This window comes from Carcharodon carcharias, chromosome 9 (assembly GCF_017639515.1).
Source record: "Carcharodon carcharias isolate sCarCar2 chromosome 9, sCarCar2.pri, whole genome shotgun sequence".
Lineage (NCBI taxonomy): Eukaryota > Metazoa > Chordata > Chondrichthyes > Lamniformes > Lamnidae > Carcharodon > Carcharodon carcharias.
In genome coordinates, this window is record NC_054475.1 from 33,047,129 (window position 1) to 33,191,307 (window position 144,179).

The 144,179-nt window shown below is 42.6% G+C and overlaps 3 protein-coding genes across 3 annotated transcripts; all 3 read right to left on the reverse strand.

The window, feature by feature from the left end:
• Nucleotides 1–28,053: 28,053 nt before the first annotated feature.
• Nucleotides 28,054–62,277, reverse strand: LOC121282398 (peptidase inhibitor 16-like). Its single transcript, XM_041196116.1, has 6 exons — nt 62,116–62,277; nt 55,654–55,872; nt 49,273–49,382; nt 48,836–48,924; nt 29,564–29,596; nt 28,054–28,079 (listed from the first exon to the last, which is right to left on the reverse strand). The coding sequence occupies exons 1-6, from the start codon at nt 62,275–62,277 to the stop codon at nt 28,075–28,077; spliced, it is 618 nt and encodes a 205-aa protein (XP_041052050.1). The 3' UTR covers nt 28,054–28,074.
• Nucleotides 62,278–63,707: 1,430 nt separating this feature from the next.
• On the reverse strand, nt 63,708–89,197 carry LOC121282244 (peptidase inhibitor 16-like). Its single transcript, XM_041195860.1, has 6 exons — nt 89,031–89,197; nt 76,205–76,426; nt 75,317–75,426; nt 74,870–74,958; nt 67,472–67,810; nt 63,708–65,180 (listed from the first exon to the last, which is right to left on the reverse strand). The coding sequence occupies exons 1-6, from the start codon at nt 89,181–89,183 to the stop codon at nt 65,083–65,085; spliced, it is 1,011 nt and encodes a 336-aa protein (XP_041051794.1). The 5' UTR covers nt 89,184–89,197; the 3' UTR covers nt 63,708–65,082.
• Nucleotides 89,198–100,834: 11,637 nt separating this feature from the next.
• On the reverse strand, nt 100,835–140,100 carry c9h6orf89 (chromosome 9 C6orf89 homolog). The gene is made up of 7 exons (XM_041194718.1): nt 139,878–140,100; nt 134,491–134,659; nt 114,848–114,993; nt 113,092–113,255; nt 110,587–110,722; nt 105,799–105,931; nt 100,835–103,848 (listed from the first exon to the last, which is right to left on the reverse strand). Exons 1-7 carry the CDS (start codon nt 140,067–140,069, stop codon nt 103,766–103,768), a joined length of 1,023 nt encoding a protein of 340 aa, XP_041050652.1. The 5' UTR covers nt 140,070–140,100; the 3' UTR covers nt 100,835–103,765.
• Nucleotides 140,101–144,179: the final 4,079 nt, after the last annotated feature.

Genomic DNA, 144,179 nt, shown 5'->3' on the forward strand with positions numbered 1-144,179 from the left:
CACTGTGCCCCTCGTTTCTCAGACGATTACCTTGCTGCCCTCCCCGAGGAGGTGGCAGCACAGCAGGAGGTCCCCGTTCCGAGGGAGGGGAGGAGGAGGCGCCCCCCCCCAACCCCGCATGACCAAACTTGCCTGGGAGGAGGTGGCGGAGGTAGTGAGTTCCTACAACGTGGTGCGGCACACCTGGATCCAGTGCCGCAAGCGCCTTAATGACCTTTTGCGCCCGGGAAGGGTGAGTACCATGTTGCCATTTGTCCCCCCTGGGTGCCACCCCTACACCCCCCCCACCCACCCCACCCACGACAACCCCCAACTCTGAGTGCAGTTACTGCCTTGAATCATTGACGGCATGTGTCCTTCACTGGGTGAGCCAGCAAATATTGGCCATGCCGAGATCACCCTGAGAGGATGGTGATGAGATGGGTTCTGCAACACCCATGGTTCAATAACACCCACATTACTGTTTTGGGGGCAACCTGGAGGATCTACACCTAGGTGCAGTGCTGGAACTGGAAAACATGTCAAAGTCAGGGTGCTGACATGCTGGGAGGGGAGCTTCCAGGTGGCAGGGCACCGATCCATCTGCTGGTCTTTGCGCTCCACGTGCTTGTGCCTCCTTGCTTTGCAAGGTTGGACCCTGCGGTGCCAAATGTGATGTAGGCCACATTTGGCCAAGTGCTGGGGGGACAAGCCTGGCATCTTTGTGTGAGTGTGTGGCAGCTGAGGGGTGAAAAGGCACTGGAGCCCTGCAATGTTCCAGTCTGGTTGGGGTGGGACGGCAGCAAAGAGATTCCAGGTACAAGTTGCTTTAATCAATGCACTTTTCTCCTGTTCGGGAGAAGAATGGTCATAATGCTGCTGAGCAGCTGAGGACTGGTGGAGGGCTGGCCCAGTTGGCCATCATTACCAGGTTTGAGCAGGAGGCCCTTGATCTGGAGAAGCGCCATGCGCCCAGGTTCACCAGTATTGGTGAGGCTGGGGTACCGCAGGCAGGTATGTTAGCCCAGCACTGAGGTCACCATTAGTGTCCCAGCAGCCACGACACTGCTGAATGTTCAGTGATTGAAGTTTGCTACATGGCTTGACCATTGCTTATGGAAGGATGAGCGCATAATGATCCAGGGACAGGGATGACATTGTCTCCACATTAACTAATCAAATGTCCTTGTTCTTCCTTTCAGCATTAGCGGATCAGGGCTGGGAGGAGGAGACACAGGGGTACCATCTCACACCTGAGGGTCCTGATGTCTCTGATCCACCAGCATCACACCATCTCTGCCAGGCAGGCACCAGCGCAGATACTAGCACCTCCGTGGGAATTAGATCATTGGCTAGTATCCCGGAGCACAGCGGTGAGGGCACTTCAAAGTTGCTGGAGGAGCTGGCAGAGACAGAGAGTGCCCATGGCCTCAGCAGTCGGAGGACTACAGGGGACCAGGCACATGTCAGTTAGTACCTGATGATGTATCTCTAGAGTCATCCATGAGGCAACAAATGTTGGAAGTCCAGCATGGTGTGTGGGAGGATCTGGTGGAGATACATTAGATTATGCTTGGCTTGGTCTTCATGGTGGAGGAGTCCACACGGACCATCGCTAATGCAATGAGCCACATGTCCAAATGCCATGCTTCGTCCATGGAAAGAATGGTGAATCTTGTGGAGAGGCACCTCCAGGAGATCAACCAGGGCTTCCTGGGGATGCACTCTGACCTAAAGCCCTCACATCGGCATTGACCTCAGCTGGTCAGTGCCAATGTGGGAAATAGTTTGGGCACCAAGTCTCTCAGCTCGGTGCCCATCCATCTACAGTGAGCAGGGAGGTCCAGAGCAACCACACTTGGCACAGCCTGTCATCTCTGCAGGCTCCTCTTAGGTCTCTCTGGACGAGTGCAGCAGCTCCTCTGCCCCTCTGCCAATGACCATTGCATCTGATGAAGCTGCAACGACTGGGGAGATGCCAACTGTGGAACTGGAAGCTCCCTCCCAGGCGGGGCCAGCACAGGCTCCACGGGCTAGAGGATGTCTGCCAAGATCATCGAGGCCAACAGGACAGCACAGTGAGCAGGCTGTCTCAGATGCCAGTGCCAGCAAGGGGACAACACCTAGACATAGCACCCAAAAACGTAAATTTAAGGCATCTTAGGCACACCACGGGTTTTTCACTGGTGCTTTTGTGTTGCCTCGCAATGAGGTCATGATTAGTTGGTAAGCTGTTTAACACCTTTCTCATTTTGTTTCCTTAAGATCATTTTGTTATGTAATTAAATTTATACATGTGACCATGGCTGAGGTGGATGGTTACCCATAATGTTTTGAGTGGGTTGTATCACATTGAGATTTATTGAAAAGGCCCTTAGTTAATGTTCCTATCCAGGCAGATGTAGCACTCAACTATCAAGTATGGAGCCTGAAGCACAGGTTTTTGTTGGTGGTCCATCTGTGGTATTCTAGCTGAAGGTTCGTTGAATTAAAGCCTCCCAGGTGTCCCTGCCTCCCTGGAGTATGTCCGGGTCAGCGTCTACCCCCTCAGCATTCCCCTGTGTGTGCTCATCCTCGTACTCAGTGTTGGACTGTGCAGCCGCAGCAACTGTGTGAACATTGTCTTCGTCCACTGCATCCCTCCTTTCCAATGCGAGATTGTGGAGAGCACAGCATGCAACCACTATCAGTGACGCACAATCTGGAGGTACTGGAGTGCGCCCCCTGAGCGGTCTAGGCCTCGGAAGTGCATCTTGAGAAGACCAATTACTCTCTCTACCACAGCCCTTGTGGAGGCGTGGCTCTTATTGTACCGCTGCTCAGCTTCTGTTCTTGGATGGTGGAGAGGCGTCATGAGCCACCTTCTGAGGGGATAACCCTTGTCACCCAGCAGCCATCCATTCAGCTGGGCTGGAGCACTGAAGAGCCCCGGCACCTGGGAGTGTCTGAGGATGTAGGCGTCTTGGGAGCTGCCTAGGTACCTTGCACACACTTGTAGAATCAGCATCCTGTGATCACACACTATCTGCACGTTCATGGAGTGGAAGCCCTTCCTGTTGATGAAGGCACCGGGCTTATCTGCTGGCACCATGATAGCCACATGTGTACAGTCTATTGCACCCTGGACGCGGGGGAAGCCAGCAATGGCTGCGAAGCCTTTGGCTCACTCTGTCGGGCTGGTCTCGTCCCAGCGGTAGTGAATGAAAGTCAATGCATGCCTGAGTAGAGTGTCTGTCACCTGCTTGACACAAGTGTGGACAGTTGATTGGGAGACATCACAAAGATCACCCACTGAGCTCTGGAAAGAGCCAGAGGCATAGAAGTTGAGGGCAGCTGTGACCTTTAGAGTCACTGGCATGGGGTGTCCATCCACACAGTTAGCGGAGATCTCAGGGCCTATCATCTGACAGATAGAGTTGACTGTCTCTCTTGAGAAATGGAGCCTCCTTTGGCACTGGGCCTCAAACATATTGAGGTAGCTGCTTCACCGCCTGTGTATCCTGGCAGCAGGATAGTGGCGTCTTCTGTGGCCCCTTCTGCCTTGGACTTCCTGTTGGCCCTTCGCCCCTTGTGCCTGTGCCTCTCCCCCCAAAGGTGACTCCCCTGGAGGCTGAATGTGGACTCTTGGCCTCCTCCCCCTTCTGGCCCTCCCTTCCTCCTCAGAGGAGGTGCCTCCAGTGGAGAGCACAACTCCCATTCCCAGACTAAGGGAAGGCTTCCTGAAACCTGCAGGCCCAAAAAAGGATCTTCACTGTAGAGTCCTGACCTGAAAGTTGTGTGTCCAGACCAAGCAGCTGGTATGATTTTTGAAGTATTTCTGTTCACACAGGTAAGTATCAGTTACTTTCAAAAATAAATATCTGACTGAGCACATTCACAACCCCACTGACCCCTCTAATCCCACCTGTGGATGAGGTTTATACAAATGTGTGCTACTCACCTGCCCGTTGCGCCCATGCAACAACCTGAAGATCTCACGGGCCCCGAAAAATCGCTGTCAATTGCTGCCTCAAGGGCCTTAAGTGGTCCCTTAATTAACGGCGGGTGTGCATCCGAGACCATCACACGCCCACCCACCGAAATATCACGATGGTGCACCGTGCGTCATTTTACATGTCAGCGTGCGGGTCCCACCTCTGCACACCGACAGGAACATTCTGCCCAAAAAATAAAACAATGGTCAATATTTGCTGTAGCAAATTCAACAGCATCTGCAGTTGGAGTTGCCTCTGCACATTTATGTTTTTACATTTTTTGCATGACAAGTGCTAAAAGTGTGAGCTGATAATATTGCAGCAAGGGAAACTGGTCATCTTGGACCTGAGTGAACAGGGAAAGCAACTGTAAATCTCATGAATCAATAAGAGTGAAAGATTGTGAAATTAACAGTGCAAGGACTGAGGAGGAAGTGTAAGTTAGAGAGGGTGAATTCAATGTCAATGCAAGGACAGAAAGAGCAATAAAGAGAGGGAAAAAAGACTGGTTTAACAGAGAAAAAGACAGGAAACAACAATTAAAGCCTGAAGGAACATGGCTTCCCACTTGAAATAATAAATTTTCAGTGCCAGAGAGGTTGACTGACAGTAATTAATGCTTATTACATTGTTAAAAGGGTATTTAGACTTGACGTGAATTGACTTAAATTTCTGTGGTGAGAGTTCATATTTACTATGTAAATATATCACACTGTTCAATACATGTCAATGGTGAGGCAATCAGTGACAGGCTACTTTCATGAAGCTAATGGCAATCGAAACAGTAACTTTTGAATTTCCACATTTAATCTCACATTTTCCCTAACATGAAGTTATTGTAGCATTTGCACATAAATAGTAACACTAGCTTACCATTATTCTAACAGAAAATTATGACGACACATTTCTTTTTGTAAAAAATATGTAAATTTTGCAGTGCCTCTTCATTCAAAAGGGTCACTAGAGAACGTTTCAATTTCTTCTTAGTCTCTCCTCTTCATTTGAACTTTTACCTGAGTCTCTGGCTGGCTCAGATACAGCAACATTTTGGCATATTCTTGTTTATGGAAAATGGACACCACACAGGCAGCTGTAAGTAAGCCACAGAGGTCAATTTACTGCCACATGTCTGTCAGCATGCTATAAAAACAAAAGCAGCAACTGCACTTTGTGCCTGATTGAGGGGTCCAGTATCGGGAAGGGGCTGATAATACTCGAAATAAAAGTGGAAACATTAATCACATGCAGCTTCCTTGAGGCTCAGGTGATGCCAGGAGCTTGTGTCTGTTAAGGAGGGTGGGCTGGATTGAACTGTCACTGACTTTGAGCGCCTCTGCACCCACTGCACATTCCCCACATGCTGCTGCCTGCTTCTCACTGCGCAGTCCACCACCAGGACCCACGTTTCCTCTGATCAAGATACCTGGGATCGGGAAGGTTGACTTTGAAACCACACCCCGCCCCCCCCCAAACCCCGTGCCCTGGGCTCAGACCCCCCCTTCTACCCTTCTCCCAAAACCATCACCCAGCGAGCTGCATCCTGCCTTCACTCACCTCTGGTCTGGAGTCCCTCGGTGATCCTGGGCCTTAGGTGGGTTCATTGCCAGCAGCAGGCACCTCTTCAGCTGGTGGCATGAGGAGCTGCCAGCCACTGATTGGCCAGTAGCTCTTGGTGGGCAGGATGTCCACCGGCTGGGACCTCAATCATGGGGAAGGCCTGATGGTGGCCACGTAAAATACTGTTGAATCTCCCCCACAGAACTGACAGTGGTTCCCTGCTGGTTCTTTGACCTGGGCGAGAGAATCCTGGCCGCAGACACCAAGGTTAAAGCATGTATCATAATGCGCACAAGAAAAGAACAGGCTGAGGAATTTTATAAATCTTTATACTTCTACTATTTCATTTTGACCTTGGCTTTGCCCACATTGTGGAAATACCAAAAGCCACAACATCCTTTTCTCCAAACTGTCCAATTGGAATGGTTTTAAATGACCGAAACACCAAAGTCACTCGGCCCTGTATGAATACAATCTTCCATTTACAATGGCATTGAGAGTTTAGAGTTGAGGAACTGAGTGAACTGATTTCACCTCACTGTCCTCCTAATTATTTATCCTGACCAGAAAGTATCTATATATCCATCTATCAGATAGAATCATTAACAGAGAAACCACTAACAAAGAAACTGAAATGTTACCTATCAGAGCCCAAGTATCTTGCAGTGACTTATTTAAGTGACATTCAAATAGCCAATGGAAACATAACCTATCCATTCTTCACTACAACATGATCGCGTGTTCTTTTGATTATCTCCAACAAGTGGAACGGTTCAGTTCGAACATTTAAAAAGCCTGCTTGGCTTGTGGTAGTTATACACTTTACCTGCAGTAGTTTGAGTTGTATTGATTTTTGGTACATGAACAGTAAACAAGTGAGGTTTTGAACAATGCGGTTTGTTCGTTTCGAAAATTTATTTCCCAGGACAAGTAACATTTACTGTGATAAAGGAAACTGTACCAATCTTTTTGTAGAATTACAAGGAGATGGCATATCGTTTTATGTATTCATTAATTGCTTAAAACTATTTATCATTTAATCCTTTCATCTTTTCCTTATTCATTTATGGGATGCGGGCATCGCTGGTTAGGCCAGCATTTATTGCCCATCCTTGATTGCCCTTGAGACGGTGATTGTGAGATGCCTTCTTGAACCGCTGCAGTCCCTGTGGTGTAGGTACACCCACAGCATTGTTAGGGAGGGAGCTTTGACCCAGTGACAGTGAAGGAACGACGATATATTTCCAAGTCAGGATGGTGAGTGACTTGCAGGGGAACTTCCATGTGGTGGTGTTCCCATGTGTCTGCTGCCCTTGTCCTTCTAGATGGTAGTGGTGGTGGGTTTGGAAGGTGCTGCCTAAGGAGCTTTGGTGAGTTTCTGCAGTGCACCTTGTAGATGGTACACAACTGCTGCCACTATTCATCAGTGGTGGAGGGAGTGAATGTTTGTGGATGTGGTGCCAATCAAACAACTGCTTTGTGCTGGATGGCGTCAAGCTTTTTGAGTGTTGTTGGAGCTGCACTCATTCAGGCAAGTGTGGAGTATTCCATTACTCTCCTGTCTTGTGTGACGGTGAGTTGTAGATGGTGCACAAGCTTTGGGAAGTCTGGAGATGAGTTACTCACCACAGGATTCCTAGCCTCTGGCCTGCTCTTGTAGCCACATTTAGTTATTAATTCTCACCATGGTGCCTGAACAGTGAGCCAAAACTTGAAGTAATAATACCAACAACTTGTATTTATCTTTGGGGAGACATTTTTTCTTGTAGTGCCGCCTCTCATGAATTCAATTTCCCAGGGATAAGCAGCCTAGCAGCATTCTTCATTGGAGCGATTAAAATTGATGTTAAAGAGACTAGGGGAGAATGTCTTAGCCCCACCATGGTGGGGGCAGGGCCATAAAATGCAGTGGACCGTTCAAAGGTCCACTGACTTTGGCAGGACCAGAGAATCTCGCCGGCAGGAGGGGCCATAAAATTCCCCCCTACAGTTTGCAGAAAACCAATATCTCGAAATGTTATGTGACTGGAGGAGATCACTTTGATGAGGAACAGCGATGCCATGGAGAGATCTGAAACCAAGGATGAGAATTTTAACATGCATGTGCTGCTTAACTAGGGGTCAATGCAGGTCAGCGATCTTAAAGATGATGAGCTAACAGAAATTGCTATGAGTTAAGGCTTACTGTCTGACCAGCATGCAGGTGCAGCAGGCAATTAGGAAAGTAAATGGCATGTTGGCCTTTACTGCAGAGGGATTGGCGGACAAGAACAAAGAAGAAAAGAGTTGACGTTTCGAGTCCTCATGACCCTTCGACAGAACTCTAGTTCTGTCGAAGGGTCATGAGGACTCGAAACGTCAACTCTTTTCTTCTCCGCCGATGCTGCCAGACCTGCTGAGTTTTTCCAGGTAATTCTGTTTTTGTTTTGGATTTCCAGCATCCGCAGTTTTTTTGTTTTTAAGAACAAAGAAGTCTTGCTACAGTTGTACAGGGATGTGGTGAGGCTGCATCTGCAGTATTGTGTGCAGTCTTGGTCTCCACATTTAAGAAAAGATATACCTGCATTGGAGGTGGTACAACAAAGGTTCACTAAATTGGTCCTTGGGATGAGGGGGTTGTCATATGATGAGTAAATTGGGTTAATATTCTTTAGAGTTTAGAAGAATGAGAGGCGATCTCATTGAAACCTACAAAATTCTGGAGGGGCTTGACAGGGGAGATGCTGAGAGGTTGTTTCCGCTGGTTGATGAAACTAAAACACGGGCACAGTTTCAGGATAAGGGACTGATCATCTCGGACTGAGATGAAGAGAACTCCAAGAGTTGTGAATCTTTGGAAATTTCTACCCCAGAAGGTTGTGGCTGCTCCATCGTTGAATATATTTAAGGCTGGATTAGACAGATTTTTGGTCTTTCAGGGAATTAAGGGATATGGGAAATGGACAAGAAAATGGCTTTGAACCCCAAGATCAGCCATGATTGTATTGATTGGCAGAGCAGGCTCAAAAGGCTGTGTGGCCTACTACTACTGCTATTTCTTATGTTCTTATTTATGTGCTAGGCAAAAGAAGTAAGCTGTCATTCAGTATTACCACAGTCAAATGATGTCATTGGAGGAGCTGTAATATTTCATGCGGCCCAAGGGCAGCCTCTAATGGTGACAACCTAATATTACACACCATGCAATACACACATTTAAAAAGCTGAGTCCAATGAATATTTATTTCAGCTGTATATTTTGTTATGGTAACTATATTGTGTGTACCAGTTATGTGGATCACTCATGACCTACATCGTGTAATCTTATCTGGTTGTTAAAATTTAATGAAATCATTTGATATGAATACAAGTTATATGTTGTGTACCATTGTAAATTGCGTAAGTTGTACATGAGTTGTATGAGTATAAGAATACATGTTAAGCAATTTGACCCAAATTTATTTTTTTGATTGATCCAGAATTTAGAAATGAATAGGTGCTTTACAATGAACAGGTGGCAGCAGCACTTTTTAAAACTGAATATTTTCCCCCGATTCCCATTGACTCCAGTTTTGCTAGGGCACCCTGATGCCACATTCAGTCAAATGCTGCCTTGATGTCAAGGGCAGTTACTGTCACCTCACCCCTGGAGTTCAGCTCTTTTGTCCATGTTTGAGCCAAGGCTGTAATGAGGTCAGGAGCTGAGCGACCCTGGTGGAATCCAAACTGAGCGTCAGTGAGCAGGTCATTGCGAAGCAAGTGCTGCTTCATCGCACTGTTGATGGCCTCTTCCAACACTTTACTGATGATCGAGAGTAGACTGATGGGGTGGTAATTAGTCTGGTTGGATTTGTCCTGCTTTTTGCGTACAGGACATGCCTGGGCAATTTTCCACATAGCCGGGTAGGTGCCAATGTTGTAGCTGTATGGGAACAGCTTGGCTAGGGGCGCGGCAAGTTCTGGAGCACAAGCCTTCAGTACTATTGCTGGAATATTGTCAGGACCTATGGCCTTTGCAGTATCCAGTGCCCTCAGCTGTTTCTTGATATCACATGGAGTGAATCAAATTGGCTGAAGACTGGCATCTGTGATATTGGTGACCTCTGGTGGAGGTTAAGGTGGATCCTCCACTCAGCACTTCAGGTTGAAGATGCTGCAAAACTAAGATGCATTATTACTGTATACTGGGCTAGCTCAGTCACTGGACTGTGAGACCCTTAACTCGGGGCCAGGGGTTTAAACCCCACATTGGATACCATTGTTCATTTCTTTATTTCCCATTGGTTCTCAAAAGAGTATAAAAAGGAAATGAAACTGTGGTTGTCGTGTAAGGAGATGATGTTTATAATGTATATCTCTATAAATAAAAGCTTATAAAAGTGGATACAGATGGCTCTATTTCTATTCTTTACCTCCTGGCTTTCGGGAACATAACAGTAAAGTGATAGAATAAGCCCATGTTCTGTCAAGCAATAGTGCACATATCACAATAAGGCATTAGTATAAATTAATGTACAGTTAATTTTGTTCTATGGATCACAAAGGATCTATATTCTTTATTTAGACACTCCAGTTTCTTTACCTGATTCCCTAAACATATTCATATAAAAAAATTATGCTATTAGTTAATTACAATTTTTTAAAAACTACTTGGATGGAGTAACAATTCTTCATCCAGCCTCAGTCACATGCATCGAAAGCATAGCAGTACTCTATTTTACAGTACAAGGCCAAAAGTAGAATAATTACCTGGTAATTATCCTACATCTTACTAATTAAACAGTAGAGTATTATTAAAATGGAATACCTTCCTTCTTTCTTTACATTGTCTACCATGTTGAGCACTATTCTATGCTTTGATTCCTGAGACGTTTGTGTTCCTCTGTGTTACTGGACTAGTTCTTGTCAGTACAGTAGCATTTAATCAGGTGATCATAATGCCTTTAAAATTATAGAGCAATGACACTGACTATACATCATGAGGCTACTAGTAGTTCTCACCCCATCCCCCAAAAAATACTTATAGGCATTGATAAATTTCTTGCTCAATATGCTTTTGGACCTCCATTCACTGCTTCTCTGACTGCCGATCTCTGACAGAACTGATTGGGAGAATATTGAGAGAACCCGTACAGAATTTCAGGTCACCTTTAGGAAAAGACATGGGATTAATGGTCTAATAAGTGCTCTGTAAAACCTTAGCATAATTTCTGGAATTTTCTTTCTACTGTTTCGGACTACAAGTACTCATATTATACTAATAGTTCACTTTTTATGTTATTTTTAATATCCAAATAAAGTGGAGAAGCAATTTTTAAAATTAATATAATGCTCGTATATGTAGTCAGAATACTAGAATGCAAGGGTCCAGGCTTCATGATACACTGGTCCTTAGAATGTTGGGTTCAGGTTACATCACTTCACAATAACTAATGAATAAATGTATTAGAGTATGGATAGAGCAACAGGAGTAATAAGAAGTGGACAAAATTTTAACTACAAATAAATCTCAGAGATGATTACATTTTACAGTTTAGAAAGATAGTAGTTAAGGGGTCCTTATTAAATTATATGAAGTAGTAAATATATTATCCAGACTTAGAGATATATGAATTCTCAACTTAATACAGACATAGCTTTGTTATTAACTATGTGAGTTCTATGTTTAGCCTCACTAGGGTGTTGTAGAGTTTGTCACAAACTATTCATAGAGTGGTGATGGCCCCCTCCAATTCTGATTTGTTTAGTCAAGACAGAGGCACTCACTGACATTCTATTGGACTTTCATTTTTATTCCTGGCTTTGGAGCTGTTGCTGCAATATGTGGGATCTGTTAGAAGGTCTAAGAGCCACGGGTTGATAGGGGTACACCAGGTGTTCCCCCATGCACACATTAGTTTCCTTTTGTAGTTTGTTTGGTGTGTTTTGTGACTTCAAGAGATTTTCTGAATGTAAAACTAAATAAGATAAATTTGAAAAGAAAGTAATCGCTATCATTGCTCCCCAAAGGAACTAGTTTCTGTCCAAATGGTGGATAAAACAAGACATGAGAGATCTTGAGATCACTTTACATTTCTTTAGGTGATTAAATATGAACCCTCTTGTTAAAGCACAAGTAAAGAAAAATAAATAATCCTCAAATTCCTATTGTCCCTTGCTTTAAAGGTATTGAGTCTCTAATCCCCTATCCAGATTAAATATATACATATAGTATGTTGAGACTAAATTTTTTAAAGTGCGAATACACCTTAATAATCACACCATCCTCCCCGTTCTTTAATCTTTACTTACTTTAGGAAAATGATTAATTTATCTTGTTGCTTCGTTCCTTTATGTCCTTTAGGCTTGTATTCAATATTCCTTTGAGATCTATTATCTTTAGAATAGCTTGTATAATAAACATAATTCACTGAGCAAATTGCACAAGAGAAATGACAAAATATTGTGTGTATATTCTTTGATTTGGTCACAAGTTTGCTTCCCACATTTTTTTTTACAGTTTTATACATGTCTCCTGCGTCTCTAGATCCCAGGAACAGGGACATTGATGGTGCCTCACTGACTATCCCAGCAAAGCTTAGTGGTCTGGATTTTGCAGTAAAAATAATGTTGAGGCTAACAATGCTCAACGTTATTAAAGAATAAGCCAGACAGCAACTTCTGGCAATCGTACGAACAGTTAAACATGGAAATCAGGAGATTCCCAAAAGAGAATGCTGTGCTGAAGTGGATTTCCAATCACAACAAGTTGCAATGCAAAAATCTGCAGGCAAATAAAAATGTAATGAATGGTTAGTGCCATTCCTTCAACACAGACCATAAAATCTGGGCCAATGTTGTTCATGAGAGGAGAAGGAAAAATATTGGAAGAATACAGACTCTCCAACCAATAACGCAACTAGTTTGAAAGGCAACATTCTTTTAATTTTTTTTCTAATATACTGTTTAGGACTTGAAGTTCATTTTGATCAGTGTATCTATTCTCATTGATTAGAGTATCCATCTAAATGTTTCCAAGAAAACTCTCTCACCAGGAAAAGTGAATAAAATCATATTGAGCGTATATTAATTATAACATATACTGCTCTCTAACTTTTTACAGAATATGAAACTGCCAACATCACAAGTGTCAGAACAAAATTATAACACAATGCTGAGTTCTCATTATGATTGGTGTTTTCTTTTCCGGAAGTACCTGTTGAATAATAAAATGGACATGGTAAGTTCCTCACTTTTCACCCGTTCTGAATTCTAAAATAGTGCATTACAATGAAAATGCAGAATTTGTTGGTAATGCTTGTTTTTTTTCCACAACTGTTTAATATTTTGTGGAAACAATAAGGAAATACTTGTGCAAGGACCTATGGAATGTTCCCTATTCATAATCAACAAGAGGACATTTTCTGTACTTGATGTCTAGGGAACTAAGACTGGCTTTTCTTAAATCTGGCCCAATCATGCCTTTATTGTTGGCTAGTTTAATAATTTTAACACTTTTGAAAAGTTCTAATTTTCTCTTCTACTTCCCTGAAGTGACTGATGCATGCTGAATTACTCCATGGGAATTGGCAGCTCTCCACTGCCTCATCCACATCATGATTTTTCTGTGCGGGTCAGAGTGGGTAGTCACAGGCTATTCAACATGATTGGCATCATAACCTTGTTCAACCTTTCAGCATGAGGTAGTTGATCACCCTATCAGTAGACCCAAGAAAGCAAAGTTAATTATAGTTCTCTAATTGTTACCTGCCCAACATTCTAGCATGAATGCCTTAAGTGTTGGACCAGGCAGTGACTCTTGTTCACTAATTCACTAAGTTAGTCCACAGTTCACAATCACAGGATCACAGAATTGTTCCAGCAGAGAAGGTGGTCCATCATGTCTGTACTGGCACTCCGAATGAGCAATTCATATAGTTCCATTCTCCCTCCTTTTCCCCATAACCTACACATTCTTTCTTTTTAAATAACAGTCTATTTCCCTTTTGAATGCTTCATTTGCACCTGCCTTCACCACACTCTCAGGCAGAGCATTCAAGACCCTAAACACTTGCTGTGTGAAAAAGTTTTTCCTCATATCACTATTGCTTTTTTTTTACTAATTACTTTAAATCTGCGCCCTCTCATTCTCGGTCCTTATCATGAATGGGAACAGTTTCTCTCTATCTACTCTGTCCAAACCCCTCATGATTTTGAATACCTCCATTGTATCTCCTCTCAGCCTTCTTTTCTCTAAGGAAACAGTCCTAACTTCTATAATCTTTCTTCATAAATGAAGTTCTCATCCCAAGAACCATTTTCATGAATCTTTTCTGCACTGTCTCCAAAGCCTTCACATCCTCCCCGAAATATGGTGCCCAGAACTGGACGCAATACTCCAGCTGAAGGCAAACTGGTGACTTATACAAGTTCAACATAACCTCCTTGCTCTTGTACTCTATGCCCCTATTAATAAAGCTCAGGATACTGTATGTTTTATTAACTGCTCTGTCAACCTGGCCTGCCACCTTCAATGACTTATGCACATATACAATCAGATTCCTCTGCTCCTCCACCCCCGTTAGAATTGTACCCCCTATTTTACACTGTCTCTTCATGTTCTTTCTATCAAAATGAATCAATTCACCTTTCTCTGCATTGAATTTCATCTGCTACCTGTCCGCCTGTTCCACCAACTTGCCTATGTCCTTTTGCAGCTCTACACTATCCTCCTCACAGTTTACAATGCTTCCAAGTTTTGTATCATCTGCAAACTTTGAAATTGTGCTCTACACTTCAAGATCTAGGTCATTAATATATATCAGGAAAAGCAAGTGTCCCAACACTGACCCATGGGAAACTTCACTACAAACCTTCCCCCAGCCCAAAAAACCATTGGCTGGAAATTTCCAGCCCCCCCTGCGGCGGGTTTCCCTGCAGCAGGTGCTGATGAGCCATTGAAATCTCTGTTCACATCAGCGGAAGCGGAAGATCCCGCTGGCATGAAGGGCTGGAAAATTCCGGCCAATTCCATACCCATGTTGCTACTATCCCTTTTATTCCATGAGCTTTGGCTTTGCTCACAAGTCTGTTGAATACAGGGCAACATTCTTCCAATCTCAGAAGATCTTCTGTAGCCTGCATGACATTGCTATTTCACAAACCAGCTATGGGAAAGTACATTGCTTTTCAGTTGAACAAGCCTTTTAGATTCAAAGCTGTTGTCATTAACAGTTTGTGTAACTGTTATTGTACACCGATGTTAGAAGACATTTCATCTACTATGATTTTCTTACATTATGGCTTCATAGTACGGAACCATAGTTGACGGTTTCTGGCTATTTTGAAATATGCAAAGGTGGTTCGAAGGCTGTTTGACTTGGAGAAATATTGAAGTCTATTGACATACAGGAACAATAGTGGGCTGAGGTTTCTATAATGTAATAAGTGATTTAATGTTGATGAGGCAGATATAAAGCATAGGATTTTGGAATATTCTTGGTGTAAGGCTGGACATGCTCACATGTTACCACAATGTCATTCGAAATCGATCAACTCGAAACTTTGTAGATGCTAACAGGCTGTATCCCTCTTATTTCACAATGTTATAAGTATAACCTTTGTATTTTAAACCTTTACTTCTTGTCTTGAAGCTAATTCTATAACTGTAAAAAAACACATTTGTAAAATGCTTCCACCAGTCCCAAAGATTGAATCTAATACAAATTACCCAACTCAGCTATTGCCACGTAGTGTTTATTGCTAATTTAGGAATAGACCTCCATAGAAACAAACTCAGGAAATGGAAATAGAAATGATTCATTTGGTGGGGTTGGCTGGGAGATTTTTGTAATAATAGAGACATTTTAATATCTTTTTTTCCTCATTAAACCTGTTGAATAGCAGGGAATTAGTCTTCAAACAAATACATCCTGTCAATGGCTCATGAAGTCAAATATGTACCAAATATGTGTATTAAGAACTAGGTTGGGTCCTTGAAGTTCACAGAATCCAAACTCATTTTAAGGTAGAGAGCAAATTTAGTGTATTAACTCACGGCAGCACCCATATGCCTTAAGAATAAATATGTTAAGCTTGAATGCAGCTGGCCTATAGCCACCACTCTTTAAAAATAGCAGAAAACATTAAGTACAAATTTGGCAAATTTCTGAACTACTAACAATTATTGACAAAGGGATATAATCAATTTTGAAGGTGAACAATCTTGTAGTTTTATTTTCTTATTTAAGTTTCAAGATTGTAGATTTTTTTATCACTACTATATTTCTCACTGATGTACAGTTTCTTCAAGAATAATTAATCAGAGCCACTGAACAAAATCATAGTGAGTATTCACTCATTCCAGATACAACTAGTGTTTCTTACTTTATACAGGACAATAAAACTTTATCATTATGAATCTCAGAATAAAATCATAGCACAGTGTAAAGTTCATTTCTTTGGCTGTGGTTATTTTGATGCTAGTTGCAAATTAGAAAGTGCCTAGGTAAGCTACACACACAACACATTCATTAAGTGAATATTGGAGAATTGCAAGTGGGCTTCATACACTGTCACATTTTCAAATGTACATGTGATTGTACTTTGGGTTGGCATAAAACGCCAGGTGGAAGATCAACTGCTGTGAGATTTGAGTAGCAGTCTGGAGAAGCATCTCTGCCTGTTTTCCCAGCCTTTGCTCACCTGTTCCATACCAGCACGAATGATCCCACCAGACAGAAGCAGCAAAGTGCATAAAACATCCCCCATTCATAGTCGGTGGGAGCAAATTCTTAGTTTGATCCTACACACTTAGGTTGGAATTTTACAGGCCTGTCACGGTGGGGACGAGGCCACAAAATTTGGCGAGCCATTCTAAACTCCATTGACTTCAGTGGGACTGTAAAATCCCTCTGCCGCATAATTCCGCCCTGTTCCCTCTGGCTTTTTATTTATTTAAACTGATTGGATTTCCTCTCTTTCTTAATTCCAATTTTGATTATTCTATCTTTCTCAAAACAATTCTTAGGGTTCCTTTAAGCACAGCATATGTAACACCACATGACATACAATACTGCCACCCTACAGGGTTTGAAAGCCACCTGACAGTCAAGGCCGAATCTGTCTTGAAGACCTTTTTTTTCTGTCTGTATAAACACTCTTTCCCTTTTGACTCCTTTTTCACAACAGCATAATACTGGTCAGGTGCAGGTTGGTCACCAAGTGGCCAGTAAAAATTAATGAATCTTGTAAAAAAAAGTCTGTCTACCATTGCAGGTTTACAGTCAGTCTGAGATTGACAGCTGTAAAGTGTAAAACACAAAAGATATTACACACATCCACAGTGAAAGGCTTTTTTTAATGTTGGGAAAGAACAGGCTGGGGTCCAACATTGAGCATCATTAGCATTGAATAAGATAGGCACTAAGAAACTTGGTCAGATCACTAAGAGCAGGTTACTTTTCTCACTAATCTAGCAAGTCACCAGAGCACTTTTTAAGCCTAATTCCATTTTGTTTTAGAGATATACTTCACTTCGATAAATTGGATAAAGTATAAGTCTATTCAGTGGATGCATGGTTGTCATGCATTGGGCTACTCAAGATTTAATTTATATTGCCAGTCTCACATCTGAAACCATTTCTTAGCGATGAAAAGTGACAATGTAACATAATCCAGTAATTCTCATTTCAGCTAAGTATGTACTCTCCACTTTTAGAAAGTGGACATGGGATTCTTTATGATGAGATTTCTCCATGTGGACACGAGATGTGGTCTTCGCTGGCTGGGCCAGCATTTATTGCCCATCCCTAGTTGCCCTTGAGAATGTGGCGGTGAGCTGCCTTCTGGAACTGCTGCAGTCCATGTGGTGTAGGTACACCCACAGTGCTGTTAGGAAGAGAGTTCCAGGATTTTGACCCAGTGATAGTGAAGGAACGGCGATATATTTCCAAGTCAGGATGGTGAGTGACTTGGAGGGGAACTTCCAGGTCGTGGTGTTCCCATCTATTTGCTACCCTTGTCCTTCTGGATGGGAGTCATTGTGGGTTTGGAAGGTGCTGTCGAAGAAGCCTTGGTGAATTCCTGCTGAGCAACTTGCAGATAGTACACACTGCTGCTACTGTGGTCGGCGGTGGAGGGATAAAATGTTTGTGGATGTGGTGCCAATCAAATGGGCCACTTTGTCCTAGATGGTATCAAGCTTCTTGAGTGCTGTGGGAGCTGCACTCATCCAGGCAAGTGGGGAGTATTCCATCACACTCTTGACTTGTGCCTTGTACATGGTGTTTGGGAGTCAGGAGGTGAGTTACTCATCACACTATTCCTAGCCCCTGACCTGCTTTCCTAGCCACAGTATTTATCTAGCTAGTCCCGTTCAGTTTCTGGGTCAATGGTAACCCCCAAGATGTTGATAGTGGGGGATTCAGTGATGATAATGCCATTGAACAATAAGGGACGATGGTTGGATTCTCTCTTGTTGGAGATGGTCATTGCCTGACACTTGTATGGCACGAATGTTACTTGCCGCTTGTCAGCCCAAGCCTGGATATTGTCCAGGTCTTGCTGCGTTTGGATATGGGCTGCTTCAGTATCAGTATGTGATGGAAGGAAGGTAATTGATGAAGCAGCGGAAGATGGCTGGGCCAAGGACACTACCCTGAGGAACTCCTACACTGATGTCCTGGAGCTGAGGTGACTGACTTCCAAAAACCACAACCATCTTCCTTTGCACTGGGTATGACTCCAAACAGCGGAGAGTTCCTCCCACCCCCCCGATTCCCATTGACTCCAGTGGTACAGCACACATGAATTGCGAAATCAGGCAGATAGGACTGAGCACCTACAGTAGAACCACACCCTCATTCCATAATGTAAAATTTAATAGTGTTTGTGAGCTGCACCAATGGCAAATTTGGGCCTGAACATATCTGTCAAACTATATTGTTTTCTCTAGAGTTCAGATAAAAATAAATCCTTAAATTCAATCTCAGGCCACAAACATGAAAGCACATCGTACTGGTATAATATACTACCCAGTCCCCTTGCGAACAGCTATTTTAAGCACACTTCTATTTTCTACCAGGCCACAAATGTTTAAAACTATTTCAAAGCGGCTAAGATTATAAAGTGCTAAACAATAAATGGCTTTACATACACGTAACCAGATATCCTTCAAGTTTTAGTGGAAAAAGATTCCTAACTATTAAAATACAATAGCTATGAAATTCCAATTAATAACATACAGGTAAACTGTGCACAAGAGGTTTGGAAGATGGATGTTCCATTATTTTTTCCTATACAATTTAATGATTTGAGGGTTTTTTATGATCATACAATTCTCACTGAAAAGTTTATACATGCCCTGAATTTTTCCCATGTCGGGCGGGCTTAGCGGGAGCAGGCAGGGATGGTCGGGAACCCGACCGCTGCCTACGATCAGCTTCGCACCGCCATTTTACCCGGGCAGGCCAATTAAGGCTCGCCCAGCGTTATACGCGAGTGGTAACACTGAGCACTATCTATGCAGGCAAGGGGAGGAGGGAGAGTTGGGTCCAGCCCTCTTTTGCCCGCATGCGCACGGAGCTGCCTCAGGGAGATTGAAGCGCCTTTTAAAAAAATAAATAAAAACAATAACAAATTAATGAAACATGTCCCCCTCATTTGACTGTGTCACATGAGATAGGACATATTTTTATTTTTCAGAAAAAGTTTTTATATAATCATTATTAGCTTCAGGAAACCTCATCCTGCTCATGTGTCTCTGCGCTGGTGGAGGGTGTGGTGAGTGCTGTGAAGGGACTTCAATGAGGGTGCCTCCAGATTCCTCTTCAGAAGTTTCTTTGGGGCTTGATTGGAGGCCCTGGATCATGTACTCTGTTGGCTGTTTCCCACATGTCCCTGCGGAAGCAATGGGAGATAATTGGTGCATGGCAGTGGCCTGTGAAAGAGGACACCACGCACAGCATGGTTGTTGATGGACGTTGCACTGCTGGACCCTCACTTGGTCAAGCAGCACCGACCTCACCGACCTCAGCACAGGACCGGTCTAGATCATTGCCGAACAGCTGGATGGCTCTGTTTTCAAAGTCCACGAAGGCTTTGATTTCAGGCATTCCTCCACTGGTCTGCGATCTCTCACTCTTGTTGTGTGCCAGCTTGTCTTGCATGAATAGAGATGGAGAAAGTGTAAGCTGGATGCCTGCCAGGCCAACTGATAAGTATGCCTGGCATGTGGAGGTGGTGAGTGGTCCCATGGACAGGGTGAAGACAATGACGGTGTGTGTGAGAGAATGAATGGTGATGTCCCTTGAACCAGCAGTGAGTGAGGGCCCCGTGGATGTGTGATGGGTTTATGAGTGAGTCATTTGAGTGTGATGAGAAGAGTGACTTACCCTGACGGAACAAAGGAGATCATTCATCCTCTTGTGGCACCAGGTGACTGTCCTCTTTTGAAGGACACTTGCGCTGACCACTGCTGCCATTGCCTCCCAAGCCTGGTTGGTCTCGCCGCTGCCCATCCTGCAGCCAGAGCGGTTATAGAGGACATCCTGGCCCGACTCCATGGCATCCAAAAGACCTTCCAGTGACACGTCATTGAACCTGGGGCCTGCAGTCTTTTTGCCTTTCATGGACATTTTTCCTGCAGCAGTCATGGGCTGGAAGCACTGAGATTGCACGCAGCTGGACTTTAAATATGGCGCCTTGCGTGATGAAGTGGTGAGGTGGAGGCGGGCGGGTGAATGAAAGCCCGCAGGCATGGCTGTGATGTGGCGGGTTTGGGACGATACAGTGTGAAAATCCGCCATTGTGCCCGACAGGTAAAATTTTATTTTACCCACCTGCTACTGCATTTAGTGCAAATCTGGGAATATTCCACCCATGGTCCTGAAATGCAAAAAGGCTGCAGCCCCCAGGTTCAATGATCGCCCCTCAAGCGCCTTTTGGACACAGTGGAGGCTCACTGAGATGTCCTCTACCCCCGCTTTGGCCGCAGGATGGGCAGGAACCTCACTAATCCAGCTTGGGAGGCAGTGGCAGTGGTGTTCTGTGCCAATGTCCTGCAAAAGAGGACAGCCACTCAGTGCTGCTACAGGATGAATGGTCTCATTTGTTCCGCCAGGGTAATTCACTCTTCTCATCACTCTCAACTCACATATTCACATACCCATCACACATCTACAGGGATCTCACACCTCAAGGGACAACACCACTAACTCTCACACACACCGTCACATCTCCATCAGGCTCATATCCTCTTAAACTTGATTCCTCATTATGTCCATAGCTCCACTCACCACACAAACATTCCATGAGGTGCCATGTGTCCTGCTCACACTCTCTCCATCTGTTTTCATGTAGGAGAAGCATGCTCACACCTGTAGGGAGAGGTCCAAGGCTGGAGGTGGAGTGGCTGACATTGGGCTCCTCAGTCACTTTGAGGAGTATGCCATCGCACTGACTGATGAGGACATGGACCGTGCCTGCGGTGATGGTGAAGTCAGTGCCAAACACCCTCGTAAGGATCCTACACCATCTCTCTCTCAATGCAAACATGAGTGCTCTCTCTCTCCTGCTTTTGACTCTGCAGCCATGCACTAATTATTTCTACGTTGGTTCACAGGGAGCTCTGCCAAGTGACCGACTCCCTCAGCCAGCCAGGCCCTCAGCTCCATCCACGCCCTCACCTCCAGCCAAGAGGGCACCTCCTCCATTGAAGTACTGGAAATAAGCAGCCTGGAAGACTCATCACAGTGCTTACCCACACCCTGCACCAGCACAGAGACACGCACCTCAGTGGGACCTAGATCTAGAGCAGGTTTCGGTTCACAATCTGGCAGTCACCGCACGGACACGTGTCTGCAGCAGAAGAAGGCAGGTTTGCTCGAGCTCCCCAGAGCTCGGAGGAATGTTGGGGATCAGGCATCTGTGAGGTCTGAGTCAGATGACAAGCCTCTATATTTGGCCTTCCAACTCATCATAGAGAGTCAGAAGAAGGCTTGGGTACATCACGCACAGCACCTCGACATCCCTCAAGATGCTCCTTCCCCTCAAGGAGTCAGGGTTGGGCCCCCGGGCACCTGAAGACAGGAGGAGCAGCAGCTGGACACCCCTGTGTCATCCACTGAGGAATCTCAGAGGCTGTCCTGTCCCTCCAAGTCCCCTTTGCCTGTGAGCCCCTCAACCTCACCGCGGAGGGAGCAGCTGGCCCACAAGTGATTCTGGAGGGAGACATGTCTTTGTGTAGCAGGGCCTTTTGGAGACTCGTGCAAGCACTCGCCCACACACACGGATCCTTCAGGTATTATACTCACCTCAATGTCTCGAACATTTTGAATGCTGCCTGCTGGGGTTCACTTTCTGTTGTCCATCTGAGCTGACCTGCATCTCCACCCACCCAATGATCATGCTCCCATGCAGCACCTATTCTCGCTCACCACGGCACTCATTTCACTTTGATTTGGACAGCATGGTCTGGATTCGGTTATTTGTGCACTCCCTGTCTTTTCCCTTTCCCAAGTCACCCATTTCCTTTTCCCCATTACAGTTGGCCCCCCTGGCATCACCTTCCACCTCCCTTCCGTGACCTACCAGCCACAACTCTTTTCCTTTGGGGATGTCCAGGTGAACATGTACATTCCTTTCCTTCCCGGAATCCCGCCCCCATCCATATTCACCTCGCCAACCTCCTCCTTCTCACCCCCAGGGTCCGTGTCAACCTCCGAGCCCCCATCAACCACCCTCACCGTCCCTTCTACCCCTACTGTTGAACCCTCACAGTCCCACCTTACTGCCCTTAATCATTCTCAGCATTCCCTCATACATCTCCCAACCTCAGTTCACTCCCCAGGATGCAGTCATGGATTCATCAGACCACTCCCTTGCACATTCACCTTGGCAACCCACCACCAACACCCCCCAACCCCTTCTCCCTCGGAACCCTCCTCCCTCTGGACCCCTAACCCCTGGAACCCATTCCCCACTCTTGACACCTTCCCCCAAGAACCCCATCCCCCCTAGAACCCCAACCCCCCGATGCCCTTCCCTCTTTAGCCCTCCCAACCTCCGGTCTCCTCCCCAACCCCCCACTTAGTCTCTCCCTCTTTCTGACTCCCTCAGATGCCCTTACTTATTTCGCCATGCTTTGTCCTACCCCCCTCCCAACTCCTTTACTGCTTCCTCCAGTCTCACATCTTCCTCCAGCCTTGCTCATTCTCCCTTCCTGACTCCCTCAGGAAGTCTCACTTCTTCCTCCAGCTTTACTCTTTCCCCCTTCCTGACTCCTTCCCTTATTTCTTCCTCCACCCTTACTCCCTCACCTCTCCTCACTCCTTCCTCCCCGCAGACTTTTTCCCCTCTCTGCACTCTTCTCCTCTGAACTCCTTCCCTTACACCTTCCACCCCCACCATATACCTACTTCTCCAGTTGCCATCTTCTGCCCCCCATTACTCCCTCCTCCCCCGTACTCCTTCCCCCCTTCCAACCTCAGCCCCCGACACCTTCATTCGCCCAGAGAGGTGTGGGCGGGATGAGTCCGGCAGGCTGGCCTTAAAAAGATGTGCTGATGTATTACTATGAGGTTCCCAATGTCCAATGACGGGGAATGCAGCCCATTGGCGGGCAGAGCGGACAATCCCAAAGATTTTTGGCCTTCTCACCATATTATCTGCTCATGCCACCGAACACGCCCAATGCCAGCGGGCACGGAAAATCCTGGCCACAGACATGAGAGCAGGCCAAGGGGGGAAACATTTATAGAAAATTGAAATTGGTGCCAATTTCTTCTCATGGTTCTTGTTAAATTAATAGCCAATATACGGAAAAGGTGAGCATTTTGCCACATTTGGAAAAAAAATCAACAGAATGTAGTGAGAAGATGGTTAACCCAATACTTGCTCCTCATGAGATTGAGTGACAACTCTACGCAGCACAATACCTCCCAACTGTCCAACTACACAGGCCCAGAATTTGCAATGACTTTTTAAAAATGCTGTACATCCAACACAAACACTTTCCCTACCCTCTTCAAACCACATGAGCTGGGGCTTGCGCTTACTGAAAATAAACGTTACCTTTTTTAACTCAGTGCACAGCTCACTCGTAGCTGAGAAGAAATGCACTGTTCAGAGAAGCAGTGAAATACGTTTGTTAAGAAACCCCAAGCAATGATGCACAAATAAAACTGATACAACTAACAAGTCTGGGAGTGGAACAGTCTTTCCATTTTTCATCCTGTTGAATTGTAAGAATTTGAGTTTCTTTTTGTGATGATGTACAACTCATTGGCCTGAATTTTCAGCTCGGTGGGCAGGCGGGATTGGCATGCCCACGATCGGCTCCTGACTGCAATTTACGCTGGCTGGACAATTAATGGCCAGCCAATATGAAGCACACACTGCAAAGCTCAGCGCTGCTGGTGTATGGACAGGAAGAGGGTGGGAGATGATGTCAACACGGGCGTGGGCCAATGCTGACAGAAAGCTCCCTGAAGGCAGGGAGCTGCCTCATGAAGCTGAAGACCTGAAACAGCAAAAATAAAGGGTTCAAAAGCTGAAAATATGTGTCCACGCATCATAATCAGTCACCTGAAAATGTAACTAGTGAAAATGCTGTCCACATAAATTTATTTATATTTCATTTCAACACGGAGATCTCATCCTGCCCATGGATGAGGTTTGATAAAAAATGTAAAGGATGCCTGGCCAATTTGCCCATCCACCAATTGTAATGTTGGACGAGCTTCATAAAATGACAGACAATTGAGTCATTAATGGGCTCAATTGCCCTCTTAATTGTCGGTGGGCGCGCTTCTGACTGTTGCATGCGCCCACCAACCAAAACTTCGCCGGCTCGCCCAATGTCATCTCACACGGTTTCACACCCGATCGGGTCAGGTACGCACTCATCCGATCAGCATAAAATTCAGCCCATTGATAAGTTTGCCTCAATCATAAATGTCAAAGAATAATTGCTCATTGGGGAAGTCAAATGAAATCATATCAATCATACATTAATTCCTGATTCAAGCAACGTGCCCCTTACTTTATGCACAATATGTTGACCATATGGGTGTCAGAATAAAATATAACACAGTACTGAGTTCTCAACTGTGACTTGAGGTGTTTCGACACCTGTTGAAAAATAGGATGAAGTTCATTTTCATATAGAAGTTAAAGGGATATTTGTTAAGAAGGAATATTCATTCCTTCCCCCAGCCCCAGCCCCAGCCCCACAAAATCTTTGACCTGCCTCCATAACACTTGTTGCTATCCCCATAACTTTTGTCAGTAAAATATTTGTCTTTAGCATTCATTAAATTCTATAGTGTTTTTCTCCTTAAAAGGAAGTGATAAAGCATGAAAAATTCTTCCGTGTGAATCAGTAGCAGGGAAGGTTACAGGGAAGGATGGGAGAGAAGCCTGCATTATATTCAAGTCATTTTAATGGTTAGCTATCTAGAATATAAAACCACAGAGTCACATAGCACAAGAAGCCATTTGGACAATATTGCCTGTGCCAGCCCTTTGAAAGAGTCATCCAACATTTGCTTAACTTGTTAGTGAAGCACCTTGAGGAACTTTTCTCCATTAAATGCGCTTTATAACTAGATTATTCAGCTATTCATTGTCAATCTGAACAGAGACTGAAAATCTAAGAGAATCTGACTGTCAAATTCTTTCTGTTATGCACATAGTCTATCTATTGAGCCCACAGTTTTAATGCAGATTCATGTTGGTAAGTGATTCTACAAAAAAACAAAGAATGACATGCCTTCTTCTATTTAAAAATAAAGTGGAAATTTCTCAAGATCTCTGGACAATCCATGTGTGCATAAACAGGGAAATGATAATGTTTATAGTTCCTTTAAACCGGTGCCACATTGTCTTTGCGGCACGCTTTCAAATTAAGAATGGACATTGAAGAAAACATAAGTTTTTTGATACACCAGTAGAAGAAAGAGACATAAATAGGAATTGAGAGAGAAGCTCAGCTGAGCATAGCAGCTCACAGCAGTGGAGCTGCACAGACCATAGAACCATAGAAAAGTTACAGCACAGAAGGAGGCCATTCGGCACATCTTGTCCATGCCAGCCCGAGGACACCCAGGTACCCTTACTAATCACACCTTCCTGCACTCAGCCCATAGCCCTGAAGCTTACAGCACTTAAGGTGCAGATCCAGGTACTTTTTAAAAGAGTGCACTGACCCACCCATCCAACAATTAGAATCTTGGACACAATTATAGTTTGTAGAATGCTGAGAACCTAACTGAATTCCCATTCTCCAAGTTACTCTGCTATCTGCAAGTGTTAGCTTAATTCCTGGGCAGCTTGAACCCATTCATTCTTGGCACCCCCTTCAACCCAGGGTTGAGTCTTCCATTTTCCTATAACTAGGGCCATCTCCAGGGAAGGCAGAGTTTTTGCCAGCCCAACAGATGCAACCCTGCTCCCAGCCTGTTTATCAGTCTGAGGGATTCTTAAAAAAAGACTTGCTCCCATTACTCAATTCGTTCATGGGGTGTGGGTGTTGCTGGCTAAGCCAAAATTTATTGCCCATTCCTAAGTGCCCTTATTCAGAGGGCATTTAAGAGTCAACCAAATTGTGTGGGTCTGGAGTCACATGTAGGCCAGACTAGGTGAGAACAGCAGATTTCCTTCCCTAAAGGACATTAGTGAACCAGATGGGTTTTTACAACAATCGACAATGGTTTCATGGTTACATTAGACTTTTCAAACTCATGGCAGAATTTGAACCCGGAGCATTGCCTTGGGTTTCTGGATTACTTGTCCAGCAACAATACTACGACACCATCGCCTCCCTAAGGCTACGTCCTCAGGCATTAGGGGTTTAGGTAGCATCTGAGTTGCTTGCCAAACAGGCATTATTTTTAAAAATCTGCTTATCTGTTAAGTTGCACAGTATATTGATCTGAGTGGGATTGCACATTGCCAATAAGCCATCAATAGCCTCAAACTCCCCCCTTCCCCAGTGGTACATTGGCTTCCTAAGACTAACAGACATTGTTCACTTCAGCATCATTATTTGACAAAAATAGAGGGGCATTTGTCAATAGACTCTGCATTAAATTTTAGAACATTCACACATGGGTGAGCATGTGGTCTGCCACTAAGCCTGTACAATGTGCAATAATGGGCCGCACAGCAGAAGGCAGGCACTGAAGCGCATATCCTTGAACAAATGTTCGACACCCACTCGCACCAGATCAGCTGATAAATTTCCAGGGGGCTGGAGGGGAATCTAGCTATAACCTGTACTTTGTCTGCTAACTAAATTAGTTCTATGAAAATTATGATATGGAGTTTGATATGTATCTGTAAGTTTATACATAGGGTTGGGTAGCTTTGCGGTATGCACTGTGTAGCAAGACAATATGGACAGGCTGAGCCATGCAGTGAGTGAATGAACTTAGTCTTCAATGAACGGAATGATGGAGGGTAAACTACTAACAGGTAGTTTTATCCTTAAGAATGTGAAGACCCTTTAGCAAGAATGGAATTTTTTCCACCTTTTATAAACAGTTTCATGATAAGGTATTACCAGGTCAGCTGTCACATGGCCAAATACAGTAAAATTACCCCTTGAGTGCTCTCCAATATCCCAGTGGGGCATAAGGAAACCACAAAAAGTTCAAAAATCTAGTCCTTCACTTCAAAAGTTAAAAGTAAATGTTCACTGGCGTATGACTCCAGAAGAGGTATGAATATTAAACAAACCTCTCTCTCCAAAGCTCTCAGCCCTCAATGTAACTTTTCCTGTTGCCAATCTATAAAAAGGAAATTTTCATTTACTTTTAACTGTTGCAGTCCTAATTATTCTCAATTTAGCACAAAGCTTTTTTAACTGTTTGTGGTTTCCTTATGACCCATGAGACATTTTCTTCTACATCACAGGTACTAACTACATTAGCGCAAGTTATTGCAGTCAACGGAAAGAAGGCCATTTTACTTCAATGGCACTGGAATTCACCAGTGAAGAAAAGTGATGCTTCAGTTATACAAACTCTCATATCCCATTATATCTCATCTGGAGTACATTTGGTTTGTGGCACTGAAACCAAGGAAGTGTCTACAGATCTTGGAAGGGCTACAGTGCAGATTCACCAGTATTATACCAGTGCTTAAGTTATGAAGACAGGATATATAAATCTGGCTTCCATTCCCTTGAGTTCAGGACATTGAGGTGTGATGTGATAACAGAACAAGAATGCATAATTGAAAAATTAGAGCTAAGCCATTTAACATAAAAGATATTTAAAATCAGAACACTCTCCCCAAAAGACTGAATATGCTCCATCAATTGAAGTATTCAAGATTGACATTGATATACTTTGTAGCTAAGGATAAGAAGGGATATGGAACAAAAGTGAGTAAAAAAGAGTTGAGCCCCAGATCAGCTAAGATTTAAATGAATAATGGAAAAGGCTTGAGGGATGTGTTGGGTATTCCATCTTCCTTTGTTTCTATGTTTCCAAGAGATTGTCAAATTTAGAAGCGGTTTCCTCCATTTACTGCAAAATCTCAATGTGGAGTCATGCTGATAAGGGGTATTTCAATTAAGACATGAAGAGTTCCACGCCCTCTATTATTCTAAGAAAAGGAAAAGCACAAATCTTTCTTAAAATCTCCACACAATGTATAGGGATCGTCCCAGATTTGCGTTAAATGCTGTAGCTGCCGGAGGCAGCTTTTCACGCCGTATCATCCCAAACCCATTGAATTAATTATGCATTCCCAGGAAACACAACATTCCCATGGTGAAAAGGCTCACATTCATCCATTATGCCAGCACCTCGCTGCTTCATCATGCAGGGCGCCATATTTAAAACAAAAACAAAAATACCCGGAAAAACTCAGCAGGTTGGCAGTGTCTGGGGAAAGGAACACAGTTAACGGTTCCAGTCCGTATGGTTCTTCAACTGAACATATTTAAAGTCCAGCCGCACACACACATCTCAGTACTTCCAACCAACAACTGCTGCAAAGAAGACATGGCCCGGAAGGGCAAAAAGAGACAGGGGCCCCAGATTCGATGACGCATCCCTTAAGCAGTTTTTGGATGCAGTGGAGGCCCGCTGTGATGTCCTCCACGCCCTCTCTAGCGCAGGAGGTGCAGCAACATCACAAATCCGGCTTGGGAGGTGGTGGCAGTGGTGGTCAGCGCCAACGCATTTCAAAAGAGGGCAGCCACCCAGTGCAGCAAGAGGATGAATGATCTCCTCCATTCTGCCAGGGTAATGCACTCTTCTCATCACTCTCAACTCACACACTCACAAACCCATCACACATCCACAGGGCCCGTGACTGCAATTTACGCTGGCTGGACAATTAACGGCCAGCCAGTATGAAGCACGCACTGCAAAGCTCAGAGCTCCTGGTGTAGGGACAGGATGAAGGTGGGAGATGATGTCAACACGGGCGTGGGCCAATGCTGAGAGAAAGCTCCCTGAAGGCAGGGAGCTGCCTCATGAAGCTGAAGACCTGAAACAGCAAAAGTAAAGGGTTCAAAAGCTGAAAATATGTGTCCACGCATCATAATCAGTCACCTGAAAATGTAACTAGTGAAAATGCTGTCCACATAAATTTATTTATATTTCATTTCAACACAGAAATCTCATCCTGCCCATGGATGAGGTTTGATAAAAAATGTAAAGGCCGCATGGCCAATTTGCCCATCCGCCAACCGTAAGGTTGGACGGGCTATGTAAAATGACAGAGAATTGAGTCATTAATGGGCTTAATTGCCCTCTTAATTTTTGGCGGGCGCGCTTCCGACTGTTGCACGCGCCACCAACCAAAATTTCGCGGGCTCACCCAACGTCATCTCACACGGTTTTTACACTCAGTCGGGTCAGGTACACACTCACCCGATCAGCATAAAATTCAGCCCATTGATAAGTTTGCCTTAATCATAAATGGCAAAGAATAATTGCTCACTGGGGAAGCCAAGTGAAATCATATCAATCATACATTAATTCCTGATTCAAGCAATGTGCTTCTTACTTTATGCACAACACAAAACTGTTCACCATATGGGTGTCAGAATAAAACATAACACAGTGCTGGGTTCTCACCTGTGACGGCGGTGGCTTGAGGTGTTTCGACACCTGTTGAAAAATAGGATGAAGTTCATTTTGATATAGAAGTTAATGGGATATTTGTTAAGAAGGAATATTCATTCCTTCCCCCCGCCCCAGCCCCAGCCCCACAAAATCTTTGACCTGCCTCCATAACACTTGTTGCTATCCCCATAACTTTTGTACAGTAAAATACTTGTCTTTAGCATTCATTAAATTCTATGGTGTTTTCCTCCTTAAAAGGAAATGATAAAGCATGAAAAATTCTTCCATGTGAATCAGTAGCAGAAAAGACTACAGGGAAGGACGAGAGAGAAGCCTGCATTATATTCAAGTCATTTTAATGGTTAGCTATCTAGAATATAAAACCACAGAATCACACAGCACAAGAAGCCATTTGGACAATATTGCCTGTGCCAGCCCTTTGAAAGAGTCATCCAACATTTGCTTAACTTGTTAGTGAAGCACCTTGAGGAACTTTTCTCCATTAAATGCGCTTTATAAAGGTAACCTGTTGTTATCAGTTGGTCACTAAAAACTAGATTATTCAGCTATTCATAGTCAATCTGAACAAAGACTGAAAATCTAAGAGAATCTGACTGTCAAATTCTTTCTGTTATGCACATAGTCTATCTATTGAGCCCACAGTTTTAATGCAGATTCATGTTGGTAAGTGATTCTACAAAAAAACAAAGAATGACATGCCTTCTTCTATTTAAAAATAAAGTGGAAATTTCTCAAGATCTCTGGACAATCCATGTGTGCATAAACAGGGAAATGATAATGTTTATAGTTCCTTTAAACCGGTGCCACATTGTCTTTGCGGCACGCTTTCAAATTAAGAATGGACATTGAAGAAAACATAAGTTTTTTGATACACCAGTAGAAGAAAGAGACATAAGTAGGAATTGAGAGAGAAGCTCAACTGAGCAAAGCAGCTCACAGCAGTGGAGCTGCACAGACCATAGAACCATAGAAAAGTTACAGCACAGAAGGAGGCTATTCAGCCCATCTTGTCCATGCCAGCCCGAGGACACCCAGTTACCCTTACTAATCACATCTTCCTGCACTCAGCCCATAGCCCTGAAGCTTACAGCACTTAAGGTGCAGATCCAGGTACTTTTTAAAAGAGTGCACTGACCCACCCATCCAACAATAAGAATCTTGGACACAATTATCGTTTGTAGAATGCAGAGAACCTAAATGAATTCCCATTCTCCAAGTTACTCTGCTATCTGCAAGTGTTAGCTTAATTCCTGGGCAGCTTGAACCCATTCATTCTTGGCACCCCCTTCAACCCAGAGTTGAGTCTTCCATTTTCCTATAACTAGGGCCATCTCCAGGGAAGGCAGAGTTTTTGCCAGCCCAACAGATGCAACCCTGCTCCCAGCCTGTTTATCAGTCTGAGGGACTCTTGAATAATGGGAGCAAGTCTTTTTTTAATTCGTTCATGGGGTGTGGGTGTTGCTGGCTAGGCCAAAATTTATTGCCCATCCCTAGTTGCCCTTGTTCAGAGGGCATGTAAGAGTCAACCAAATTGTGTGGGTCTGGAGTCACATGTAGGCCAGACCAGGTAAGAACAGCAGATTTCCTTCCCTAAAGGACATTAGTGAACCAGATGGGTTTTTATAACAATCAACAATGGTTTCATGGTTACATTAGACTTTTCAAATGCGTGGTAGGATTTGAACCCGGAGCATTACCCTGGGTCTCTGGATTACTTGTCCAGCAACAATACCACTACGCCATCACCTCCCTAAGGCTATGTCCTCAGGCCTTAGGGGTTTAGGTAGCGTCTGAGTTGTTTGCCAAACAGGCATTATTTTTAAAAATATAATATAAAAACAAAAAACTGCGGATGCTGGAAATCCAAAACAAAAACAGAATCACCTGGAAAAACTCAGCAGGTCTGGCAGCATCGGCGGAGAAGAAAAGACTTGACATTTCGAGTCTTCATGACCCTTCAACAGAACTCAACTCTGTTTTGTTGAAGGGTCATGAGGACTCGAAACGTCAACTCTTTTCTTCTCTGCCGATGCTGCCGGACCTGCTGAGTTTTTCCAGGTAATTCTGTTTTTGTTTTTTATTATTTTTAAAAATATGCTTATCTGTTAAGTTGCACAATATATTGATCTGAGTGAGATTACACATCGCCAATAAGTCACCAATATTCTCAAATTCCCCCTTCCCCAGTGGAACATTGACTTCCTAAGACTAGCAGACATTGTTCACTCCAGCATCATTATGACAAAAATAGAGGGGCTTTTGTCAATAGACTCTTTGCATTAAATTTTAGAACATTCACAAATGGATGAGCATATGGTCTGTTACTAGGCCTGTACAACATACAATAATGGGCCGCACAGCAGAAGGCAGGCACTGAAGCGCATATCCTTGAACAAATGTTCAACACCAGCTCACCCCAGGTCAGCTGATAAATTCCCAGGAGGCTGGAGGGGATTCTGGCTATAACTTTTACTTTGTCTGCTAGCTAAATTAGTTCTATGAAAATTATGATATGGAGTTTGATATGTATCTGTAAGTTTATACATAGGGTTGGGTAGCATTGCGGTATGCACTGTGTAGCAAGACAATATGGACAGGCTGAGTCATGCAGTGAGTGAATGAACTTAGTCTTCAATGAACGGAATGATGGAGGGTAAACTACTAACAGGTAGTTTCATCCTTAAAAATGCGAAGACCCTTTAGCAAGAATGGAATTTTTTCCACCTTTTATAAACAGTTTCATGATAAGGTATTACCAGGTCAGCTGTCACACGGCCAAATACAGTAAAATTACCCCTTCAGTGCTCTCCAATATCCCAGTGGGGCATAAGGAAACCACAAATAGTTCAAAAATCTAGTCCTTCACTTCAAAAGTTAAAAGTAAATGTTCACTGGCGTATGACTCCAGAAGAGGTATGAATATTAAACAAACCTCTCTCTCCAAAGCTCTCAGCCCTCAATGTAATTTTTCCTGTTACCAATCTATAAAAAGGAAATTTTCATTTACTTTTAACTGTTGCAGTCCTAATTATTCTCAATTTAGCACAAAGGGCTACATTTTTAACTGTTTGTGGTTTCCTTATGACCCATGAGACATTTTCTTCTACATCACAGGTACTAACTACATTAGCGCAAGATATTGCAGTCAACGGATAGAAGGCCATTTTACTTCAATGGCACTGGAATTCACCAGTGAAGAAAAGTGATGCCTCAGTTATACAGACCCTCATATCCCATCATATTCCATCTGGAGTACATTTGGTTTGTGGCACTGAAACCAAGGAAGGGTCTACTGATCTTGGAAGGGGTACAGTGCAGATTCACCAGTATTATACCAGTGCTTAAGTTATGAAGACAGGATATATAAATCTGGCTTCCATTCCCTTGAGTTCAGGACATTGAGGTGTGATGTAATAACAGAACAAGAATGCATAATTGCAAAATTAGAGCTAATCCATTTAACATAAAAGATATTTAAAATCAGAACACTCTCCCCAAACAACTGAATATGCTCCATCAATTGAAGTATTCAAGACTGACATTGATATACTTTGTAGCTAAGGATAAAAAGGGATATGGAACAAAGGTGAGTAAATAAGAGTTGAGCCCCAGATCAGCTAAGATTTAAATGAATAATGGAAAAGGCTTGAGGGATCTGTTGGGTACTCCATCTTCCTTTGTTTCCATGTTTCCAAGAGATTGCCAAATTTAGAAGCGGTTTCCTTCGTTTACTGCAAAATCTCAACGCGGAGTCATGCTGATAAGTGGTATTTCAATTAAGACATGAAGAGTTCCACGCCCTCTATTATTCTAAGAAAACAAAAAGCATAAATCTTTCTTAAAATCTCCACACAAGATATAGGGCGGAATCGTCCCAGATTTGCGCTAAATGCTGTAGCTGCCGGAGGCAGCTTTTCACGCCGTATTATCCCAAACCCGCTGCATTAATTATGCATTCCCAGGAAATACACCGTTTCCATGGTGAAAAGGCTCTCATTCACCCACTATGCCAGCACCTCGCTGCTTCATCATGCAGGGCGCCATATTTAAAACAATACAAAAATACCTGGAAAAACTCAACAAGTCTGGCAGCATCTGCAGAAAGGAACACAGTTAAAGTTTCGAGTCCGTATGACTCTTCAACTGAACATATTTAAAGTCCAGCCGCACACACACATCTCAGTACTTCCTACCAACAACAGCTGCAAAGAAGACATGGCCCGGAAGGGCAAAAAGACAGGAGCCCCAGATGCAATGACGCATCCCTTAAGCAGTTTTTGGATGCAGTGGAGGCCTGTTGTGATGTCCTCCACACCCGCTCTAGCGCACGAGGTGCAGCAACATCACTAATCCGGCTTGGGAGGTGGTGGCAGTGGTGGTCAGCGCCAATGCACTTCAAAAGAGGGCAGCCACCCAGTGCAGCAAGAGGATGAATGATCTCCTCCATTCTGCCAGGGTAATGCACTCTTATCACTCTCAACTCACACACTCACAAACCCATCACACATCCACAGGGCCCGTGACTGCAATTTACACTGGCTGGACAATTAATGGCCAGCCAGTATGAAGCACGCACTGCAAAGCTCAGAGCTGCTGGTGTGGGGACCAGAAGAGGGTGGGAGATGATGTCAACGCGGGCATGGGCCAATGCTGAGAGAAAGCTCCCTGAAGGCAGGGAGCTGCCTCATGAAGCTGAAGACCTGAAACAGCAAAAGTAAAGGGTTCAAAAGCTGAAAATATGTGTCCACGCATCATAATCAGTCACCTGAAAATGTAACTAGTGAAAATGCTGTCCACATAAATTTATTTATATTTCATTTCAACATGGAAATCTCATCCCGCCCATAGATGAGGTTTGATGAAAAATCTAAAGGTACCTGGCTAATTTGCTCATCCGCCAACCATAAGGTTGGCCAGGCTACGTAAAATGACAGACAATTGAGTCATTAGTGGGCTTAACTGCCCTCTTAATTTTGGCGTGCGCGCTTCCGACTGTTGCACGTGTCCACCAACCGAAATATCGTGGGCTCGCCCAACGTCATCTCACACAGTTTCACACTCAATCGGTTCAGGTACATACTCGCCCAATCAGCATAAAATTCAGCCCATTGATAAGTTTGCCTCAATCATAAATGTCAAAGAATAATTGCTCCTTGGGGAAGTCAAATGAAATCATATCAATCATACATTAATTCCTGATTCAAGCAATGTGCCTCTTACTTTATGCACAACACAAAACTGTTGACCATATGGGTGTCAGAATAAAATATAACACAGTGCTGGGTTCTCACCTGTGACATTGGTGGCTTGAGGTGTTTCAACACCTGTTGAAAAATAGGATGAAGTTCATTTTGATATAGAAGTTAAAGGGATATTTGTTAAGAAGGAATATTCATTCCTTCCCCCCGCCTCAGCCCGCAAAATCTTTGACCTGCCTCCATAACACTTGTTGCTATCCCCATAACTTGTGTACAGTAAAATATTTGTCTTTAGCATTCATTAAATTCTATGATGTTTTTCTCCTTAAAAGGAAATGATAAAGCATGAAAAATTCTTCCATGTGAATCAGTAGCAGAAAAGACTACAGGGAAGGACGAGAGAGAAGCCTGCATTATATTCAAGTCATTTTAATGGTTAGCTATCTAGAATATAAAACCACAGAATCACACAGCACAAGAAGACATTTGGCCCATATTGCCTGTGCCAGCCCTTTGAAAGAGTCATCCAACATTTGCTTAACTTGTTAGTGAAGCACCTTGAGGAACTTTTCTCCATTAAATGCACTTTATAAAGGCAATCTGTTGTTATCAGTTGGTCACTAAAAACTAGATTATTCAGCTATTCATAGTCAATCTAAACAGAGACTGAAAATCGAAGAGAATCTGACTGTCAAATTCTTTCTGTTATGCACATAGCCTATCTATTGAGCCCACAGTTTTAATGCAGATTCATGTTGGTGTGATTTTACAAAAAAACAAAGAATGACATGCCTTCTTCTATTTAACATAAAGTGGAAATTCTCAAGATCTCTGGACAATCCATGTGTGCATAAACAGGGAAATGATAATGCTTATAGTTCCTTCAAACCGGTGCCACATTGTCCTTGCGGCACGCTTTCAAATTAAGAATGGACATTGAAGAAAACATAAGTTTTTTGACACACCAGTAGAAGAGACATAAGTAGGAATTGAGAGGGAACTCAAGTGAGCACAGCAGCTCACAGCAGTGGAGCTGCACAGACCATAGAACCATAGAAAAGTTACAGCACAGAAGGAGGCCATTCGGCCCATCATGTCCATGCCAGCCCAAGGACACCCAGGTACCCTTACTAATCACACCTTCCTGTACCCAGCCCATAGCCCTGCAGCTTACAGCACTTATGGTGCAGATCCAGGTACTTGTTAAAAGAGTGCAGTGACCCACCCATCCAACAATAAGAATCTTGGACACAATTATAGTTTGTAGAATGCTGAGAACCTAACTGAATTCCCATTCTCCAAGTTACTCTGCTATCTGCAAGTGTTAGCTTAATTCCTGGGCAGCTTGAACCCATTCATTCTTGGCACCCCCTTCAACCCAGAGTTGGGTCTTCCATCTTGCTATAACTAGGGCCATCTCCAGGGAAGGCAGAGTTTTTGCCAGCCCAACAGATGCAACCCTGCTCCCAGCCTGTTTATCAGTCTGAGGGACTCTTGAATAATGGGAGCAAGTCTTTTTTTAATTCGTTCATGGGGTGTGAGTGTTGCTGGCTAGGCCAAAATTTATTGCCCATCCCAAATTGCCCTTGTTCAGAGGGCATTTAAGAGTCAACCAAATTGTGTGGGTCTGGAGTCACGTGTAGGCCAGACCAGGTAAGAACAGCAGATTTCCTTCCCTAAAGGACATTAGTGAACCAGATGGGTTTTTACAACAATCGACAATGGTTTCATGGTTACATTAGACTTTTCAAATTCGTGGGAGGATTTGAATACGGAGCATTACCCTGGGTTTCTGGATTACTTGTCCAGCAACAATACCACTATGCCATCGCCTCCCTAAGTCTATGTCCTCAGGCCTTAGGGGTTTAGGTAGCATCTGAGTTGCTTGCCAAACAGGCATCATTTTTAAACATTTGCTTATCTGTTAAGTTGCACAGTATATTGAGCTGAGCGGGATTGCACATCGCCAATAAACCACCAATATTCTCAAACTCCCCCCTTCCCCAGTGGAACATTGACTTCCTAAGACTAACAGACATTGTTCGCTTCAGCATCATTATGACAAAAATAGAGGGGCATTTGTCAATAGACTTTTTGCATTAAATTTTAGAACATTCACACATTGTGAGCATGTGGTCTGCCACTAGGCCTGTACAATGTGCAATAATGGGCCGCACAGCAGAAGGCAGGCACTGAAGCGCATATCCTTGAACAAATGTTCAATACCCCCTCACCCCAGACCAGATGATAAATTCCCAGGAGGCTGGAGGGGATTCTGGCTATAACTTGTATTTTGTCTGCTAGCTAAATTAGTTCTATGAAAATTATGATATGGAGTTTGATATGTATCTGTAAGTTTATACATAGGGTTGGGTAGCATTGCAGTGTGCACTGTGTAGCAAGACAATATGGACAGGCTGAGCCATGCAGTGAGTGAATGAAATTAGTCTTCAATGAATGGAATGATGGAGGGTAAACTACTAACAGGTAGTTTTATCCTTAAAAATGTGAAGACCCTTTAGCAAGAATGGAATTTTTTCCACCTTTTATAAACAGTTTCATGATAAGGTATTACCAGGTCAGCTGTCACACGGCCAAATACAGTAAAATTACCCCCTCAGTGTTCTCCAATATCCCAGTGGGGCATAAGGAAACCACAAAAAGTTCAAAAATCTCGCCCTTCACTTCAAAAGTTAAAAGTAAATGTTCACTGGTGTATGACTCCAGAAAAGGTATGAATATTAAACAAACCGCTCTCTCCAAAGCTCTCAGCCCTCAATGTAATTTTTCCTGTTACCAATCTATAAAAAGGAAATTTTCATTTACTTTTAACTGTTGCAGTCCTAATTATTCTCAATTTAGCACAAAGGGCTACATTTTTAACTGTTTGTGGTTTCCTTATGACCCATGAGACATTTTCTTCTACATCACAGGTACTAACTACATTAGCGCAAGTTATTGCAGTCAATGAATAGAAGGCCATTTTACTTCAATGGCACTGGAATTCACCAGTGAAGAAAAGTGATGCTTCAGTTATACAGACCTTCATATCCCATCATATCTCATCTGGAGTACATTTGGTTTGTGGCACTGAAACCAAGGAAGGGTCTACAGATCTTGGAAGGGGTACAGTGCAGATTCACCAGTATTATACCAGTGCTTAAGTTATGAAGACAGGATATATAAATCTGGCTTCCATTCCCTTGAGTTCAGGACATTAAGGTATGATGTGATAACAGAATAAGAATGCATAATTGAAAAATTAGAGCTAATCCATTTAACATAAAAGATATTTAAAATCAAAACACTCTCCCCAAAATACTGAATATGCTCCATCAATTGAAGTATTCAAGACTGACATTGATATACTTTGTAGCTAAGGATAAGATGGGATATGGAACAAAAGTAAGTAAATAAGAGTTGAGCCCCAGATCAGCTAAGATTTAAATGAATAATGGAAAAGGCTTGAGGGATGTGTTGGGTATTCCATTTTCCTTTGTTTCCATGTTTCCAAGAGATTGCCAAATTTAGAAGCGGTTTCCTCCGTTTACTGCAAAATCTCAATGTGGAGTCATGCTGATAAGTGGTATTTCAATTAAGACATGAAGAGTTCCACGCCCTCTATTATCCCAAGAAAAGAAAAAGCACAAATCTTTCTTAAAATCTCCACACAGTTATAGGGCGGAATCGTCCCAGATTTGCGTTAAATGCTGTAACTGCCGGAGGCAGCTTTTCACACCATATCATCCCAAAACCGTTGCATTAATTATACATTCCCAGGAAATACACCGTTTCCATGGTGAACAGGCTCTCATTCACCCACTATGCCAGCACCTCGCCGCTTCATCATGCAGGGCGCCATATTTAAAACAAAAACAAAAATGCCGAGAAAAACTCAACAGGTTGGCAGCATCTGCAGAAAGGAACACAGCTAATGTTTCAAGTCCGTATGACTCTTCAACTGAACATATTTTAAGTACAGCCGCACACACACATCTCAGTACTTCCAACCAACAACTGCTGTAAAGAAGTCATGGCCCTGAAGGGCAAAAAGACAGCAGCCCTCAGATTCAATGACGCATCCCTCGAGTGCCTTTTGGATGCAGTGGAGGCCCGCTGTGATGTCCTCCACCCCCGCTCTGGCACAGGAGGTGCAGCAACATCACTAATCCGGCATAGGAGGCGATGGCAGTGGTGGTCAGTGACAACGCCCTTCAAAAGAGGGCAGCCACCCAGTGCCGCAAGAGGATGAATGATCTCCTCCGTTCCGCAAGGGTAATGCACTCTTCTCATCACTCTCAACTCACACACTCACAAACCCATCACACATCCACAGGGGCCTTAACTCACTGCAGTTCAATGAACATCAACACTCATTCTCACACACACCTTCATTGTCCTCATCCGGATATGGAACCACTCACCACCCACACAGGCCAGGTATACTTAGCATCTGACCTGGCAGGCATCCTACTTACACTCTTTCCATCTCTATTCATGCAGGACAAGCTGGCACAGAACAAAAGGAAGAGGTCACAGACCAGTGGAGGAATGCCTGAAATCAATGTCCTCACGGACTTTGAAAACAGAGCCCTCCAGTTGGCCAGCGACAATCTGGACCGTTCCTGTGCTGATGGTGAAGTGGGCACAATCCCCTCCCACTGCACCTACCCATGCAACCGCAGAAGATGCAACACCTGCCCCTTCACTTCCTCTCTCCTCACCGTCAAAGGGCCCAAACACTCCTTTCAAGTAAAGCAGCATTTCACTTGCACTTCCCTCAACTTAGTCTACTGCATTCGTTGCTCCCAATGCGGTTTCCTCTACATTGGAGAGACCAAACGCAGACTGGGTGACCGCGCTTTGCAGAACACCTTTGGTCTGTCCGCAAGCATTACCCAGACCTCCCTTTCGCTTGCCATTTCAACACTCCACCCTGCTCTCTCGCCCACAAGTCTGTTCTTGGCCTGCTGCATTGTTCCAGTGAAGCTCAATGCAAACTGGAGGAACAGCACCTCATCTTCCGACTAGGCACTTTACAGCCTTCCGGAATGAATATTGAGTTCAACAATTTTAGATCTTGAACTCTCAGCTCCATTGCCACCCCCCTCCTGTTTCTTCCCCCTCCTTTTTGTTTTTTCCAATAATTTATATAGATTTTTCTTTTCCCACCTATTTCCATTATTTTTAAATGTATTTCCACCCATTGTTTATTTCTAGCTTTTAGTATTCCCCACCCCCACTGGAGCTATCTGTAGCTTATCTGTCCAGTCTTCTACTCTTAATTAGCACATTCCTTTAGATAATATTACCATCTTCAACACCTCTTTGTTCTTTTGTTTGTGACAGCTTTTGGTCATCTCCACCTATTACTGGCTACTTGTCCCAACAAACCCCAAACCCCCCCCACCCCACCCCCACCCCCCACCCCCCCCCCACCCCTTAAACCAGCTTATATTTCACGTCTTTCCTATTTTTACTCAGTTCTGTTGAAGGGTCATGAGGACTCGAAATGTCAACTGTGCTCTCTTCCGCCGATGCTGCCAGAACTGCTGAGATTTTCCAAGTATTCCTGTTTCTGTTTTTGTGTGAGGTGGGCACTGCTCTACTCAGTGAAAATCCAGCTGTGTAACATCAATCAGGCAACCATGCTGTGAGTGATGTGTCCTGTTCACAGGCCACTGACATGCACTAATTATCTCGCCTTGCTTCTGGGAAACAGCGGACAGAGTGAATGACTCAGTGCCTCCAATCAAACCTCTGAACAGGAATCCAGAGGCATCTTCCTTGAAGTCCCATCACAGCGTTCACCCGCACCCTCCATCAGTGCAGAGACACACACCTCGGTGGGACATAGCTTTACAGTAGCCTCGGGATTACAATCAAGTGAGCAAATCGCACTATCTGATCCACAGCAGGTGGTAGCAGGGACTTCCCAGGTCCCTGGTACTCGGAGGACTGCTGGAGGCCAGAAATTCGCTGAGTCCGAGTCAGATGCGAGCCTCTGGACTCGGTCATGTCACAGTTGCTGGAGCTGCAAAGGCAAGCTCGGGAATATCAGGGAGGGATATCTGCTGCACTCCTCAGATTACAAGGCATGATGGAGGAGTCTGTCTGCCTTTAGGCTGAGGTGATAGCGCCAGCATGCCAATGCGCCAGGGTCAACACTGGTAAGATGGCAGCCACCATAGAGACCTTGGTCCAGGATGTCACTCCTGCACTGCTGCATGAAATCAACTCCACCGCTGACGCCATCGTTGGTCTCCAACAGTGCATATGCAAGAGGGTGCAAGGCAGCCTGATTTCACTCCAGCTACCCCTTCTCCTCAAGGGGTCAGCCAGGGGTCCTTTGGGCACCCATAGGGAGGAGGATCAGCAGATGTACTCCACGGACCGTTCCACCCAAGTGACTCCAGGAGTTTCCAGCCTATCTGAATCCCCTCTTCCTGTGACCCCAGCAGCTCCAGCTTCACAGGCTGAGGAGGATGCCACTGCCACACAGCAGGAGCCCAAATGCAAACCGGGGTCCTCCAGGTCTTGACCCTCCAGAGGCCACCTGCCAAGGTCATCACAGACAAGATGTAGCAATCAGCAGGCTGCCTCCACCTCCGCTGTGGATGACCGGGGAGCACCAAGATGTAGCGGCAGGGTTAGGAAAGTTACGAATTTGTTCTTTTGTTTGTGACAGCTTTTGGTTATCTCCACCTATTACTGGCTACAAATTAAACAATTAAACTAAATTAACAAAATTGGGATAAATCAGGCACAGCCCCTAATTCAGGTCAGCTGTAAAACCAAGAACAAAGTTTAAAGGAAACTTACAAACTTTAAATTAAAATGTGATTAAAGGGGTCAATAAAACACCCCAGTCCCCGCGGTGCCCACCGGGCACGGAAGGCCTCGAGAGTGCCAGCAGACACCATGTGCTCCCTCTCCAAAGACATCCGGCAGCGAATGTAGCCGCGGAAGAGGGACAAACAATCGGGCTGGACTCCCCCGTCAATCACCCGCTGCCTGGACCTGTTAATAGCCAACTTGGCCAGGCCCAGGAGCAGGTTCACGAGGAGGTTCTCCTCCTTCCCGACCCCCTTCCGCACCGGGTGCCCATAGATCAGGAGCGTGGGGCTGAAGTGCAAACAAAACATTAATAAAAGGTTTTTCAAATAACTAAAAAGGGAGTGCAGCCTACCACACCCTATATATGCATGGTCCATGGACTCCAGGTATCCTGGGAGGGTTATGAAGATGTAATTGCACAGCCTGGGCTCGGGCGTTAATCACTTGAACCATAACTGTTCACTATAATCAATAAACTCACAAGTATACCTCCCTGCCTATGGCTCCTTGTTCTGATAAGCAGTGTTCGTGTCACTCAGATGTGAAACCTTTCTGCACAAGATAAAAGCAGGTGTCTCAGTCCAGAGCCTCTTTCCTGTGTTCTGTGCAGCCTTCAGACCAAAGTGATGGACCGGCCTCATACTCCCTGGACATACCACTGATACCTGAACCTCGATGGTGCTTGTCATTACTGCCAGAATATAGTGGGCAGTTGTCACCGAGTTCTGTCATTCTCTCTGTGTGCTCTCAGCACCTTTAAGGTGGGGATGGCCCCATCTCTTCACCATCTGTGACCACTGATGATATGCTCCTGAAGGGGTCAGGTGCTGAAAGCAGACAAAGGATCAGGTGCATTTAAAGTTTCGTGGCTACATCTCCATGATATGACCCTGATCACGAAGCGTAGGCGAGCTGCCCTCAGCCAGACTGTAGTGAGACATTCTCAGAGCTATGTGAAGATTTATGGAGTGTTCTCACTGCATGTCATCATCATCTTCCTGCAATCGAGCTACTATTAGGGCCTCCACCGCGTCTCCACAACAAGAGACTTATCACAGAGGGTACATGTGCTGCCATAAGCCAGACTGGAGTCAAACATTCACAAATGCTATGTGAGGATCTATGGTGTCTCCTCATTGCATGTCGTCATCATCCTCCACAAACCTAACAGCTACAAGGGCCTCCCGAGTGTGCCTGCCTTGACTGGCCAGTGCGAGGACCTCATCCCCATCATCATCACCTTCGAGGAGTCCTCACCCTCCTCCCCTTTGGTGTGCTCCTCATCGGAGGAAACCATCAGCTTCTCCATCTCCTCCTCAACTAGCTCTCCTTCCCGTTGCAGCACTAGGTTGTAAAGGGTGAGTGACCCCCTCTGTGAACTATATTGCAGGGCTCCATCAGACTGGTCCAGGCACCAGAACCTCATTCTCAGCATCCTGATGTTCTGTCCACCAAGCTGCAATTGCAAGTTCCAGCATGAGCCTTATTATACTGTCGCTCTGCTGCAGTCTGAGGCTGCCGCATGAGTGTCATCAGCCACATCCTTTGCGGGTAGCCTTTGTCCCTGAGGAGCATCCCTGTAGCTTCTGTGGACCCTGGAGGACTTCAGGGATTTGTGACAACTGAGAATGCAGGAGCCACGCATACTCCCTGGAAACCATGCACAAACCTGCAGCATGTATTTGCGATGGTCGCACACCAGCTGCACATTCAGCAAATGGAACACCTTGCAGTTGGAGTTGACCATGTGTTGTGATGGCGATCTGAGCACCACGTGAGTGCAGACTATGGCACCCAGCAACTGAGATCTGGGCAAATCCAATCGCTCTTGTTTCCTGGCTCTCCTGGTCCGGGCAAAATGCATAAAGTTGTGAGCCCTCGAGAAGATGACATCCGTGACCTCATGGATGCATTTGTGGGTGGTGGCTTGTGATATTCCACCGAGGTCACCTGAAAGGAGCCACTGGCGTAGAAATTGAGCGTCACAGTCACTTTCACAGCCACTGGCGGTGTCCCCGTGTCCTCCATGTCCCTGTGGCGCTAAATCCTACAGTAGCTGGCAGATGTGACCCATCAGTTCCCTAGATATGCGCAATCTTTGGCAACACTGGTCCTTGGTCATCTGCAGGAATGAAAGGCAGCGTCTATAGTCTCTGGGTCTAGCTAGGAACCGACCAGCTCCAGCTCGCTGTGGTCTTCAGCGGCATGTGTGTGAGCCCCAGCCATCACTTCTTCCAGAGGATGCTGCTCCTCCCTCTGCGCAGGCAGGCACTTCCATCGCTCTCTTCTCAGTTGTTTTCACTCTCTGTATGCCATGAGGCATATAGCTAGTTCACCAGGCTCCATGATCCTAATGTACTCCTCCTGCAGGATGAAAGAGAGAGACACGTGGGTTAGCATGGGTGTACTAAGAACCTGTCTTGGTTCAGTCTGAAGGCTCCTTAACGCATCCCGGAGAGTGCTGGCCACCACTTGGATGACAAAGATTAATGCGCTGAATGGCTGCCCCAAATGTGTCCAATCGTCCAGCTGTTCTGCAGTCCACTAAAATGCTCATGACTTAGCTGTCTGTGCCCCAGGGGTGAAAAGCTCTGGAACACTTGGTGGCACTTTGATGCCTCTGCGTTATTTGAGTGGGCAGATAAGCTAGAGGCCTGACTCTAGTCATATCAATGTGGCTGCATCTGAACTGTCTCAGCTGCAGAGGAATGGTCACTTTATGCAAGGTTTCCCAAATGCATGGCCGCTTCCCTCGCCCACCCTAACCCCCATCCCGCACGTGCTTGAGCCCTACCTTCAACCACAGGGCAGCCCTTGTTCCCCCTCCACAACATTACTATGTACTCTTCTCCGAGTTCCACTCAAAGTGCAACCCAGCAAGTGCACACCTTTCATATGTTGTTGTGAAATACGTTGGTGTGCAATCATGCCAACATGGGCAGACGATCCAGCAGGGGTGGGGGGATGTTTCCAGCGGGCTGGGCTTATAATGACATGCAGATATATTACAATGAGGTTCCTGGTGTCCAATGGCAGGAAACACGACCCGCCATCAGGGGGTGAAGCAGACGATTGTGAACTGGTTTCACCATAAGACCATAAGACATTGGAGCAGAAATGAGGCTATTCGGCCCATTGAATCTGCTCCGCCATTCAATCATGGCTGATAAGTTTCTCAACCCCATTCTCCCGCCTTCTCCTCGTAATCTTTGATCCCCTTACCAATCAAGAACCTATTTATCTCGGTCTTAAATACACTCAATGACCTGGCCTCCACAGCCTTCTGTGGCAATGAATTCCATAGATTCACCACTCTCTGGCTAAAGAAGTTTCTCCTCATCTCTGTTCTAAAAGGTCTCCCCTTTACTCTGAGGCTGTGCCCTCAGGTCCTAGTCTCTCCTACTAATGGAAACATCTTCCCCACTTTCAGTATTCTGTAAGTTTCAATCAGATCCCCCCTCATCCTTCTAAACTCCATCAAGTATAGACCCAGAGTCCTCAAACGTTCCTCATATGTTAAGCCGTTCATTCCTGGGATCGTTTTCCTGAACCTCCTCTGGACCATCTCCAGGGCCAGAAGATCCTTCCTGAGGTACGGGGCCCAAAATTGCTCACAATATTCTAAACGTGGTCTGACCAGAACCTTATAAAGCCTCAGCAGCACATCCTTGCTTTTATAATCTAGTCCTCTCAGAATAAATGCCAACATTGCATTTGCCTTCCTAACTACTGACTCAACCTACAAGTTAGCCTTTAGAGAATCCTGGACTAGGACTACCAAGTCACTTTGCACTCCAGATTTCTGAATTCTCTTCCCAGAAAATAGTCTATGCCTCTCTTCTTCCTACCAAAGTGCATTACCTCACATTTCCCCATGTTGTATTCCATCTGCCACTTCTTTGCCCATTCTCCTAACCTGTCCAAATTCTTCTGCAGCCTCCCCACCTCCTCAATACTACCTGTCCCTCCACCTATCTTTGTAACATCTGCAAACTTAGCCAGGATACCCTCAGTTCATTCATCTAGATCATTAGTGTATAAAGTGAAAAGTTGTGGTACCAACACTGACCCCTGTGGAACTCCACTAGTCACCAGCCACCAGCCTGAGAAGGACCCCCTTATCTCCACTCTCTGACTCCTGCCAGACAGCCAATCTTCTATGCATGCTAGTACCTTGCCTCTAACACCATGGGCTCTTATCTTACTGAGCAGCCTCCTGTGCGGCACCTTGTCAAAGGCCTTCTGGAAGTCTAAGTAGGTAACATCCATTGGCTCTCCTTTGTCTAACCTACTCGTTACCTCCTCAAAGAATTCTAACAGATTTGTCAGGCATGACCTCCCCTTGATGAAACCATGCTGACTTTGCCCTATTTTACCATGCACTTTCAAGTATTCTGAAATCTCATCCTTAATAATGGACTCTAAAATCTTAACAACGACCGAGGTCAGGCTAATCGGCCTGTAATTTCCCATCTTTTGCCTCACTCCCTTCTTAAACTGGGGTGTTACATTAGTGATTTTCCAGTCCTTTGGGACCCTCCCTGATTCCAGTGATTCCTGAAAGATCACCACTAATGCCTTCACTATCTCTTCAGCTATCTCCTTCAGAACTCTGGGGTGTAATCCATCTGGTCCAGGTGATTTATCCACCTTCAGATCTTTCAATTTTCCTAGCACCTTTTCCTTGGTAATGGCCACCATACTCACCTCTGCCCCCCGACTCTCTTGAACTTTGGGGATGTCACTCGTGTCTTCCACCATGAAGACTGAAGCAAAGTACCTATTTAATTCCTTCACAACATTGTGAAACCGATGTTTGGCCTTCTCGCCATATTGTCCACTCATGCCACAAAGATGCCTAACACCAGCGGGCATGGACGATTCCCCCCATAGATTTACATGCAGGTCAGAGAAAGGAAACATTTATAGATCATTGAGATTGGTGCTGCAGCACAGCTTGTAAATGGTACACACTGCTGCCATGGTGCAACAATGCTGGGGTGGGGGGATGGGGGGTGGGGGTGGTGGTGATGAATATTTAAGGGGGTGGATGGGCTGCCGATCAAGCAGGCTCTTTTGTCCTGGATGGTTTCGAGCTTCTTGAGTGTTCTTGGAGCAACACCCATCATTACATGATACTCCAGACCCATAGCAATGTGGTTGACTCTTAAATGCCCTCTGAAATGGCTGAGCAAGCCACTCAGTTGTATCAAACCGCTAAAAACAAGTCAATAAGAAATGAAATGACAATAGCCGACTCAGCCTGGTTGACCCAGAAAAGTCCTCTTTAATAATATCTGGGGGCTTGTGCAAAAATTGGGAGAGCTGCATCAAAGACTAGTCAGACAACAGCCTGACATAGTCATACTTGCGGAATCATACCTTACAGGCAATGTCCCAGACACCATCATCACTATCTCTGGGTATGTCCTGGCCCACCAGCAGGACAGACCCAGAAGAGGTGGCGCCACAGTGGTATACAGTCAGGAGGGAATTGCCCTGGAAGTCCTCAACATCAACTCCGGGCCCCATGAAGTGTCATGGCACCAGGCCACATATGAACAAGGAAATCTCCTGCTGATTACCTCATACCACACCCTCTCAGCTGATGAATAAGTGCTCCTCCACTTGAACACCACTTGGAGGAAGAACTGAGGGTGACAAAGGTGCAGAATATACTCTGGGTGGGGGACTTCAATGTCCATCATCAAAGTGGCTCAGCAGCATCACCACTGACTAAGCTTGCCTCGTCCTAAAGGACATAGCTGCTAGACTGGGTCTGCGGCAGGTGGTGAGGGAACCAACCAGAGGGAAAAACTCCTTGGGTTAGTGGATGGCATGGCACTGAGCTTCCCTTCTCCACAGCCCCCGCTGTGGTGCTGCAGATCCAGAGGCACTGCCACTGCTGCTCCCATACCTGTTGCAGCCTTTGTGTGGATAGCTCACTAAATCCTCTGCCTTCCGTGTCAGGATGCAACGACACTCACTGGCAAATCCATGAACTGAAAACAGCACCTCCAAAAACATTCCTGAGCACTTCCAGGCATTTTGCAATAGAGAAAGTTCTTGAAACCTTACCTGCAATATGGGGCCTGCTCCTTTAAGGAACACTGGAACAGACCCATCTTGCATCCTCATGCCTGATGTCTGATGGTGGGAAATGCAGCCTGCCATCAGCCGGTTGAGCAGACGATCGCAAACTAGTTTCACGCTGTCATGAAACCAATTGCACTATATTGTCTTCTCACACCACTGAACACGCCCGATGCCGATGGGCACAGAAAATCCTGGCAAGTATATTCAAGAGTTTCCTGCAATTAAGGTTTGCTCCCCCACATTCTGCTGCTAGTTTACTTTGTGCTCCGAAACATTGTGCCTGCACACCTCAGAAACCTGTGCCCTTGCTGTGGCCCCATCACCATATTACTTCTGGCATGCATGTGGCACCAGCCACAAGGGAATTCCCTGCCTGCTTTGAATTCTGAGAATTAATTTCAATTCTGTTCCCTACAACTAACTGGACTACAAGGTATGTGATCTTGATCAGGACTGCCATTTGTATCAATAAGAGCAGAGTGAGGGAAAGCAAATGATAAACAACATATGTGCTAGTCTCCAGTGACTGAAGGAAGGTGGGGAACAACAGACCACATTCCAGGAGACTCATCAGCAGAATTTCAACAATTGGCAGCTGACTCAGAGATTTTTAAACAAGAAAAAACTAACAGGTAACAACAAGATCAAATCAGGGAAAATTAAGATATTCTGTGTGAGGTGCTTACAAGTCACAGGATAGAACCAGTGATTCAGTATACACTGCATGTTAGTTAGTATTCAAGCCTTACTTCGGCTCAGAACAAGCAGTAAAAGGAATTTTGCCCAATAATTATATGCATTCTGAACAGATAAACTTGATAAGAAAAAACTGATTGGGACGAAAATTCTTCAGACTCCCTCCACCATCATACGTGAGATCAGGTGCAAATCCCAAAGCACCTATGACATCTGCTTATGACCATGCTGGTCTACTCAGGGCCAGCACTCTGTCACATGATCAAATGTCATGTGATTGAAACTCCAATTATACATCCAATCAAGGTTGACAACCCTATTCATGACTCATTTTCTGCGAAGGCCACAGAGAGGTAGACATCAGATACCCTAAATAACAGAGGAAGCAGCAGCATTCAAACAATAGTCTCAAGTAATTATATAAAGGAATACTTACCACAAAGTTTATTAATGCACTGAAATCCAGCTGGACATGCATCGCAGGGAATACCTTTTCTATATGGCACCCGTCCAACTATGTTACCCCTGGAAATGGAAGTATCAGGCAAAAGTTTGTGTGGGTTTGCAATGCTTCTGTCAATCATTTTACAGAAAGAAATCCTGCTTTTGTCACTTCACTGCTTTCTTTTGAATTTGTTGCCATAAAGCACCAGAATTTGTTAGATTTACAGCAATAATCCAAAAGAGAATGGTATTTGCAGGTGCAATGTTTGTGCAACATACTGCGGTAGCACATTACCTTATCTTATGGAATTTAACAAAACTAATTGCGTAAATCAGAAATATCATGCAAAAATACCACATATAACATATTTCCATCTAGAAAGGCTAGAGATGGCTGTCTGCAGAGATTTTAGTAATATTTATACTTACGGAGGTGCATAGTTGCATACCAGAATAGACAGGTTTTTATTATCCAGACCTTGTAGTTTATCACAAAAGTGAGAGGCGCAGCCCACCTTGTCAGTATTTGCCCATACAACCTGCAAAATGAATAATCCTAAATTGGTAAAAAATGCAATTGCTAATTAAGAAAATAAGCTGTAAATATGCTTTTAAAATTGTTCAGAGATAAGGTTTATGGTCAAGATTCTTTCATTTTTTTCTAGACCAATTTTGATACATATGTCTTCATTGCGGATAAGGTACAACCATAAGTTGCTGGTCACCTTTAGCATAACTCCTTCATTGCTGTCAAAAGCTTTAGCTTAATCTGGATACAAATGAAAAGTATTGACTTGGACATTTGATTATGGCGATAGTTTGGCCACCTGATTTTTCCCCTTCCTTTCTTGAAATCTCTTACATCTGAGTATGGCTGTACATCTGTCAGCTGCCCTATCATACCTCTCCCTCTGGCTATTCTTTTGTGTTAGAAGAAAAAAAGGTAATTATGGATGAGGAATGCTATTTGGCTCATTTTAGTTCATCTACTTGGAAAAATCCTGAAGTCCTCCCATTCCAGCATTTAAAATGATCCTGAAATTTATTCCAGGGTTTTCACCTTCACTACCAGGAATTCTTGGGTTTGATTACTGTTCGTGTGAAGAACTTTCTGATATAATTTCTACATTTTCCTCTTACTAGTTTGAATCTGCATGCCCTATCCTACAAGATCCTTTTCCAGTTAATTTTTCGTATCTTTAATGATCTCATATACTTCTATAAGATCCCTTTATATACCTCCATTCAAGGCTGAAAAACCAAATATTCTTCTCGTAACTCAGACCTTTGATGCTAGTGATGAGTATATGGCTCTTCTCTGCATTGTATACAATCCCTGAATGTCTTCCTTTATCTTGGTGATCAGTACAGGACGTAGTACTCAAGGTGTTGCATACCAAGAGTATGAATCAATTTGATCACAGTTTCATCCAACATATATTCCACTGCATTGGCTATACAGTTCAACAATCTACTGATGTTATTGAATGTTAATTTGCAATGACTCAACTCAACCATGACTCCAAGGTCTGTTTCAATTTCACCGCTAGTTATTTAATCATTATTCATGCAGAATGTATGTCGCAATGTTTCCTTCCTCTCTGCAGAACTTCATTGCTGTCCATGCTAAATTTAAGCTGTCATTTTTCTGCCCACTTACACATTTAGTCCAATTCAGTTTGTAATTTCTAAGCTCCTGCCTCTGATTCCATTGCCCTTTCCAGTGTGGTAGAAACTGCAAATGGGAACAGTTTGCCCTGAATTACTGAATGGAAGAGAGCAATGCAAATCAAAAAGTGCAAGACTTACTTTGCAGATTGAGGAAGTGATGTTCAATAATTTGGGCTTGTTAACCCAGTATAACTGTTGTTAGAATGCCTCAAGAGTAATTTGATTAATTAAACATAAGTGTATGCATGAATGCGTCAGACAAGTCTCAAGGCGAGACAATTGATTGATTGTAGGTTCTGATTGGGTGTTTTCTTGGGTTTTTTCAGGCCCTGCACCCACCCCGCCCCCACCGTCTTTTATGTGCCTGGGACTAGAAATAAGGATGTTGATTAGGATGTGAAGGGTCATTTTAAGGGGACAGTGACGGGATTGATACCCTTTGGAAAATTAATATAAGAGAAGCAACATCTGACTACAGTGCATATATATCAGGTGAAACAGACAAAGGTAAGTTTTTCAGGATTGTTAGATCATTAGATCCTCTGAAAGAAATAGTTGAATGAATGGGTTTAATGATTGACTGCAGAAATGGGTAAAAAAAAAGCATTTTTATAGGTAATGAGGAGAGGAAATTGGTATGACAAAGAAAATTAATTATGATGGATGGCCTAGATTTAATAGATTAAGGGCTAAGAAATTGGTTCAGTAAATTGAGTGTTTGGTTGGAAAATATTTAATCTAGTCAGGATATATAATAAGATGGTTCACTGTAGCAATTCATTTAGGGGAAAATGAGGAAGTTGATAGTAAAAATTCAACTCATTGGAATAATATTTGCAGACATAATTTAGGAAACAGAGCAAGCTTTGCAAAGCGCCTGAAGAAACCATTAATGTGTTTTTGGCTTTTGCACTGGAAGTTCTCATAGACTTATTGACTCATAATCATCTACAGTACTATTCGGCCCATTATGGCCGTACTGGTCAACATAGATCTGACTGCACTTGGCCCTTGGCCCCTGGAGGTTATGGCAACACAAGTGAATATCTAAATACTTCTTAAATCTTATGAGAGTTTCTGACTCAACCACCCTTACAGGCAGTGAGTTCCAGACTCCCACCACCCTCTGGGTGAAAAAATTCCTCAACTCCCCTTCTTAGCCTTCTACCTCTTACCTTAAATCTATGACCCCTGGTATTGACCCCGTTACTAATGGAAAAAGTGCCTTCCTATCCACCCTATCTATGCCCCTCAAAACCTTATATGCCTCTATCAGGTCCCCTCTCAACCTTCATTGCTCCAAGGAAAACAGCCCCAGCCTATCCAATCTTTCCTCACAGCTCAGACCCTCCAGCCCAGGCAGCATCCTGGTAAATCTCCTCTGCACCCTCTCCAGTGCAATCACATCTTTCCTATAATGTGGTGACCAGAACTGCACACAGTACTCCAGTTGTGGCCGAACCAGCGTTTTATACAGATCCAGCATAACCTCCCTGCTCTTGTATTCCATGCTTTGGCTAATAAAGGCAAGTATCCCGTTTGTCTTCTTAACCACCTTAACTCCCCGCCCTGCTACCTTCAGGGATCTATGGATATGCACACCCAGGTCCCACTAATCTTCAGTACTTTCCAGGGTCCTACCATTCATAATGTAATTCCTTGCCTTTTAGCCCTCCCCAAGTGCATTAACTCACACTTTTCTGGGTTGAATTCCATTTGCCACGGCTCTTCCCACCTAACCAGTCCACTGATATCCTCCTGCAGTTTACAGCTATCCTCCTCACTATTTACTACCCTACCAATTTTCGTGTCAACCACAAACTTCTTGATCATACCCCCTACATTTAAGTCCAAATCATTTATGTACACCACAAACAGTAAGGGCCCCAGCACCGAGCCCTGTGGAACCCCACTGGAAACAGACTTCCAGTCACAGAAACATCCCTCTACCATCACTCTCTGCTTCCTGCTTCTGAGCCAATTTTGGATCCAACTTTGCCTTGGATCTCATGGGCTCTTAATTTCTTGACCAGTCTGCCATGAAGGACCTTATCAAAAGCCTTGCTAAAGCCCATGTAGACCACATCAAATGCATTAGCCTCATCAACACTCCTCAAAAAATTCAATCAAATGTGTCAAACATGACCTTCCCTTAACAAATCTATGCTGACTATTCCTGATTAATTCATATCTCTCCAAGTGCAGGTATATTCTGTCCCTCAGAATTCTTTCTAGTAGCTCCCCCACCACTGAAGTTAGACTGACTGGCCTGCGATTTCCTGGTCTATCCCTTCCTCCCTTTTTTAATAATGGGACAATGTTAGCAGTCCTCCAGTCCTCTGCACCTTACCTGTGGCCAGAGAGGATTTGAAAATTACTGCCAGGGCCCCTGATATATTTTCCCTTACCTCCCTCAACAGCCTGGGATAAATCTCATCCAGGCCTGTGGATCTATCCATTTTTAAGGCTGGTAAACATGTTAGTACCTCCTCTCTCTTTATGTTAATTTCTTCTAACATTTCACAGCCCTCCACCCTGATGTCTATACCTGTGTCTTCCTTTTCCATTGTGAAGACCAACGCAAAGTATTCACTGAGGACTGCAACCACATCTCCTGGGTCCACACACAGATTACCTCTATGGTCCCTAATTGGCCCTACTCTTTCCCTAGTTATTCTCTTGCTCTTTATATTTTAAAAAAAACCCTTTTGGTTTTCCTTTTTTCTACCCACCATGCTTATTTATGCACTCTCTTAGCTTTCGTAATTTCCTTAAGTTCCCCTCTGTGCTTTTTTTATGGTATCTGCCATAAGCTTCTCTTTTTCTGTTAATCCTAACCTTTATGTCCTTGACAACCAGAGTTCTCTGGACTTGGTGCCCCCCACCCACCCCCCTTGTCTTTAAGGGAACATATATGCCCTGTACTCTTGCTTTTTCCTCCTTGAATGCCTCCCACTGCTCTGACACAGTTTTATCTGCAAGTAGCTGCTCCCAGTCCACTTGGGCCAAATCTCATCTCATCTTAGTAAAATTAGCCTTTCCCCAATTTAGAACATTTAACCTGGCCCAACCTTATCCTTTTCCATAATTATCCTAAATCTAACTGAATTATGGTCACTATCTCCAAAATGCTCTCTTATTGATAAATCTTCCACCTGCCCGGGCTTATTTCCAAATATTATGTCCAGAACTGCCCCCTCCCTTGTTGGGCTTTCTACGTACTGGCTAAAAAAGTTCTCCTGGATGCAACTTAAGAATTTTGATCCCTCTCTACCTTGCACACTAAAACTATTCCAGTTAATATTTGGGTAGTTTAAATCCCCTACTATTACAGCCCTATTATTCTTACACTTTTCTGGAATTTGATTATATATTTGATCCTCTATCTCTCCCTGGCTGTTTGGGGGCCTATAGTACACATCCAACAGCATGTTTGCCCCTTTTGTGTTTTTTAATTCTACCCATATGGCTTAACTTGCTGATCCTTCCAAGACGTTATCCCTCCTGACTGCTATAATTGATTCCTTGATCAATATTGCAACCCCCCTCCTCTCCTATCCCCCTTTCTATCTCGTCTGAATATCCTATAACCAGGAATATTGAGCTGCCAATCCTGCCCTTCTTTTAGCCAAGTCTCGGTCAGAGCTTGATATCATATTCTCACGTGCCTATCTGTGCCCTCAGCTCATCTGTCTTATTCCTCAGGCTCCTTGCATTAAAATATATTCCATTTAGCCTTGCTAAACTCACTTCTTTCTTATCTAGCCAATGGGGTGAATTGGAGGAAGAGTTAGGATCTGCGCTCTTTCGTGCGTCCATGCAAAATGCGCAGAAATCTCCCTGAGGCATGGAGCTGCCTCAGGGAGATTATTTTCAATTTGAAAACTTCATAAAAAGAATAGAAAAAATTATTCAGACATGTCCCCTTATATGACAGTGTCACATGAGCTGGGACATGTCAATAAATTTTAAGAAAACATTTTATTTGATTTATAAAGCCTTCATGAAACCTCATCCCGTCAGTGGACAAGGTTTCATGATAAATGCGAAGGCCGCCTGGGCTCTTTGCCTACCTGCCAACCTTAAGGTTGGACGGGCAGCCCTGCTAATTCTTTCAATTGGTTGTTAAGTGGCCTTAATAGGCCTTTGACAGTTCAGTGGGCGCACAGCTGACTCTGGTGCCGAACTGAAGATCGGAATGACGCACGGTGATGTCGGGACACACACCCGACGTCACCGCGCATCGTTTTACACATTGGCAAGCGGGACCCGCCCCTGCACACTGACCAGAAGATTCAGGCCTATGTTTCCTCTGCCTTCCAGACACACTTACTAGCATTTTAACTTCTAATTCCATTTCAGCTTCTCTACCCTCTATCCTACTTTTCAGGATCCCATCCCCCTGCCAATTTAGTTCCTGTCAGACAACAATCCAAAAAGTGCAGTACCCTTTAAGGAGCATCTGGTAATATCCGAACGAGCAAAGCAACTGAGCCGATCCAGAAGTGTCAGTTAGAATATTGAATTCAATGTCAAATGTAAGCGAAATTAGAAGTGGGAAAGATTGCATTAGAGAGATATGTAAAAAAAACAGAAAGAAAAAATAACATTAAATGTTTTTATTTTTTAAATAATTAAAATCTGAAGTTCATTTTCAGTACCAGAGAAGTTGTTTGACAAAAATTAAGACTTATCGTACAATTAAAAGTGTATTTACACTAGTATAGACAAGCACTAAATTTTTCTGGGCAAATTAGTTTGTATATGATAGATAAGTATAGCAACATCACACTGTTTCATGTATTTGAGTGACGATTTCTTCAATAAGATACTGTATCATTATGCTGCAATTTTTGGACAGTAACTTCCCTATTTACACATTTAACTGTATCAGAAGCTGTTGTCCAATTTGTACATAAGCGCTGTCAGCTTCACTGTTATTTCTAGCACAAAATCCAGCGCATTATACTTTTGAGATCTGACAGAAGCATTGGAACTTTCCATTGGGCTGCAGACCACAAATAAAATTGATTTCCACTTTCAGGAAGTTCCTTAACTACAAGAGAAAATCTTAGATGTGCTCGGTAATCAGGCAAAGACAGAAATCTGCCAGTTCTGAGGAATAACTAAAGTTCATACCTGTGTATAATGTCCACACATTTTCCCTGGAGAACAGCTCATATTCTCATATGTGTAATCAAAAACTTCTAAGTACCAGTCCTCAACTCCTGTTGGGGGGTCCAATGGACCATTCGTTGCAAACAAATTTTCTCCCACTTTCCCCCTGTTTGTATTGTGTTTCCACAAGCATTTATTGGCGTATTTCTTAGCAATGTTTTCCAAGTGTGTGTCCCATTTCTAAAAGCAAATGAATTCCTAGTTAATATACACATAAGCAGTACAGAATTGATGAGCATACAGAACGCTTAAAATTAGGACATACCTGAGCTGAATCTATTTGAATTGAAATATCAGTGATAGCTCAGTCATACTCCAAGAAGGGAACTGCAGTGATATGAAATTCTGTCCATGACCAACACTTCCAGCGGTCAATTAATACTATTACACAAAACATATTGTGAAGTGATCACTCCAATATTACAGTATTCAAAATTTATGACCCAATCCTCAATTGAGGATCTATTGGGTTTAGAGAGTTTCAACAAAATAAATTAAAAAGAAGTTTTGCTCATTTCAGTGAGTTCATAGCAATTAGATTGCAGTATGACTCAAATTAGGTTAACATTAACCTAACTCAATCAAGCACTGTGGATGAGTTTATTCATTCCAGTATTCTTCAGTTCAGGAATTATGACCCCCCAGTATTGACTCACTATTGAGAGAGACTTCTGCTGAATCATAAAACACAGATATGCCCCTCCTCAGAATCCGTAAGGGAAAAAGAAGTTATCGCTTATCCTTACACCACTAGAAATCAGATGCAGACAGACAATTGTGTAAGAACCATTTGCATTTATGAAACAGGGAAAAGAAAAAAAATCTATATATGAGCACTCAAATTCATGCACAGAATATAATATTTCAGTTTATGAATGACATGTTTCTTCTGATTAAGGAATAATTTATATTTATACAGTATTTTTCATGAAACTCCACAAAGTACCAAACCTAATGGAATATTTTGAACTGTTCTTTCGTAGTCAAATGCAGCACAAAGAGAAAATAAGTTAAATACCCAGATCATCTGTTTTGGCAGTGTTGGCTGAGGGGTGAAAAATGACCAGGATACTGGGAGAATGCCCTAATTCTCTATTTTTTCAAATGGCGCCATAGAGTTTCTTATTACCACCGGGCAGTTTGTGTCCCTGTTTAATTTCTGAACAAAAAGATGGCATCTATGACATTGCAAGAATTCCTCATTACTGCATAGCAGCAACAATTTAGATTATGTACTAGAGTGGACCTGGAATCCATAATGTTCTGACATGGAGGTAACAGTCCAAAACTGAGCTAAGTGGTTGCATCAGATCTTCAATCAAGAATGAAAAATGGTTAGGTGCTCTGTTAATTGTATAAAACTTTATCAGGAAAATGATTTAACCCGGGCTTTCCATTATTGGCAGTGAAACTGTCTGAAATGTAAAAGAAAATAAAACAAAACCAGCTCCTGGAATTACCATATAAAGTAGCATTAATCTGATCAGCCAATTAAATATTATCAAGAAAACTAGATATATACTCCTCCAGTAGACTCAACCTTACTAAACTGTCAAGTGTATATTTATCGTTTGACTACCAAGGATTGGACAGATTCTAACCAAATTACTGAGTAGCTACAAAAAATGATCACCTAACCTTTTTTTTTGAAAAAGAATGCGGAGCTTGAAGGCAGGTCAGTTGAAAAAGAGCGCGGAGAGCGTGGGGGAGGTCATTTGAAAAAGAGCGCGGAGAGCGTGGGGGAGGTCATTTGAAAAAAAGCGTGGAGCTTGAAAGCAGGTCACCTGAAAAAGAACGTGGAGATTGAAAATAAAAGGAGGGGAAGCCCAATGAAGGAGTGGAGCTTTGAGGCTTTGGCTTGAGAGGCTTAGGCAAGCAGAGGCTGAGGACGAGCTTGCTCCCAATGGGGTAGGGCCGGGTAAAGTCCTTTAAGTAAATTAGGAGTAGGTAATGGAGGCAGCAGTTGGGGCAGTCGAGTGCTCTGAATGCAGCATGTGGGAAGTCATGGACAGCACAATTGTCCCTGATGACTACACCTGCAAAAGGTGCATCCAGCTGCAGCTCCTGAGAAGCCGAGTTAGGGAACTGGAGCTGGAGCTGGATGAACTTCGGATCATTCGGGAGGCAGAGGCAGTAATAGACAGGAGTTTCAGGGAGACAGTCACCCCTAAAAGTCAGGAGGCAGGCAGCTGGGTGACTGTCAGGAGAGGGAAGGGGAATAGACAGAAAGAGCAGAGCACCCCTGTGGCCATTCCCATCAACAATAGGTGTACTGTTTTTGATACTGTTGATGGGGATGACCTACCAGGAACAAATTGTAGTGGTCGCGTCTCTGGCACCAAGGCTGGACTCTCAGCTCAGAAAGGAGGGAGGGAAAAGAGGACAGCAGTAGTGATAGGGGATTCAATAGTTAGGAGGACAGATAGGAGGTTCTGTGGGAGAGATCGGGAATCCCGGATGGTCTGTTGCCTCCCTGGTGCCAGGGTCCGCGATATCTCAGATCGAGTTCTCAGTATTCTCAGGAGGGAGGGTGAGCAGCCAGATGTCATGGTCCATGTAGGGACCAGTGACATGGATAGGAAGGAGGAGGAGGTCCTGCAAAGAGAGTTTAGAGAGTTAGGTGCAAAGTTGAAGGACAGGACCTCCAGGGTTACGATCTCAGGAGCGCTACCCGTGCTAGTGAGGCTAGAAATAGGAGGATAATGCAGCTAAGTATGTGGCTAAGGAGATGGTGCAGGAGGGAGGGCTTCATGTTTCTGGACAATTGGGCTCTGTTCCAGGGAAGGTGGGACCTGTTCCGACGGTTTGCACCTGAACTGGAGGGGGACTAACATCCTTGCAGGTAGGTTTGCTGGTGCTGCTCCGGGGCGTTTAAACTAGATTCGCAGGGGGAGGGGAACCAGATTGTTAGAGCAGATAGTGAGGTGGAGGAGGATAAAGGTCAAGCGAGGAATGCATGTATAGACAGAAATCAAAGGTCTGTTCATGATAGAAATGTTCTCAGGTGCATCTATTTCAATGCAAGGAGTATTGTCGGAAAGGCAGATGAGCTTAGGACATGGATTGGCACGTGGGATTACATTATTGCTATTAGTGAGACTTGGTTGCAGGAGAGGCAGGACTGGCAGTTCAATGTTCCAGGGTTCCATTGTTTCATACGTGATAGAGGGGGAGGGATGAAAGGGGGAGGAGTGGCATTACTAGTCAGGGAAAATATCACAGCTGTGCATAAGCAGGACAGCCCGGAGGGCTCGTCTACAGAGGCCATATGGGTGGAGCTGAGGAATGGGAAAGGTGTGACCACACTAATAGGGTTGTATTATAGACCGCCCAATAGTCAGAGAGAATTGGAGGAGCAAATCTGTAGAGAGATAGCAGACTGATGTAAGAAACAGAAAGTTGTGATAGTATGAGATTTTAACTTTCCACATATTGACTGGGACTCCCATACTGTAAAAGGACTGGATGGCTTGGAGTTTGTCAGATGTGTTCAGGAAAGTTTTCTAAATCAATATATAGAGGTACCAACAAGAGAGGATGCAATACTTGATCTCCTATTAGGGAACCAGACAGGTCAGGTGACAGAAGTATGTGTAGGCAAGCATTTTGGGTCCAGTGACCATATTGTCATTAGTTTTAAGCTAATTATGGATAAGGATAGGTCTGGTCCTCGAGCTGAGATTCTAAATTGGAGAAAGGCCAATTTTGTGGAAATGAGAAAGGATCTAGGAAGAATGGATTGGGATAAGTTGTTTTCTGGCAAGGATGTGTTCAGTAAGTAGAAGGCACTCAAAGGTGAAATTTTGAGAGTGCAGAGTTTGCATGTTCCTGTTAGGATTAAAGGCAAAGTTAACAGGCATAGGGAACCTTGGTTTTCAAAGGATATTGGCGATCTAGTTAAGAAGAAGAAAGGGGTGTATAGCAGGTATAGGCAACAAGGAGCAAATGAGGTACTTGTAAAGTATAGAAAATGTAAGAAAATACTAAAAAAGGAAATCAGGAAGGCAAAAAGAAGACATGAAATTGCTTTGGCAGATAATGTGAAGGTAAATCTGAAGGGTTTCTACAAGTATATTAAGAGTAAAAGGATAGTAAGGGCCACAATTGGTCCCCTTGAAGATCAGAGTGGTTGTCTATATGTGGAGCCTCACGAGATGGGGGAGATCTTAAACAGTTTTTTTGCATCAGTATTTACTCAGGAAACTGGCATAGTGTATAAGGAAGGAAGGGAAACAAGTAGTAGTCATGGAACATATAGAGATTAAAGAGGAGGAGGTGCTTGCTGCCTTACAGCGAATAAAGGTAGATAAATCCCCCGGGCCGGACATGATATTCCCTCGGACCTTGAGGGAGACTAATGTAGAAATTGCAGGGGCCCTGGCAGAAATATTTAAAATGTCCTTAGCCACGGGTGAGGTGCCGGAGGATTGGAGGGTAGCTCATGTTGTTCCGTTGTTTAAAAAAGGCTCCAAAAGTAAACCAGGTAATTACAGGCCAGTGAGCCTGATGTCAGTAGTAGGTAAATTATTGGAAGGTGTTCTGAGAGATCGGATATATAATTATTTGGACAGCCAAGGGCTGATTAAGGATTAAGCATGGCTTTGTGGTAGGTCGTGTTTAACGAACCTTGTAGAGTTTTTCGAGGAGGTTACCAAGAAAGTAGATGAAGGAAAGGCTGTGGATGTTGTCTACATGGACTTTAGTAAGGCCTTTGACAAGGTTCCACATGGGAGGTTAGTTCAGAAGGTTAAGACACTTGGTATCCATGGAGAGGTTGTAAACTGGATTCGAAATTGGCTGTGTGGGAGAAGACAGAGAGTGGTAGTGGATGATTGCTGCTCAGACTGGAGGTCTGTGACTAGTGGTGTGCCTCAGGAATCTGTGCTGGGACCATTGTTGTTTGTTGTCTACATCAATGATTTGGATGATAATGTGGTGAATTGGATTAGCAAGTTTGCTGATGACACTAAGATTGGAGGTGTTGTGGACAGCAAGGAAGGCTTTCAAAGCTTGCAGAGATCTAGACCAACTGGAAAAATGGGCCAGAAAATGGCAGATGGAATTTACAGCGGACAAGTGTGAGGTGTTGCACTTTGGAAGGTCAAACCAAGGTAGGACATACACAGTAAATGGTAGGGCACTGAGGAGTGTGGAGGAACAAAGGGATCTGGGAGTTCAGATACATAGCTCCCTGAAAGTGGTGTCACAGGTAGACAGGATTGTAAAGAAAGCTTTTGGCATACTGGCCTTCATAAATCAAAGTATTGAGTATAGGAGTTTGGGATGTTATGGTGAGGTTGTATAAGACATTGGTGAGGCCAACTTTGGAGTATTGTGTGCAGTTCTGGTCACCTAATTACAGGAAGGATATCAGTAAGATTGAGAGAGTGCAGAGAAGATTTACTAGGATGTTGCCAGGGAAAGATTGAACAGGTTAGGGCTTTATTCCTTGGAGAGTAGAAGAATGAGGGGAGATTTGATAGAAGTTTACAAAATTATGAGGGGTATAGACAGAGTACATGTGAGTAGGCTCTTTCCACTTAGATTAGGAGAGATAAACATGAGAGGACATAGCTTTAGGGTGAAAGGGGAAAGGTTTAAGGGGACCATTAGGGGGAACTTCTTCACTCAGAGAGTGGTGAGAGTGTGGAACGAGCTACCATCTGACGTGGTAAAGGCGGGCTCACTCTTAAGCTTTAGGAATAAATTGGATAGATACATGGATGGGAGAGGTCTGGAGAGTTATGGACTAGGTGCAGGTCAATGGGACTAGCAGAATAATATTTTGGCACAGACTAGAAGGGCTGAATGGCCTGTTTTCTGTGCTGTAGTGTTCTATGGTTCTATGGTTCTAACCTGTTATAATCGGCCTACCTTTTTTACCTGCACAGCCTTTCTGAACTTCATCCCTAGTGCAGGACACAATGCTTGCCTCTTATCTCTTCCCATGTCCGCTTACTGCATGTCTTTTGGCCCTTATAAGCTAACTGGCCATTTACTCCATTCATAGGAGTCTTGAGGGTAGCATGATTAAATATTGCTTTCTTCTGATACTTTCGCTCCACTCAGGATAATTTTCCTCAGTTACCATTAACCTAATCCAACCAAGCACTGCGGATGAGTATATTCATTCAGTACTGTTCACTTCAGGAATTATGACCCCCAATATTGACCCTGTATTGAGTAAGGCAATGTGTGCCCTACACTAAAAGCTTCATCAAATCACCGGCTAGCGGAACTGGCAGCTATATTGGTGTGTTTGTGTATCAAACAGAATCCCATCTAACCTGCTGGAAAAATCATGCCCTCCCCGTAAGTTTAAAAAGATCAGTGCAACACATTCAACTGCGGCAGTTCTCGAATGAGGGGGCAACTTTTCGCTTTTCTTCACTTTTCTGTGGAGTCGATGTGAACCCCACTTACCATTCTCAGCATGTTGGATGCATCAAATACCGACGAACGAAACTTATTGTGCGCGTCAACCAGGTCGTTCTTCTCTGATTTGGTCAGAGAGAGGGTCTGCTCGGCGAATGTTACAGAAATGAGGAACAGCACCGCGGGCAGGCTGAGGAATCCGGCTGCCATCCTTTCCTCGCAGATCCCGTGACAGCTTGGCCTTGACTTTGTGGACAAGGGAGTCCCGGTCAGAGGGAAAGGAAACGAAGCGCAAAGCCCATGATTGTGACCGCGGAAACAATGACGCGACCACTTTATGACACCGCCAGGTTATTTCGCGGCGCCGTTTAATATTACTGGTCAGGAGAAGTAAATCTTGAAGGATGAAGCGAGAAGAGATAGCTGCAGAAAGTGAGGATCTTTATTTAACCTTCGGAGAAGGTGGGTGAAGGGGACCTTAATATAAAAATATTGAACTTAATATCTGGATCACTACTTGTGGATGTAGCTCTCAGATCTGATATGTTCCAGGTGGCATGACCAATCGAAAACAAGTTAGAGACTTCTATTTGCACATTTATACAAACAAAAATTTTATTTGATGGATTTCCCATATTTTCAGAATAATATACAAAATACTAGGACAGTATCACATAATAAAAGTAAATGATATCTACAATCATTTTATAATATAGCAAAATTTAATTTAAAATATTTGATAAAACTATACCAGTACTCCTCAACCCCCTCCTATGGCACCACCCCATGCCCACGCAAAAGATGCAACACCTGCCCCTTCACTTCCTCTCTCCTCATTGTCCAAGGGCCCAAACACTCCTTTCAAGTGAAGCAGCATTTCACTTGCATTTCCCCCAACTTAGTCTACTGCATTTGTTGCTCCCAATGTGGTCTCCTCTACATTGGAGACCAAACGTAAACTGGGCGACCGCTTTGCAGAACACCTGTGGTCTGTCCGCGAGAATGACTCAAACCTCCCAGTCGCTTGCCATTTTAACACTCCACCCTGTTCTCTTGCCCACATGTCTGTCCTTGGTTTGCTGCATTGTTCCAGTGAAGCCCAACACAAACTGGAGGAACAACACCTCATCTTCCGACTAGGCACTTTACAGCCTTCCGGATTGAATATTGAATTCAACAACTTTAGGTCTTGAGCTCCCTCCTCCATCCCCACCCCCTTTCTGTTTCCCCCTTCCTTTTGTTTTTTTCCAATAAATTATATAGATTTTTCTTTTCCCACCTATTTCCATTATTTTTAAATATTTTTAAATCTTTTATGCTCTCCCCACCCCCACTAGAGCTATATCTTGAGTGCCCTACCATCCATTCTTAATTAGCACATTCGTTTAGATAATATCACCAATTTAACACCTATGTATTCTTTTGTTCTGTTGTTTGTGACATCTTTTGATGATCTGCTTCTATCACTGCTTGTTTGTCCCTACAACCACACCACCACCCTCCACTTCTCTCTCTCTCTCTCCCCCCCCCACCCCCCCCAACACACACACACACACACACACACACACACACACCTTAAACCAGCTTATATTTCAACTCTTTCTTGGACTCGAACTCAAGTTCTGTCGAAGGGTCATGAGGACTCGAAACGTCAACTCTTTTCTTCTCCGCCGATGCTGCCAGACCTGCTGAGTTTTTCCAGGTAATTCTGTTTTTGTTTCCAGTAAAAGGAAACCGATTTCAGACACACAATTTTCTGGAACTTTGCAATATCTTAGGCTGCCTTCCCGAGTGCAAACTGGTTCCAAAAATAAACATCAATACCAATTCTGTTTGTGATCAATTTCCCAATGATAAAGTTTCTATTTTTTCTGCCTGTGTTTATCAGGCTGATCAATACTATCACTGGAAAATTGATTTGTTTTTCACTTTTGACATTCCGGGATGCTTTATACTTTGACAAACTGGGGTATTAACCTTGTCTTTCTCTTCAGTTGAAAAGTTGACTGTGTGGCTACCTTTTTATTGCAAGGGAAACTTTGTGGGAAACTGAACACTCGAATAAGAATAGACTTTGCATGTTTTATTGTGGCGATATCAATGGTACTTTTCAGTATTATTTTATTGGACATTTTTCCAGGCTGTTGAAATGTGTTCTTTTTTGTCTTGAAAACAAAATGTAGGGCAAATTTATTTTAAACTATTAATATGAGTTAAGTGATTCAAAATACAGTATTGCATGCCTGAAATAGTACTAGATGAAATGAGAACTATAATGAAAGCAGGCCACAGAACATATCTGCAGACCTTTGCATATCTACCTGTCAATGAATAAGGTCAGCTTTGACAGGGTCGTTAGGCAGTCAATTGCACAGCTTTTCCACATACAGCTAGGGCACCTACACCAGGCCACAATTTCATATGTCACTGTCCTCAGCTGCTATGTCTATAGCACAGTGTCGGCTAGCACAGCGCATTCATGAATGAAACCTTGGAGAGTGTGAATGTGGTAAGTCTTTCTTTTGTAAGTTGCGGCTTGAATGTGTGCCTTGCAATGTACAAATGTGTGTGCAATGCATTGAAAGTGGTGTAAGATTGTGCAAGGACTTGGCCTGGGTGAGCAGTAACTGTGGAAAGGCTGAAAGGCAAAATTTATGCCATGGGTTCTTGGCCCATCATAGTACTGTTGGGAGGTGGTACCCTGCCACATTTTTAAGATATGCCATATTTGGCCACATTTGTTCTTGGGTCCTTATCACAAGTCAGCAGTTTTTCTATTTAAACAACAATGGTAACATGAGCAAATCTCAAAAATTTCAAGCACATTCTTAACAATCCAACAAGAAAACCGATAGAGAAAAAGCATTTCAGAAATCAGCCTTCTTCCATTTTTTAAACTTGGTTTGAAAGTTTTTATAACTGGTATATTTACAATCAATGTGTTTACATTGATAAGTTGAAGATATTACATCTTGAAAGCCTAAGGGAATCTTATTGAGAGAATGATCATTATCTCTAACTTGAAGCAGAATACAAAACCAATAACATGATGAATGTCAGAATAATACCAGAGGGGAGTGTTAAATTTCCATCACTGGTACCTGCTTGATCACCTGTTGAAAAATAAGATGAAAGCTGTAAGTTCCTCATATTTTATGTTTAAAAATAATAATGTGATTTCTTACAATCAAAAATACCTAGCATAACTAGTATAGTTTTCTTTTACCACAAATGTACAATATTATGCTAGATAAACTGTCACTCCCTTATTCATCAATGGCAGGAAGCTCTCTGCTTGATAATTACAAAGTGCCTTGCCTTTGTTATCTTGTGTTAAGCTGGTCTATTTTGGACTTCCTTTGTAACTTTAATTTATTTTGTCATTTTAAATAGTTTTTTCCGGACTTTGTAAAGCTTAATACAGACAGTATATACAGTATCAGCAGCAAAGTCCAGAGTGCAAGAGTCATAAAACCCTCATAAAGAATTACATGTTTGGGGTTTAAAAAATAATTGCTGAATTGTCAAGTAACAAGGTCCATGGTCCACATAGTGACCAACACAATTTTGGTTTTACAAGCAAATACCTTCTGCACTGATTAATTTTAGCCTATGTTCTGTCAATTTTTCCGGTGCTTAGAAAGAAAGTGCTAGTTGCGGAAGAGCTAACAAGGAACAGAAATGCAGACACACAGACAGACCCCAGAAGCCGAAAATGAAATAAAGAAAAAGGGTGGAGGAATAAAAAAACTGTAAGCTGAAGAGAGTAAAAAAGTAAGAAAATCAGAATAGCAAAAGAGAGAGAGAACAAGAAGACTACAGGTTTTCGGTACATGGACAACAATTGTATTTATATGGTGCTGTTAACATAAAGATATCACCCAAGACACATACAACCTGGAACTCCCTATCCAAAAGGATTGTGGAAACACCTTCACCACATGGACTACAGTGATTCAACTCATGAACAAATAAAAAAAATTCTCTTGAATTCTGAAGCTGGAAGAATAGCCTTAATTTATCTCATGCCTTGCTAGTGATGCTCACACAATAAACAAAAAAAGTTGCAGAGTTTTTATACGAACAAGGATAATAACCACAAACTTAGTCAAGGAAATGAACTTTGAGAGTATTAAAGGAACAGGATAAAGGATAACTGTTAGACAGAAGCAGGGCTTGAGAGTGAATTCCAGAGAGCACAACCAAAATGATTTTAAGACCCTGCCAGCGATTTTAATCTTCACTGCTCTCATTTCTGAGCTTTAAATGTTACGAGTGCATGTCAGGGATTTATGACTGTGTATGAATTGACAATATATGTCTTTCACAGGCAGTGTTGCTGTGTTGAAGGTCATAATTTATCCTCAAACCATTATTTATGTTGATCTTTTAGCATCATCAGGGGCAGAAAACAAGTAGTAGTAGATTGGAGACCATGCCTGATATTCCTTTCTATTGAAGTCAATGGAAAAGAAAATTGGATGGCGGGTATAATGGGCAGCTGATCCGCTATTGCTCATTCTACTCACCACAAGAGTTGCAAATTCCACTCACTGTCACTTACTTTATATAGAATACAGAGCTGTGAATATGATTAGTGTCTGCAACACTCTAGCACAGTGTTGAATTCCCACCTTTGATGATGCTTCCTTGAGTAATTGGTGAAAATTGGGATGAGAATGTTAAGTTCCTTATATAATAAAGGCTGAACTAAGAATACATGATTGTGGTCAAAATTGCTTTGTACAATTAGACAATTGATTACTTTCACAAATAAATATACCTTGTGAGAATTCTAGAGTGAGAAGGGGAGGCAGTGTGTGTCTGTGTGTGAGAGAGAAGACAAAGATAGGGGGAAACATTTTTCATAGAAGAGGAAAAAGAAACATAAAACTGAACACTTAAAAAACAAGCTCAGAGTAATGAAAAAATACAGCCAAGTAAATGAGTGTGTGTACTGAAGAAATTTCTTGCTATATTAAGAAACTCTCATCTCCTAACACACTGAAGGCAAAAGAGATATTTGAGCCCTGATGGTGGCTCTTCAAACTTTATTCACATTTTTTCCCTCTAAATAAAACTGAAATTTTAAAAAAGCTTTTAACTTTTTTATTGTAACTCTAAATTTCCCAAAATGGGGTTTTGCTGGGGAAAAGAAGGTTGGAAATGAAAAGGTGAATCATTTAAAAAAAACACTTAAATTTTGGTTTGCTTGTTTTGAGTTGCAGGCAAGTAAGAGGGAGGCTCAACATTAATTCAGGTGAATAACAGCAGAAAATTGGCAGGAGGGAAAAGACAACATGGAGAGCACACACTGGGTACCTGGCGAAAAGCAAATGAGTGAAGAAGAGCTTGATACAATGAGAGAAATGACACCATCATTAGATAAAGGACAATTTCTTACTTTTTGACTTTGGGTTCAGCATGTACTCTGTTTCATTAACCTGTTTTGACTTTATCTGAGGGTCCAATTTTTCTAACTTGAAATCCAATTTTGGCTCTGGTTTTGATGATGTCTCTGGCTTCAATTTTGGTTCTGGTTTTGGCTCCACCTCTATGTGTGGGTCCAGTTTTGTCTCAGGTTCTGTGATTGGCTCCAGTTTTGTCTCTGCTTCTGTGGTTGGCTCCAGTTTTGTTTCTGGCTCTATTGGTTCCAGTTTTGTCTCTGGCTCTGTGGTTGGCTCTGGTTTTGGTTCTTCATCCAGTTTTGGTTGTGGTTGTGCCTCTGGCATTAGCTGAGATGCTGTAAAATAAATTTTAAAAGCAATTCTAAGTAGATCTAAAACCATTTGTCCTCACTAACTATAATTTCTAATGCTTAAAACTTAAGAAAACTAAAAAAAATTCACATTCCAAAGTCACATAAATAGTTATAGGCAATGCATGTTTTTTGTGCCTTTTAAAGCTTTTATTAGAGCATTTACTTGTAAAGTTTCTGCCCCTGCAAAGAGGTGAATCCACTTCCCTTCAAGACAACATTTGACCGAGTATTATACAGAGGAGTCCTAGCAAACTTGAAATCAGTGGTGGTCACTGAGAAATTAATCCAGTGACTTTGAGCCATGCTCGGCAAAAAGGAAGTTGGTTTTGGTTTTCATTGGCAAGTATTCATAGTTCCAGGTCATCAGGAAAACAACCTCAGCCCAACTTCAGTTGCTTCATCAAAGACCTTATCAAATAGAGTCAGGGCTGGGGATGCTCCATGATGATCCACAATGTTCTGCCTCATTTACAACTCCTCCAATCATGAAACGGTCCATGCCAGCCTACACAGGACATCTAGGCTTGGATGAACAAGTGACAGGTAACATTTGCAAAACATAAGTGCCAGGTGAGCACCATCTCAAACAATAGAATGACCAGCCAATGTCCCTTCAATTTCAACCAAATCACCACCACCTAGTCCCCCACCTTCAACATCCTGCGGTCATCAATAATCAGAAAGTGAACAGCTATATTCAACAATTTGGCAACAGCAGCAGGCAGAGCCTGGGTATTCTGATCACGTCCGGATCCCTCAAAGCCTATCTAGCATCTACAAGGCTTAGGTAAGGAGTGAACAGGTGCAACTACACCAACATTCAAGAAACATAACACTATCCAGTGCTTAGCAGCTCATTTGATTGGTATCCCTGCCACTGCACTCCATACCCACCTGTCCCATCACCAAGGCTCCGTGGCTGCAGTATGTTTTATCGACAGGATGGACTTCAACTCACAAAGGTTACATCAACAGTACTTCTCTCTCCCCTGCAGCCACCAAGTATGACAAGGGCAGTAATGCCATGGAAACAGCATCATATCTCCAGGTTCACCTCCAAAGCAAATACCATCACTACAACTGTCGCAGCAGTTCAAGGAAAAGGCCCACCCCCACCTTTCTTCTCATGGTAACTCGGGATGGTCAATAAATATGGGCTCGCTATCATCATCCAACCCATGTACAAATAAAGGAACCTACTGAATTTTGAAGCTGGCAGAAAGTCTCTAATTTTTTTTACATTAATTTATGGAATATGTGCGTCTCTGGCAAAGTCAGCACTTTTTGCCCATTCCTAATTTCCCTTGAGGTGATAGTGACAAGTTGCCTTCTTAAACCACTGCAGTTTGTGTGGTAAAGGTACTCTCAAAGTTCTGATTAGTATGGATTTTCAGCATTTTGACCGGGTGACAATAAATTATGATGATATATTTACAAGTCTGGATGGTGTGTAACTTGGAGGGAAACTTAGAGTTAATGGTATTCCTATGTGCCTGTTGCCTAAGCTTGTCCTTCTTAGGTGGTAGGGGTTGCCAATTTGAGAGGTGATGTCAAAGAAGCTTTGGGGAATTACTACAGAGTATCTTGTCGGTACTCACTGCAGCCATGGTGGAGAGAGAGAGAGAGTGTTGGAGAGAGTAAAGGCTTAAGATGTTGGATGGGGTGCCAATCAAGTGAGTTGCTTTGTCCCTGGATGGTGTTGAATTTGAGTGTTGTTGGAGCTTCCCTCATTCAAGCAACTAATGAGAGTATGCGATCAGCCTCCTGACTTCTTGCCGTTTAAATAGTGGAAAGTCACTCGCCACAGAATGCTAAATCTCTGACCTGCTTTTGCAGTCATAGTATTTAATTGGCTGGTTCAGTAAAGTTACTGGTCAATGGTGATCCTCAGGAAGTTGATGATAGAGGATTCAGCAATGGTAATGCCATTGAATGCCAAGGATTAGATTCTCTCTTCTTGATCATTGCCTGGAATTTGTACAGCACAAATGTTACTTGCCACATACAAGCCCAAGCTTGAATGCCATTCAGGCCTTGCTGTATGTGGACACAGGCTACTTCTTACCTGAGGAATTGAGAATAGAACAGTACAATTATCAGGGAAAATCCCAACTTCTGACCTTATGATTGAGTTAAGGTCTTTAATGAAGTCATGTTGATGAATTCATCACATGTGTATTTTGTTGACTGTTGAGAAAAATGGAAATATTATAACTGGTAACAGAGGAATCAATTTTAACTTATGCCAAGATCAATGCCTTGGGGTCCCAGCAATGTGACACATCTGGAAGTCATGAAGGAGACAAAGTCTGGCCAATTTCAACAGACAGGTCTCATTTAGATTTTTAAATCTGTCTCCTGCCCAATGCCAATGGGAATAATATCAGGCCAGTTGCAGGAGCAGGCATTGAGGCATAAGCTGGACACTGCAAGGACCCAAGGGAGTGGGGTCTAGCATAAAATAAGCATGAATGAAGGGGTCGCCAAGCAAATGCTGGTTGCGGGGGGAGAGAGGCAAGGCTGGAGCTGAGGAAGCTCAAGTAGTCCTTCTGGGGAGCGTACCTGCGCCATGTCCAAGTAAAGTTTTGGAACTTATCTTGATCTCATCTGACTACTCCACAGAGTTCTTATATGAGACAGATGGTAGACTTGGCCCCTTGCAGGACTCCTGAATGCCAAAATTAAAATGCTGTTGTAGCATCGATGGTGTCATAGCTTTTAGATTTAAAGTTAAGCCCCTGTCAGTCTGCAGAGGAAAACCTGGTTAACTTTAAAGTCAGTGAAGATAAAATGTCCAGGAACTCTCCCTTCACTGCTCCCAAATTGCAAGACCAATAGGGAATATAATTTGTAATGTTTGTCAGTGTGCAGTAAGGAATTACACAGAGTGAAACAACTGAGAATATCATGAGAGCAAGACTGCAGGCGAGGCAGGTAGAGGGATCCTGTGTTCAGGAACAGAGAAGCCTCAGCTCTTGACATTGTCCAACAGGTACGAGGTACTTGCTCCCTGTGTGGATGAGGAACAGGGCTGTAGGGAGGATGAGCCAGCTGACCATGGCACCATGGCACAGGAGGCAATTCAAGAGGGGGAGCAAAAAGACAAGTGGTAGTTGTAGGGGAATTGATAGCATCCTTTGTAAGCAGAATCGAGAGTCCCGCATGGTATGTTGCCTGCCCGGTGCCAGGGAGAGGGACATCTCTGACCGGCTTGAAAGGATATTGGAGAGGGAGGGGGGGGATCCAGTTGTTGTGGTCCACGTCAGGACAAATAACATAGGTAAGACTAGGAAACAGGACCTGTTTAGGGATTATCAGGAACTAGGAACTAAATTAAAAAACAGGTCCTCAAGCATTATAATCTCTGGATTACTACCCGAACCATGTGCAAATTGGCATAGGGACCCGAGAATAAGGGAAGTAAACACATGGCTAAAGGAGTGGTGTGGGAAAGAGGGGTTCCATTTCGTAGGGCACTAGCATCAGTATTGGAACTGGAGGGATCTGTACCGTTGGGACGGTCTCCATCTGAACCAGTCTGGGACAAATGTTCTAGCGAAAAGGGTAAATAGGGTGGTCAACAGGACTTTAAACTAAAAAGTGCGGGGGTGGGGGGGAAGGGTAAAACTCCAAGAAGTATGACTAATGGGAAACAAAGCAGCAGGTTAGCGTGTGGGGGTGGGGGGGGGTGGATTCAACTTCAATGAAAATTATGAAAAAACTGAAAAGAAAGGAGAGCCCAGGAGAGGCTATTAAAGTCTCCAGAACACAAAATAGGACAGAGTGTTTAGAAAGGGCTAGGAATCTAACTTCAAGCACATCAGAAAAAGGGACGATAATGAGAAAGGGGACGGGAAATACAGAACTGAAGGTGTTGTATCTGAATGCATGCAATATAAGAAATAAGGTAAATGAGCTTGTGACACAGATTGGTATGATGTGGTGGGTATCACGGAGACATGGCTGCGAGGGGATCGGACTGGGAGATAAAATATCCAAGGATACACATCCTATTGAAAAGATAGGCAGGTTGGCAGACGGGGTGGGATTGCTCTGTTAGTAAGAAATGAAATTAAATCGATAGCAAGAAATGATGTAGGGTCAGATGATGTAGAATCTGTGTGGGTAGAGTTGAGGAATCACAAAGGTAAAAAAAACATAATGGGAGTTATGTACAGGCCTCTGAACAGTAGTCAGGATGTGGGGCACAAGATACACCAGGAGATAGAAAAGGCATGTAAGAAAGGCAAGGTTACAGTGATCATGGGGGATTTCAATATACAGGTAGACTGGGAAAATCAGTTGGTAGTGGATCCCAAGAAAAGGAATTTGTGGAATGTCTACGAGATGGCCTTTTGGAGCAGCTTGTGGTGGAGCCCACTAGGGAACAGGCAATTCTAGACTTAGTGATGTGTAATGAGGCAGATTTGATAAGGGAGCTTAAGGTGAAGGAACCCTTAGGAGGAAGTGACCATAATATGATAGAATTAACCCTGCAATTTGAGAGGAAAAAGCTTGAATCAGATGTAACGGTATTACAGTTGAATAAAGGCAACTACAGAGGCATGAGGGAGGAGCTAGCCAGAATTGACTGGGAGATGAGCCTAGCAGGAAAGACAGTGGAACAGCAATGGCAGGAGTGACTGGGAGTAATTTGGGAGACACAGCAAAAATTCATCCCTAGGAAGAAGAAGCATACTAAAGGGAGGACGAGGCAACCATGGCTGACAAGGGAAGTCAGGGACAGCATAAAAGCTAAAGAGAAAGCATACAATGCGGCAAAGAGCAGTGGGAAACCAGGGGATTGGGAAGCCTAGAAAGACCAACAGAGGACAACTAACAAAGAAATAAGGAGGGAGAAGATTAAATATGAGGGTAAACTAGCCAGTAATATAAAAGAAGATTGCAAGAGCTTTTTTTTAGATATATAAAGGGTAAGAGAGAGGCAAAAGTGGACATTGGGCCGCTGGAAAATGACGCTGGAGAAGTAGTAGTAGGGAACAATGAAATGGCGGAGGAACTGAATAGGTACTTTGCGTCAGTCTTCATGGTGGAAGACACGAATAACATCCCCAAAGTTCAAGAGAGTCGGGGGGCAGAGGTGAGTATGGTGGCCATTACCAAGGAGAAGGTGTTAGGAAAACTGAAAGGTCTGAAGGTGGATAAATCACCTGGACCAGATGGATTACACCCCAGAGTTCTGAAAGAGATAGCTGAAGACATAGCGGAGGTGTTAGTGGTGATCTTTCAGGAATCACTGGAGTCAGGGAGGGTCCCAGAAGACTGGAAAATCACTAATGTAACACCCCTGTTTAAGAAGGGAGTGAGGCAAAAGACGGGAAATTACAGGCCGATTAGCCTGACCTCGGTTGTTGGTAAGATTTTAGAGTCCATTATTAAGAATAAGATTTCAGAATACTTGGAAGTGCATGGTAAAATAGAGCAAAGTCAGCATGGTTTCATCAAGGGGAGGTCATGCCTGACAAATCTGTTAGAATTCTTTGAGGAGGTAACGAGTAGGTTAGACAAAGGAGAGCCAATGGATGTTATCTATTTGGAATTCCAGAAGGCCTTTGACAAGGTGCCACACAGGAGGCTGCTCAGTAAGATAAGAGTCCATGGTGTTAGAGGCAAAGTACTAGCATGCATAGAAGATTGGCTGTCTGGCAGGAGTCAGAGAGTGGGGATAAGTGGGTCCTTCTAAGGATGGTGGCCAGTGACTAGTGGAGTTCTGCAGGGGTCAGTGTTGGGACCACAACTTTTCACTTTATACATTATTGATATAGATGAAGGAACTGAGGGCATCCTGGCTAAGTTTGCAGATGATACAAAGATAGGTTGAGGGACAGGAAGAATTGAGGAGGCGGGGAGGCTGCAGAAGGATTTGGACAGCTTAGGAGAACGGGCAGATGGAATACAACGTGGGGAAGTGTGAGGTCATGCACTTTGGTAGGAAGAAGAGGCATAGGCTATTTTCTAAATAGGGAGAGAATTCAGAAACCTGGAGTGCAAAGGGACTTGGGAGTCCTAGTCCAGGATTCTCTTAAGGTTAACTTGCAGGTTGAGTCAGTAGTTAGGAAGGCAAATGCAATGTTGGCATTTATTTCAAGAGGACTAGAATATAAAAGCAGGGATGTGTTGCTGAGGCTTTATAAGGCTCTGGTCAGACCACATTTAGAATATTGTGAGCAATTTTGAGCCCCGTATCTCAGGAAGGATGTTCTGGCCCTGGAGAGAGTCCAGAGGAGGTTCACGAAAATGATCCCAGGAATGAAAGGTTTAACATATGAGGAACGTTTGAGGACTCTGGGTCTATACTCGATGGAGTTTAGAAGGATGAGGGGGGATCTGATTGAAACTTACAGAATACTGAAAGGCCTGGATTGAGTGGACATGGGGAAGATGTTTCCATTAGTAGGAGAGACTAGGACCCGAGGGCACAGCCTCAGAGTAAAGGGAAGACCTTTTAGAACAGAGATGAGGAGAAACTTCTTTAGCCAGAGTTTGGTGAATCTATGGAATTCATTGCCACAGAAGGCTGTGGAGGCCAGGTCATTGAGTGTATTTAAGAATGAGATAGATAGGTTCTTGATTGGTAAGGGGATCAAAGGTTACGGGGAGAAGGCAGGAGAATGGAGTTGAGAAACTTATCAGCCGTGATTGAATGGCGGAGCAGACTCGATGGGCCGAATGGCCTAATTTCCGCTCCTAGGTCTTATGGTAGTAGGATTTACTGTCTCAGAAATAAGGCCAGACTGCAGGAAACAACTTAGTTTCTGGCTGTAGCTCAACGTCAAACTGTAGATAGATGGATCTTGATTCTGTTGTACCTTTGTGCTATTCCAAGGTAACAGTTATGGCAAAGACTCAGAAACAGTTCCAATAAAATTTAAATAGATGGCAGATCGTCAGACATGCATCCCTGTATTCCTGAAACATGAACTTGGCAGGTAAGGTTCCCTGTCAGACAAGTGATTTTGCAGAATCTATCCTTCAATCTAACTAACTTAAACCCAAAACATTATATAAATAGATACTCACTACAAAGTTCATCAATGCATTTGGTTCCATCTGGGCATTGACTGCAGGGGGTTCCTTTCATATATGGCTTTTGTCCAATTACATTACCTCTAGAAATAGAAATAGAAATAAAGTTTGAGTGGGCTCACAAATTCTTTGATAAACATGTTACATAGAAATAAACCTGACTTTTACCACTTCAGGGCTATTATGACTTTTTAAATGTGGCATCACAAATGAACAGAATACTGTAGCTTTATAGAAGTACTCAAAAAGAGAGATATACTTCCAGTTGCAGTGTTAACACATGTAAAAAAAATACAGTTGTATCACAGAATTAGGTTACCTTGCAGAATTTAACTGTAACCAAGCAGTATTTAGCGCAAAAATAACACACATATGTCTGATTTTAACTTGGAAGGACTAGAAATGGTGATCTACAGAGGTTTCAAAAATATTGATACTTACGGAGGTAAATAGTTGCAGACCAGAATAGAAAGGTTATTAATTTCCAGGCCTTTCACTTCATCACAAAAGTGACAACCACAGCCCACTTTATCACTATTTGCCCAGACAAGCTGCAAACATCATATAATCACAGATTTAAAATGAATGTGAATTTGAAAAATCCTTATAGCATCATCTGCTATAGCATCAAATGCAGCTACCAACAATAAACTTTAAATATAATGTGTAAGATTAAATGATCAGAATTAAAACATTCAAATACGTGGGTACAACTACACTAATTTGCCGATCACTTGTGGTATAGACCTGGATTTGGTAACAGTTCCCATCACTGCCAAGTCGCACTATCAAATACCTTGTCATAATGAACACAATGATCACCTTCGGGGGTCAAAGAGACATTTTTGAGTTTTCTTTATTAAATTGGCCAAAGGATCCTTCTCTGATTTTGCCTTTCCTAGAAGATTTTCTCCCCAGCAACTTCCAGGTCGTGTAGGCTGGTAACCACATATAAATTTTCCCCAGTTCTTCCTCTGTCTTCATTGTGTCCTCAGGTACAATTCTGGATGTTATCAGGGGCCCCATGGGGATTACATTAGGGGGCAATGCAGGCAGGAAGAAACTAAGAGTAAAATAGTGAAAAGTAACTTTTTGTAAAAAAAAGGGAATGGGGAAAGATCAATATTGAAGCGATTCATTTTGAGACTTATTACAAATCTAGAGGTTTGAAATTCCATTTTTCCTAAATTGCTGTGCAGATTATAGCTATATTTTGTTCCAACAATCTTAAGAAGTACCTTAGTTACAATGGAAAATGTTAAATATGCTTTCTAACCAAATCAGTAAAAGAGATCTATTGATCCAGATAATTAAATTAAAATTTCATACCTGCGTGTAGTGACCACACTTCTTTTGTGGAGCACAATCCATAGTCTCATATGTATAATCTGCAACTTCTAAATACCATTTCTCTATGGCTGCTTTCAGATCGAGTGGGCTAGTATTAATCAGATATAAATTTTCCCCAGTTCTTCCTCTGTTTTTATTGTGTCCCCAGGTACATTCCTGTGCATATTTAACAGCCATTTCTTCCAAATCTTTGTCCCAATTCTAAAAATGAATGAATTCAATGATGAACAAACATGTATCAATGTGTTACCACAAAATATTGACTCAATAGGCTGTAAATTGTCCATTTAAGTTCAGAGTTCAATCAAATTCAGGTTTGCCCCAACTGAATAGAATAAAACGAGTGGTGGCTCCCTCATAATAAAAGGAGATAAATGTGTTGCTAAATCAGAACAAGGAATAGATAAAACAAGGCCTGCGTGGAACAACGTTCATTCTATAGGCGAGTAACCTAATCACTTGTAAATTATGATGTTGGGTAATGAACAGATATTGTACACAATACTCCAGGTGCAATACCTGGCATCAAATAAGACATTTCTACTTCGACATTGGGTCACATGTAGTTAGTGTACATTACTCCTGATCCCTGTATAGTGCATGAAACAACATCTTGGAGAACCTAAAATTTTGTAGGTTTTGTGAATGGAACTCATAGATATGGAAACAAAGGCTACTTCTGCTTACTTAGAATTCAGTTGAGTATGTACATTCAGCAGCAACATACTGCACAGCATTTTAGAATTCGGCAAAGGAGGGTCAAGAAACTGACAAAGAAAGAGAAAATAGAATATGAAAGTAAACTAGCAAGAAACGTAAAAATGGGCTATAAAAGCTTCTATAGGTATGTAAAAAGGGAAATATTAGCAAAGCCAAATATGGACCCACTACAGGCAAAGACAGGTTAATTTATAATGGGGAATAAGGAATTGGCAGAGAAACTAAACAAATGTGTGTCTGTTTTCACAGAGGAAGATACAGAAACCCTCCCAGGAATCCTAGAGAACCAAGCAACTAGCAAGAATGAGGAACTGAAAGAAATTAATATGAGTAAAAAAGTAATACTGGAGAAATTAATCGGACTGAAAGTTGATAAAGCTTCTGGACCTAATGATCTGCATTTCAGAGTGTTGAAAGAGATGGCTGTAGAGATAGTGGATGCGTTGGTGGTCATCTTCTACAATTCTATAAATTCTGGAATGGTTCCTGCAGATTGGAAGGTGGCAAGTGTAATCCCACTATTTAAAGGAGGGAGTGAGAAAACGGGGAATTACTGACCTGTTAACCTGACAACAGTACTAGGGAAAATATCTGAATCTATTATAAAGGATGTGATAACTGGAGACTTAGAAAATAATGGTAGGATTGGGCAGAGTCAACATGGATTTATAAAGGGAAATCAGGTTTGACAAACCTGTTAAGAGTTTTTTGAGGATGTAACTATCAGAATAGATGGGGTGAACAGTGGATATGGTTTACTTGGATTTTCAGAAGGCTTTTGATAAGGTCCCACACAGGTTAGTAAGCAAAATTAGAGCACATGGGTTTGAGGGTAATATATTGGCATGAATTGAGAATTTGTCAATGGGCAGAAAACAGAGAATAGAAATAAATGGGTCATTCTCAGGTTGGCAGATTGTGACTAATGGGGTACTGCAAGTGCATGGGCCCCATCTATTCACAAACTATATCAATGATTTGGATGTGGGGACCAAATGTAATGTTTCCAAGTTTGTTGATAACACAAAACTAGGTGGGAATGCGAATTGTGAGGAGGATGCAAAGAGGCTTCAAGGGGATTTAGACAGGTTAAGTAAGTGGGCAAGAGCATGACAAATGAAATATATTGTGGAAAATGAGAAGTTATCCACTTTGGTAGGAAAAACAGAAATGCAGAGTATTTTTTAAATGGTAAGAGATTGGGAAGTCTTGATGTCCAAAGAGTGTCCTTGTTCATTAGTCATTGAAAGCTAACATGCAAGTGCATATTAGGAAGGCAAATAGCTTGTTGGCCTTTATTGCGAGAGGATTTGAATACAGGCAGAAGCCTTGCTGCAATTACATACAGCCTTGGTGCACCTGCACCTGGAGTATTGTGTACAGTTTTAGTCTCCTTACCTGAGGAGGGATGTACTTACCATAGAGGGAGTGCAACGACAGTTCCCCAGAATGATCCCTGAGATGGCAGATTGTCCAAGAGGAGAGATTGAGGAGACTGGGCCTATATGCTCTATATGAGAGGTGACCTCATTGAGGCATACAAAATCCTTACAAGCCTTGACAGGGTAGATGCAGGAAGGATGTTCTCCTGGCTGTGGTAGGGGCAGGGGTGCGGGAAGAGTTGACCTAGAATCAGAGTACATTACACAGTCTCGGAATATGAGGTAGGCCATTTAGAACTGAGGGTAAAATGAACTTCTTCACTCAGAGGGTGATGAATCTTTGTAATTCTCTATCTCAGTGGGCTGTGGAGGCTCAGTCATTGGGTATACTCAAGACAGAGATCAATAGATTTCTAGTTATTAAAGAAACCAAGGGATATGGGGATAGCGTGTGAAAATGGCATTTAGGTACAAGATCAGCCATGATCTAGTTGAGTGGCAGAGCAGACTAGAGGGGCCAAATGGCCTCCTCCTGCTCCTATTTTCTATGTTCTGAAGTAGAAGAGGGTTACTATTCCCACCCTGGTGCTGCTATCTGGTACTCCTGCACACAAATATGAGTCCTAAAATAAAATTATAAGCTCAGAAAATGACTCATGGATGAGAAGACATAGAAAGACAGAACCAACAGGACATTCCAAAGTGCTTCTCAGCCAAGGAAGTACTACTGAGATGCAGAATCCTGGCAGCCAATTTGCAAACAGCAAAGTCTTGCAAAAAATACTGAGAAAAATGGTCAGATAATCGGATTTAGTGATATATGAGGTATAAGTTTTGTCAGAGCACCAGGAGAACCCCAATGCTTTTTTTCCTCCCAATAGTCCTTTTTTTTAACATGTTCCTAAGAGAGCAGAAAGGGCTTTGGCTTAACATCTCATCTGAAAGATAATGCCTCAGAAAGCCCAATACTGGAAATCAGTCTACATTATGTGGCCAAGTCTCTGAAGGGATCCTCGTGCCCCCTTCTGACAAAGTGGAAAGAGTACTGGCACAGATCTAAGGCTGACACATGATGCATAATGGCAGATATCACATCATCACAAAGAAAAATTAGTTTGACAGCAACCTTCTTACAATCATATTTCTAATTACTCTTCTGACCATATCCAAGGGATGTAGACTTGGACGGATATAGAAGGCACCTAGTTTAGCTATTCAGTGCTAGATCTGGCTGGGCAACATAAAACACTATCAAACTCTGCTCTGGTCTACCAAAACTACCCATTATTCCAGGATCATCCTATGATGCAAACATAACCATTGGCTTCTTTACTGCAGACTGTCTTCTTAACTCCCCTCCCCAATCTCCTCCATTCTCACCTCCAATAACGAACGCGAGGAGATCAAGGACTTCATTATTACTAAGATTAAAACACTCTGAACATCTGACTCTGCCACTTCCCATGTTTGCCCTAGTCCATGAGGGAAAACTTCCTCTAAAAATTCCCCCTACCCTGATTCTGATCCCGCATTAAAAACTAGTTTCTCACCTAACTCCCCTCACACTTTTTCGATCCTTGTCCATGAGATTTGCTTCCTGCTCAGTCAGCTCTATTCCCACTAAATTGCTGACCACCCATTTCCCCTTCTTGGTTCCCATATTAGCTGGTATTGTTAATGGTTCTCCCTCTTTAGGTACTGTCCCCCTCGCCTTCAAATCTGCAGTCATAAACCCTCTTCTCAAAAAAGCTTCAAGCTACCAAATCTCCAACTTTTCTTTCTTTTTCAAAATCCTTGAATGTGCAGTCGCCTTCCAAATCCATGTCCATCTTTCCCTAAACTCCGTACTTAAATCCAACCAATAAAGTTTCTGGCCCTGCCGCAGTACTAAAAAGCTCTAATCAAAGTCACAAATGACATCATAGTTGACTGGGACAAATGTAAACAATCTCTCCTCATCCTTCTCAACCTGTCTTTAGCCTTTGATACAGTTGACCATACCACTCTTCTCCATTGCTTTTCCACCATTGTCCATCTGTGTGGGATGGCACTCACCTGATTCCATATCTATTTATCTAATCAGAACCAGAGAACCCTCTGCAATGGCTTCTCTTCTTGCCTCTGCCCTGATATCCATGGCAACTCCCAAGACCTATCTTTAGCCCCTTCTTACTTCTCATCTACATGCTGCCCCTCATTGACATCATTCAAAAACAGTGTCAGTTTTCATATGTATGCTGATGACACCTAGTTCTACTTCACCGCCATCTCTTCCAGTGCTTCCTGAATCTAAATTATTAGATTGTTTGCCTAACATCAAATAATGGATGAACAGAACTTTTCTCCAATTAAATATTGGGAAGACCAAAGCCATTGCCTCTGGTCCCCATTACAAATTATGTTCCCTAGTCACTGACTCCATTCCGCTCCCTGGCGACTGTCTGAGGCTGAACCAGGCATTGTGCAAACTTGGTGTAATATTAGACCCTGAGATGAGCTTAACCACAAATCCATGCCATCAGTAAGACCACCTATTTCTACCTCCCATACTATTACCTGACTCAGCCCCTGTTACAACTCATCTGCTGCTGAAACCCTCATCCATAGCTTTGTTACATCTAAACTTGACTATTCAACACATTCCTATCCTGCCTCCACATTCTACCCTTGAAGTCATCAAAAATCCTGGTGCCCATGTCCTTACTTGCACCAGATGTAGTTCACCCATCACCTCTATGCTTGATGACCTACGTTGGCTCTTGGTTAAGCAATGCCGTGGCTTTAAAGTTCTTATCCTTGTTTTCAAATCTTTCCATTGTCTTGCCCTTCGTATCTTTGTGATCTCTTCCAATTCCACAACCCTTCCAGAAATCTGCCTTCCTCTAATTCTGGCCACTTATGCACCCCCAATTTTAATTTTTAGTTGCTCGATTCTTGGTGGCCGTGCCTTCCACTGCCTTGACCCTAAGTTCTGGAATTCCTTCCCTAACCCTCTTTGCCTTTCTTTCCACTTTTATGACACTCCTTAAAGCCTACCTCTTTGGCCAAGCTCTTGGTCATCTGCCCACATATCTCCTTATGTAGCTTGGTGTCAAATTTTGCTTTATAAGGCTCTTGTGAAGTGCCTTGGGACAATTTTATTATGTAAATATCAGTTATTGTTGCTGTATCTGCAAATATATTGTCAGTATTTAGCTCTCCTGCATTATCAATGTGCCCAAGTTGGTACTAAATTATGCATCTTGGCAGGAGGAGGTTTTGTACTGTGAGAGCTGGTTGGAAGAGGACCTTAGTTTTCTGAAGTGTTTAGTGAAAGGCCCATTTTCTCTTATACTTTGGAAATGGAGCTAACAATAACCTGGAGGTCAGTGTCTGAGTGAGCACACACACATGTGTCATTTGCATACTGAAGCTCAATGACTGAGGTTGAAGTGATTTTGGTTTTGGATTGAAGGCGGCATAGGTTGAACAGTTTCCTGTCCTGTAGATTATCTCCACGCCTGTGGATAATTTATTGGAGGTGAGGTATGGTATTACAGTGAGGAAAATGGAGTGGTGAAATGCCACAACTTTGTTTGACCCCAGTCTTCATTGAGATGGTGTCTGTTGGTGAGGATCACAGCTTGCCTGTCATGGTGGAGTAGGTGGCAGGCGGTCACAAATTTCTGAGAACAGCAAAATTTGAGGAAGATACTCCATAAGCCTTTACGGCTGACAGAGTCAAAGGCTTTTGTGAGGTCAAAAATGGCCATATACAGCGGTTGGTGGTGCTCCTTGCATTTTTCTTGAATTTGCCGCATAGTGAAGATCAAGTCTGTGGTGCCTCTCAATGGGTAAAAACTGCACTATGACACTTTGACCACTGGGAAGAGGTAATTGAAGAAGATCCTTCCAATGATCCTCCTCTGGTAGAGAGTAGGGAATCTTCTCTGGACTTACTGCAATCAGACTAGTCTTTTCATGAATATAGTCATTATAACAGGGTCCCTGAGATCTCCCATCATTCTCACTCTACCCAGATGAGGGACATGAGGTCAGCAACCATGCCAGGAATGTACCTTCAGAATTTTGGCAGGGATCCCATCTGCTCTTGAGGCCTTGTTGCTTTTCAGCTGTTGCTGGCTTTTTGAACTTTGCTCAGGATAGCACTGAGGCTGAGCAGGATGGGGTATTAAGGAATGGAGCTGAGGATGTTCAAGCTGAAGACAGAGTCTCGGTTGAGTAGTTTTTCAAAATGTTCTTTCCAGTGAGCACTGACTGCCTTCTTGTCCCTGATGAGCTCCCTTCAATGCATTGCTTTCAGCAGCATGGGTCCTTGGGTGCTTGGCATAAAGATGGTCATGACAGCACTGTGAATCGTTGTATCTCCCATGCTCTTTCTAGCCAACATTCATTTTTTTATGTCGCAGGCTTTATGCTGTATCTTTGCCTTCAGCCTCCTGTAGGACTTCTGATTTTCTCATGAGGTGTGGAGATGTTTCTAGCTTGTGAAAGCCCATCACTTACGCTCCATTAGGTTCTGTATCTCTTGGTTGTTTTCATCAAACCAGCAGCGATGTTTCCCGGTGGAAATACCAAGGACCTCTTCACAGCTGCTTGTTATGTTGGACTTTCGTATCAGCCTGATGCTATGGGCACACTGTAGCTCCTGGTGGCTGGAGATTGAGAGGTTGACAGTGAGGCGTTGACTGAGAAGGGCGGCCTTGCTAGGATCTTTGAGGCCTTCAATATTTCGTATGACATTGCTTTAGTTGCCTTCGCAATTTGGGGGCCAGGCTGAAGGAGATGGTAGCTTGGATCAGTCCAGCAGTTGTCAATACATGTCATGGCACAACCCTCTGAGAGAAAAAAATTCTCCTCATCTCTGTCCTAAAAGGGCGACCCCTAATGTTAAAACAGTGCCCCCTAGTTCTGGACTCACCCACAAGAAGAAACATCCTTTCAACGTCCACCTTGTCAAGGCCGTTCAGAATCTTGTACTTCAATTAAGTCACCCCTCATTCTTCTAAACTCCAGTGGAAATAAGCCCAGCCTGTCCAACCTTTCCTCATCAGACAATCCATTCATTCCAGGTATCAATCTAGTAAATCTCCTTTGAACCGCCTTCAATGCATTTACATCCTTCCTTAAATAAGGAGACCAAAACTGTGCACAGTATTCAAGGTGCAGTCTGTACAATGCCCTGTACAACTGAAGCATAACATCCTTACTTTTATGTTCAATCCCTCTTGCAATAAAGGATAACATTCCATTAGCCTTCTTAATAACTTGCTATACCTGAATACTAACTTTTTGTGACCCATGAACTAGAACACCTAGATCCCTCTGCACCTCAGAATTATGCAACTGTTCTCCACTTAAGTAATACTCTTTTTTGTTCTTCCTGCCGAAGTAAACAATTTCATATTTTCCCATTTTCCAGATCTTTGCCCACTCACTCAACCTATCTATATCCATCTGCAACCTCCTCATGTCCTCTCCACAATATACTTTCCTACCTATCTTTGTGTAATCTGCAAAGTTAGTTACCACGTCTTCACTCCCCTCATCTAAGTCAGTGACGAAGATCGTAAAAGGTTGAGGCCTCAGAACAGACTCCTGTGGGAATCCACTCATCACATTGATACATTAAGAGATTGGAATCCTTTCTTAATGATGTATGCACTGCTATTTGTGAACCCTTGGCTCAGTGGGTACAATCTATTACTTCTTGAACCTTTAAGAATTATGCCACTCTGAAAAATACCCTGTTATGCTGCCAGCTGTGCTTCATGAACTTGGTTACTCGAGCAATTTGCTTTACTGCATGTGTACAGCTTGGCAACTGCTATTATTGTTCCCACTGAGCCTGGTATGGAGACATGGCATAAAAATGTAGAGCCATCATGATTTGCAAAGTCACTGGCAATGTCCTGGTGGATGAAGCTAGGTGATGGTCAGGTGGCAGTGTTAGCTTTATTCACTGATGGCTTCCTTTGTGAAGACAACTTCACAAGCACTACTCTTGAGACATCTGGAGGGCCTCGATTGTGTCTGGCATGCAAAAGGTAGTAACCTGTAGCTCCTGACCTCCTCCTATTACTGCTTCTCCTCCAAAAACTAAACCAAAAGTGGCATTCTTAGAACTGAGGAAAAAGGGCAATATTGGGATGGGTCTCAGGAGTTGGTAGCATTTTGAGTGGGATCTCAGAGTTCTGGGAACACTAGTTCGGGAGACTCTAAGTGCACTGGGGCAGATGTTAGAATTTGGAATCAGTTAGAAAAGGATCTTGTGATTTGGGGGCATTGAGGAAGTTGGTCTCGGGACCTGAGAGCATTTCTGGGATCAGGAAACACTGGGAATTGTGAGTGCTGAGAGGTGGTTCTAGGAATGGAGGGATGTCTAGGGAGGGGTTTTCTGTGGTCCAACAACATGTTGGGCAGTTTGGAGAAGAGAAGAGTCTAGCAGCTTTGGTGGTTGCAGGTATCAGATAGTATACTGGGTTTTAATAGATAAGGGGGGCATGGTGGAATGGGAGCCGAAACACCAGCATCCCCTTTTGATACACCAAGCCCCTACCCCTGCATTGCTCAAAATGCACAGATTGCATATTGGGAAATCCCTCAAACTGCCATGTTTGGGATATATAAATGTGATTTGAATGGTCTCAAAGGTAAAGATATCCCGTTGAAGTGCAAGCTCATGACAGAAGCTGAGGACTTGTAGCAGTTTTTGGGATTAATTAATTGGGATAGACATAGTGTTAAGGGCTTGGATGGAGTGGATTTCTTGAAATGTGCACAGGAGAACTTTTTAGATCAATATGTAGAGGGTCCAACAAGTGATGGTGCAGTGCTGGACTTAATTCTGGGGAATGAAGCCGGACAGGTGGCTGAGGTGGTGGTGGGGGAGCATTTTAATGATAGCGACCACAACATGGTACAGTTTAAGTTTGTTATGGACAAAGAAATAGACAAGTTACAAAAAAATGTTTTGGATTGGGGGAGAGCGGATTTTAGTAAAATAAGGCAGATCTGGCCAAGATAGACTGGGAACAGCTACTTGTGGGGAAATCTACAGAGGAGCAGTGGGGGACATTCAAAAAGGAAACAGGGAGGGTACAGGCTCAACATGTTCCCTCTAGGGTGATAGGAAGGAGTAACAAGCCCAGAGAACCATGGATGACCAGAGATATTCAGGTAAAGATAAGAAGGAAAAGAGAGGCTTTTAGCAGGTACAAGGGAAGCCAATTAGCTGAGGCATTAGTGGAGTACAGAAAGTGCAGGGTGGAGCTTAAGAAAGCAATTCAGAGAGCAAAGAGGGGATATGAGAAAGCTCTGGCTGGTAAAAGTAGGGAAAATACCAAGATATTCTATAAGTAGATATAATATTCCAGGAGGAACACTACAAGATATCGGACAGAATAGTCACAAAGAGAGAGGAAGTACTCCAAGGGTTGAAATCCTTGAAAGTTGATAAGTCACCAGGGCCAGATAGATTGTTTCCGAGGCTGCTGAAGGAAGTCAGGGAGGAGATAGCAGATGCTCTGAGGATGATTTTCCAATCTTCACTAGAAACTGGGGAGGTACCGGAGGACTGGAGAAATGCAAACATAGTTCCATTGTTTAAAAAGGGATCAAAGGGAATGCCAAACAATTATAGGCCAGTTAGTCTTACATCAGTGGTGAGCAAATTAGTAGAATCAATCCTGAGAGATAGGATTAACTGTCATGTGGAAAGGCATGGACTAGTCAGGGATGGTCAGCATGGTTTTGTTAAAGGAAGGTCTTGCCTCACAAATGTGATTAAATTCTTTGAGGAAGTGACAAGAAGGGTTGATGAAGGTAGTGCAGTGGATGTTGTGTACATGGATTTTAGCAAGGCATTTGACAAGGTCCCACGTGGCAGATTGGTCAGGAAAATAAAAGCCCATGGGATTCAGGTAATGTGGCAAACTGGATAAAAGGTTGGCTTTGTAACAGGAAACAAAGGATAATGGTCAATGGATGCCCTTGCGAATGGAAAGTTGTCTCAAGTAGTGTTCCACAGGGCTCGGTGTTGGCACCCTTGCTGTTTGTGTTATATATTAATGATTTGAACGTGAACATGGAGGGCACAATTGGGAAATTTGCAGATGACACAAAGATTGGCCGAGTAGTGGATAGTGTAGAGGATAGCCATAATCTCCAAAACGATACAGATAGGTTGGTAGAGTGGGTGGTAAAGTGGCAGATGGATTTTAACATAGAGAAGTGTGAGGTCATACATTTAAGGAGGTCAAACAGTTACAGGGATTACAAAATAAATGGGAATATACTAAGATGGGGTAGATGAAATGAGAGATCTTGGCATAGAAGTACCCAGGTCCCTGAAGGCAGCAGTTCAAGTAGACAAGGTTGTAAAGAAGGCATATGGAATGCTCTCCTTCCTTGGCAGAGGTATAGAATATAAAAGTAAGGATATAATGTTGGAATTGTATAAAACACTGGTGAGGCCACAACTGGAGTATTGTGTGTAGTTCTGGTCACCACATTACAGGAAGGACATAATAGCTCTGGAGAGAGTGCAGAGGAGGTTTACAAGAATGTTGCCAGGGTTAGAAAAGTGTAGCTACAAGGAGAGATTGGATAGGTTAGGGTTATTTTCCTTAGAACAGAGAAGGCAGAGAGGTGACTTGATTGAGGTGTACAAAATTATGAGGGGAACAGATAGAGTGGACAGGATAAAATTGTTTCCCTTGGTGGAGAATTCTAGAATCAGGGGACATAGATTCAAGATAAGTGGCAGAAGGTGTAGGGGGGACATGAGGAAGAACCTTTTTACGCAGAGGGTAGTGGGTGTCTGGAATTCACTACCCAAGTTGGTGGTAGAGGCAGAAACTCTAAACTCTTTTAGAAAGTACCTGGATCTACACCTTAAGTGCTGTAAGCTGCAGGGCTATGGGCCGGGTGCAGGAAGGTGGGATTAGAAAGGGCACCTAGGTGTCCTCAGGTTGGCATGGACAAGATGGGCTGAATGGCCTCCTTCTATGCTGTAAATTTTCCATGGTTCTAAGTATATCAATGGGAAGAGTCATGAGGGGACATTAGTTCAAGGTGAGGGCAGGAGTTTAGGGGGGATGTGAGGAAAAACATTTTTACCCGGAGGGTGGTGATGGTCTGGAATGCACTGCCTAGGAGGGTGGTGGAGGCAGGTTGCCTCACATCCTTTACAAAGTACCTGGATGAGCACTTGGCACGTCTTAACATTCAAGGTTACGGGTCAAGTGCTGGTAAATGGGATTGGGTAGGTAGGTCAACTGTTTCTCATGTGTCTGTGCAGACATGATGGGCCGAAGGGCTTCTTCTGCACTGTGTGATTCTGTGGCAGAGGCGGGTTGCCTCACATCCTTTAAAAAGTACCTGGATGAGCACTTGGCACATCTTAATATTCAAGGTTACGGGTCAAGTGCTGGTAAATGAGATTAGGTAGTTAGGTTAGGTGTCTCTCATGTGTCAGTGCAGACTCAATGGGCTGAAAGGCCTCTTCTGCACTCTGTGATTCTGTGATTTTTATGAAGATATCAAAACACTTAAAAGATAATCAAATGAATGTGGATAATGCTGTGAGATATGTAATGTTTATATTTATTTTGTTTAAAACTATTTTATGCATTAATAACTTCAGTTACTGAAGACATTTTCTTCTTGAAAAAGCATTTTGAGTAAATTGATTGGTTCATTGACGCAGGAAAGCTGAATGCAAAATATGACAGAAATTTACAAGAGGAAAAGTTGGCATACAAGTGTGACAGAAACAGGACAACACAAGTTCGGTTTGTAGACAGGAAATACAGACACATTTATATCTTATTAAATCCATTATCCAAATTGTCAGTTAAATAAATGGTTTCTGATCCCTTTTATAACGTCGCTGGAGTCTTTATAATATGACTTTAATTCCATTTATTCCTTACCACCTGACAATATTGGATACCCATTTTACATCAGCATGATTTGGATGAAAAAAACAGCATTGATGAAAAAATGTCCTCATGGTGTCATTACATCATTACCCATTTTAGGCTGGGGACCTTCAGCATCGGCTGGACATAATGGCCAGAAATTGGAGCACTCGAAAACTGTCCCCCACCCACCAGAATACCGCCCCCAAAAATCCAGACCTAGGTCAGGCGGTTCAGCGCTCACAAAGACCCACAGGCAGATGCTGAGTTTACCACACCGGCTGCGACCAGCCTAGTTTCTATAAATAACCTGCTCCCCGCCCATTCATCTCTTCTCCATCCTTCTCCCAACCAAACACAAAAAAATGAGGAAAAACGAGATAAGTCAATTTAAAACAAAACTGTTGGAATTCCATATATTTGCTTCATGATCTAATTTGAATCATTGTCTCTAAAGAAACCAAACGATGCCGTTTAATGTAGAGGGATGGAGGGCAACTTTCTGGGAATGATCGCAATGAAAATAAATGTAATACATCGGTATAAAGGTTTAGTTAACCAGGTAGTTAAATATTATTGCGGATCTGCTAGAAAATTTCCTATTTCTTAAAAGTGTGCAATTGCATTATTCGCGCAAAGAATTGTAAATATATCGAATCAATGCAATGTCGATATTACCATTTTGAGGAGTAATATACAAATGAACTTATAGCCTCGAAGACCACCTCGCAGTGCACTAAAGCGGATAGGTCATTAAACTGAAGAAATCAAGCCCCTTACCATTCTTAGCATGTTGGATGCATCAAGTACCTTAGAACGATACTTATTGTGTAGATCAACTACATCCTTCTTCTCTGCTTCGGATAGAGCGCGGGTAGACTCGGGGAATGTTAGAGAAATGAGCAGCAACACTCTCAATGACCCAGCTGCCATTCTTTCTCAGATCCTGTGTCAGGTCGGGAGCAGTTCAGCTTGACTTTATATGTGGGGCGCTCCCAATCAGGTCATAGAGGAAAGGAAGCGCAATACTTATGCTTATAACTGTGGAAACAATGACATGAGCATTTGATTGTGTTGTACAATTATAATACTAAAACCGCTGCAAGTTTACATCGACTCTTGGTTCCAAAACAATTGGCATCCAAGAGGATAAAAGCATTGAAACAAAGAGCACCCGGGGGAGTGGGAGGGGAGAACTAAGTTATGTAATTTCCCAGGAAGTTCAAAAGTCTAAAATGAATTTATCTATTCTATGTCCCAGTCCCACAACATAAGACATTGCAGACAAAGTCTACTGACCAATTGTGGGATTAATGGGATCAGTAGATATATAGGACAAAAGACAGGTGACTGTCTGAATGGATTGTAAGTAAAGGGGAAGATATGAGCAACATGGTATTCCTCGAAGCAGAGATTAAATACCATATATAAATGGGATGGAAGCCCTAAACAGACGAAAAGGGCTAAAATATCACTAGAGATAGAATTTATTTAAGAATGTTGAAAGATTGTGAGGACATTTGTGAGGCACTGACAAAGGAATTGATCAAACATATACATTAGGAGCACAATATTAACTGGCAAACATCAGTCACAGTGGATTCAAGAGGTGAGACCCTGTCTGACCAACCTTCTTGATTTCTTACAGAAATTAAAATACCAGTAAGTTTTTTTTATTAATTGACAGGATGTGAGCGTCACCAGCCAGGCCAGCATTTATTGCCATTCCTAACTGCCCTTGAGAAGGTGGTGGTGAGCTGTCTTCTCGAACCGCTGCAGTCCATGTGGTGTAAGTACACCCATAGTGTTGTAATGGAGGGAGATCCAGGATTTTCTCCCTGTGACAATGAAGGAACAGCGATATTTTTCCAAGTCAGGATAGTGAGTGAACTGGAGGGAAACTTCCAGGTGGTGGTGTTCACATCTTTCTGCTGACCTTGTCATTTTAGGTGGTAGCAGTCGTGGGTTTGGAAGGTGCTATCTAAGGAGCCTTGGTGAGTTCCTATAGTGCATCTTGCAGACTGTATTCACTGCTGTCACTGTTCGATGGTGGTGGAGTGCGTGAATGTTTGTGATATTGGTGCCAATCAAGCGGGCTGCTTTTTGTCCTGGACGGTGTCAAGCTTCTTGAGTGCCGTTGGAGCTGCACTCATCCTGGCAAATGGAGAATATTCCATCACACTCCTAACTTGTGCCTTGTAGATATTGGTCTGGCTTTTGGGAGTCAGGAGGTGAGTTACTTGCCACAGGATCCTTAGCCTCAGACTTGGTCTTGTAGCCATAGCATTTATATGGCTAGCCCAGTTCAGTTTATGGTCAATGGTAACCCCCAGGATGTTGAAAGTGGGGGATTGAGAGACAGTAATGCTATTGAATGTCAAGGGGCGATGGTATAGAAAGCCCTAGAACATAAATGGTCCAGAATCACAGAGAGTGGAAATTCAGCTTCCTCAGCCTTCAATTTGGCAGGCAGAATACACTTGCATATTTCCAGCTGCAAGAAGATCACCTGTTATAGCAGATAAGATAGTTTGCTGACATCAGAGGGATCATCAGGAACATTCAACTAATTTATGTAAATTCAGACTCTGCTTTTCTCCATTTTGGATCAGTCCAACATTTCCATTAGCACCTCAGTTCACAGCACAACATAGCATGGCCCTCCTATTTATCAGAGTGTCATGTTAGGTGGTCCAGGAAGGCTCCTAATTAACCCACGTTAATAGGTGAACTGCTTCCCACCAACACCACCCACCCATCCTCTCACCCAGCACTGGCCCTCTCTTCAACATCCCCAGAGAATCACACCTACTACTGACAACCCCCATCATAGAACCAGGAACAATTTGCGTCGCTCTCCGAGTCACCAAGTTGCTCAGCAATTGCACCTGTGCCCCACCACCTCCACAACCTGGTAGCCCCTCCTTGCTCAATTACCTGAAGGCTGCTTCTAGCATCACAGCAACCTGATCTTCAATGATGATTCATCAGGCATGCAAGCTAGGAGCAGAAGGCCACTTGGCCCTTTGAGCCTGCTCTGCCATTCAATAAGATCATGGCTGATCTGACTGTAACTTCCCACCTATCTCCAATAACCTTTCAACCCCCATTGTTAATCAAGAATCTATCTAGCTCTGAATTTAAATATTCAAAGACCTTCCTTCCACTGTCTTTTGAGGAAGAGTTCCAAAGATTCACAACCCTCAGAGAAAAAATTTCTCCTCATCTGTCTTAAATGAGCAACCCCTTATTTTTAAACTGTGACCCCTAGTTCTAGATTCTCCCAAGAGGAAACATCCTCTCCACATCTGCTCTGTCAAGACAAGTGGCATAGGGTAGATTTTAAGTTCCCCAGCTGGTGGAAATGAAGGAGTTGGAGTCCTGTAGATCATGAGAAATCCAGCCACTGCATAATCATATAATTTCCAGGTTTCCTGAGGAATTATCTTGCGTGGACTTGAAGCTTGAGTGTCTCCTTAAATACTAACATGCAATATGGATTCAGGAGTTGGGAGCACAACAGAATGAACTGACAAGAATGGAGTGTGCATGATCAAAGGGTTCACCTCATTTTTGTGATGCCTCCTCGGATGTGATGTTGAGGGCTGTAAGGGATTGCAGGGGGTTCCCTATGATGGAAAGATAACCTGCCAGTGAAACCAAGAAGTCATGACTTGGAGGTTGCTCATGAGGTCAGCAGCAGGAATTTGGTGCCACAATCATGGATGCTATGCTAAAATCAGATTAAAATGATATAAGCAGGGCATTCAACTACATCTTGCTGAACGTATCAACAGAATCCAGGATAAAGCAGCCCACTTGATTGGCACCCCATCCACCACATTCACTCCCTCTACCAATGACGCAGAGTAGCAGCAGTGTGTACTATCTATAGGATGCACTGCAGGAATTCACCAAGGCTCCTTTGACAGTACCGTCAAAACCCACGACCTCCATCACCTAGAAGGACAAGAGCAACAGATGCATAGGAACACCACCACTTGCAGATTCCCTTCCAAGTCACACACCATCCTGACTTGGAACTATATCGTCACTGGGTCAAAGTTCTGGAACTACCTTCCTAACTTTGGGAGTGTTACTACAACACATGGAAGGCAGCAGTTCATGAAGGTGGCCCATCACCATCTTTGCAACAGCAATTAGAGATGGACAATTAATGCAGGCCTAGCCAGTGACACCCACATCCCATGAATGAATAATAAAAAAAATCACACCAACTCTTCTTCATGCTTTCTCAAGCCTACTCCTGCATATCACTCCTAACAGCAGCTTATCTTGCAGGTACACTCATCCCTCTCCCTCTATGCACTTCCTCACATTCCTGTCTGTCCATACACAGACCCTCATCTTAACGCACTGTCATGCCTCTCCTTCAGTCAACCATAACAAATGCTCTGCATCCATCCATTGAACATATGCCAATACTCTTGATAATGCCAATACTCTCAATAATGGCTCTCTTCTAAGCCTCTTTGCAGAAGATGTGGGAGAGGCAGAGAACCAGAGATGGCCTTCCTGCCAACTTGCAACTAACTGTTGCAGGGGAGATGGTGCTGGACCTCAGTGGAGGCTCAGCATACTTTGCTGTTGGAGATTGGGGGTGTGGTGTCTCCCAGCTACCTAGTGACAAAATTAAAGATTAGTCACATGGCATACAGCACTCACATGGTGATTTGATGTCAGCACCAAGCAAAATATCTCATCTGAGGTCTAAAGTAAAACAGTATAAATGACACCCATGTTAATTCGATTGGATCAGAGCTCTGAAATGGAAATCTGATGTAAATCTCCAAAGTTGCCACAGCAACCAAAGGTGTGAAAGTAACTTCTCAGCAAAATACTGTGACACAGTTGCCAGCTGTGAGGTTGTCAGTGCTTACTGGCATATTTCCTCATTCGGTCTTCAGCATCCTAAATTGCTGCTGTACTCTTGCTTTCACTGGCAAGCTCCGTGAACCCAGAAAACCGATGGACTTCAAATTGGAAAAGCCTTGCTCACATTCCTGTAATTGAACAATTAACCTATTTGAAATTGCAACCTCCTTGGGAGGGGCAGGTTGTCTTGCACATAGCCTAATGCGCTGGAATTAAACGTAGAAGTTGGCAGGTTGAAGCTGGCTTTGAATCAGGTCAATGTCCCCAGTTTCCACAACCCCAACTATTACCAAACCCATGTATCATGACACTAAATTCCAGCCCTTACACTCCACAGCTTTCTCGCTTCATGGAAAAGCCTGGGCCTCAATGTCATGGAGAATATCGGGCATCATTTCGGTACAATGATCGTGCCCTGTCTTCCTCCACACACCCACCAAAATTTCTAGGCCCGTGTACCTAGACTTCCAAAAGGCATTTCCAGGGTTAGTTGTTGAGGCAGAAACTATGCCAACGCTGAAGATTACATTGCATTTGTGAACAAAGGAAAACACGGACACGGATTGGTTGGAATGAATGACGTTTCAGTATTGTAATTTCCATGTATTTCTATGGATCTGCTCTGAAGGTTAGTTATCCGAAACATCATAACCTGTTATTTTCTCTGTATATTTTCAGCATTTTCTGTTTTTATGTCTGTAGTCACAATGGTCACTCAGATAGAAAGTTATTTTTTTTAATGACAAAGATAGGACTCCACCATAAACATTAACCAATTCAAAGTAAGTTAATTATCAATGTTCCCGAGTTAATTCAATGATCCAGAGTAGCCCAGAAGTTGGTTATTTTCTTGGAGTGCTATTGTTTCTTAAGTACTCTCAGCTGTTTGTAGTTGAGGGCTGGATTCCAAAATCTGTGAAAACTTTTGAGTAGTTGAATTTTGGCATTATAAATATTATCATTCACCAAGAGGCGATCCAAATTATGATTCAGAGGCAAATGGGAGTTATAAGCAAAACAACCAGCTGTTTTCGTCTCCACCCTTGTGGATATGAATCCAAGGCACAGTTGCTTCTTGTAAAGTGAACAGAATGAGTGAAAAACACGTTCTTAGAGAAAAAAGGAATTTCATTTATATTGCATCTTTCCTCAGTATGGCGCAAAGCATTTGACATCCAATGAATTACTTCTGAAGCGCAGTCAATGTTATATCAACAAAAGAAGCCACCTAAATAGTGCACAGAAAGATCCCACAAACATCATTGCTCTTATTTGTATAGCACTATATGCTCTTTTACCACCACATGCTGTGGCAGACAGGGTGTGTGTTTGATAAGACTAATACCAAGCATATCTGAAAGTTTAGGGATTCACTATTCAATATAAAACCCCATGTATCCCACAAACATCTCAAAAATCACTTAACACATCAATCACAATTACCCAACAGTACAAAAGTAGATGCATTGCATTGATTACAAGCTAGCCTACTCTCCATGCTATAAAATCTAAGTGAATCTGAGGCAATATGATCACAGGCAAATGCTCATAAAATCAGTCTCGCTCATGCCATGTATCCTAGACTCACCAGCAATCTGCTGGCTGCCTATTATACCCTAACAATCCATAAAATTCATTTACTTCGGGTGGCATATTTGATTATCAGCAGCCACAGGGAATTTCAGGGGGCTTTGGATGGTTAATTTTGGAAAAAAAACTTTCAGCTGACAAAGACTAACATCGCTAGATGCATTAATACAAGTATTAAAAAATACTTGGGTGACAGAATGTTAACCATATATTACAAAATTGATTAGTTTTAAATGCAAATATTACACTTAAATCATCTTCCCTTGCATCCATTTCATTATGCCTATTTTTATTTTACTTTTCTATTCTTTCACAGAATGTAGGTGTCTTTGGCTAGGCCAGCACTGGCAACTCATCCCTAATTGCTCTTAAAATATACTCAATTCTGAATTTTTGAATTATTTTTCAAAGTTTAAAATACTTTTGCTTCCGTTTCCCTCAACAACTATAGAGATGAATGATATCCAGCTCGAGAACAATTTCTTCAGCTCATCTACGTGCATAAAAATTTGCATGGTGACCATGATCTTTTTAAACATGCTTTTCAATCAAATAGGAAGCACAATAACTGGATGGATCACACTTCAAGTAGGCACCTCAAGTCAAAATGCAAGCGTTAATCAGTAATCTGCTGAATGATGAACCTGCATAATGGGCTTCTTTCGTCTTATTCTATACCAAATAGCACTGATCAAGTAAATAGCACAATAGATGGACAATCAACATACTGATACAAAAGGTACAAGTAACCTGATCCCAAAAAAAATCACACATACTGAAATGAATATGGATACACATGAAAACACAGCATAGATGTGATTCACTAACAACTGTCAAAAAAGCGGTATCAGACGCCACTAACTTGTTTACTCTCCCCCTTCCAATCTATTTCTCCAATGTACCCTTTACAATCTTTATTATCCCACATTTCACATACCCTGGTTCTAATATTTAAACGGACAGAATCTGATCTTTTGACAAAATCTGCATTTCAATTGCAACCCAAGAGAATGAGAAAAGAATATTCATAATACCTGTGTAAGATTTTACATCTGTTAAAGCTCTTAAGGATTAAGTTTTAAATGCTTGCTTTGAAATGCTACCTATAGGCCCTATATTTCTAAAACTCTGAATTAGCTAATGATTTTCACTAGTGCAATATTGAACGCAACCAAGCTTTGAGCTAATTGAGAGACTTTAACAGTGAATATTCGATGATGCATGAGGGAAAAAAACTGCAAATTAATGCTGGAAAATTGTTGTTGAAAAAAAAGCAAAGTTCCAGAAATGCACAACAGACCCATCAGCATTTAAAAAGGCAAAAAACTGGGATGTTTGGGATCTACAACACTCCAACAGAATTCAGTTCCGATGCTCCTGAAACATTAACCGTCTTCATCCTAGAAACTGACAGAGTGCCATATATTTCCAGTGTTTTCTGTCATTAATTTTGGTAAACATTCAAAACTGAATTTTTGAATCCAAAAATCCAATATTTGTCGTATTCATATTCCTGACACCTATGTGTTGATTAAAGTTGGATTTTTAGCAAAATTCAGTTTAGGGTATTAGACTTTGCAATGATCATGATTTAACAAAGTAAGGATGCAGGATGTATGAAGAGTAGCATTATTGCGGCTTAGGAAAAATAAAAGAAAGATATGAGTATTGCTATGAGGAAGGTTGTAATTGAGGGAAATGCTGAAAGCTAGAAGTTAGAGGCATCATTTAACCATAACCTCTTTTGCATCCTCATGTTTAAGAGTATGGGAGCAGTATTCAATTAATGGATAAATATGGGTTTTAGAGTCAGGACATACGAATATGCAAACTAGGAGTAGGCAACTCGGCCCTTCGAGCCTGCTCCGCTGTTCAATAAGATCGTGGTTGATCTGACTGTGACCTCCCGCCTAACCTTTCACCCATTGTTTATCAAGAATCTATCTACCTCAGCCTTGAAAACATTCAAAGACTCTGCTTCCACTGCCTTTTGAGAGAGTTCCAAAGACTCACTACCCTCAGAAAAAAAAAATCTTCTCATCTGTCTTAAATGGAAGACCCCTTATTTTTAAACAGTGGCCCCTTAAGTTCTAGATTCTCCCACAAAAGTAAACATCATCTCCACATCCAACCTGTCGAGGCCCTTCAGGATCTTTATGTTTTAATCAAGTTATCTCTTACTCTTCTAAGTTCCAGCAGTAATAAGATTAGTCTGTCCAATCTTTGCTCATAAGATAACCTGCCCATTCCCGGTATTAGTTTAGTAAACCTTCACTGCACTGCTTCTAATGCACTTATATCCTTCCCTAAATAAGGGGCTCTATATTGTACACAGTAATTCAGATACGGTCACACTAGTGTCTTGTACAGCTGAAGCATAACCTCCCTATCTTTGTATTCAATTCACCATGCAATAAACAATAACATTGTTAGCTTTCCTAATTGTTTGCTGGGCCTGCATATTAGCCTTTCGCAACTCAGGCACCAGGACACTGAGATCCCTCTGAACATCAGAGTTCAACAACTTCTCACCGTTTAGATAATGCTTCTTTTTTATTCTTCCAGCCAAAATGGACAATTTCACATTTGCCCACATTATACACCATTTGCCAGATCTTTGCCCATTCAAAGATGTTGATTGGAAAAACTGGCATTTTTAAAAATTCATTCACAGTATGTGGGCTTCGCTGGCTGGGACAGCATTTATTACCCTTGAAAAGGTGGTGGTGAGCTGCCTTCTCGAACCGCTGCAGTCCGTGTGGCATAGGTACACCCACAACTCTGTCAGGGAGTTCCAAGATTTTGATCCTGCAACAGTGAAGGAATGGCGATATATTTCCAAGTCAGGATGGTGAGTGACAAGGAGGGGAACTTCCAGGTGGTGGTGTTCTCATCTATCTGCTTCCCTTGTCCTTCTAGATGTTAGTGATTGTGGTTTTGAAAGATGCTGTCGAAGGAGACTTGGTGAATTCAGGCAGTGCATCTTGTAGATGATACACTGCTGCTACTGTCCACCGGTGGTGGAAGGAGTGAATATTTGTGGATGTGGTGCCAATCAAGCGAGCTGCTTTGTCCTGGATGGTGTCAAGCTCCTTGAGTGCTGTAGGAGCTGCTCTCATCCAGGCAAGTGGGGAGTATTCCATCACACACTCCTGACTTGTGCCTTGTAGATGGTGGACAGGCTTTGGGGAGCTACTCATTGCATAATTCCTAGCCTCTGACTTGCTCTTGTAGCCACAGTATTTATATAGCTAGTCCAGTTCAGTTTCTGGTCAATGGTAACCCTCAGGATATTAATAGTGGGGGATTCAGTGATGGTAATGCCATTGAACACCAAGGGGCGATGGTTAGATTCTCTCTTGTTGGAGATGGTCATTGCCTGACACTTGTGCAGCGCAAATGTTACTTGCCACTTGTCAGCCCAAGCCTGGATATCGTCCAGGATTTGCTGCATTTGGACTTCAGTATCTGAGTCGTCGTGAATGGTGCTGAACATTGTGCAATCATCAGCGAACATCCGCACTTCTGACCTTATGATGGAAGGATGGTCATTGATGAAGCAGCTGAAGCTGGTTGGGCAGAAGACACTATCCTGAGGAACACCTGCAGTGCTGTCCTGGAGCCACAACCATCTTCCTTTGTGCTAGGTATGACTCCAACCAGCGGAGAGTACATCCTCCCCTCCCCCACCCCCCGCCGATTCCCATTTACTCATTTTACTAGGGCTCTTTGATGCCACACTTGGTTAAATGTGGCCTTGATGGCAAGGACAGTCACTTTCACCTCACCTCAGGAATTCAACTTTTTTGTCCATGTTTGAACCAAGGCTGTAATGAGGTCATGAGTCGAGTTACCCTGGCGGAATCCAAATTGGGCATCAGTGAACAGGTTATTGCCAAGCAAGTGCCGCTTAACAGCATTGTTGATGACTCCTTCCATTACTGATGATGGAGAGTAGACTGATGGGGCAGTAATTGGCCAGGTTGGATTTGTCCAGCTTTGTGGAGGAGGCCGAGATGGATCATCCACTCAGCACTTCTGGCTGAGGATTGTAGCAAATGCTTCAGCCTTATCTTTTGCTCTGATGTGCTACACTCCTCTATCATTGAGGATGGGGATATTTGTGGAGCCTCCTCCAGTGAGTTTAATTGTCCACCACCATTCAAGACTGGATATGGCAGGACTGCAAAGCTTAGATCTGATACATTGATTGTGGGATTGCTTAGCTATCACTTATGCTGTTTGGCACTCAAGTAGTCCTGTGTTATAGCTTCACCAGTTTGACACTTTTTTTAGGTAGGACAGGTGCTGCTCCTGGCATGCCCTCCTGTACTCTTCATTGAACCAGGGTTGATCTTCTGGCTTGATGGTAATGGTAGAGTGGGCCATGAGGTTACAGATTGTGTTTGAGTACACACCACATAGTCATTGTGGAGTTCCGCTGCTGACAGCCCACAGTGCCTCATGGTTGTCTAGTCTTAAGTTGCTCAATCTGTTCAAAGTCCATCCCATTTGGCACGGTGGTAGTGCCACACAACACGATGGAGGGTATCCTCAATGTGAAGGCAGGACTTCGTCTTCACAATGACTATGCGGTCGTTACTCCTACCAATACTGTCATTGGCAGATGCATCTGTGGCAGGTAGGTTGGTGAGGATGATGTCAAGTATGTTTTTCCCTCACCATCTGCCGCAGACCCAGTCTAGCAGCTATATCATTTAGGACTTGGCCAGCTCGGTCAGTAGTGGTGCTACCGAGCCACTCTTGCTGATGGACATTGAAGCCCCCACCCAGAGTACATTGTGCCCTTGCCACCACCAAGTGATGTTCAACATGGAGGAGCACTAATTCATCAACTGAGGGAGAGCAGTACGTGGTTTCCTTGCCCATATTTGACCTGATGCTATGACACTTCATGCGGTCCGAAGTTGATGTTGAGGACGCCCAGGGTAACACTTTCCCGACTGTATACCACTGTGCTGCCACCTCTGTTGGATCTATCCGGCCAGTGGGACAGGGCATTCACAGGGATGGTGATGGTGGTGTCCGGGACGTTGACTGTGAGGATGACTATGTCAGGCTGTTGCTTGACTAGTTGATGAGACAGCTCCCCAAATTTTGGCACTAGCCCCCATATGTTAGTAAGGACTTTGCAGGGTCAAGAGGGCTGAGATTGCCATGGTCATTTCCGGTGCCTAGGTCGATGCTGAGTGTTCCAGTTTCATTCCTTTTTCATGACTTTGTAGCAGTTTCATACAACTGAGTGGCTTGCTAGGCCATTTCAGAGGGTATTTAAGACTCAACCACATTGCTGTGGGTCTGGAGTCACATGTAGGCCAGACCAGGTAAGGACGAAGATTTCCTTCCCTAAAAGGACATTAGTGAACCAGATGGGTTTTTACAACAATTGACAATGGTTTCATGGTCATCATTAGACTATTAATTTCAGATTTTTATTGAATTCAAATTCCACCATCTGCTGTGGTGCGATTCGAACTCAAGTCCCCAGAGAATTACACTGAGTGTCTGAATTACTAGCATGATAAAGACAAAACATCCAGGAGGCATTAGAAGAGTTATGGTGTTATATTTGAGATTACACAATTTGGTGAGGCCAAGACCATCAGGCAAAAAAAGTTATGAGTAAAACCAAAGTTGAGTTGGTAGCAGTTGATTAGAGCTGCAAGAAATCTAAAGAAGTTGTGAAGAATCGAAACATTCAAGATATTCATGTTCAAACATCCCAGAGCTCAAAGCGTAGAGATTCAACCATTGCATTGTAAAGAATAGAGATTCCAGGCAGAGAGCAGGCAGTTTGAAGGAAGTAATTGAGTGCAGAGTGCAATCCATGGCAAAAGATTGAATAGTCAGATAGTGATGCTACCAAGCCACTCTTGATGGACATTGAAGCCCCCACCCAGAATACATTCTGTGCCCTTGCCACCACCAAGTGGTGTTCAACATAGAGGAGCAGCTGATCCAATATCAAAAGTTGAAAACATTCCCCATGATTAGAAGAGGTTACCGATCGTGAAGAAAAACTGTAGGAAAAGCCAGAACTCAAAGACACAGAGATAATCTTAATTTATTTCCTATTATGAACTGTCAACATAACACAGATGCAGTAGTTTAAGAGTAACCAAAAAACCCATGAACATATGATGGTAAATAAAAGTACACAGTGCCAGAGTTTGAAATGTATACTGCAACAACAAATGATTCCAAAGTTTTTGAAAGTTCCAAAGGTCCATTATCTAAACAAGATCACCACAGGCACTTGGAAACTCTAGCTAATGTCAGGACTTAAGTTGATGGCTAATTTAATCACCATGTGAATCTTCTGCTCATCAATGTGGGAAATAAAATTCTTCAAATTTCAATTACCCATTGTTATCCTTGTGTAATTATAGGTCAGCTGTAGAATAAGAGTTTCAATTCACCATGACCCAACAACATACCTTAGCTCCAGCCTCTGAAATGCACACTGTACTGAACCAGTATGAGCAATGTATCTTGATGAGATTGCATGTTATTGCCAAATAAGGGACAGTTGACTTATCTCGTGATTAATAGATTGAATCTGCTCAAAATCATTTTATGTAAAATTTGGGTTGAATTTGAACTCCGGTCACAGAGGTGAGTTACAACTCTCCAAAATGATGAATAATTTGAAAATTAACTTTAATGGCTGTAGGTGCAAACCTTGACTTGCTCCCATTATGTATTTTTATTTATGTTGATATTGCAGTTGACAAATAGGTCTTGGATTTCTGAATTCCCTTACACCTATAATTGGTAGACAACAGATACTCAAAAATTACACGATATATTATCTGGTTATCTTGAAGGCCCATTCAACTGCAACACAATTGTAGGCTTAGGTAGCTTGGCGAGTCTTTGCTACACTGTTTAGGAATGTTATCTCATTCAGTTGCTGAGCAGGCATATGATAAACTTTACAGAATTGTCCTGGTATAATTTTAAAAAGGGCCCAAATGAATGTAAAGTCATAAACAAGTGTTTTCTGCCAATTTATATTCATTGAAGTTAGAAAAACTGAGAACCTGTGAGGATAATTACCATTCACCTTTTCAGGATATGATCTGTTATCTCAAAAGGGAAGTGCAGGAAGGAAGAACAGCAAACAAGCTGATAAAGTAAGCAACTTCACCCGTGGAGCAGCTGGTACAGCAGTATCATCTCTCAAGGATTCAGCGATGAACAAAGATCATTATGAATCAATCTCTATCTGCCAAATGTCTACTATTGTAATATCTTGATCCAGTTGAGATATGAATCTGTTCTAATGAAAATAAGTTATTTAAAACAAGTCAGACATGAAGTTACAAAGCATCTATGGAGACAACAGATAAGCTAACAATTCAGGTACAGCTGTTCATCAGATAAAACAATTAATCTAATTTTTTAAAAACATCTTCAAAGTTGAAAACAAAGTCTGTTTTGAAGCTGTTTTTCTTTTAAATGTAAGGCACCATCTATCTATATAATTAAAATGTTGGCAACTGGAGTGGAAAAATGTTCATTGTGCAAAAATATCATGATTTATGGAACATTAAAACCATTTGTTCCATTGACTAACCACCAACCAATCTAAAGCAGTTATAAAACATTCTAATCGGTAAGCATTTATAAAAAAAACCAGAAGTATCAACCACGACAGAGCAAACTAAATTTATGCACTTTTGAGCATCCATTTCATTCCCTAATCATCTACCTATATTAAAAAAACATTTAATGTTAAGAATTAAACATCAAAAAACTCAAAGCTTATCCATATCACCTTAAAAACGCTACTAAGATTCATGCTGATTTCTGCTTCATTACCACATCTTGGTTTTTCGTGATCCTTCGCAACTTAAAAGTGACCTGCTCCCTGTTCCATGCATGCATGAACAATTTCTCTGCTATTTTGATGTTACAATGTACTATCAATTCAAAGCATGTGCGGACCACTGCATGTACGATTTTAGCGTATACATCCATAACAAGAGTTTTCAGCTGGTGCAGTATTTTCATCACATAGATTGCTTGTGCACAGCTATCATGGAAATTTCAAACATTTCCCATCCATACCTACAACGCTAAAAATTAAAGGCTAAAATCGCACTTGGATTTTTTTTTTATTTTGAACAAAACATTAAGCTACTTAAACATTAAATCTAACAATTACTTTGATTCAAATTTTCATTTTATCAAAAAATTAAAGGCAACATATTTCAAGGATTCCTTACCTTTACACATATACAAATATATTTATATATATATTTATGTTTATATGTATATATACACAAAGCAAAATTTTACAAAGTTGTTTTGAAACTATGTACATGGTGAGGCTATATTAAAATTATTGCCAGTTTTCCAAGCCACCATATTTCATACACAAGTACTATTATTTAAAAGTCACATAACTTAATTAAAAAAAAATAAAAATAGATAAACCATGCCTTAAGCAAAGAAATTAGTACTCTACCATTATTTTCTTTTTTGAGAGAATATTTTGTCAACTATTTCTCAAAATTCTTTTATACTTCAACTCATACTTTTAAATGATTATCGTTTGTTAATAAACTAAATGAAAATGGTAATCAGTAGTCATTTCTCCCTGAAAACATTAATGATAATTTATCCTGCATCATTAGTTAACAGAGACAGTAAACAATCAAAAAGTCAAATCATATAGCTTTCATTTGCAAAATATTTACCATTTTCTGAACTAGCTTATGTATTAGGTACAGCCAAAGAGGATTAAAGTAAAATGAAAATTACCTGGAATTTAGAAAAAACTATATTGGACTTATTCAGAAGCCAATGTTTTGCAAACCATACTCTGGATCATTGTGCAGTATTACATTAGACATAGTGTAGTCTGACAGTACAACTTAAACCACATTTCGGAATGTAGATCTGTCCAGAGACATGCATTCAAATAACAGTTTTAATCTGGATAAACATTGAATATTTGCACATAACGGACACGTTCATCTGGCGACACCAAGCATCCTCAGTTAGATGGATCCGACACAAGTAATGACTGTTTGCTCTCCAGCTGGTAAAATGGTCATCCGCCAATAATCTGAATTTGCGTAAACTGTATTTTATGAAAATCAAATAATTACAATTAATTCAAAGTTTATCAAAACAGCTTTATTCAGTAATATAAAAGCAAAATACTGCGGATGCTAGAAATCAGAAATAAAAACAGTGCTGAAAGTGCTTAGCAGGTCTGGTAATGTCCATGGAGAGAGAAACAGAGTTAATGTTTCAAGTTGACTACGACTTTTCTTCAGAACTTTGCTCAGTTGTTAGGATATGGAACTTGCTACCACATGGGTTAGTTGAGGCAAATACCTCAGATGCATTTAACGAGAGAGAAAAAAGGAAATGTTGATTGGATGCAATGGAGCAAGGAATACTATGTAAGTATACAATCATTTTAGTAGTTTGCACAGGAGACAAGGCAAGGCAAATCTACTCTGGAGATTTGAACCAAATAATATAAATCTAGCACAAACGAAAAAAAATTAATGAAGGAGAAATTATATTTACATGGCAAAGCCTTTTGTTTGGGTATTGTGTGTATGGAAGTGCCAGCAGCCAACATTAGACAGAACAATGAAGGAATAGTAACTGTGCTGGTTCAACTCCAAATAATTCAAATACACTTTAAGATATATCTGTACACCATCTTGAGATGCTTGCTGTTGTACACAGCTTACTTTGTCTTGGACAGTGTAAATAACAAAAAAGTACTGTCTGCTTTTTAAAATGAAACAGATTCTCTTTCAAGGAAAAAGCTATTTTAAATCTCAATGCTTTTCAAATTATGGCTTTAAAAACATACTAGAGACAGAAGTAAATGTTCATCTGTCTTCAACACAAATCACACAATTCACAGGGTATTTGGTGTAAAGATGCATTGTTCTTCATTTAATAAGACAGGTTAAGGGCAATTATACATTTTGCAGAGGAATGGGGACAATCGAAGAACAATATACACAAGATTGTAACATTAAAAATATAGTGACAAAGAATTTTTATTAACAATGTTATGTTTTTTTTCTAGCTCCTAGAACAATAAATTGTAAGGATAAGAAAAGTAGAATCCTCTCACCAAAACTCATCCATCTATTTAATATTATAGTTTTTAAGTTTTCATCTCAACAGTAAATGCTCATGAATACACGAAGGAAGCAGACTGGGAGACAGACTGAATTAATGACTTTCAGTAATCTGGTCATTTTAACCGTGTACCTCATTTCAGCTACTCATGCTATAGGATTCTGTGGACTAGACATTCCACTGCTCCGTGCTTATTTTTTGGTGGATTCCTGGTATTTGGTCTCATCTGAGACAGCTGTACCTACTGATGTCATTAGATACAAGCTCACTGGGTGTCAAAAAGGGGAAATCCCACGCTGCCATATTCTCCTACCATTTGCCCTATTTGAATGTTGGACACGTGGCCACTTGTAAAGCCCAGGTGCCCAACATTTGGGGGTCAGCACATAGGGTCTGGGGCAAACCGACAAGTAAGTTTTGCAAATGCACACCAAGTGCAGCTGTGCTCAGGCCCATTAGTGAAATGCAAAATATTTAGGCAGGAAAAAAGTTTTGATATAGGCGGTTCTCAGCCACCTATTTCTCCAACTGTGCTAAGCCTCTGAGATCTGTCACAGCAGCACTCCGTCCCCACAGTGATGCAAACTGGATCAGTAAGGCATCACCAGGGAAGGCAGAAATCTCTACACTGGAGGTGCACCCCAATCGAGTTCTGGGGTGCCAAGGTGTGCGAAAACCAAAGCTAGTATCTCCACTGGCATTATTTACAACCGAAGAATCAAAAACAAACTCAAACTGAATGATTGAAAATAAAAGTTTGTAGCAGATTGATTTATTAAAACTTTTTAAAAGGGTATGTTATAAATGTTACATGATTTGCTTCCTGTAGCCCGTGAACAGGGAGAACTTAGAAAAGATAATTTGTCTTCTAAATTTGAACAATAAGGAGTACAAAAAGCAAGTAAATTTGATTACATACCAATATCGCCTTCTCTGAGCAGGACTAAGAAGGAGCCACACTGCTCTGCACATTTCTCAGAGGCATTAATGTGAAGTTTCAGATTACCTCCACCTACAAACAGCCAGCTGTGCCCAACCTGGAGCTGGTGAGACTAAAGCAGAAAGAAGGTACATTAAGATCAGATAGCATTACACAACATTGGTGCAATTTATATAGATCTTTCTTAAGGGAACCACCTTTAGTCGAGCTACTTTAATTCCCTAAAGTAGGCATTCCCTTAAACAGAACACCAAGACTCTTTAAACCTGCGTTTTTCAAGGTGTCAGTTGGATACTGATCTTTTATGATGATCCTTCCCTGCTGAATTGTTGAAAATTGGAAGCAACAAAGAGTTCAGAGCTGTATCCCAACAAATTTAGACAATCTGTATTTTAAGTCTTTAATTCTAACTGGCCTGGAATTTCCTCAAACGGTGTAACTGGTAAGCCGAAATTTACACCAACATTGCCATGGGTTGAAATGTTAACTGTGTTCCTCTCCGCAGATGCTGTCAGACCTGCCAAGTTTTTCCAGGTATTTTTGTTTTTGTTACTGATTTAACATGCTTGGGTGCAAAGTGAATGATCTCACACAAAGTTCTATGTCCCAGTTTTGCCCACTCAATCTGTTTATGTCCTTATATAACTTCCTGCCCAATCTATACAATTTACTATGCCTCTTGGTAGGCTGTCATCTTCAAAGTTGGCTATAAAACACTATTTGTTCAAAGTCATGGTGAAATGTTGAAGCCCTGGGTACAGATCTCTGGGGAAACATCATTCATCATATCCAACCAGAGTACCTTCTCTATATCCCAATATATTTCTAAAATGTCTTACTGTTAGCTTTGATATCCCTTGAACAATTCCTTTTATTTCTATTTTGCATTTATTATTTCATAGTTCTGCTCGTCTACTGGCCTTCCACTTTGTGTAAGCCTTTTCTGATATTGTTCCTCATCTCATTTGTTGGCCTAATTGTACAAGGGGAACTTTTGCCATTTGGAGACATATACTGGTTTTGTATTATACCAAATGCTTCTTTGTTATTTCCCACCTTTTGTTTGGAGGTTTAGTCATTGACAATTCAGCCTAGACTACGACAAACAATTTATTTCTATTCCCTTTGAAGCTTGCCTTATTTAAATTTAAAATTTTGGTTTGTGACTCTTTCTTCACTCTCTGAATTTATGCTTGCTGTTCACAAGACTGATGAAAACATTAATTAATCATACAAAAGCATTTCAGAGCATTAAAGTAAATGTAACACCGAGGAGTTTTTTCTCCAGGTGCCCTCTAGGTGCAGGGCATCCTGAAGGGGGAGGGTGATAAGGCAGAGGTCATGGTACACGTTGGTACCAATAGATAGAAAGTGGGATGAGGTCTTGCATCAAGAATTCAGGGAGTTAGGCAGTAGACTAAAAAGCAGGACCTCTCGGGTTGTAATCTCTAGATTACTCCCAGTGCCATGTGCTAGAGAGCACAGAAATAGGAGAATAGCGCAGATGAATACATGGCTTAAGAGTTGATGCAGGAGGGAGGGTTTTAGATTCCTGGATCACTGGGACCGTTTCTGGGAAAGGTGGGGCCTATACAAGCGGGATGGTTTACATCTGAACCAGAGCAGGACTAACATCCTTGTGGTTTGCTAGTTCTGTTGGGAGGAGTTTAAACTAATTTGGCGGGAAGAGGACACAATGTTAGCAGGAAAGGGACACATCATAATACAGTAAAACAATCAAGTCAGAGGGAATACAACTGCATTAGGTTTCAAGGGAGCAAGGCCTCTACTTTAATGCCAGGAGTATAACAAGTAAAACAGATGAGTTATGGGTGAGGATTGACACATGGAATTATGATATAGTAGCCATCACAGAGACATGGTTGAGGGAGAAGCAGGATGGGCAGCTCAACATTCCAGGGTATAGAATCTTCAGGCGAGACAGGGGAGGGGGTAATAAGAAGGAGGCATTGCATCATTAGTTAAGGAGTCAGTTACTGCAGTAAGGAGAGATGATATCTTGGAGGGGGCATCAAATGAAGCTTTGTGGATAGAGCTTAGGAATAAAAAAGTGGCAGCCACATTGTTAGGTGTTTATCATAGACCCCCAGAAAGTCAGCAGGAAATTGAGGAGAAAATATGTGCACAATTTGCGGAGGTGTGTAAAAACAATAACAGGGTAATTATATTAGGTGATTTCAACTTTCCCAACATTAATTGGGATAGACAAAGTGTTAAGGGCTTCGATGGAGGGGATTTCTTGAAATATGTACAGAACTTTTTAGGTCAATATGTAGAGGGTCCAACAAGGGATGGCGCAGCGCTCGACTTAATTCTGGGGAATGAAGCTGGATAGATGGCTGAGGTGGTGGTGGGGAAGCATTTTAGTGATAGCGACCACAACATGGTACAATTTAAGCATGTTATGGACAAAGAAATAGACAAGTTGCAAAAAAATGTTTTGGATTGGGGGAGAGAGGACTTTAGTAAAATAAGGCAGGATCTGGCCAAGGTAGACTGGGAACAGCTACTTGTGGGGAAATCTACAGAAGAGCAGTGGGGGGGTGCTCAAAAAGAAAATGGGGAAAGTACAGGCTCAACATGTTCCCTCTAGGGTGATAGAAAGGAGCAACAAGCCCAGAGAGCCATGGATGACCAGAGATATTCAGGTTACGATGAGAAGGAAAAGTGAGGCTTTTAGCAGGTACATGGGGAACAAACCAGCGGAGGCATTAGTGGAGTACAGAAAGTACAGGGTAGAGCTTAAGAAAGCAATTCAAAGAGCAAAGAGGGAAATGAGAAAGCTCTGGCTGGTAAAAGTAGGGAAAATCCCAAGATATTCTACAAGTATATCAATGGGAAGAGGAAAACCAGGGAAAGAGTAGGGCCCATTAGGGACTAAGGGGGCAATCTGTGGGTGGAGGACATCGGTAGAGTGCTGAACGAATACTTCACAAGCGTCTTCACCCAAGAGAATGAGGATGAAGGTATGGAATTCGGGGAGAGAGACTGTGATGTTCTAGACCAAATTGGTATAGGGAGTGACAAGGTATTGGAGGTGTTGGCAGGCTTAAAAGTGGGCAAATCTTCAGGTCCAGATGATTTGTGTCCGAGACTGCTGAGGGAGGCAAGGGATGAAATTGCATGGGCTCTGACCCAAATTATTAATTCCTTTCTGGCTTTGGGGGAGGTGCCAGAAGACTGGAGAACAGCTAATGTGGTTCCACTATTTAAGAAGGGTTGTAGAGATAAGCCAGGAAACTACAGGCCAGTGAGTCTCACGTCAATGGTGGGGAACTACTGGAGAAAATTCTGGAGGAGAGAATCTATCTCCACTTGGACAGGCAAGGTTTGATCAGGGATAGTCAGCATGGCTTTGTCAGAGGGAGGTCATGCCTAACAAATTTAATTGATTTTTTTGAGGTGACCTGGTGTGTAGATGACGGTAGTGCAGTTGATGTAGTTTATATGGATTTCAGCAAAGCTTTTGACAAGGTCCCACATGGGAGACTTATAAAGAAGGCAAATACACATGGGATACAAGTTAATTTGATAAGGTGGATTCAAAATTGGCTTAGTTGTAGGTGACTGAGGGTGATGACAGAAGGCTGCTTTAGTGACTGGAAACCAGTGTCCAGTGGCGTACCACAGGGATGTGTGCTGGGTCCCCTATTATTCGTCATTTATGTAAACGACATAAATGACTATGTGGGGGTAGGATTAGTGAGTTTACGGATGACACAAAGATTGGCTGGGTGGTTAATAGTGAGGTTGAGTGTCTTGGGCTACAGGAAGATATAGACGGGATGGTCAAATGAGCAGATAAGTGGCAGATGGAATTTAACCCTGAAATGTGTGAGGTGATACACTTTGGAAGAAGTAATTAAGCAAGGAAGTATTCAATGAACAGCATGACACTAGGAAGTTGTGAGGAACAAAGGGACCTTGGCGTGCGTGTCCATAGATCTTTGAAGGCGGAGGGGCATGTTAGTGGAGTGGTGAAAAAGGCATATGGGACACTTAGCTTTATCAGTTGAGGCATAGATTACAAAAGTAGGGAGGTCATGTTGGAGTTGTATAGAACCTTGGTGAGGCCACAGCTGGAGTACCGTGTGCAGTTCTGGTCGCCACATTATAGGAAGGATGTGATTGTACTGGAGGGGGTGCAGAGGAGATTCACCAGGATGTTGCCTGGGATGAAACATTTTAAGTTATGAAGAGAGGTTGGATAGGTTTGGGTTGTTTTTGTTGGAGCAGAGAAGGCTGAGCGGCATGGACAGGGTGGATAGGGAGCAGCTGTTCCCCTTAATTGAAGGGTCAGTCGCGAGGGGTCACAAATTCAAGATGAGGGGCTGGAGGTTTAGGGGGGGGATGTGAGGAAAACCTTTTTACCCAGAGGGTGGTGATGTTCTGGAATGTGCTGCCTGGGAGGGTGGTGGAGGCGGGTTGTCTCGCATCCTTTAAAAAGTACTTGGATGAGCACTTGGTACATCATAACATTCAAGTCTATGGGCCAAGTGCTAGTAAATGGGATTAGGTAGGTAAGTCAGGTGTTTCTCACATGTTGGTGCAGACTTGATGGGCTGAAGGGCCCCTTCTGCACTGTGTGATTCTGTGAAAAGACTAGTAAGCAAAAATATGCTTGTTTTTCAAATATTATAAATCCGGAATGCTTCAGGTAGCTGCTTTACAAGAATAGAAATTAAAGTTTTTTTTTAAATCCATTATTGTCGCAAAACACAAACCCCTTATATCAATCTTCCTTACCAGGAGTTGGAATGGAGAGCCACGACTAGGTGCTATTAAACATTTCTTCAGGGATACTTTATTCTCAAAAGGCAACATGCTTGAATTGGGAAAAAGTGTTCGAAGAATATGCATCCCATTTATACGTTGTTTTCTCCTGATTATAATGGAGGAAAAGTTCAATTTGATTATTGTTCAAATATACAGGATTATATATCTAATTATTGCATTATTTATGGATAATAAAAATGGTTCAAGTGTCTGGCAAAGAACAAAATTAATGAATGTTTTCAACAATTACCAGTTATAATTTAGAATTGGCCAGCATGCAGATGGTGTCTAAAGCCTGAGAAAGGTATTCAACACCTTGAAATCATAGTTTCAATAACTCATTATGTTTTTACTCATGTTTGAAAACTCTTGGTTTCACAACATTCAAATCTGATTCATGCTTCTCCATTCCTACCAGTGCGTTATCAGAGCTCACATTTTGACCAGTGGTATGATTTGCCACACAATCTTGGACTCTGATAGAAAATGGGACATCCTAAGATTATAACATTAGACTGGGGGTTTACCTGGAAGGCAAAACGTGTGATCTTTTCAAATGATAGGCAAGTAGGTATTTAACAAAATTAACTTTTTAAAAATTAAATTACGTGATTTCTGTATACAATTTCTGAGATGGTGAAACCAATGGCATTATGCTAAAATTTAATACCTCAATTAGCATGACTTGTGAGCAATTATCCTTGCTAGTGTCATGTGATGAGGAATGAGGATTTTCCATGCTAATAGAGTGCTACATGGATTGACCAGGGATTTCAGTAACTTTCTATTCAACCAATTTTATAGCAAATATTCCTTTTCACAGAAGATATTTTGATTACCCATCTAAGGGTGCAGATTAGCTCCAGTGCCTACTCTTGTACTATTACGAGTTATTCTATCTACTTCTGTCGGAAATTCTCACATTAAATTCAGGTATACGGTGTACAAATTCCCACTCCAAATATGTATTCATCACATGGCCTTAAACAAGTTGATTTTGTTGTCATATCTGTAGAAATAGCAGTCAAAATGTCAAGTGGAATGAGAAAAGACCCGCAATTTTGATCTATCCGATTAAGCATTTAAAACTAGGGCCATATACTAAATTTAAGCATGTGGAAAATGGAGAAACATTTATAAGTAGTCATAAATGAATGTTCCTGTGGCACAGACATTATTGATTTCACGTGTTTTGTTCCAATCATGCAATTTTAAAAGGTCAAAATGCAAACTGTAAACTTGGTATCTTGTGATTGGTTCTTGGAAATGTACTTCTGTGTCTGTCTTACAAATATTAGTAATTTTATTTACATCCTTTTACTAGTAAATAAACACAAATTATTAGAGACTTTTTGGGAACTCAAGAATGAGGAAAGACATAAGTCTTTTTCTTACCATTTAAAAGACTTTCTAAATTTATGATGTATTTATAATTCAAACAGTAACTGTTTTAACAGATGTGTAATGAGTAGTCTGTTGCATATTTACTCTGTTACTCACACAGCAACATAGCTTGTTATTAAAAAAGAAAATCAATACAAATATTACTAAAATAAAACTCTAAATATGTCCTCTAGCTTTTTCCAAATATTTTTAAAGCAGAAAGAAGCATTCGATAATTTGCCTAGATTAAATGCTGCTGGTGCATGGTGACAATTCTGCAATTGTAATTTGCTCAGATTGCTAGCTATATTTGGTTGTTCTGTCCAACTACTCTGGGGCAAAAATATCCAGGTGACACCCAGTGTTTTGAGACAAGTGGGATACAAGTAAAGACGTTAAAAATACAATAGACCATTCAGATTAATACATTTATATCATGCTATTATAGTTATTTGACGTTGCTTCAAACCTCAATTTTGGGGAAAAAAAGCAGGCAAAAATAATTAAAGAACTATTTGGATGATTTGACTGCTTAATGAATAAATAAGGACAGGTAATTGCAAAATGATTACATGGACAGTTTCAAAATTAAATATTGGCATAAAATCAAAATGAAATTTCACAGAAACAGGTAACAATCTTTGTAGCATGACTACACAAGATTAATAAGTTATTAAAACATTTTTGTTCACTTTCTTTTGTTAATCATAGCTCTGAATATCAACAGACTCCTTGCTGTAGGTTTAGCGACCAATTAACAACATTTTTGTGATATTAACCAATGAGCCTCTCACAACTAACTGCCTGTATTTGAGGTTCAATAAAATAAAATCATGTGCTCCTAATTTGATCAATTTCAGTCAAGAGTTCACCTATGACTCAATTACAGTCAGCTCTTAGCGGCAGGTTATAGAATATCATATGTTGGGGTAGGGAGAAGGAGGCGAACTAGCAAACGGAATAATAATAAAAGCAATAAAATAAATAAAATCCTTCAACTAGCAAAATGAGAGGTTTTTTTTGAAAAATACTTTAAAAACCTAAGATTTAATTAAAAAAATGATAATAACTGGATTCATTATTTAATCTCACCAGTGAACAATTAGGTTAGATTCTTCTTCTGGAAACAGATAAGAGTTTTTATTGACTTCATTTTCGGTATCGCCTTCAACCTCAGCATACACATCCATGGCCTCCTTGTATTCTGAATATAAGCGTTTCAAATCCTCATAGGACAATGACACAGTTGATCCACTCTACAGGAAGAGGTTGAGCAAATCAATGAAAATCTGGTACCTGTTTTACATTTACAAATATGCAGTTATTAATATAATGCACACTGTATACCCGAGTACTCTGTGTACTTGACTGGAATAGGTAATGGCACGAGGGAGTCCTAAATTTACTGTACAATTTTATGCTGGTACAATTTTTAATTTCAATTTATGGGATTAAAATTATGGGAACATAATATAAAACAATACAGCAATCAAAGCATGTGCATACCCAATAATCGTCGTATTTAAGTTTTCTATTTTAAACAAATTGCTCAAATTTCTAATACCTGTATCATCTGATCATCATTTTTAAGGGATATCCTAATAAATATATTTTATTCCTCTTTTACTTACCAATTTTTCTCTTTGTTTCTGCAGACATTAACACATTACTTTATGGTGCTAAGGTTGCATATACTTTGTAGCAAAAGGTAGAAAAGGGCTATTTGACCACAGAGGCCATGATAGTTATGCCCAACCTCGTCCTTGTCTATCTATACTGTGCATTTCTAGGAAGAGCCAAGATAGTAATCAAAAGCTGAATCTTTAATGATATTCCCCCACCTAACTCTTTGGTGCTAAGGCTAACTGCAGTTACTGAAAATGACTGATACTCTCTGGATAAACTTGCTGAGCTTATTTGGAAAAGCCAACAATACAGTTCTCCTCAAAATAGTAACAATGACAGATTTTTCATAGACTACAAAAATAAACATGCAACTTAGCAGTGTAAACCATATATCATGTGCAATATACTTACCGTGAACCACACTGTGGGCTTGGGTTATCCATTCTCTACCTTGCTCACATCGCACAATTTCACAACAGACATCCCTCCATCTGCTTTCATCACCACCTCACTTTCTCCTCGTGCAAACAGTTAAACATTTTCCATAAGCAGACCAAATCTCATGAATCAAAGCCTGCGTTTGTACAGGTTTGTTCACTGCATAAAAGAAAGTAATTTTACACCTATTGGGCTAGAATACTTAACAGGTTACTAGTTTGAGGAGGACTGTATTGGTAGCTTTTCTAAACAGGCTCAGCAAGTTTATCCAGGGAGTATCAGAGTCATAACAATGGCACTGCAGTTAGCCTTAGCACCAATAAGTTAGGTGGGAGACTATCAATTACTAGTGATATTGATTACTATCATGGCTCCTCCTAGAAATGCACAGTATAGATAGAAGACAAGGACTAGGTTGAACACAGCTGTCATGGCCTCTGTGGTTAAGAAGCCTTTTTGTACTTTTTGATAGAAGGTATATTGCAACCTTAGTACCGTAAACTAATAAGTTAATGTCTGCAGAAATGAAGGGGAAAATTGGTAAGTGAAAGATATTCTATTTTCCAATAAGCATCTTGCAGTAAAACTATCTTCACAGAAATTTGAGCATCACAGAATGGCTACAATTTTCCCCCTGAAAAGGCATATTCTATGACATTTCAGCAAACATTTGTTCAGAAACAGATCTAGCAAGAACACTATCTTTTCAAAAACCCAGGGGGCAAAAAGATGGTTTATAATTGAGACTGAAAAAAATTAACACTTCAGCCTAACAACTGCTCACCTTGATTACAACTGGTTGCACGATTTGATGATTATACTTAGAAACATGTTTCATGTCATTCACTGTTCCAACAGTGGTCAAGGCAGCACATTCGGTGCAGTTGGGTATTAACTGCTCACACCCAGAACATTCCCACTCATGAAAAGCTGCAAGAAACAACTTTAATTGTAACAACACAACAATATGTTTGTTAAAAATATAGAATCAAGATGTGACCATACACAAAATAATTGCACTTTGCTATCCAACTATGTTGCTTTATTATAAAACTTCAGCAAAATTTTATATTTGTTGCATCCCTAAATGTTTGTTTTTCCCCTCTCAAGAAACTCAATGCCTAGGATACACTTCCTTTCATTGTTCCTTTTCTCTTCATTGAGCTAAAGTGCCATAATTTGCTTATACTGCTAACCTGCCCTCCTGTAATCTTTTGTATTGTTTACTGTTCATCATGCCCACTAATTTAGCATCATTTCTCTTACACCTATGTCCATATGATTTATTACAAGTGAACAGAAGTAACCAGACCCTTGGGACACACCTAGCCAAGCTGAAAGCCACCCACTTTCTGCCACTCTGTTCTTTGTCTCCTAGCCATCCAACTATCCTTGTGGCTACATTCCCTTTAATGTCATGACCCAATTTTCTAACAGATCCCTTAGGTGGCACTATAGCTTCACACTGCAAAAATACCATTTCTATAATATCCATCACTTTGCCTTTATTAAAATACCATGACTGTCAAAAGATTTCATTTCACTAGTCAAGTATGACCCAACAACACAAATGCATGACAAAATGGACCCATGCAAATGTTCCTGAAAAGTCCATGTTCTCCAAATTTTCACAAATTTCATCCTACTTTATAGGCTCCAGCCATACAGGCAAAATTGACCAGCCTATAATTTCCTGAATTATCCTTTTCCCCTTTCTTGAATAGGCATGTGAATTTCCCATCCTCCAGTTCATTAAGCACAACTTCCATCTCCAATTTTTTGTTTTGGGTGGGGTGTGGGGTGGGGGGGGGGGGGGGGGGGGGGGGGGGGGGGGGGGGGGGGTGGTGTGTGGAGGAGGAGAGAGAGAGAGAGGAGAGGTGTGGGGTCAATTATAGTTGGCGCCTATGTTATCACTTTCTCATTCTCCTTCAGTATTCTATGATGCACTCCATTTGGACTTGATAACTTTTCTCCTTTTAGTCTCATTTAATATAGTGAGGTTCAATACTCATCAACAGTAGAGTCTCTTCCAAATCTTCATCAGGTATATATTTGTATTTTTGACTGCCTCTGTAAATGCTGATACAAAATATTTAAACAACAAGACAGTCTTTCTCAAGAATACTCATGGCTATTTAATGGTATAGTGGTATCACTGGACTAGTATTCCAGGTGCCCTGGGGACATGGGTTCAAATCCCAGCACAGCAGCCAGTGGAATTTAAATTTAATAAATAAATTCAATTGTTTAATAAAAAGTCTGGAAGCTAGTCTCCATAATGGTGCTATGAAACTATTTTTGACTGCTGTGAAAATAACCATCTGGTTCACTAAAGTCCTCTAGGGAAGGAAATCTGCCATTCTTACCTATGACCAATGTGACTACAGGTCCACAGCAATGTGACGGACTCTTAACTACCCTCTGAAATGGCCTAGCAAGCTATACAGTTGTATCAAACCACTACAGCAAAGTCAAAAAAGAATACAACCAGATGGACCATCTGGTACTTACTTGGGCACCGGAAACGCTGCAAAAATCCCCCTTACTAACATTTTGTGCCAAAATTAGGAGAACTGTCCCACCGACTAGTCAAGCAACAGCCTTAATAGTTAAAGTCACCAAATGATGTATTACAGCCAACATCCCAAGACCCTACCATCACCATACACAGCAGAGGAAGTGGCGCAGTGGTATACAGTCGGAAGCGAGTTCCCTGTGGTATCTCAACATCGACTCCGGACCCCATTGAGTCTTATGGCATCAGGTCAAACACGGTGAAGGAAACCTCTTATTGATTACTATGTAATGCTCTCCATCAGCTGATGAATCAATACTGCTCTGTACAGTATTGAACACCACTTGGAAGAAGCACTGAGGGTGGCAAAGTGAAGAAGAAACCAACAGGGGGGAAAATCCCTAGTAGACCTGCTCCTCACCAATCTACCAGTCACAGATGCATCTGGACATGCACAGTCCTAGTGAATACAAAGTTTTGTCTTCGCAAGCAAACTTCACTGAACATACCCTCCATGGTGCTGTGTGGCACGACCACCATGTTAAGTGGGATAGATTCAGAACAGATCTGGCAGCTCAAAACTGGAAAACTATGAGGCACTGTCGGCCATCAGCAGCAGCAGAATTGTATTCAACCACAATCTGTAACCTCATGGCCTGTCATACCCTCATTGTACCATTATCATAAAGCCAAGGGATCAATCCTGGTTCAATTAAGAGTGCAGGGGGGCATGCCAGGAGCAGCACCAGGTCTAAAAATGAAGTGTCAACCTGGTGAAACTGGCAACACAGGATTACATCGATGTCAAACAACAAAAGCAGCATCTGATAGACAGAGCTAAACAATCCCACAACCAATGGATCAGATCCAAGCTGTCCTGCCACATCCAACTGTGAAGGGTAGTGGGCAATTAAACTACTAAATGGAGGAGGAGGCTCCACCAATATCCCCATGCTCAATGATGGGGGAGCCTAGCACATCAGTGCAAAAGAAAAGGCTGCAATGTTTGCAACAATCTTTTCCAGAAATGCCGAGCGAATGATTGTAGGATCAGAATCCCCTCCAACTGGGAAATTTATAGAACATAATTTCAAAGCCACGAGCATGTTTTGACCTCATGATTGGAACTATAAATTACAAACGATAAGCTGCAGTCAGCAGTACAGGGCTGGGCAGTAAGGGGTTATTTCAGACATTTAGTTAAAAAAAGTGACTCATCAGAAGGGTTCGGACATTGACTGACCGCCAACAGGGAACAAAGGTACCATGGAAATGCCATTACCTGCCATTGACTAATGCAATCATGAATTACCCAATACAATGGCACAAATGTCATATCATCAATACAATACACTCAAGGAATTATGCAATTAAGGCCTGCATCACAAACAATAGTACTGGAAATAGGGTCATTCAAACCCTCATCAATTTTGGAGCCGAGTGCGGTTACTGTGCCACCTCAAATAGCAGGAGAATTGCTCATACAATGAGCAATTGTCTGGATACATCTTCCATGAAAAAGCCCATATTGTTTCAACCAGTAGGAGCTAATGACATTTGTCTAGACTTTGTGTGAAATCAACTAACTGGACATTGGAACAACAAGAAATATGTTTTGACATGTCTGAGTTCAGTTATTATAAAAGAAGAGCAGATCCAAGTATCTGGGCTGCAGTTGGAAGTAGGGTCAGGGCAGGTCACCTTGACTCAGGCCTACATTCTACATCGGACAGAGCAGCCGTGTTGAGGATTGTAAGTTTCAGCCAAATCGAAGTGATATTGGTCTGAGGGTTTTGTGAAAGTTTGGGGCAAAAACTTGCTGTTTTTTGCTGGTACCTTGTAACTTGTTTCAGCCATACCATGGTAATATTGGTCTGAAGGTTTTTTTCTTAAGGTTTCAGGACAAGATTTGGTGTTTTGCCTGTGTTTTTGTAAGTTTAAGCCTGAGTCGTGGTGACTTCCATGTCGGGTACTGGAAACGGGATGTTTTAAATTTTAGGGTTTTGTACTATGGGTGATACACCTTTAATACATATAAAGCAATTGTGAGTTATCAGAAGAAATTTGTCGCTGGTCATTCTGTTCAAGGCATACATTTCTGAATCTGGTGTCACAAACTTGATGTTGGGAAAAGGGGAACCCCTACATGATTCATCTCAGCCCCTTCCTGAGGTCACCAGCATCGCAAATGCCAATTCTTCAGTGGGTTGAAAGGTTATGGGGAGAGGGCAGGAAATTGGAGTTGAGGCTGAAATGAGATCAGCCATGATCGTAATGAATGGTGGGGCAGGCTGGAGCGGCTGAATTGCCTATTCCTGCTCCTAGTTCTTACGTTCAGCTAATTCGATTCACTCCGTGTGATATTTAGAAACAGCTGAAGCTCATCATGTTTGCACCTGCTCTCCAAATGAGCATTATGACCTCGTGCCATTGCCCTGTCTTTTCTTCACACTTCTGCACGTTATTTCTATTTAAATAATCATTTAATGCCCCCTTGAATGCCTCAATTGAACCACACTTCCAGGTAGTACATTCCAAACCTGAACCACTCGCTGTGAGAAAAAGTTTTTTTCTCACGTCACCCATTTGCTTCTTTTGCAAATCACTTTAAATCTGTGCCCTCTCGTTCTTGATCCTTTTATGAGCAGGAACAGTTTCTCCCTATCTACTCTGTCCAGCTCCCTCATGATTCTGAACATCTCTATCAAATCTCCTCTTAGCCATCTTCTGTCCAAGGAGATCAGTCCCAACCTCTCCAATCTATCCACATAGCTGAAGTTTCTCATTCTTGGAACCATTCTTGTAAACCTTTTCTGCATCTCTCCAATGTTTTCACATCTTTCCTATAATGTGGCAGTCAGAATTGTACGCAATACTCCAGCTGAGGTCCAACGAGTATCTTATATAAATTCAGCATAACCTCCTTGCTCTTGTACTCTATGCCTCTATTAACAAAGCCCAGGATACCATATGTTTTATTAGCTGCTCTCTCCACCTGCCCTGCCACCTCTATTGATGTATGCAGATATACATCCAGCTCCTTTTGCTCCTGCACTCACTTCAAAATTTCACCCCTTATTTTGTATTGCTTGTCCTCGTTCTTCCTATCAAATTGCATCACCTCACAATTCTCTGCATTGAACATCATCTGCCACCTATCTGCCCACTCCACCAACTTGTCTATGTCCTCTTGAAGTTCCACACCATCCTCCTTGCAGTTCACAACACTTCCAGCCTTTAAATCATCCACAAACTTTGAAATTGCCCTCTGCACACCAAGATCTAGATCATTAATATATAATCAGGAAAAGCAAGGGTCCCAATACTGACCCCTGGAGAACTCCACTACAAACCTTCCTCTGGCCTGAAAAATATGCATTGACCATTACCCTCTGTTTCCTATTACTCAGACAATTTTGTATCCACGTCGCTACTGTCCCTTTTATTCCATGAGCAATAACTTTTCTCAAAAGTCCATTGTATGGTACTGTGTCAAATGCCTTTTGAAAGTCCATGTAGACATTAAAAGCATTACCCTCATCAACCTTTTCTGTTACCTCTTCAAAAATCTCCAGCAAGTTAGTTAAACACAATTTCACCTTAAGGAAGGGGCAGCATGGATTTCTAATTAGCCCATATTTTTCTATATGACTACTAATTCTATCCCGAATAATTGTCTCAAGAATCTTGCCAACACTGAAGTTAAACTGACTGGTCTGTAATTGCTGGACTTATTTTTACAACCTTTTTTGAACAAGGGCATAATGTTTGCAATTCTCCAGTCCTGGCATATCACCTGAGTCTAGGGAAGTCTGAAAAATAATGGCCAGTGTCCCTGTAATTTCTACTCTCACTTCCTTCAATATCCTTGGATGCATCTCATCCGGTTCTGGTGCATTGTCGACTTTAAGTACTGACAGTCTATTCAACACTTCCTCCCTATCAATTTTGAACCCTTCTAGTGAGAGTTTCTTCGTCTGTCACCATGGCCTGGGGAGCATCTAACTCCCTGGTAAAGACTGATGCAAAGTATTCATTTAATATCTCAGTCATGGCCCCAGCGTTCATGTGTAAATTCCCTTTTAGGTTCCTATTCGGTCCTACTCCTCCTTTTATGAACCTTTTATTACTTATATGCCTATAGAAGACTTTGGGATTCCCCTTTATGTTGGCTGTCAGTCTTTTGTCATAATCCCTCTTTGCTTCTCTAATATGCTTTTTCACCTCTCCTCTGAACCTTCTGTATTCCTCTTGGTTCTCAATTGTATTTTCTACCTGATATCTGTCTTAAGCACACACATTTTCTTCTTTATCTTAATTTCTATCTCCTTTTTCCAGGGAGTTCTGGATTTGTTTGTCCTACCTTTCCCTTTTGATGGGGGATACCTTGACTGTGCCCAAACCAATTCTTTTTTGAAGGAAGCCCATTGTTCAGCTACAGCTTTTCCAATCTTTTGTTCCACTGTTTTCATTCATACTTAGCACAAAGGAAGATGGTTGCAGTTGTTGGAGGTCAATCATCTCAGTCCCAGCTGATAGCTGCAAGAGTTCCTCAGGGTAGTGCCCTAGACCCAATCATCTTCAGCTACTTCATCAATGACCTTCCCTCAATCATAAGATCAGAACTGGGGATGTTTGTTGATAATTGCACAATGTTCAGTACCACACATAGTGATATCTCACAAAGTGATATCTCACATAGTGAGGCAGTCCAAGTCCATATGTACCAAGATCTGGACAACATTCAAGCTTGGGCTGAAAATTGGCAAGTAACATTTGTGCCACAAGTGCTAGGCAATGACCATCTCCAAGAGAGAGAATCTAACCATCTCCCCTTGATATATTTATTGGCATTACCATCACTGAATCCCCCCACTAACAACATGCTGGAGGTTACCACTGATCAGGAACTAAACTGGACAAGCCATATAAATATTGCAATTACAAGAGCAGGTCAGAGACTGGGAATTTTGAGGCTTCCTGACTCCACAAAGCATTTCCAGGATCTACAAGGCACAAGTCAGGAAGTGTGATGGAATACTCCCCATTTGCCTGGATGAGTGCAGCTTGAACAATACTCAAGAATCTTGACACCATCCAGGACAAAGTAGCTTGACTGGCACCCCATCTACCGAGTTAAATATTCACTTCCTCCACCATTGATGTAGTAGCAGCTGTGTGTACTACATACAAGGTGCACCACTGCTACTCAATGCTCCTTTGACAGCTCTTCCCAAACCCACAACCTCTGCCACCTAGAAAGACAAATGCAGCAGATACGTGGGAACACCTCCTGTCCACATTGCACACCATCTTGTCGCTGAATTATGTTGCCATTACTCCACTGTCACTGGATCAAAATCCTGGAGCTCCCTAACAGCACAGTAGGTGTACCTACATCAGATGGAGTGTTGCATCATCACCGCCTTTTCAATGGCAATCAGGGATGGGCAATAAGCATTGGTCTTCCAACGAAGCCCACATCCCATGAAAGAATTAAAAACTACAAAACTTTTATTTACTGATTTTACTTACTAGTCACATAAAAACTTGTGACATTTCCCTTGATGCCGCCCATTAGTTTTCTTTAATATTCTCTGCTTCCTTTCTATACCTTTTAGAATTTACATTTTTCTCCAGTTATTTCCACTTTCAACATCTATCTTTGCTCTACTCTTTACTTAACCATAAACATCCCTCATCATTATTTCATAGTTTGATCTGCTGAGAGTGTGCATGAGAGATAATAAATGTAACAAAGAGAAAGATTGCGCATGGAAAAAAAAAGGTGAGACACAAAGAGAGATTGCATGTTTGTGTAAATACACTGTAAATTAGAATGGGATGCAAATAAAACCATTTTCTTGATTTTTTTGCCTGTGCAGGTAAATCAGTATACAAAAATAAAATTGAGATTGCTTAAAATGTGTTGCAGTCCACTTCATTAGGATTCTTTAAAGACAAATGTTAAATATCAGCAATGAAAACAGACAACACCCTTTCACTTGCCACATGTGTGGCAATAAAAAACGCTTTCCTATGGGACATCATTTCGGCAAATACAGCAAGAACTGGCTCCATTTTAAATTCTTGCTTGTTGACATAATCTTTGACCAATACTTCAGCCTGAGCAGTACTGCCAGATAAATGTTCTGCTAAAAAGATCAAATGTCACTTTGAAATATATTTTGGTTTTACAAATCAGAATCAAATTAACTATCTAGAGGATAATACAGGAGAAAACTGTAAATTATACCAAGATGCAGAAAGGAAATAAAGAAGAATTATGAAAGAAAACTGGTGGATAAAATAAAAAAAATTGAACCTTTTTAAAATTAAAAACAAAATGCAATAATCTTTTCGACTGTTTTCTTTTGCAAATGGTTGCTGACTTTCATTTTGGGACGGTGGCAGCACCCGGAAAGGAGAAGGAAACAGAGAACACACCACTATGCTACAATGGTGGGCATGCAATAAATACAATGAGGCTCAGTTCAGCAAGTAACCTTCAAGGTGGTTATGTCAGAGGGGAACAAGGGAAATTATCTCAGCTAGGAAAAGACAAAATCAGGTTACCAATGGCATTACTATTCCCTTGCATGGGAGACGATCAGCCGTCTTAGGAGAGGTCTACTAAGAGAGCAGCAATGGGATTTTAATTTACGGCCTGTGAAAAATATGACAGCAAAAATAAACATTGGGCATGAGGGGGCCGTGGAGGCCATCTGGGAAGATACTGAGACAGTGACAATTTTAATCAAAACTAAGTGATCGACATATTGATATTGTAATACGTACAATTCAAATAGCCCTCAAGTACAGTCAGTATCATTACAGCTAAATTATTGCTGAAAACTACCCAACAGATTTGGAATGGCACTAAATGTTTATCCAAACCGTCTGCACACAGCAGGGGCTATTGTTTCGGGAGCTAATGTTACATGGCATTGAACATGGGTAAATTATATTACCACCTGCAGGAGTAACATGTGTTGCATGGAATATAGTGACCCACTCAATTTTATCAATCAACTTTTTCTATAACATAATGGATTCTGCTTCCACCACTGTTTCTGGTACTGTATTTCATGTCCTATTAACACCCTGCACAAAAACAAAAAGCCTAACTACTGCTTAATGACTACCTTAAATTTATATCCTTCAGCTACCAACTCCCTGATCAATGTTAATCATTACAGCTGCTTTACCTTAACAAAATCTTTCAACTTTAGACATCTCAATTATATCACCTCGCAACTTTTTTTCTTCCAGTGAAAATAGTCCCAGTTTCTTTAACGTCTTCTCATTGTTAAAGTCGCTCAACTGTCATCCCTAATCTCTTCTGCACCCTCTCCAGGACTTTAATATCCTTTTGAACACGAGGCACCTAATATTCAAAACAATATTGCAATAATGGCAGAGCTAATTATTTGAATAGGTTTAGCATGGCTTCTTTGCTTTTGTACTCCATGATCCTATTTATAAAATCTAGGATCCAGCTTTGAGGCATCACAAGCAATACTGAAAAATGGCATAATTATTTTTAAATTGCAATTTCATTGTTTTCATATACTAGACGCTGACAGATTCCATCCTCTCCACACCGCAAAAGAAAAACAATAAAAATGACAAAAGAGTAATCTCTTCCAGCACCGGACATAAAATATGGTCACCTCAGAGAATTCATGAGGACATGCTGAAATGGGAAAAAATAAGTTGTGATAACCTTTACATCTAAAGGCTTATGTATTTTGTCTGTGTTCATTTACTCCTTTGTCCTGCAGAAAACGATCAGGTCAAGATCTCTACAGATTGTCTCTACAGAACTAGTTAGCTACTTAATGTGACTCAACAATTTTAACATTTCCGCAATTTCCATTTGGTGAGAGGCAAAGATCAGTCCCCTTGCACACTAAAAAAAGTAAATCGCAGGGAAGATAACATATAAGAACAAAATAAAAGCAAAAGCTGTGGATGCTGGAAATCCAAAACAAAAACAAAAATACCTGGAAAAACTCAGCAGGTCTGGCAGCGTCTGCGGAGAGGAACACAGTTAACGTTTCAAGTCCGAATGACCCTTCAACAGAACTAAGTAAAAATAAAGATGTGAAATATAAGCTGGTTTGGTGGTGGTGGTGGTGGTGGTAGTGGAGGGGGGGGGGGGGAGGGGGCAACAAGTAGAACTGGATAGAGGGCCAGTGATAGGTGAAGATAACCAAAAGATGTCACAGACAAAAGGACAAAGAGGTGTTGAAGGTGGTGATATTATCTAAGGAATGCACTAATTAAGGGTAGAAAGCAGGACAAGCAAGGTACAGATAGCCTTAGTGGAGGTGGAATGGGGTGAAGGAATTGAAAAAGGCTAAAAGGTAGAGATAAAACAATGGATGGAAATACATTTAAAAATAATGGAAATAGGTGGGAAAAGAAAAATCTATATAAATTCTTTGAAAAAAAAGGGGGGGATCGGAAAGGGGGTGGGGATAGAGGAGAGAGCTCATGATCTAAAATTGTTGAACTCAATATTCAGTCCAGAAGGCTGTAAAGTGCCTAGTCGGAAGATGAGGTGCTGTTCCTCCAGTTTGCGTTGAGCTTCACTGGAACAATACAGCAGGCAAAGGACGGACATGTGGGCATGAGTGCAGGGTGAAGTGTTGAAATGGCAAGCGACAGGGAGGTCTGGGTAATGCTTGCGGACAGACCGAAGGTGTTCTGCAAAGCAGTCACCCAGTCTGCGTTTGGTCTCTTCAATGTAGAGGAAACCGCATTCATATAAGAACAGTTGGCTGGGAGCTGTTAAAAGTTAAACTTAACAGAATCTCACAGTGCAGAAGAGGCCCTTCGGTCCATCGAGTCTGCACAGGTACATGAGAAACACCTGACCTACCTCCCTAATCCCATTTACCAGCACATGGCCCATAGCCTTGAATGTTATGATGTGCCAAGTGCTCACCCAGGTACTTTTTAAAGGATATGAGGCAACCCACCTCCGTCACCCTCCCAGGCAGTGCATTCCAGACCATCATCACCCTCTGGGTAAAAAAGTTTTTCCTCACATCCCCCCTAAACCTTCTGCCCCTCACCTTGAACTTATGTCCCCTCATGACTGACCCTGCAACTAAGGGGAACAGCTGCTCCCTATCCACCCTGTCCATGCCCCTCATAATCTTGTACACCTCGATCAGGTCGTCCCTCAGTCTTCCCTGCTCCAACAAAAACAACCCAAGTCTATCCAACCTTTCTTCATAACTTAAATGTTTCATCCCAGGTAAAAACCTGGTTAATCTCCTCTGCACCCCCTCCAGTGCAATCACATCCTTCCTATAATATAGCGAACATAACTGCACATAGTACTCCAACTGTGGCCTCACCAAGGTTCTGTACAACTCCAACATCACCTCCATAGTTTTGTAACCTATGCCTCGATTGATAAAGACAAGTGTCCCATATGCCTTTTTCACCACTCCACTACCATGTCCTTCTGCCTTCAGAGATCTATGGACACACACACCAAGGTCCCTTTGTACCTCAGAACTTCCTAGTTCATTGAATACTTCCTTGTCAAATTACTCTTTTCCAAAGCGTATCACCTCACACTTTTCAGGGTTAAATTTCATCTGCCACTTATCTGCCCATTTGATCATCCCGTCTATATCTTCCTGTAACTCTTTCGAGTACAAACCCGTTTCCATCTGTTTTTCAGATGAAGTTACATTGCTTCATAGTTTGCCATTGTGAGATTTGAACTCTTGATCTTGGGGTTACAAACCCAGTACCATAGCCCAAGACACTCAACCTCACTGTTAACCACCTGGCCAATCTTTGTGTCATCCACAACTTACTAATCCTACTCCCACATAGTCATCTATATCATTTATATACATGACAAATAATAGGGGGCGCAGCACAGATCCCTGTGGTACGCCACTGGACACTGGCTTCCAGTCACTAAAGCATCCTTCTATCATCACCTACTGTTTCCTACAACTAAGCCAAATTTGAATCCATCTTATCAAATTACCCCGTATCCCATGTGCATTTGCCTTCTTTATAAGTCTCCCATGTGGGAACTTGTCAAAGGCTTTGCTGAAATCTGTACAAACTACATTAACTGCACTACCGTCATCTACACGCCTCGTCACCTCCTCAAAAAATTCAATCAAATTTGTTAGGCATGACCTCCCTCTGACAAAGCCATGTTGACAATCCCTGATCAACCCTTGCCTCTCCAAGTGGAGCTAGATTCTCTCCTTCAGAATTTTCTCCAATAGTTTCCCTACCACTGACGTGAGACCCACTGGCCTGTAGTTCCCTGGCTTATCTCTACAACCCTTCTTAAATAGCAGAGCCACATTAGCTGTTCCCCAGTCCTCTGGCACCTCTCCCATTGCCAGAGAGGAATTAAAAATTTGGGTCAATCTCCTCCCTTGCCTCCTTTGGCAGTCTCGGACACAAATCATCCAGACCTGGAGATTTGTCCACTTTTAAGCCTGCCAACACCTCCAATACCTTGTCACTCCCTATATCAATTGCTTAAGAACCTCGCAGTCTCTCTCCCTGAGTTCAATACCTTCATCCTCATTCTCTTGGGTGAAGATGGATTTGAAGTATTCATTCAACATTCTAGTGATGTCCTCTGGCTCCACACATAGATTGCCCCCTTGGTCCCTTATGGGCCCTACTCTTTCCCTGGGTACACTCTTCCCATTGATATACTTATAGAATACCTTGGGATTTTCCCTTTCCAGCCAGAGCTTTCTCATATCCCCTTTGCTCTCCTAATTGCTTTTTTAAGCTCCACCCCGCACTGTCTGTACTCCACTAATGCCTCCACTGATTTGCTTCCCTTGTACCTGCTAAAAGCCTCTTTTCCTTTTCATTGTAACCTGAATATCTCTGGTCATCCATGGCTCTCTGGGCTTGTTACTCCTACCAACCTAGAGGGAACATGTTGAGCCTGTGCTCTCCCCATTTCCTTTTTGAACGCCCCCCCCCACTGCTCCACTGTAGATTTCCCCACAAGTAGCTGTTCCCAGTCTACCTTGGCCAGATCCTGCCTTATTTTACTAAAGTCCACTCTCCCCCAATCCAAAACATTTTTTTGCAACTTGTCTATTTCTTTGTCCATAACAAACTTAACTTGTACCATGTTGTGGTCGCTATCACTAAAATGCTCGCCCACCACCACCTCAGCCACCTGTCCGACTTCATCCCCCAGAATTACGGAACAGTTAAACATTTCTGAGAAAAGTTAATGCTACCAAAATATACCGACAAACTATAGAAGTTATTTAAGCAATCACCAAAGCTTTACCCAATACACCAGTCACTCGTTGTTTTGTGTAAACAAAGTGAGAAAAAAAACTTGTCTAGCTTTCAATTTCTACTTCAACATGGAAATCACAAATACTTTGTTACAATGCATAATGCAGAACAGGCTCATAAGGCTAAATGGACTACTCCTTTTCCTATGTTGCAATTGCATAGGATCAATTATATAAAAGTTGTCTTATACTTTAATACAAAGACAGCATTACAGCTTACAGTTCCAAATTCCAAGTTTGGAGACCACCTGCAGATGCACTGAAAACAGAAAGTAATGAGAAGCACGTTGCTGTCTCACCCATGAGTGACTCACTGTTTCAACTGGGAGACAGCACATTTTTAATTTCCAGATGTCATGTTCAAACCCTGGGAGATCCGAAGTGGATTGTGATATTAATCAAGGGTGGAAACAATAACTCAGTTTGAAAGCAAGGCTGAACCCAAACCAAGCAGACATTCCACATGTTATAACTTTATTTGCAGATTTGTGCCCTACAATTCGCCACTGTAATGAAATGCAACTTTAAAAAAGATTCCTTTGATTCCTGTACTGTCATCCAGACACTGACATTAAAAACAAACTTGCATTGTCTCTGTCAAGAATTTACTATAAAAATGCATGATTTTGTTGTAATGTAGACAAATGCAATAGTCAAAGGCACACAAGAAAGCCTGACAAATCAATAAGTGGCACAACATTAATCTGTTTATTGACGGCATTGGTTGAGAGAAGAATGTTAGCCAGAAGAGTAAGAGAGATACATGCTCTTGCAATAAAGCCAAGTATCATATAAATCCACAAGAGGAAGCAAGGGGGGACCTTGGGTTAATGTTACTTTTGAATGACAGAATTTCCAACAATACAACCGCTTCTGTACTACACTATAGCCCCAGCTATGAAATGTACTCAGGTTTTGGAGTGGGGCTGAAGCTAACAGATCTCCATGAAGTTGCACATGGTAAGTCAAAGATTCTGATGTAAGGGCATTGACCTGGTGTCAACTCTTGCCATAGTTGTTGCTAGACCAGTTGAGCATTTCCAGCATTTTCTGTCTTTATTTAAGTCAAAGGTTACACTGTTTTAGAGGTTGCGCACAGATCAATTGGTAGCGGTCATATATACATAATTGAAGCCTGTAGCTGAGGAAAAAAACAGGGTGATACATCAATGGACGATGGCCATGTATGCACTATATGGAAACCAGAAAAGCAGCACACAGAGCAGAACTCCATGATAACTTTTAAGAGGGTCAAGTTCACAATTGCAATACTACAGAGCTGAGGTCTTGGATAAGAGCCGCTCAAATATTTAAAAAGGTACAAAATATAATTATAGCAGGGGAAGAAATGTTTAATGGTTTGTAATTGAGAGTTATTTAGAACCATATATTCTCAGTGTTGAAATAAATTGCATTAAAAGAATTTTGAAGAAAGGTATTAAATGGTTTGATTGGCTAACCGCACTTTCAAAAGTTTAAACTTTACTACAGTCACAACTAGCTTGGCACGATTTTAATTCTTTTTAACTATGTTGCCCATTGTCTTTTGCAACTGTTAAAAAAGTGAAAGTCAGAACTGGCATGGTCAAATCCAGGAATCACTGGATGAGTGCAGTTCCCGCAAGACAAGAAGCTTGACACCATCCAGGACAAAGCAACCCGATTGATTAGCACCACATCCACAAACATTCACTCCCTCCACCACTGAAGCACAGTAGCAGCAGTGTACACCATCAGCAGGAATTCTTGAGCGTTGCGGGAATTTTTTTTTTATTCATTCATGGGATGTGGGTTTCGCTGGCTGGGCCAGCATTTCTTGCCCAACCCTAATTACCCTTGAGAAGTTGATGGTGAGCTGCCTTCTTAAACCGCTGCAGTCCATGTGATGTGGGTGCACCCACAGTGCTGTTGGAAAGGGAGTTCAAGGGTTTTGACCCAGCGACAGCGAAGGAACAGCGATATATTTCCAAGTCAGGATGGTGAGTGACTTGGAGGGGAACTTCTAGGTGGTGGTGTTCCCATCCATCTGCTGTCCTTGTCCTTCTAGATGGTAGTGGTCGTAGCTTTGGAAAGTGCAGTCGAAGGAGCCTTGGTGAATTTGGACATATACTGCTGCAGTATCTGAGGAGTCATGAATGGTGCTGAACATTGTGCAATCATCAGCGAACATCCCCACTTCTGACTTTATGATGGAAGGAAAGTCATTGGTGAAGCAGCTGAAAGTGGTTGGGCCGAGGACACTACCGTGAGGAACTCCTGCAGTGATATCCTGGAGCTGAGATGACTGACCTCCAACAACCACAACCATCTTCCTTTGTGCTAGGTATGACTCCAACCAGCAGAGAGTTTTCCCTGATTCCCACTGATTCCAGTTTGGCGAGGGCTCCTTGATGCCACGCTCTTGTCAAATGCTGCCTTGATGTCAAGGACAGTCACTATCACCTCACGAGTTCAGCTCTTTTGCCCATGCCTGAACCAAGGTTGTAATGAGGATGAGAGCAGAGTAGCCCTGGCAGAACCCAAACTAGGCATCAGTGAGCAGGTTATTGCTAAGCAAGTGCTGCTTGATAGCACTGTTGATGACCCCTTCCATTACTTTACTGATGATGGGAAGTAGACTGATGGGGCAGTAATTGGCCAGGTTGGATTTGTCCTGCTTTTTGTGCACAGGGCATACCTGGGCAATTTTCCACATAGCCGGGTAGATGCCAGTGTTGTAGCTGTACTGGAACGGCTTGGCTAGGGGCACGGCAAGTTCTGGAGCACAAGTTTTCAGAACTATTGCTGGAATATTGTCAGGTCCCATAGCCTTTGCAGTATCCAGTGCCTTCAGCCATTTCTTGATATCACGTGGAGTGAATCAAATCGGCTGAAGACTGGCATCTGTGATGCTGGGGACCTCCAGAGGTGGTCATGGAAGAATGACCTAATCATGTGTGGTAGAAGAAGTTTCCTAGGTTAGAATGATATTGGTTATGATTAAGTGTGACATAACGGTTACATGGAATGTGACAGAGTCTGTGCCAGTATGAGCTGCATGCAAGGCTCATCTTATATACCGGTCTGTATGCATCAGTTGGTCTTTTAACATAATATATACAATATTTAGGAGTATCAAAATGAAATCTAAGCACAATAAAATTTATATTGCAATGTTTCATTAGTTACATTGTCTTTCTCCAAATAATGTATCTGTAAATATTTCAAGGAATGAAATTTGAAAGCCAACATGTGGCATTGAAAATATAAGGTAATTATAGCTGACTGACTGAGCTTATGGTAGAAATAAACATTTGCCTATACGCATTTTAAAAATAGAGATTTGCATTTCCATAATGCTGGATTCAGCACTAAGGGGGTAATTTCAATTAAAAAATGAAATAATTAAACCAATGCCATCAGGGCAGTCTCTCCATTAGATTTCCCTCAAATACAGGCTTACACAGTAGTGATCTGAAGGATTATTGAGTTAAGTGTGTTGGCACTGATGCTGTTTATTTGAGTTACAGAAGCGGTGAACAATAGAAAGCCCCCCATCCCACCAGAGGCCAGTAAGTTGGAATAGTCACATTCATCTTAGGCTTTCGATAAATATATTCAATAATGAAAGCTCAGTTAAATCAAAAAGGATATACTACCTGCTCACAGTTCTAAAGCTGGGCTCAATCTCGAGCCCTATGATTGACAGATCAAACAGCAAGAACCTGGGTCAGAATTTTACGGCCCCATTGTGGCAGAGATGTGGCCGTAAAATGCGATGAGCCATTCTAAACTCTGTTGACTTTGACGGCAAGGTAAAATCCCGTCTCTAAACTGACAGCCCCAAGTAGTACCACTCCAAGGCAAGGGTCAGATTCTCTCTCAGTCATAGAGCTGTCTGCAATTTCAGCAGTTAGTAGAAATGGGCTTTGTATTTTGAAGCTTGAGCCAGCTGTGGAGCAGCAGGAGACTGGGGAGAAAGCTGCTCCTGCTGCTGGTCTTCTTATTCCTCATCAAGGTCCAAGGTAGGGCTGCATAAGCAACTCCAAGATAGCAGGAATGACCTCCAAAGTCTCGGAAATCACTTCTAAAGCTGTAAAAGGACACTCCAAATGCACAAATCCAGAGAGCAAAACTTTTCACTTAGGCGATCCAGCAACTGTCAAATTTCAGTAATTAAAGGCTTTCCAGCCTGTCAAGTGATTAGCACCATAAATCTTCACTATCCTTTTTGCCTTGTTCAGCCAGGTGAGTTCCAGGAAGCCTGGAAAACCTGCACGCTGACAGTTAAAGACAGAATTCGGGGTTAAAAACACTTAACTGTCTTATATCATATGTTAATAACCAACCCACCTGCCCAAGCACGTTTCCTTAGTTACTAATCGCACTTGAGTTAAATGTAGAAGCAGATGGATTCCGACCAGCTTCCCGAATGCCAGGATTTTTTGTTCTTTTGACCTATTGCAAGCACTGCCACCCACCCATCCTGCTAAGTTAAAATTCCTCCCTAAGTCTGAGGGATTTGCAATTATCTAGTTTACTTTTACCTTTTAAAAATCTGTTAGAACTTGGAAATACACTTCCAGTGTTCTTTATTCTTCTTTCTTTTGATAGAAAGCTGAAAAGTATAGTGTGCTCTACATTCTTGTCACAAGTGAACAATCTAATTTTTCTAAGCCAGAACACAGAAATGGCAGAGACGCTTAATCAATATTTTGCCTCAGTTTTCATGGTACCACCCCAATAGTAACAGGTAGTGAAGAGGGTATAGAGGAGGGACTTCAAACAATCACCATCACTAGAGAAAAAGTACTGAGCAAACGATTGGGATTAAAGGGTGACAAGTCCCCAGGACCTGATGGCCTACATCCCAGGGTTTTAGAGGAAGTGGTAGCAGAGATAGTGGATGCATTGGCTATAATATTCCAAAATTCCCTGAATTCTGGAAAGGTTCCCGTGGATTGGAAAAACGCTAATATAAGGCCCTTATTCAAAAGATGGAGGTGGGGGTGAAGAGGCAGAAAGTAGGAAACTATAGACCAGTTAGTTTAATGTCTGTCATTGGGATATTGTTGGAATTCATTATTAAGGAAGTAGTAATAAGGCATTTGGAAAGTCAAAATGCAATCCATCAGAGTCAGCATGGTTTTATGAAGAGTAAATTGTGTTTGACAAATTTGCTAGAGTTCTTTGAAGATGTGACAAGCAAAGTGGTAACGGGGATACTGTAGACGTCGTATATCTGGACTTCCTAAAGGCCTTTGATAAGGTGCCACACAAAAGATTAATACACAAGATAAGATCACATGGAGTTAGGGGTAATATATTAGCTTGGATAGAGGATTGGCTAACCAACAGAAAGCGGATAGTCAGGATAAATGGGTCTTTTTCTGGATGGCAAGCTGTAACTAGTGGGGTGCCACAGGGTTCGGTCCTTGGGCCCCAACTATTTACAATCTATGTCAATGACTTGGATTCAGGGATAGAAGGTACTATAGCTAAATTTGCAAATGACACCAAAATAGGTGGGAAAGTAAGTTGCAATGAAGAAATAAAAAATTTACAAATGGATATGGACAAGTTAAGTGAATGGGCCAAAATTTGGCAGATGGAGTTTTAAGTGGATAAGTGTGAGGTTATCCATTTTGGTCAGAAGAATAAAAAGGCGACTTATTATTTAAATGGAGAGAAACTTCAGAATGCTTCAGTGCAGTGAGATCTGGGTGTCCTCGTGCATGAATCGCTGAAAGCTAGTATGCAGGTACAACAGGTAATAAGGAAGGCAAATGGAATTTTGGCATTTATTGCTGAAGGAATAGAGTATAAAAATAGGGAAGTGTTGTTGCAACTGTACAAGGCATTGGTGAGACCGCACCTGGAGTACTGTGCACAGTTTTGGTCCCCTTACTTGAGGAAGGATGTAGCTGTATTGGAGGCAGTTCAAAGGAGGTTCACTAGATTGATTCCAGAGATGCGGGGCTTGGCTTATGAAGAGAGATTGAGTAGTTTAGGCATATACTCGCTTGAGTTTAGAAGGATGAGAGGTGATCTAATTGAGGTATATAAGATGCTAAAGGGGATGGACAAAGTAGACGTGGAGCTGATGTTTCCTCTTGTGGGGCATTCTAGAACAAGAGGCCATAGTTTTAGGCTAAGGGGGGTAGATTTAAATCAGAGATGAGGAGGAATTACTTTTCTCAAAGGGTCGTGAATCTGTGGAATTCACTACCTCAGGGTGCAGTGGATGCCGGGACGCTGAATAAATTTAAGGAGGAGATAGACAGATTTTTATTTAGTAACGGGTTGAAAAGTTATGGGGAGAGGGCGGGAAATTGGAGTTGAGGCCGAAATGAGATCAGCCATGATCATATTGAATGGTGGGGCAGGCTCGAGGGGCTGAATTGCCTACTCCTGCTCCTAGTTCTTATGTTCAGTTCTGTAGCATCTCTTAATATTAGATTTGCGAAGTGTTGACACAAGTGTAAATGTTTTAATGCAGCTTTTACACTATTCAAAATCCTTACTAGTTTGAATCTAAACATGCTGTGCGCCTGTACAAAACTCATAAGTTCTCTGTCATCTTCTGCAAAGTTTCAATTATCATCTTACCTTCCAGATTGTACTTTTTGGCAATTGGTAGGCAAAAAAGACGTATATGACTAATTATCGGGCTCCTCCAGCTCTGATCTTCTGTGACTGCACTGTGGCAATGAGATCTGCCATAGGGTATGATGAAGGAGTAGGCTGCCGTTATGAGAAGCCCCAAGGCAACCACAACCTGTCAGGGGGAAATATGTAAGGCAAATGATTAAACTGCAATAAAATCTAAAAAACAACAAATGTGTTAATTTCAACAAATTAACAAGATGATACTTGTTTGTGAGCAGTTATTGAATTTGCAGCCTTAAAAAAAGATAAGATTAGACAGTTTTCCACTGCAATCATAGATGCTTATAAACTGTAAAGCATATTCGTAAACATTGTAAATCATGCTGCATCCTAATGCCTGCAATTACAGCTTTTCACATTGGTCAAATTACCCATTCACTGCATTTCTCACATGAAGAAAGATCTAGCTTTATTAACTAAAAAAAACATTTTGGGTTTTTGATAAGCACCAGATTACTTAAATAAAAGGTCTTGTTCTCATTGCAGTCCAGTAGTAAGCATTCGTGTACTGCCACTTACTTTGATTTTCAATAAGATTAATACTTGGGAAATGTTTGTGGATATTCGATTTTTTGTTAATATGAAATTTTTAAGTATTAATTGATATTCAATTGACTGAAGTGGCAGAAATATCTTGGGAGAGGGGTTGGCTTTGGACGGGTGTCTTGGGAAGGAGGAGGTGATATGGGAGACTCAGTCGTGGAGTATGTTCAAAGCAAAGGCTGATAGATTTCTAGATACCAACGACATCAAGGGATACAGTGATAGAGCGGGAAGATGGTATTGAAGTAAAAGATCAGTCAAGATCTAGTTAAATAGCGGAGCAGGCTTGAGGGGCTGAATTGCCTACTCTATATTCCTGTGGGAGGGGGGGTGATGGCATGGGACAGATGGAATGGTAAGTGTGGGATGACATGGGAGGGTTGGTTGCCTCACATCCTTTAAAAAGTACTGGATGAGCACTTGGCACGTCATAACATTCAAGGCTAAGGATAAGTGCTGGTAAATGGGATTAGGTAGGTAGCTCAGGTGTTTCTCACTTGTTGGTGCAAACTCGATGGGCCGAAGGGCCTCTTCTGCACTAAGAGATGATGGAATTTGTTAATTATTCTAATTTGACCATAAATGTTTTGCGTGTCTCTGCTTGTCTTATCAGACATCCTGTTGTCTGAATACCATTGTCGAAAAGGAACAAAACTAGAAAGATCACCTGGTATTGATCTAGACACTGGAAACAACAATGGTACATCCTGCCCATTTGACCCTGCAAAGCCCTCCTTAGCATGTGGAGCACCTCATGGTGTTTAACTACATGCGCAGTTAAATATGGAAATTTTAAAGTTGCTGTCAGAGGTATCCCACTGCTCCTTTCAGAGTTTCCAAATTTCAGAGTCTTTATAACCAGTACCTAAATTTTAACAAGGATTATCACTCTGCATTCATCTGTTAAAAAAGTGGGAAATGCAGAAGTTCCAACAAGTTGATGAAGGATGACACCCAGGCTGAAGGCTGACACAATGGAAACATTTATCATCACATGATCAGGAAACATTTATCAAGTGATCATATTCATTGCTATTCAGAGAAGGAAAAGAAATACATATCACGATACATATCATGCCACCTGAAGGATTGGCTCTTCTTTCACAGCAATGCAAGCAGGAGCCATGTTTTTGTTGCTTTAATTTTTTTATAATGGGGTATCTAAAACTACACCTGGTGTTCTAACTATGACCTTAATCATTATTATTTTACTCTTGCTCTTGATGTCCCTATCACTGGACTTTTTCAAATAGCTTTATCTACTTACACACACACACTTTCAGGAAATTAGGCAATGCATAATTTCTCTCTGTTCATCCGCATCCTTTAGTGTTTTTCTATTGAGTATTTACTTCTATTTCATGTCAAGGCTAAACAATATCTTTACCTGGAAAAACTCAGCAGGTCTGGCAGCATCGGTGGAGAAGAAAAGAGTTGACATTTCAAATTTGAAACGTCGACTCTTTTCTTCTCCGCCGATGCTGCCAGACCTGCTGAGTTTTTCCAGGTAATTCTGTTTTTGTTTTGGATTTCCAGCATCTGCAGCTTTTTGTTTTTAAACAATATCTTGCTAGCTAGTTTCACAGGTCGCTGGCTACCTGTGTCCTGATGTCTTTTACAATCATGAACGCTGGTGGCCAAATCATCTATTTTTATGTTGCCAGCAAAGCTCAAATGGCCAACTCCAAATCAAATATTAGACACACAGTCCACATCTACATTCACACATAAAACAAGGAATGGCCTTCTCAGGCACACTTCATCCAACCTCTCTCCAATTACAACGTCTACTGCATTCCCTTTATTCAGATAATTCTTTAAAAAAAACTCAAGTTTTCTTCATGACTTAACTAACAAATTGCTGATGACCATATGTACATGATTACCACAGCCATTTCAAAATATTCACTGGCTGCCCTTTCCGTACGCAGTTCAGTTCACATCAGCAACCTTTCAGTTCCCCGGCACAATTTGAAAATCTATGAAGGATTTAAAGGTTGTCGTCAGATCCTGTGCTATATAATTTCCTAACTTATTGCAAGCCTATCTGTTCCGAAACAAAAACAGAATTACCTGGAAAAACTCAGCAGGTCTGGCAGCATCGGCGGAGAAGAAAAGAGTTGACGTTTCGAGTCCTCATGACCCTTCGACAGAACTTGAGTTCGAGTCCAGGAAAGAGCTGAAATATAAGCTGGTTTAAGGTGTGTGTGTGGGGGGCGGAGAGATAGAGAGACAGAGAGGTGGAGGGGGTTGGTGTGGTTGTAGCGACAAACAAGCAGTGATAGAAGCAGATCATCAAAAGATGTCAACAACAATAGTACAATAGAACACATAGGTGTTAAAGTTAAAGTTGGTGATATTATCTAAACGAATGTGCTAATTAAGAATGGATGGTAGGGCACTCAAGGTATAGCTCTAGTGGGTTTTTTTTTTCTATTTTATATAATGGAAATAGGTGGCAAAAGGAAAATCTTTATAATTTATTGGGAAAAAAAAAGGAAGGGGGAAACAGAAAGGGGGTGGGGATGGGGGAGGGGACTCACGACCTAAAGTTGTTGAATTCAATATTCAGTCCGGAAGGCTGTAAAGTCCCTAGTCGGAAGATGAGGTGTTGTTCCTCCAGTTTGCGTTGGGCTTCACTGGAACAATGCAGCAAGCCAAGGACAGACATGTGGGCAAGAGAGCAGGGTGGAGTGTTAAAATGGCAAGCGACAGGGAGGTTTGGGTCATTCTTGCGGACAGACCGCAGGTGTTCTGCAAAGCGGTCGCCCAGTTTACGTTTGGTCTCTCCAATGTAGAGGAGACCGCGACCGCTTTGCAGAACACCTGCGGTCTGTCCGCAAGAATGACCCAAACCTCCCTGTCGCTTGCCATTTTAACACTCCACCCTGCTCTCTTGCCCACATGTCTGTCCTTGGCTTGCTGCATTGTTCCAGTGAAGCCCAACGCAAACTGGAGGAACAACACCTCATCTTCCGACTAGGGACTTTACAGCCTTCCGGACTGAATATTGAATTCAACAACTTTAGGTCGTGAGTCCCCTCCCCCATCCCCACCCCCTTTCTGTTTCCCCCTTCTTTTTTTTCCCAATAAATTATAAAGATTTTCCTTTTGCCACCTATTTCCATTATATAAAATAAAAAAAAAACCCACTAGAGCTATACCTTGAGTGCCCTACCATCCATTCTTAATTAGCACATTCGTTTAGATAATATCACCAACTTTAACTTTAACACCTATGTGTTCTATTGTACTATTGTTGTTGACATCTTTTGATGATCTGCTTCTATCACTGCTTGTTTGTCGCTACAACCACACCAACCCCCTCCACCTCTCTGTCTCTCTATCTCTCCGCCCCCCACACACACACCTTAAACCAGCTTATATTTCAGCTCTTTCCTGGACTCGAACTCAAGTTCTGTCGAAGGGTCATGAGGACTCGAAACGTCAACTCTTTTCTTCTCCGCCGATGCTGCCAGACCTGCTGAGTTTTTCCAGGTAATTCTGTTTTTGTTTTGGATTTCCAGCATCCGCAGTTTTTTTGTTTCTATCTGTTCCGAGTTCACCAGATGTTAGGCAAAGTGCACTTGTTTTTGGTAGTAATCTGGCGGCACTTTTCCTTGGATCAACAAATCCTAAGACCAGTTGCTCATGGCTACAAAGTCAGGAAACAGTAAATCGTGAAAACAAAGCGGTCCCTGCACCCAGTGATAAGCCCAGCTAGATACTCTGCACCAACTTTCGATTGCTGGATGAAACTCTCGCCCTAATAATTGCTCAATGTGGGCAGTTCCAGGAACAGACTGAGTCAGCAGCAAAGTCCAGAACGGAGATGAGAAGCAAAACTCGAAATCCCAGTCAGCCCTGCATCATGTCCGCGGACAGCCTGCAGCTCTCTGGCTACCCCGCGGTTCCTCCCACCCCCCCCCGTTCCTCCCACCCCCCCCCCCACCCCCCCGAAACCCCGGGCTCTCTCTCCCCACCCCACTCCCCCAAACCCCGGGCTCTCTCTCCCCTCCCCACCCCCCCCAAACCCCGGGCTCTCTCTCCCCTCCCCAACCGCCCCAAACCCCGGGCTCTCTCTCCCCTCCCTACTCCCCACCCAAACGCCGGGCTCTCTCTCCCCTCCCCCCCCCAAACCCCGGGCTCTCTCTCCCCTCCTCACCCTCCCCCAACCCCGGGCTCTCTCTCCCCTCCTCACCCTCCCCCAACCCCGGGCTCTCTCTCCCCTCCCCACCACCGCCCCCCCAACACCGGGCTCTCTCTCCCCACCCCACCCCCCCCAACCCCAGGCTCACCCCACCCCCCCAACCCGGGGCTCACCCCACCCCACACCCCCAACCCGGGGCTCACTCCACCCCCCCAACCCCGGGCTCTCTACACACCGCCCCCCCAACCCCGGGCTCTCTACACACCCCCCCCCCCCCAACCCCGGGCTCTCTACACACCCCCCCCCAACCCCGGGCTCTCTACACCCCCCCCCCCCAAAGCCGAGCTCTCTACCCCCCCCCCCCCACCAACCCCGAGCTCTCTACCCCCCCCCCCCAACCCCGAGCTCTCTACCCCCCCAACCCCGAGCTCTCTATCCCCCCACCCAACCCCGGGCTCTCTCTCCACTCCCCCCTCCCCCCCACCCCGAGCTCCCACCCCGGGACCCCGAGCTCTCTCTCTTCACCCCCCCTGGATCCCTTTCCTCTCTCTCTCTCTATTCCCCCCTTTCCCCGGGCTCCCTCCACCCGCACCCGGCCCCCGGCGCCGAGCTCTCCCGCGGGCCGCTCCCTCACCTTGACCGCTGTCAGGAGCCGCGGGTGTCTGACCGCTTCCCTCTGCGGCTCGTTGGTCTCCAGGATTTGGGCAATGAACCTCTCGATGTCGCGCTCGGACATGCCATAGCGCTCCCCGGATTGCCGCAGCACCTCAACGCTGTCGGCCAGCTTCTCATAGATACACGGCTCACTGGGGACAGCCCCCATCATCCGCCATCACTGGAGCCCATTCAGGAAAGCGCGCATGCGCGGCCTGGCGTCAGCGCGCGGGCCCAGCAGTTTGCAGGGGTCATCCAGCGCATGCGAATTGCAGCGCACAAGAATAATGTGACGCATGCGCGGTGATTCTCTCCCTCCTGTACCAGTCAGTGCCTCAGGAGCAGGCATCTCATTTAGCTGCACCAACGATCCACTGTGCACCTCATGCTAGTGGCTTTGAAAGTCACTGTAGCTCTGAAGTGCCTTGACTCCAATTCCTTCCAGGGGTCAATAGGTGACATTTGAGAGCTCTCCCCAAGCAGCTACTGACCCCTGCATAAAGGAGGTCATGGATGCACTGCGCAAGAAGGCTGGAGAGTAAATAAAATTCAGAACAGACAAGAGCAACCTGGCGGATGGGTTTGCAGTCATGGCCAGGTTTCAACATGTTAATGCACCCATGTCGCCATCAGCACACCCTCAGAGTAGCTGCTGGCATTCATCAACAGAAGAGGCTTCTATTTGCTCAACGTGCAGGTGGTCTGTGGCCACAGGAAGCAAATAATGCAGATGTGTGCACGATATATAGTCAGCAGCCATGATGCCTATGTGCTGTGCCATTCACAGGTGTTGCTCCTGTTTGGCCTAAGGCCAAAGATTATGGCTGATCTGGTTGTGGTCTCAACTCCACTTTCCTGTCTGTCCCCATAACCCTTGACTCCCTTGACCATCAAAAATCTTTCTAACTCAGCATTGAATAAATTCAATGACCCAGCCTCCACTGTTTTCTAGGGATGAGAATTCCACATATGACATTCTGAGAGAAATAAATTCCCTCATCTCTGTCTTAAATAGAAAAACTATTATTCTTAAACTATGTCCCCTAGTTCTAGTCTTCCCATTGCATAGATGTGCTCATCTCAATTGGTGAGAAAACTCACAATGTCTTTTGTCTACCTGAGCACAGCAGTTAAATGTGAGGCTAACATACTTTCCAGAACACAATGATATAAGCACCAGTGCCAATGTCTATGTGACATTTTTGAAACGTTTCCAAATACTGCTGCATGGTGCATCCCCAGAATCTACAGATGTGGTGAGGGAAGGCTGCTGTCCTCATTGCCCTGTGGCCTTTGATGACCATGGCATGCATCGTCTGGCAGCCACATGCCTGGTGAATCAGGGAAACTAAGGATCTCCCTACAGTGGTGCAGGAGCCTTCTTTGTGGCTACTGCTGCTGGAGGAGTTTGGGTGGCTGGGAGATCCTGAGGGCACTTGGAGTGCCTTGAGAAGAACCCTCAGTGTGTCAGGCTGCAGATTCACTGGCCTCTCAGTGCAAGATGGCATCTCCCCATTTCCCAATGATTGAGGTGCACCTCAAGGGGTGTCCAAGGGCACAGACAACCTCTTGCTGGCATACTGCTGCAGTGAGCTCATGGCGCCAACGATGGGACACAGGATCGCGCTAGCACCAGGCATCCACTGAGTGGTCCACCAGGTTCTCCCCTGTTGAGAATCTATTGCAGGTTGAGTATGGCCCTCATCAGAGGCTCTACATCAGCCTAAGGCTTAGCAGGGGCCTAGTCTTGAACAGTCAAATGACTGTCAGGGGCGTAGGCTATCACTGTCTCCGCCATCTGAACTCCTGTTGTAAGATGCTCACTAGATTGTGACCCAGGGCTGGTTTACGATCAACTCCCTACCAAAGTGAGTACCTCTGCACTGGTGCAGGGTAAAGGGGAAAGATGTGACACTGCGCCTTTGGAGACTGTTGTCCTTGGAGGAGGTGTGAGGCGGTACAGAGGCAGGCTGCTCCTCAAGTGTCTGCTACAGTTTAACCCACAAAGGCGGCACATGCGCACAATTACTTGAGTGATGACAAATGGTCCGCTCCCACTTATGGGTGCAGCTGACTGTCATTGTAGCCAGAGATGATGGACAACCGCAAATCCTCCTCATTCTCCATACTAACCCCTCCAACCTCAGCATCTTATGTGGAGCATCCGCTTTGCTCCCCTGCCGGCTGTAGTGCTTTCAGCTCAGCCTCAGTCAGGGTCTAATGTCTGGTATTCTACACACCCGCACCCTGTCTTGGCCTTCTCCCTGTTGTTGTGGGCCCACTTGTCCTGCTAGCATAAGGTGAGAGCTAGTATTGCTGATTAGAACCACTTATCATCAGACTGCTCCATGAACCTGTGAAGTGAAATGTTGCTCATCTGTCCTTGCAAATGTCATGCTCTCTGAAAAGGTGAACTTAGGACTGAATGCGTGCAGTTGTTGGGCTCAAAATAGTATATTTTGAGTGAGAGGTGAGCAGGAGAGGATAAAAGGTATGGATCGAGAGACTTACCTGCAATGAGAGCAGCAGCGGAGTGACATCACGAACCACAATGTAATGCGAAATCAGGGAAAGCAGCTGATTGGTTAGTTGGATTGGTGAGTATTTCTAGTCTTTAAAGTAAAATTAAGGTCTTTAGTTTGCGTTTAGATCCCTAGTCTTTTTTTTCTCTCTTTTTCTTAAAAATAGCTTAAGTATAAGATCGATACTGGTATAAAAAATTAATTACAATAAACCGTGAAGAGTGGGGGATTCTTCAAGTGTAAACAGCAGGGATACTAGGGTAATTAATTAATAAATAAAGTACAATACTGAAGGCAGGACAGGTGATGTGTTGCTGCTGCAGCATGTGGGTGAGCTGGACACCAAGGTGATCCAGAGCGATCACATCTGTAATAAGTGTTTGTAGGAACTTCGGATCTGAGTTGAGGAGCTGGAGTCTGAGCTGCAGATGTTGCGTCACATCAGGGAGGGGGAAAGTTATCTGGATACTTTGCTCCAGGAGGCGGTCACATCCCTCAGATTAGGCAATTCAAATTTGGTCTGTGATCAGGGACAGGAGGTTGTGCAGGTGAGACAGGTATGGGGACGCAGGGGGTAGCCTACGAGAAGCCTCGGCCTCTTCAATTGGCCAACAGTTACGAGGTTCTTGCAAGCTGTGGGGATGAGAGCGGGGACTGCAGGGACGATGAGCGAACTGACCATGGCACGATGGTACGGGGAGCCATTCAAGTGTGGGGAGGAAATAGGAATGTAGTAATGGTAGGAGATAGTATAATTAGGGGGATAGATACTGTTCTCTGCAACCATGAGTGGGAATCCCAAAGGCTGTGGTGCCTGCCCGGTGCCAGGGTTAAGGACATCCCCTCAGGACTGGAGAGGAACTTGGAGTGGGAGGGGAGGGATCCAGTTTCATTGTCCACGTTGGTACCAACAACATTGGTAGGACTAGAAAGAAGATTCTGCTGAAAGAATCTGAACAGTCGGGAGCTAAATTAAAAAGCAGAACCTCCAAGGTAATAATCTTTGCATTACTACCTGAACCACGGGCAAACTGGCATAGGGTAAATAAAGTCAAGGAGTTAAATGTGTGGTTCAAAAGTTGGTGTGGGAGGAATGGGTTTCAGTTCACAGGGCACTGGCACCAGTACTGGGGTAGAAGCGAGATGTTCCAGTGGGACAGCCTTCACTTGAACCATGCTGGGACCAGTGTCCTGGCGAGTCAAACAACTAGGGCTGTAGAGATGGCTTTAAACTAAATAGAAGGGCAGGCATTCTGGAGATGGGATATAGAGGCTTACAAAGCAAAAAGATATGGCAGCATTGCCAGGCAGCTATTTAGGTAATGATAACCAGAGTATGACAGGACGGGACAGAGTGTACAAAGATAAAAAACAGCAGCAAATAGGGTCAAAGGGGCAAAAAATGGTAAAAAGGCCAAAATTAACGGCTCTTTACTTAAATGCATGTAGTATTCAGAACAAAATAAATGAATTAACGACACAAATAGAGGTTAATGGGTATGATCTTATAGCTATTTCGGAGATATGGTTACAAGGAGATCAAAGCTGGGAACTAAGTATTCAGGGGTATGTTGCTTTTCAAAAGGAAAGGTTGGTGGGGTAGCTTTTTTAGTATGAGATGGAATAAGGATGGTAGCAAAAAAGGATCTTGGATCGGAGGATATAGAAACCATATGGGTGGAGGTAAGAAATAACAAGGCGAAGAAGACACTGGTGGGAGCAGTCTATAGGCCCCCTAACAGTAACTATACTGTAGGACA

Bases quoted from the DNA above. Each gene is read 5' to 3' on its own strand.
- LOC121282398 (XM_041196116.1), bottom strand. From the start codon at position 62,277: ATGGCAGCCGGATTCCTCAGCCTGCCCGCGGTGCTGTTCCTCATTTCT. The intron at 49,383-55,653 runs GTATGAACTTTA...TTCATTTTGCAG, and splicing joins TGTGTGGACATTATACACAG to GTTGTATGGGCAAATACTGA. The intron at 29,597-48,835 runs GTAAGTATTCCT...ATTTTTCAACAG, and splicing joins GTGCATTAATAAACTTTGTG to GTGTCGAAACACCTCAAGCC.
- LOC121282244 (XM_041195860.1), bottom strand. From the start codon at position 89,183: ATGGCAGCTGGGTCATTGAGAGTGTTGCTGCTCATTTCTCTAACATTC. The intron at 75,427-76,204 runs GTATGAAATTTT...TGATGTTTGCAG, and splicing joins AGTGTGGTCACTACACGCAG to CTTGTCTGGGCAAATAGTGA. The intron at 65,181-67,471 runs GTAAGAAATTGT...ATTTTTCAACAG, and splicing joins GCTGAACCCAAAGTCAAAAA to GTGATCAAGCAGGTACCAGT.
- c9h6orf89 (XM_041194718.1), bottom strand. From the start codon at position 140,069: ATGATGGGGGCTGTCCCCAGTGAGCCGTGTATCTATGAGAAGCTGGCC. The intron at 134,660-139,877 runs GTGAGGGAGCGG...TCCCCCTGACAG, and splicing joins GGCTCCTGACAGCGGTCAAG to GTTGTGGTTGCCTTGGGGCT. The intron at 110,723-113,091 runs GTGAGATTAAAT...CATTATAATCAG, and splicing joins TCTAACCTAATTGTTCACTG to GAGAAAACAACGTATAAATG.